The following is a 144,179-nucleotide window of genomic DNA, read 5'->3' as shown; positions in this document are numbered from 1 at the left end:
AGATTATTTTTAGGTTGGTTCATTCTGGATGTGACTTGTGCGGATGGAATATGTAATTTTCGATTTTCTCTGAAGCGACTTAAGCGATTTGCAATCGGATTGATTCATTAGAAAGCCAATAATAATATCTACAATTCCATACTGGTTTTGTCTACCTAGCACTCACAGTTTCCGAGATATAGAATAATTTTATGTTGGTTCATTCTGGAAGTGACTTGTGCGGATGGAATATGTGATTTTCGTTTTTCTCGGAAACGACTTAAGCGATTTGCAATCGGATTGATTCGTTTTTAAGCGAATAATAATATCTACAATTCCATACTGGCTTTGTCTACCTAGCACTCACAGTTTCCAGGATATAGAATAATTTTATGTTGGTTCATTCTGGAAGTGACTTGAGCGGATGGAATATGTAATTTTCGTTTTTCTCGGAAACGGCTTAAGCGATTTGCAATCGGATTGATTCATTTGAAAGCCGTCAATATTATCTACAATTTCATACTGGTTTTGTCTACCTAGCACTCACAGTTTCCGAGATATAGAATAATTTTATGTTGGTTCATTCTGGAAGTGACTTGTGCGGATGGAATATGTAATTTTCGTTTTTCTCGGAAACGACTTAAGCGATTTGCAATCGGATTGATTCGTTTGAAAGCCAATAATAATATCTAGAATTTTATACTGGTTTTGTCTACTAGCACTCACAGTTTCCGAGATATAGAATAATTTTATGTTGGGTCATTTTGGAAGTGACTTGTGCGGATGGAATATGTAATTTTCGTTTTTCTCGGAAACGACATAAGCGATTTGCAATCGGATTGATTCGTTTGAAAGCCAATAATAATATCTACAATTCCATACTGGTTTTGTCTACCTAGCACTCACAGTTTCCGAGATATAGATTATTTTTATGTTGGTTCATTCTGGAAGTGACTTGTGCGGATGGAATATGTAATTTTCGTTTTTCTCGAAAAAGACTTAAGCGATTTGCAATCGGATTGATTCATTTGAAAGCCAATAATAATATCTACAATTCCACACAGGTTTTAGCACTCACAGTTTCCGAGATTTAGAATAATTTTATGTGGGATCATTCTGGAAGTGACTTGTGCGGATGGAATATGTAAATTTCGTTTTTCTCGGAAACGATTTAAGCGATTTGCAATGGGATTGATTCATTTGAAAGCCAATAATAATATCTACAATTCCATACTGGTTTTGTCTACCTAGCACTAACTGTTTCCGAGATATAGATTATTTTTAGGTTGGTTCATTCTGGAAGTGACTTGTGCGGATGGAATATGTAATCGAATATGCAATCGGATTGATTCATTTGAAAGCCAATAATAATATCTACAATTCCATACTTGTTTTGTCTACCTAGCACCCACAGTTTCCAGGATATAAAATAATTTTATGTTGGTTCATTCTGAAAGTGACTTTTGCGGATGGAATATGTAATTTTCTATTTTCTCGGAAACGACTTAAGCGATTTGCAATCGGATTGATTCATTTGAAAGCCAATAATAATATCTACAATTCCATACTGGTTTTGTCTACCTAGCACTCACAGTTAACGAGATATAGAATAATTTTATGTTGGTTCATTCTGGAAGTGACTTGTGCGGATGGAATATGTAATTTTCGTTTTTCTCGGAAACGACTTAAGCGATTTGCAATCGGATTGATTCGTTTGAAAGCCAATAATAACATCTAGAGTACTATACTGGTTTTGTCTACCTAGCTCTTACCGTTTTTGAGATATAGATTATTTTTAGGTTGGGTCATTCTGGAAGTGACTTGTGCGGATGGAATATGTAATTTTCGTTTTTCTCGGAAACGACTTAAGCGATTTGCAATCGGATTGATTCGTTTGAAAGCCAATAATAATATCTACAATTCTATTCTGGTTTTGTCTACTAGCACTCACAGTTTCCGAGATATAGAATAATTTTATGTTGGTTCATTCTGGAAGTGACTTGTGCGGATGGAATATGTAATTTTCGTTTTTCTCGGAAACGACATAAGCGATTTGCAATCGGATTGATTCGTTTGAAAGCCAATAAAAATATCTACAATTCCATACTGGCTTTGTCTAACTTGCACTCACAGTTTCCGAGATATAGAATAATTTTATGTTGGTTCATTCTGGAAGTGACTTGTGCGGATGGAATATGTAATTTTCGTTTTTCTCGGAAAAGACATAAGCGATTTGCAATCGGATTGATTCGTTTGAAAGCCAATAATAATATCTACAATTCCATACTGGTTTTGTCTACCTAGCACTCACAGTTTCCGAGATATAGAATAATTTTATGTTGGTTCATTCTGGAAGTGACTTCTGCTGATGGAATATGTAATTTTCGTTTTTCTCGGAAACGACTTAAGCGATTTGCAATGGGATTGATTCATTTGAAAGCCAATAATAATATCTACAATTCCATACAGGTTTTAGCACTCACAGTTTCCGAGATATAGATTATTTTTATGTTGGTTCATTCTGGAAGTGACTTGTGCGGATGGAATATGTAATTTTCTATTTTCTCGGAAACGACTTAAGCGATTTGCAATCGGATTGATTCATTTGAAAGCCAATAATAATATCTACAATTCCATACTGGTTTTGTCTACCTAGCACTCACAGTTTCCGAGATATAGAATAATTTTATGTTGGTTCATTCTAGAAGTGACTTGTGCGGATGGAATATGTAATTTTCGTTTTTCTCGGAAACGACTTAAGCGATTTGCAATAGGATTGATTCGTTTGAAAGCCAATAATAATATCTACAATTCCATACTGGTTTTGTCTACCTAGCGCTCACAGTTTCCAGGATATAAAATAATTTTATGTTGGTTCATTCTGGAAGTGACTTGTGCGCAAGGCATATGTAAATTCGTTTTTCTCAGAAACGACTTAAGCGATTTGCAATCGTATTTATTCGTTTGAAAGCCAATAATAATATCTACATTTTCATACTGGTTTTGTCTACCTAGCACTTACAGTTTCCGAGATATAGATTATTTTCAGGTTAGTTCATTCTGGAAGTGCGGATGGAATATGTAATTTTCGTTTTTCTCGGAAACGACTTAAGCGATTTGCAATCGGATTGACTCATTTGAAAGCCAATAATAATATCTACAATTCCATACTTGTTTTGTCTACCTAGCACTTACAGTTTCCGAGATATAGATTATTTTTATGTTGGTTTATTCTGGAAATGACTTGTGCGGATGAAATATGTAATTTTAGTTTTTCTCGGAAACGACTTAACCGATTTGCAATCGGATTGTTTCATTTGAAAGCCAATAATAATATCTACAATTCCATACTGGTTTTGTCTACCTAGCACTCACAGTTTCCGAGATATAGAATAATTTTATGTTGGTTCATTCTGGAAGTGACTTGTGCGGATGAAATATGTAATTTTCGTTTTTCTCGGAAACGACTTAACCGATTTGCAATCGGATTGATTCATTTGAAAGCCAATAATAATATCTACAATTCCACAAAGGTTTTAGCACTCACAGTTTCCGAGATTTAGAATAATTTTATGTGGGATCATTCTGGAAGTGACTTGTGCGGATGGAATATGTAAATTTCGTTTTTCTCGGAAACGATTTAAGCGATTTGCAATGGGATTGATTCATTTGAAAGCCAATAATAATATCTACAATTCCATACTGGTTTTGTCTACCTAGCACTAACTGTTTCCGAGATATAGATTATTTTTAGGTTGGTTCATTCTGGAAGTGACTTGTGCGGATGGAATATGTAATCGAATATGCAATCGGATTGATTCATTTGAAAGCCAATAATAATATCTACAATTCCATACTTGTTTTGTCTACCTAGCACCCACAGTTTCCAGGATATAAAATAATTTTATGTTGGTTCATTCTGAAAGTGACTTTTGCGGATGGAATATGTAATTTTCTATTTTCTCGGAAACGACTTAAGCGATTTGCAATCGGATTGATTCATTTGAAAGCCAATAATAATATCTACAATTCCATACTGGTTTTGTCTACCTAGCACTCACAGTTAACGAGATATAGAATAATTTTATGTTGGTTCATTCTGGAAGTGACTTGTGCGGATGGAATATGTAATTTTCGTTTTTCTCGGAAACGACTTAAGCGATTTGCAATCGGATTGATTCGTTTGAAAGCCAATAATAACATCTAGAGTACTATACTGGTTTTGTCTACCTAGCTCTTACCGTTTTTGAGATATAGATTATTTTTAGGTTGGGTCATTCTGGAAGTGACTTGTGCGGATGGAATATGTAATTTTCGTTTTTCTCGGAAACGACTTAAGCGATTTGCAATCGGATTGATTCGTTTGAAAGCCAATAATAACATCTAGAGTACTATACTGGTTTTGTCTACCTAGCTCTTACCGTTTTTGAGATATAGATTATTTTTAGGTTGGGTCATTCTGGAAGTGACTTGTGCGGATGGAATATGTAATTTTCGTTTTTCTCGGAAACGACTTAAGCGATTTGCAATCGGATTGATTCGTTTGAAAGCCAATAATAATATCTACAATTCTATTCTGGTTTTGTCTACTAGCACTCACAGTTTCCGAGATATAGAATAATTTTATGTTGGTTCATTCTGGAAGTGACTTGTGCGGATGGAATATGTAATTTTCGTTTTTCTCGGAAACGACATAAGCGATTTGCAATCGGATTGATTCGTTTGAAAGCCAATAAAAATATCTACAATTCCATACTGGCTTTGTCTAACTTGCACTCACAGTTTCCGAGATATAGAATAATTTTATGTTGGTTCATTCTGGAAGTGACTTGTGCGGATGGAATATGTAATTTTCGTTTTTCTCGAAAAAGACTTAAGCGATTTGCAATCGGATTGATTCGTTTGAAAGCCAATAATAATATCTACAATTCCATACAGGTTTTAGCACTCACAGTTTCCGAGATTTAGAATAATTTTATGTGGGGTCATTCTGGAAGTGACTTGTGCGGATGGAATATGTAAATTTCGTTTTTCTCGGAAACGATTTAAGCGATTTGCAATGGGATTGATTCATTTGAAAGCCAATAATAATATCTACAATTCCATACTGGTTTTGTCTACCTAGCACTAACTGTTTCCGAGATATAGATTATTTTTAGGTTGGTTCATTCTGGATGTGACTTGTGCGGATGGAATATGTAATTTTCGATTTTCTCTGAAGCGACTTAAGCGATTTGCAATCGGATTGATTCATTAGAAAGCCAATAATAATATCTACAATTCCATACTGGTTTTGTCTACCTAGCACTCACAGTTTCCGAGATATAGAATAATTTTATGTTGGTTCATTCTGGAAGTGACTTGTGCGGATGGAATATGTGATTTTCGTTTTTCTCGGAAACGACTTAAGCGATTTGCAATCGGATTGATTCGTTTTTAAGCGAATAATAATATCTACAATTCCATACTGGCTTTGTCTACCTAGCACTCACAGTTTCCAGGATATAGAATAATTTTATGTTGGTTCATTCTGGAAGTGACTTGAGCGGATGGAATATGTAATTTTCGTTTTTCTCGGAAACGGCTTAAGCGATTTGCAATCGGATTGATTCATTTCAAAGCCGTCAATATTATCTACAATTTCATACTGGTTTTGTCTACCTAGCACTCACAGTTTCCGAGATATAGAATAATTTTATGTTGGTTCATTCTGGAAGTGACTTGTGCGGATGGAATATGTAATTTTCGTTTTTCTCGGAAACGACTTAAGCGATTTGCAATCGGATTGATTCGTTTGAAAGCCAATAATAATATCTAGAATTTTATACTGGTTTTGTCTACTAGCACTCACAGTTTCCGAGATATAGAATAATTTTATGTTGGGTCATTTTGGAAGTGACTTGTGCGGATGGAATATGTAATTTTCGTTTTTCTCGGAAACGACATAAGCGATTTGCAATCGGATTGATTCGTTTGAAAGCCAATAATAATATCTACAATTCCATACTGGTTTTGTCTACCTAGCACTCACAGTTTCCGAGATATAGATTATTTTTATGTTGGTTCATTCTGGAAGTGACTTGTGCGGATGGAATATGTAATTTTCGTTTTTCTCGAAAAAGACTTAAGCGATTTGCAATCGGATTGATTCATTTGAAAGCCAATAATAATATCTACAATTCCACACAGGTTTTAGCACTCACAGTTTCCGAGATTTAGAATAATTTTATGTGGGATCATTCTGGAAGTGACTTGTGCGGATGGAATATGTAAATTTCGTTTTTCTCGGAAACGATTTAAGCGATTTGCAATGGGATTGATTCATTTGAAAGCCAATAATAATATCTACAATTCCATACTGGTTTTGTCTACCTAGCACTAACTGTTTCCGAGATATAGATTATTTTTAGGTTGGTTCATTCTGGAAGTGACTTGTGCGGATGGAATATGTAATCGAATATGCAATCGGATTGATTCATTTGAAAGCCAATAATAATATCTACAATTCCATACTTGTTTTGTCTACCTAGCACCCACAGTTTCCAGGATATAAAATAATTTTATGTTGGTTCATTCTGAAAGTGACTTTTGCGGATGGAATATGTAATTTTCTATTTTCTCGGAAACGACTTAAGCGATTTGCAATCGGATTGATTCATTTGAAAGCCAATAATAATATCTACAATTCCATACTGGTTTTGTCTACCTAGCACTCACAGTTAACGAGATATAGAATAATTTTATGTTGGTTCATTCTGGAAGTGACTTGTGCGGATGGAATATGTAATTTTCGTTTTTCTCGGAAACGACTTAAGCGATTTGCAATCGGATTGATTCGTTTGAAAGCCAATAATAACATCTAGAGTACTATACTGGTTTTGTCTACCTAGCTCTTACCGTTTTTGAGATATAGATTATTTTTAGGTTGGGTCATTCTGGAAGTGACTTGTGCGGATGGAATATGTAATTTTCGTTTTTCTCGGAAACGACTTAAGCGATTTGCAATCGGATTGATTCGTTTGAAAGCCAATAATAATATCTACAATTCTATTCTGGTTTTGTCTACTAGCACTCACAGTTTCCGAGATATAGAATAATTTTATGTTGGTTCATTCTGGAAGTGACTTGTGCGGATGGAATATGTAATTTTCGTTTTTCTCGGAAACGACATAAGCGATTTGCAATCGGATTGATTCGTTTGAAAGCCAATAAAAATATCTACAATTCCATACTGGCTTTGTCTAACTTGCACTCACAGTTTCCGAGATATAGAATAATTTTATGTTGGTTCATTCTGGAAGTGACTTGTGCGGATGGAATATGTAATTTTCGTTTTTCTCGGAAAAGACATAAGCGATTTGCAATCGGATTGATTCGTTTGAAAGCCAATAATAATATCTACAATTCCATACTGGTTTTGTCTACCTAGCACTCACAGTTTCCGAGATATAGAATAATTTTATGTTGGTTCATTCTGGAAGTGACTTCTGCTGATGGAATATGTAATTTTCGTTTTTCTCGGAAACGACTTAAGCGATTTGCAATGGGATTGATTCATTTGAAAGCCAATAATAATATCTACAATTCCATACAGGTTTTAGCACTCACAGTTTCCGAGATATAGATTATTTTTATGTTGGTTCATTCTGGAAGTGACTTGTGCGGATGGAATATGTAATTTTCTATTTTCTCGGAAACGACTTAAGCGATTTGCAATCGGATTGATTCATTTGAAAGCCAATAATAATATCTACAATTCCATACTGGTTTTGTCTACCTAGCACTCACAGTTTCCGAGATATAGAATAATTTTATGTTGGTTCATTCTAGAAGTGACTTGTGCGGATGGAATATGTAATTTTCGTTTTTCTCGGAAACGACTTAAGCGATTTGCAATAGGATTGATTCGTTTGAAAGCCAATAATAATATCTACAATTCCATACTGGTTTTGTCTACCTAGCGCTCACAGTTTCCAGGATATAAAATAATTTTATGTTGGTTCATTCTGGAAGTGACTTGTGCGCAAGGCATATGTAAATTCGTTTTTCTCAGAAACGACTTAAGCGATTTGCAATCGTATTTATTCGTTTGAAAGCCAATAATAATATCTACATTTTCATACTGGTTTTGTCTACCTAGCACTTACAGTTTCCGAGATATAGATTATTTTCAGGTTAGTTCATTCTGGAAGTGCGGATGGAATATGTAATTTTCGTTTTTCTCGGAAACGACTTAAGCGATTTGCAATCGGATTGACTCATTTGAAAGCCAATAATAATATCTACAATTCCATACTTGTTTTGTCTACCTAGCACTTACAGTTTCCGAGATATAGATTATTTTTATGTTGGTTTATTCTGGAAATGACTTGTGCGGATGAAATATGTAATTTTAGTTTTTCTCGGAAACGACTTAACCGATTTGCAATCGGATTGTTTCATTTGAAAGCCAATAATAATATCTACAATTCCATACTGGTTTTGTCTACCTAGCACTCACAGTTTCCGAGATATAGAATAATTTTATGTTGGTTCATTCTGGAAGTGACTTGTGCGGATGAAATATGTAATTTTCGTTTTTCTCGGAAACGACTTAACCGATTTGCAATCGGATTGATTCATTTGAAAGCCAATAATAATATCTACAATTCCACAAAGGTTTTAGCACTCACAGTTTCCGAGATTTAGAATAATTTTATGTGGGATCATTCTGGAAGTGACTTGTGCGGATGGAATATGTAAATTTCGATTTTCTCGGAAACGATTTAAGCGATTTGCAATGGGATTGATTCATTTGAAAGCCAATAATAATATCTACAATTCCATACTGGTTTTGTCTACCTAGCACTAACTGTTTCCGAGATATAGATTATTTTTAGGTTGGTTCATTCTGGAAGTGACTTGTGCGGATGGAATATGTAATCGAATATGCAATCGGATTGATTCATTTGAAAGCCAATAATAATATCTACAATTCCATACTTGTTTTGTCTACCTAGCACCCACAGTTTCCAGGATATAAAATAATTTTATGTTGGTTCATTCTGAAAGTGACTTTTGCGGATGGAATATGTAATTTTCTATTTTCTCGGAAACGACTTAAGCGATTTGCAATCGGATTGATTCATTTGAAAGCCAATAATAATATCTACAATTCCATACTGGTTTTGTCTACCTAACACTCACAGTTAACGAGATATAGAATAATTTTATGTTGGTTCATTCTGGAAGTGACTTGTGCGGATGGAATATGTAATTTTCGTTTTTCTCGGAAACGACTTAAGCGATTTGCAATCGGATTGATTCGTTTGAAAGCCAATAATAACATCTAGAGTACTATACTGGTTTTGTCTACCTAGCTCTTACCGTTTTTGAGATATAGATTATTTTTAGGTTGGGTCATTCTGGAAGTGACTTGTGCGGATGGAATATGTAATTTTCGTTTTTCTCGGAAACGACTTAAGCGATTTGCAATCGGATTGATTCGTTTGAAAGCCAATAATAATATCTACAATTCTATTCTGGTTTTGTCTACTAGCACTCACAGTTTCCGAGATATAGAATAATTTTATTTTGGGTCATTCTGGAAGTGACTTGTGCGGATGGAATATGTAATTTTCGTTTTTCTCGGAAACGACTTAAGCGATTTGCAATCGGATTGATTCGTTTGAAAGCCAATAAAAATATCTACAATTCCATACTGGTTTTGTATAACTTGCACTCACAGTTTCCGAGATATAGAATAATTTTATGTTGGTTCATTCTGGAAGTGACTTGTGCGGATGGAATATGTAATTTTCGTTTTTCTCGGAAAAGACTTAAGCGATTTGCAATCGGATTGATTCGTTTGAAAGCCAATAATAATATCTACAATTCCATACTGGTTTTGTCTACCTAGCACTCACAGTTTCCGAGATATAGAATAATTTTATGTTGGTTCATTCTGGAAGTGACTTCTGCTGATGGAATATGTAATTTTCGTTTTTCTCGGAAACGACTTAAGCGATTTGCAATGGGATTGATTCATTTGAAAGCCAATAATAATATCTACAATTCCATACAGGTTTTAGCACTCACAGTTTCCGAGATATAGATTATTTTTATGTTGGTTCATTCTGGAAGTGACTTGTGCGGATGGAATATGTAATTTTCTATTTTCTCGGAAACGACTTAAGCGATTTGCAATCGGATTGATTCATTTGAAAGCCAATAATAATATCTACAATTCCATACTGGTTTTGTCTACCTAGCACTCACAGTTTCCGAGATATAGAATAATTTTATGTTGGTTCATTCTAGAAGTGACTTGTGCGGATGGAATATGTAATTTTCGTTTTTCTCGGAAACGACTTAAGCGATTTGCAATAGGATTGATTCGTTTGAAAGCCAATAATAATATCTACAATTCCATACTGGCTTTGTCTACCTAGCGCTCACAGTTTCCAGGATATAAAATAATTTTATGTTGGTTCATTCTGGAAGTGACTTGTGCGCAAGGCATATGTAAATTCGTTTTTCTCAGAAACGACTTAAGCGATTTGCAATCGTATTTATTCGTTTGAAAGCCAATAATAATATCTACATTTTCATACTGGTTTTGTCTACCTAGCACTTACAGTTTCCGAGATATAGATTATTTTCAGGTTAGTTCATTCTGGAAGTGACTTGTGCGGATGGAATATGTAATTTTCGTTTTTCTCGGAAACGACTTAACCGATTTGCAATCGGATTGATTCATTTGAAAGCCAATAATAATATCTACAATTCCATACTGGTTTTGTCTACCTAGCACTCACAGTTTCCAGGATATAAAATAATTTTATGTTGGTTCATTCTGGAAGTGACTTGTGCGGATGGAATATATAATTTTCGTTTTTCTCGGAAACTGCTTAAGCGATTTGCAATCGGATTGACTCATTTGAAAGCCAATAATAATATCTACAATTCCATACTTGTTTTGTCTACCTAGCACTTACAGTTTCCGAGATATAGATTATTTTTATGTTGGTTTATTCTGGAAATGACTTGTGCGGATGGAATATGTAATTTTCGATTTTCTCTGAAGCGACTTAAGCGATTTGCAATCAGATTGATTCATTTGAAAGCCAATAATAATATCTACAATTGCATACTGGTTTTGTCTACCTAGCACTCACAGTTTCCGAGATATAGAATAATTTTATGTTGGTTCATTCTGGAAGTGACTTGTGCGGATGAAATATGTAATTTTCGTTTTTCTCGGAAACGACTTAACCGATTTGCAATCGGATTGATTCATTTGAAAGCCAATAATAATATCTACAATTCCATACTGGTTTTGTCTACCTAGCACTCACAGTTTCCGAGATATAGAATAATTTTATGTTGGTTCATTCTGGAAGTGACTTGTGCGGATGAAATATGTAATTTTCGTTTTTCTCGGAAACGACTTAACCGATTTGCAATCGGATTGATTCATTTGAAAGCCAATAATAATATCTACAATTCCATACTGGTTTTGTCTACCTAGCACTCACAGTTTCCAGGATATAAAATAATTTTATGTTGGTTCATTCTGGAAGTGACTTGTGCGGATGGAATATATAATTTTCGTTTTTCTCGGAAACTGCTTAAGCGATTTGCAATCGGATTGATTCATTTGAAAGCCAATAATAATATCTACAATTCCATTCTGGTTTTGTCTACCTAGCTTTTACCGTTGCCGAGATATAGATTATTTATAGGTTGGATCATTCTGGAAGTGACTTGTGCGGATGGAATATGTAATTTTCGTTTTTCTCGGAAACACTTAAGCGATTTGCAATCGGATTGATTCGTTTGAAAGCCAATAATAATATCGACCATTCCATACTGGTTTTGTCTACCTAGCGTTTACCGTTGCCGAGATATAGATTATTTATAGGTGACTTGTGCGGATGGAATATGTAATTTTCGTTTTTCTCGGAAGCGACTTAAGCGATTTGCAATCGGATTGATTCATTTGAAAGCCAATAATAATATCTACAATTCCATACTGGTTTTGTCTACCTAACACTCACAGTTTCCGAGATATAGACTATTTTTAGGTTGGGTCATTCTGGAAGTGACTTGTGCGGATGGAAAAAGTAATTTTCGTTTTTCTCGGAAACGACTTAAGCGATTTGCAATCGGATTGATTCGTTTGAAAGCCGACAATAGTATCTACAATTCCATAGTGGTTTTGTCTACCTACCACTCACAGTTTCCGAGATAGAGAATAATTTTATGTTGGTTCATTCTGGAAGTGACTTGTGCGTAAGGAATATGTAATTTTCGTTTTTCTCGGAAACGATTTAAGCGATTTGCAATCGGATTGATTCATTTGAAAGCCGATAATATTATCTACAATTTCATACTGGTTTTGTCTACCTAGCACTCACAGTTTCCGAGATATAGAATAATTTTATGTTGGTTCATTCTGGAAGTGACTTGTGCGGATGGAATATGTAATTTTCGTTTTTCTCGGAAACGACTTGAGCGATTTGCAATTGGATTGATTCATTTGAAAGCCAATAATAATATCTACAATTCCATACTGGTTTTGTCTACCTAGCACTCACAGTTTCCGAGATATAGATTATTTTTATGTTGGGTCATTCTGGAAGTGACTTGTGCGGATGGAACAAGTAATTTTCGTTTTTCTCGGAAACGACTTAAGCGATTTGCAATCGGATTGATTCGTTTGAAAGCCAATAATAGTATCTACAATTCCATACTGGTTTTGTCTACCTAGCACTCACAGTTTCCGAGATATAGAATAATTTTATGTTGGTTCATTATGGAAGTGACTTGTGCGGATGGAATATGTAATTTTCGTTTTGCTCGGAAACGATTTGCAATCGGATTGATTCATTTGAAAGCCGATAATATTATCTACAATTTCATACTGGTTTTGTCTACCTAGCACTCACAGTTTCCGAGATATATAAAAATTTTATGTTGGTTCATTCTGGAAGTGACTTGTGCGGATGGAATATGTAATTTTCGTTTTTCTCGGAAACGACTTAATCGATTCGCAATCGGATTGATTCATTTGAAGCCAATAATAATATCTACAACTCCATTCTGGTTTTAGCACTCACAGTTTCCGAGATATAGAATAATTTTATGTGGGGTCATTCTGGAAGTGACTTGTGCGGATGGAATATGTAATTTTCGTTTTTCTCGGAAACGACTTAAGCGATTTGCAATCGGATTGATTTATTTGAAAGCCAATAATAATATCTACAATTCCATACTGGTTTTGTCTACCTAGCACTAACCGTTTCCGAGATATAGATTATTTTTAGGTTGGTTCATTCTGGAAGTGACTTGTGCGGATGGAATATGTAATTTTCGTTTTTCTCGGAAATGACTTAAGCGATTTGCAATAGGATTGATTTGTTTGAAAGCCAATAATAATATCTACAATTCCATACTGGTCTTGTCTACCTAGCTCTTACCGTTTCCGAGATATAGATTATTTTTAGGTTGGGTCATTCTGGAAGTGACTTGTGCGGATGGAATATGTAATTTTCGTTTTTCTCGGAAACGACTTAAGCGATTTGCAGTCGGATTGATTCGTTTGAAAGCTAATAATAATATCGACCATTCCAAACTGTTTTTGTCTACTTAGCTCTTACCGTTTCCGAGATATAGAATAATTTTGTGTGGGGTCATTCTGGAAGTGACTTGTGCGGATGGAATATGTAATTTTCGTTTTTCTCGGAAACGACTTAAGCGATTTGCAATCGGATTGATTCATTTGAAAGCTAATAATAATATCTACAATTCCATACTGGTTTTGTCTACCTAGCACTCACAGTTTCCGAGATATAGAATAATTTTATGTTGGTTCATTCTAGAAGTGACTTGTGCGGATGGAATATGTCATTTTCGTTTTTCTCGGAAACGACTTAAGCGATTTGCAATCGGATTGATTCATTTGAAAGCCAATAATAATATCTACAATTCCATACTGGTTTTGTCTACCTAGCACTCACAGTTTCCGAGATATAGAATAATTTTATGTTGGTTAATTCTGGAAGTGACTTGTGCGGATGGAATATGTAATTTTCGTTTTTCTCGGAAACGACTTAAGCGATTTGCAATCGGATTGATTCATTTGAAAGCCAATAATAATATCTACAATTCCATACTGGTTTTGTCTAACTAGCACTTACCGTTTCCGAGATATAGATTATTATTATGTTGGTTCATTCTGGAAATGACTTGTGCGGATGGAATATGTAATTTTCGTTTCGTTTTCGACTTAAGCGATTTGCAATCGGATTGATTCGTTTGAAAGCCAATAATAATATCTAGAATTCTATACTGGTTTTGTCTACTAGCACTCACAGTTTCCGAGATATAGTATAATTTTATGTTGGGTCATTCTGGAAGTGACTTGTGCGGTTGGAATATGTAATTTTCGTTTTTCTCGGAAACGACATAAGCGATTTGCAATCGGATTGATTCGTTTGAAAGCCAATAATAATATCTACAATTCCATACTGGTTTTGTCTACCTAGCACTCACAGTTTCCGAGATCTAGATTATTTTTATGTTGGTTCATTCTGGAAGTGACTTGTGCGGATGGAATATGTAATTTTCGTTTTTCTCGAAAAAGACTTAAGCGATTTGCAATCGGATTGATTCGTTTGAAAACCAATAATAATATCTACAATTCCATACAGGTTTTAGCACTCACAGTTTCCGAGATTTAGAATAATTTTATGTGGGATCATTCTGGAAGTGACTTGTGCGGATGGAATATGTAAATTTCGTTTTTCTCGGAAACGACTTAAGCGATTTGCAATCGAAATGATTCATTTGAAAGCCAATAATAATATCTAGAATTCTATACTGGTTTTGTCTACTAGCAGTCACAGTTTCCGAGATATAGAATAATTTTATGTTGGGTCATTCTGGAAGTGACTTGTGCGGTTGGAATGTGTAATTTTCGTTTTTCTCGGAAACGACATAAGCGATTTGCAATCGGATTGATTCGTTTGAAAGCCAATAATAATATCTACAATTCCATACTGGTTTTGTCTACCTAGCACTCACAGTTTCCGAGATATAGATTATTTTTATGTTGGTTCATTCTGGAAGTGACTTGTGCGGATGAAATATGTAATTTTCGTTTTTCTCGAAAAAGACTTAAGCGATTTGCAATCGGATTGATTCGTTTGAAAGCCAATAATAATATCTACAATTCCATACAGGTTTTAGCACTCACAGTTTCCGAGATTTAGTATAATTTGATGTGGGATCATTCTGGAAGTGACTTGTGCGGATGGAATATGTAAATTTCGTTTTTCTCGGAAACGATTTAAGCGATTTGCAATGGGATTGATTCATTTGAAAGCCAATAATAATATCTACAATTCCATACTGGTTTTGTTTACCTAGCACTAACTGTTTCCGAGATATAGATTATTTTTAGGTTGGTTCATTCTGGAAGTGACTTGTGCGGATGGAATATGTAATCGAATATGCAATCGGATTGATTCATTTGAAAGCCAATAATAATATCTACAATTCCATACTTGTTTTGTCTACCTAGCAACCACAGTTTCCAGGATATAAAATAATTTTATGTTGGTTCATTCTGAAAGTGACTTTTGCGGATGGAATATGTAATTTTCTATTTTCTCGGAAACGACTTAAGCGATTTGCAATCGGATTGATTCATTTGAAAGCCAATAATAATATCTACAATTCCATACTGGTTTTGTCTACCTAGCACTCACAGCTTCCGAGATATAGAATAATTTTATGTTGGTTCATTCTGGAAGTGACTTGTGCGGATGGAATATGTAATTTTCGTTTTTCTCGGAAACGACTTAAGCGATTTGCAATCGGATTGATTCGTTTTTAAGCGAATAATAATATCTACAATTCCATACTGGCTTTGTCTACCTAGCACTCACAGTTTCCGAGATTTAGAATAATTTTATGTTGGTTCATTCTGGAAGTGACTTGTGCGCAAGGAATATGTAAATTCGTTTTTCTCAGAAACGACTTAAGCGATTTGCAATCGTATTTATTCGTTTGAAAGCCAATAATAATATCTACATTTTTATACTGGTTTTGTCTACCTAGCACTTACAGTTTCCGAGATATAGAATAATTTTATGTTAGTTCATTCTGGAAGTGACTTGTGCGTATGGAATATGTAATTTTCGTTTTTCTCGGAAACGACTTAAGCGATTTGCAATCGGATTGACTCATTTGAAAGCCAATAATAATATCTACAATTCCGTTTTTGTTTTGTCTACCTAGCACTTACAGTTTCCGAGATATAGATTATTTTTATGTTGGTTTATTCTGGAAGTGACTTGTGCGGATGGAATATGTAATTTTCGATTTTCTCTGAAGCGACTTAAGCGATTTGCAATCGGATTGATTCATTAGAAAGCCAATAATAATATCTATAATTCCATACTGGTTTTGTCTACCTAGCACCCACAGTTTCCAGGATATAAAATAATTTTATGTTGGTTCATTCTGAAAGTGACTTTTGCGGATGGAATATGTAATTTTCGTTTTTCTCGGAAACAACTTAAGCGATTTGCAATCGGATTGATTCGTTTGAAAGCCAATAATAATATCTACAATTCCATACACAGTTTCCGAGATTTAGATTATTTATAGGTTGGGTCATTCTGGAAGTGACTTGTGCGGATGGAATATGTAATTTTCGTTTTTCTCGGAAATGACTTAAACGATTTGCAATCGGATTGATTCGTTTGAAAGCCAATAATAATATCTACAATTCCATACTGGTTTTGTCTACCTAGCACTCACAGTTTCCGAGATATAGAATAATTTTATGTTGGTTCATTCTGGAAGTGACTTGTGCGGATGGAATATGTAATATTCGATTTTCTCGGAAACGACTTAAGCGATTTGCAATCGGTTTGATTCGTTTGAAAGCCAATAATAATATCTAGAATTCTATACTGGTTTTGTCTACCTAGCCTAGATATAGATTATTTTTAGGTTGGGTCATTCTGGAAGTGACTTGTGCGGATGGAATATGTAATTTTCGTTTTTCTCGGAAACGACTTAAGCGATTTGCAATCGGATTGATTCATTTGAAAGCCAATAACAATATCTACAATACCATACTGGTTTTGTCTACCTAGCACTCACAAATTCCGAGATATAGATTATTTTTAGGTTGGGTCATTCTGGAAGTGACTTGTGCGGATGGAATATGTAATTTTCGTTTTTCTCGGAAACTACTTAAGCGATTTGCAATCGGATTGATTCGTTTGAAAGCCAATAATAATATCTACAATTCCATACTGGTTTTGTCTACCTAGCACTCACAGTTTCCGAGATATAGAATAATTTTATGTTGGTTCATTCTGGAAGTGACTTGTGCAGATGGAATATGTAATTTTCGTTTTTCTCGGAAACGATTTAAGCGATTTGCAATCGGATTGATTCATTTGAAAGCCAATAACAATATCTACAATTCCATACTGGTTTTGTCTACCTAGCACTCACAGTTTCCGAGACATAGAATAATTTTATGTTGGTTCATTCTGGAAGTGACTTGTGCGGATGGAATATGTAATTTTCGTTTTTTTCGGAAACGACTTAAGCGATTTGCAATCGGATTGATTCATTTGAAAGCCAATAATAATATCTACAATTCCATACTGGTTTTGTCTACCTAGCACTTACCGTTTCCGAGATATACATTATTTTTAGGATGGTTCATTCTGGAAGTGACTTGTGCGGATGGAATATGTAATTTCGTTTTTCTCGGAAACGACTTAAGCGATTTGCAATCGGATTGATTCGTTTGAAAGCCAATAATAATATCTACAATTCCATACTGGTGTTGTCTACCTAGCACTCACAGTTTCCGAGATATAGAATAATTTTATGTTGGTTCATTCTGGAAGTGACTTGTGCAGATGGAATATGTAATTTTCGTTTTTCTCGGAAACGATTTAAGCGATTTGCAATCGGATTGATTCATTTGAAAGCCAATAACAATATCTACAATACCATACTGGTTTTGTCTACCTAGCACTCACAAATTCCGAGATATAGATTATTTTTAGGTTGGTTCATTCTGGAAGTGACTTGTGCGGATGGAATATGTAATTTTCGTTTTTCTCGGAAACGACTTAAGCGATTTGCAAACGGATTGATTCATTTGAAAGCCAATAATAATATCTACAATTCCATACCGGTTTTGTCTACCTAGCATTTACCGTTTCCGAGGTATAGAATAATTTTATGTTGGTTCATTCTGGAAGTGACTTGTGCGGATGGAATATGTAATTTTCGTTTTTCTCGGAAACAACTTGAGCGATTTGCAATCGGATTGATTCATTTGAAAGCCAATAATAATATCTACAATTCCATACTGGTTTTGTCTACCTAGCACTTACCGTTTCCGAGATATAAATTATTTTTAGGTTGGTTCATTCTGGAAGTGACTTGTGCGGATGGAATATGTAATTTTCGTTTTTTTCGGAAACGACTTAAGCGATTTGCAATCGGATTGATTCATTTGAAAGCCAATAATAATATCTACAATTCCATACTTGTTTTGTCTACCTAGCACGTACCGTTTCCGAGATATACATTATTTTTAGGTTGGTTCATTCTGGAAGTGACTTGTGCGGATGGAATATGTAATTTTCGTTTTTCTCGGAAACGACTTAAGCGATTTGCAATCGGATTGATTCGTTTGAAAGCCAATAATAATATCTAGAATACTATACTGGTTTTGTCTACATAGCTCTACTTGTTTCCGAGATATAGATTATTTTTAGGTTGGGTCATTCTGGAAGTGACTTGTGCGGATGGAATATGTAATTTTCATTTTTCTCGGAAACGACTTAAGCGATTTGCAATCGGCTTGATTCATTTGAAAGCCAATAATAATATCTACAATTCCATACTGGTTTTGTCTACCTAGCACTTACCGTTTCCGAGATATAAATTATTTTTAGGTTGGTTCATTCTGGAAGTGACTTGTGCGGATGGAATATGTAATTTTCGTTTTTCTCGGAAACGACTTAAGCGATTTGCAATCGGATTGATTCGTTTGAAGGCCAATAATAATATCTAGAATACTATACTGGTTTTGTCTACCTAGCTCTTACCGCTTCCGAGATATAGATTATTTTTAGGTTGGGTCATACTGGAAGTGACTTGTGCGGATGGAATATGTAATTTTAATTTTTCTCGGAAACGACTTAAGCGATTTGCAATCGGATTGATTCATTTGAAAGCCAATAATAATATCTACAATTCCATACTGGTTTTGTCTACCTAGCACTCACAGTTTCCGAGATACAGATTATTTTTAGGTTGGTTCATTCTGGAAGTGACTTGTGCGGTTGGAATATGTAATATCCGATTTTCTCGGAAACGACTTAAGCGATTTGCAATCGGTTTGATTCGTTTGAAAGCCAATAATAATATCTAGAATTCTTTACTGGTTTTGTCTACCTAGCACTCACAAATTCCGAGATATAGATTATTTTTAGGTTGGGTCATTCTGAAGTTACTTGTGCGGATGGAATATGTAATTTTCGTTTTCTCGGAAAGGACTTAAGCGATTTGCAATCGGATTGATTCATTTGAAAGCCAATAATAATATCTACAATTCCATACTGGTTTTGTCTGCCTAGCACTCACAGTTTCCGAGATATAGAATAATTTTATGTTGGTTCATTCTGGAAGTGACTTGTGCGGATGGAATATGTAATTTTCGTTTTTCTCGGAAACGGTTTAAGCGATTTGCAATCGGATTGATTCATTTGAAAGTCAATAATAATATCTACAATACCATACTGGTTTTGTCTACCTAGCACTTACCGTTTCCGAGATATAAATTATTTTTAGGTTGGTTCATTCTGGAAGTGACTTGTGCGGATGGAATATGTAATTTTCGTTTTTCTCGGAAACGACTTAAGCGATTTGCAATCGGATTAATTCGTTTGAAAGCCAATAATAATATCTACAATTCCATACTGGTTTTGTCTACCTAGCATTCACAGTTTCCGAGATATAGAATAATTTTATGTTGGTTCATTCTGGAAGTGACTTGTGCGGATGGAATATGTAATTTTCGTTTTTCTCGGAAACAACTTAAGCGATTTGCAATCGGATTGATTCGTTTGAAAGCCAATAATAATATCTACAATTCCATACACAGTTTCCGAGATTTAGATTATTTATAGGTTGGGTCATTCTGGAAGTGACTTGTGCGGATGGAATATGTAATTTTCGTTTTTCTCGGAAATGACTTAAACGATTTGCAATCGGATTGATTCGTTTGAAAGCCAATAATAATATCTACAATTCCATACTGGTTTTGTCTACCTAGCACTCACAGTTTCCGAGATATAGAATAATTTTATGTTGGTTCATTCTGGAAGTGACTTGTGCGGATGGAATATGTAATATTCGATTTTCTCGGAAACGACTTAAGCGATTTGCAATCGGTTTCATTCGTTTGAAAGCCAATAATAATATCTAGAATTCTATACTGGTTTTGTCTACCTAGCCTAGATATAGATTATTTTTAGGTTGGGTCATTCTGGAAGTGACTTGTGCGGATGGAATATGTAATTTTCGTTTTTCTCGGAAACGACTAAAGCGATTTGCAATCGGATTGATTCATTTGAAAGCCAATAACAATATCTACAATACCATACTGGTTTTGTCTACCTAGCACTCACAAATTCCGAGATATAGATTATTTTTAGGTTGGGTCATTCTGGAAGTGACTTGTGCGGATGGAATATGTAATTTTCGTTTTTCTCGGAAACGACTTAAGCGATTTGCAATCGGATTGATTCGTTTGAAAGCCAATAATAATATCTACAATTCCATACTGGTTTTGTCTACCTAGCACTCACAGTTTCCGAGATATAGAATAATTTTATGTTGGTTCATTCTGGAAGTGACTTGTGCAGATGGAATATGTAATTTTCGTTTTTCTCGGAAACGATTTAAGCGATTTGCAATCGGATTGATTCATTTGAAAGCCAATAACAATATCTACAATACCATACTGGTTTTGTCTACCTAGCACTCACAAATTCCGAGATATAGATTATTTTTAGGTTGGGTCATTCTGGAAGTGACTTGTGCGGATGGAATATGTAATTTTTGTTTTTCTCGGAAACGACTTAAGCGATTTGCAAACGGATTGATTCATTTGAAAGCCAATAATAATATCTACAATTCCATACTGGTTTTGTCTACCTAGCACTCACAGTTTCCGAGATATAGAATAATTTTATGTTGGTTCATTCTGGAAGTGACTTGTGCGGATGGAATATGTAATTTTCGTTTTTTTCGGAAACGACTTAAGCGATTTGCAATCGGATTGATTCATTTGAAAGCCAATAATAATATCTACAATTCCATACTGGTTTTGTCTACCTAGCACTTACCGTTTCCGAGATATACATTATTTTTAGGTTGGTTCATTCTGGAAGTGACTTGTGCGGATGGAATATGTAATTTCGTTTTTCTCGGAAACGACTTAAGCGATTTGCAATCGGATTGATTCGTTTGAAAGCCAATAATAATATCTACAATTCCATACTGGTGTTGTCTACCTAGCACTCACAGTTTCCGAGATATAGAATAATTTTATGTTGGTTCATTCTGGAAGTGACTTGTGCAGATGGAATATGTAATTTTCGTTTTTCTCGGAAACGATTTAAGCGATTTGCAATCGGATTGATTCATTTGAAAGCCAATAACAATATCTACAATACCATACTGGTTTTGTCTACCTAGCACTCACAAATTCCGAGATATAGATTATTTTTAGGTTGGGTCATTCTGGAAGTGACTTGTGCGGATGGAATATGTAATTTTCGTTTTTCTCGGAAACGACTTAAGCGATTTGCAAACGGATTGATTCATTTGAAAGCCAATAATAATATCTACAATTCCATACCGGTTTTGTCTACCTAGCATTTACCGTTTCCGAGGTATAGAATAATTTTATGTTGGTTCATTCTGGAAGTGACTTGTGCGGATGGAATATGTAATTTTCGTTTTTCTCGGAAACAACTTGAGCGATTTGCAATCGGATTGATTCATTTGAAAGCCAATAATAATATCTACAATTCCATACTGGTTTTGTCTACCTAGCACTTACCGTTTCCGAGATATAAATTATTTTTAGGTTGGTTCATTCTGGAAGTGACTTGTGCGGATGGAATATGTAATTTTCGTTTTTTTCGGAAACGACTTAAGCGATTTGCAATCGGATTGATTCATTTGAAAGCCAATAATAATATCTACAATTCCATACTTGTTTTGTCTACCTAGCACGTACCGTTTCCGAGATATACATTATTTTTAGGTTGGTTCATTCTGGAAGTGACTTGTGCGGATGGAATATGTAATTTTCGTTTTTCTCGGAAACGACTTAAGCGATTTGCAATCGGATTGATTCGTTTGAAAGCCAATAATAATATCTAGAATACTATACTGGTTTTGTCTACATAGCTCTACTTGTTTCCGAGATATAGATTATTTTTAGGTTGGGTCATTCTGGAAGTGACTTGTGCGGATGGAATATGTAATTTTCATTTTTCTCGGAAACGACTTAAGCGATTTGCAATCGGCTTGATTCATTTGAAAGCCAATAATAATATCTACAATTCCATACTGGTTTTGTCTACCTAGCACTTACCGTTTGCGAGATATACATTATTTTTAGGTTGGTTCATTCTGGAAGTGACTTGTGCGGATGGAATATGTAATTTTCGTTTTTCTCGGAAACGACTTAAGCGATTTGCAATCGGATTGATTCGTTTGAAGGCCAATAATAATATCTAGAATACTATACTGGTTTTGTCTACCTAGCTCTTACCGCTTCCGAGATATAGATTATTTTTAGGTTGGGTCATACTGGAAGTGACTTGTGCGGATGGAATATGTAATTTTAATTTTTCTCGGAAACGACTTAAGCGATTTGCAATCGGATTGATTCATTTGAAAGCCAATAATAATATCTACAATTCCATACTGGTTTTGTCTACCTAGCACTCACAGTTTCCGAGATACAGATTATTTTTAGGTTGGTTCATTCTGGAAGTGACTTGTGCGGTTGGAATATGTAATATTCGATTTTCTCGGAAACGACTTAAGCGATTTGCAATCGGTTTGATTCGTTTGAAAGCCAATAATAATATCTAGAATTCTTTACTGGTTTTGTCTACCTAGCACTCACAAATTCCGAGATATAGATTATTTTTAGGTTGGGTCATTCTGAAGTTACTTGTGCGGATGGAATATGTAATTTTCGTTTTCTCGGAAAGGACTTAAGCGATTTGCAATCGGATTGATTCATTTGAAAGCCAATAATAATATCTACAATTCCATACTGGTTTTGTCTGCCTAGCACTCACAGTTTCCGAGATATAGAATAATTTTATGTTGGTTCATTCTGGAAGTGACTTGTGCGGATGGAATATGTAATTTTCGTTTTTCTCGGAAACGGTTTAAGCGATTTGCAGTCGGATTGATTCATTTGAAAGTCAATAATAATATCTACAATACCATACTGGTTTTGTCTACCTAGCACTTACCGTTTCCGAGATATAAATTATTTTTATGTTGGTTCATTCTGGAAGTGACTTGTGCGGATGGAATATGTAATTTTCGTTTTTCTCGGAAACGACTTAAGCGATTTGCAATCGGATTAATTCGTTTGAAAGCCAATAATAATATCTACAATTCCATACTGGTTTTGTCTACCTAGCATTCACAGTTTCCGAGATATAGAATAATTTTATGTTGGTTCATTCTGGAAGTGACTTGTGCGGATGGAATATGTAATTTTCGTTTTTCTCGGAAACGACTTAAGCGATTTGCAAACGGATTGATTCATTTGAAAGCCAATAATAATATCTACAATTCCATACTGGTTTTGTCTACCTAGCACTCACAGTTTCCGAGATATAGAATAATTTTATGTTGGTTCATTCTGGAAGTGACTTGTGCGGATGGAATATGTAATTTTCGTTTTTCTCGGAAACGACTTAAGCGATTTGCAATCGGATTGATTCATTTGAAAGCCAATAATAATATCTACAATTCCATACTGGTTTTGTCTACCTAGCACTTACCGTTTCCGAGATAAAATTATTTTTATGTTGGTTCATTCTGGAAGTGACTTGTGCGGATTGAATATGTAATTTTCGTTTTTCTCGGAAACGACTTAAGCGATTTGCAATCGGATTGATTCGTTTGAAAGCCAATAATAATATCTAGAATACTATACTGGTTTTGTCTACATAGCTCTTATTGTTTCCGAGATATAGATTATTTTTAGGTTGGGTCATTCTGGAAGTGACTTGTGCGGATGGAATATGTAATTTTCATTTTTCTCGGAAACGACTTAAGCGATTTGCAATCGGATTGATTCATTTGAAAGCCAATAATAATATCTACAATTCCATACTGGTTTTGTCTACCTAGCACTTACCGTTTCCGAGATATACATTATTTTTAGGTTGGTTCATTCTGGAAGTGACTTGTGCGGATGGAATATGTAATTTTCGTTTTTCTCGGAAACGACTTAAGCGATTTGCAATCGGATTGATTCGTTTGAAAGCCAATAATAATATCTAGAATACTATACTGGTTTTGTCTACCTAGCTCTTACCGTTTCCGAGATATAGATTATTTTTAGGTTGGGTCATACTGGAAGTGACTTGTGCGGATGGAATATGTAATTTTGGTTTTTCTCGGAAACGACTTAAGCGATTTGCAATCGGATTGATTCATTTGAAAGCCAATAATAATATCTACAATTCCATACTGGTTTTGTCTACCTAGCACTCACAGTTTCCGAGATATAGATTATTTTTAGGTTGGTTCATTTTGGAAGTGACTTGTGCGGTTGGAATATGTAATATTCGATTTTCTCGGAAACGACTTAAGCGATTTGCAATCGGTTTGATTCGTTTGAAAGCCAATAATAATATCTAGAATTCTATACTGGTTTTGTCTACCTAGCACTCACAAATTCCGAGATATAGATTATTTTTAGGTTGGGTCATTCTGGAAGTGACTTGTGCGGATGGAATATGTAATTTTCGTTTTCTCGGAAAGGACTTAAGCGATTTGCAATCGGATTGATTCATTTGAAAGCCAATAATAATATCTACAATTCCATACTGGTTTTGTCTGCCTAGCACTCACAGTTTCCGAGATATAGAATAATTTTATGTTGGTTCATTCTGGAAGTGACTTGTGCGGATGGAATATGTAATTTTCGATTTTCTCGGAAACGATTTAAGCGATTTGCAATCGGATTGATTCATTTGAAAGCCAATAATAATATCTACAATGCCATACTGGTTTTGTCTACCTAGCACTTACCGTTTCCGAGATATAAATTATTTTTAGGTTGGTTCATTCTGGAAGTGACTTGTGCGGATGGAATATGTAATTTTCGTTTTTCTCGGAAACGACTTAAGCGATTTGCAATCGGATTGATTCGTTTGAAAGCCAATAATAATATCTAGAATACTATACTGGTTTTGTCTACCTAGCACTCACAGTTTCAGAGATATAGATTATTTTTAGGTTGGTTCATTCTGGAAGTAACTTGTGCGGATGGAATATGTAATTTTCGTTTTTCTCGGAAACGATTTAAGCGATTTGCAATCGGATTGATTCATTTGAAAGCCAATAATAATATCTACAATACCATACTGGTTTTGTCTACCTAGCACTCACAGTTTCCGATATATAGATTATTTTTAGGTTGGGTCATTCTGGAAGTGACTTGTGCGGATGGAATATGTAATTTTCGTTTTTCTCGGAAACGACTTAAGCGATTTGCAATCGGATTGATTCATTTGAAAGCCAATAATAATATCTACAATTCCATACTGGTTTTGTCTACCTAGCTCTTATCGTTTCCGAGATATAGATTATACTGGTATTGTCTACCTAGCACTCACAGTTTCCGAGATATAGAATAATTTTATGTGGGGTCATTCTGGAAGTGACTTGTGCGGATATAATATGTAATTTTCGTTTTTCTCGGAAACGACTTAAGCGATTTGCAATCGGATTGATTCGTTTGAAAGCCAATAAAAATATCTACAATTCCATACTGGTTTTGTCTACCTAGCACTAACCGTTTCCGAGATATAGAATAATTTTATTTGGAGTCATTCTGGAAGTGACTTGTGCGGATGGAATATGTAATTTTCGTTTTTCTCGGAAACGACTTAAGCGATTTGCAATCGGATTGATTCATTTGAAAGCCAATAATAATATCTACAATTCCATACGGGTTTTGTCTACCTAGCACACACCGTTTCCGAGATATAGAATAATTTTATGTTGGTTCATTCTGGAAGTGACTTGTGTGGATGGAATATGTAATTTTCGTTTTTCTCGGAAACGACTTAAGCGATTTGCAATCGGATTGATTCATTTGAAAGCCTATAATAATATCTACAATTCCATACTGGTTTTGTCTACCTAGCAATTACCGTTTCCAAAATATAGATTATTTGTAGGTTGGGTCATTCTACCTAGCACTTACAGTTTCCGAGATATAGAATAATTTTATGTTGGTTCATTCTGGAAGTAACTTGTGCGGATGGAATATGTAATTTTCGTTTTTCTCGGAAACGACTTAAGCGATTTGCAATCGGATTGATTCGTTTGAAAGCCAATAATAATATCTAGAATACTATACTGGTTTTGTCTACATAGCTCTTATTGTTTCCGAGATATAGATTATTTTTAGGTTGGGTCATTCTGGAAGTGACTTGTGCGGATGGAATATGTAATTTTCATTTTTCTCGGAAACGACTTAAGCGATTTGCAATCGGATTAATTCATTTGAAAGCCAATAATAATATCTACAATTCCATACTGGTTTTGTCTACCTAGCACTTACCGTTTCCGAGATATACATTATTTTTAGGTTGGTTCATTCTGGAAGTGACTTGTGCGGATGGAATATGTAATTTTCGTTTTTCTCGGAAACGACTTAAGCGATTTGCAATCGGATTGATTCGTTTGAAAGCCAATAATAATATCTAGAATACTATACTGGTTTTGTCTACCTAGCTCTTACCGTTTCCGAGATATAGATTATTTTTAGGTTGGGTCATACTGGAAGTGACTTGTGCGGATGGAATATGTAATTTTCGTTTTTCTCGGAAACGACTTAAGCGATTTGCAATCGGATTGATTCGTTTGAAAGCCAATAATAATATCTAGAATACTATACTGGTTTTGTCTACCTAGCTCTTACCGTTTCCGAGATATAGATTATTTTTAGGTTGGTTCATTCTGGAAGTGACTTGTGCGGTTGGAATACGTAATATTCGATTTTCTCGGAAACGACTTAAGCGATTTGCAATCGGTTTGATTCGTTTGAAAGCCAATAATAATATCTAGAATTCTATACTGGTTTTGTCTACCTAGCACTCACAAATTCCGAGATATAGATTATTTTTAGGTTGGGTCATTCTGGAAGTGACTTGTGCGGATGGAATATGTAATTTTCATTTTCTCGGAAAGGACTTAAGCGATTTGCAATCGGATTGATTCATTTGAAAGCCAATAATAATATCTACAATTCCATACTGGTTTTGTCTGCCTAGCACTTACCGTTTCCGAGATATACATTATTTTTAGGTTGGTTCATTCTGGAAGTGACTTGTGCGGATGGAATATGTAATTTTCGTTTTTCTCGGAAACGACTTAAGCGATTTGCAATCGGATTGATTCGTTTGAAAGCCAATAATAATATCTAGAATACTATACTGGTTTTGTCTACCTAGCTCTTACCGCTTCCGAGATATAGATTATTTTTAGGTTGGGTCATACTGGAAGTGACTTGTGCGGATGGAATATGTAATTTTAATTTTTCTCGGAAACGACTTAAGCGATTTGCAATCGGATTGATTCATTTGAAAGCCAATAATAATATCTACAATTCCATACTGGTTTTGTCTACCTAACACTCACAGTTTCCGAGATATAGATTATTTTTAGGTTGGTTCATTCTGGAAGTGACTTGTGCGGTTGGAATATGTAATATTCGATTTTCTCGGAAACGACTTAAGAGATTTGCAATCGGATTGATTCATTTGAAAGCCAATAATAATATCTACAATTCCATACTGGTTTTGTCTGCCTAGCACTCACAGTTTCCGAGATATAGAATAATTTTATGTTGGTTCATTCTGGAAGTGACTTGTGCGGATGGAATATGTAATTTTCGTTTTTCTCGGAAACGGTTTAAGCGATTTGCAATCGGATTGATTCATTTGAAAGCCAATAATAATATCTACAATACCATACTGGTTTTGTCTACCTAGCACTTACCGTTTCCGAGATATAAATTATTTTTAGGTTGGTTCATTCTGGAAGTGACTTGTGCGGATGGAATATGTAATTTTCGTTTTTCTCGGAAACGACTTAAGCGATTTGCAATCGGATTAATTCGTTTGAAAGCCAATAATAATATCTACAATTCCATACTGGTTTTGTCTACCTAGCATTCACAGTTTCCGAGATATAGAATAATTTTATGTTGGTTCATTCTGGAAGTGACTTGTGCGGATGGAATTTGTAATTTTCGTTTTTCTCGGAAACGACTTGAGCGATTTGCAATCGGATTGATTCATTTAAAAGCCAATAATAATATCTACAATTCCATACTGGTTTTGTCTACCTAGCATTCACAGTTTCCGAGATACAGAATAACTTTTTGTTGGTTCATTCTGGAAGTGACTTGTGCGGATGGAATATGTAATTTTCGTTTTTCTCGGAAACGACTTAAGCGATTTGCAATCGGATTGATTCGTTTGAAAGCCAATAATAATATCTAGAATACTATACTGGTTTTGTCTACATAGCTCTTATTGTTTCCGAGATATAGATTATTTTTAGGTTGGGTCATTCTGGAAGTGACTTGTGCGGATGGAATATGTAATTTTCGTTTTTCTCGGAAACGACTTAAGCGATTTGCAATCGGATTGATTCATTTGAAAGCCAATAATAATATCTACAATTCCATACTGGTTTTGTCTACCTAGCACTTACCGTTTCCGAGATATACATTATTTTTAGGTTGGTTCATTCTGGAAGTGACTTGTGCGGATGGAATATGTAATTTTCGTTTTTCTCGGAAACGACTTAAGCGATTTGCAATCGGATTGATTCGTTTGAAAGCCAATAATAATATCTAGAATACTATACTGGTTTTGTCTACCTAGCTCTTACCGTTTCCAAGATATAGATTATTTTTAGGTTGGGTCATACTGGAAGTGACTTGTGCGGATGGAATATGTAATTTTGGTTTTTCTCGGAAACGACTTAAGCGATTTGCAATCGGACTGATTCATTTGAAAGCCAATAATAATATCTGGAATTCTATACTGGTTTTGTCTACCTAGCACTCACAAATTCCGAGATATAGATTATTTTTAGGTTGGGTCATTCTGGAAGTGACTTGTGCGGATGGAATATGTAACTTTCGTTTTCTCGGAAAGGACTTAAGCGATTTGCAATCGGATTGATTCATTTGAAAGCCAATAATAATATCTACAATTCCATACTGGTTTTGTCTGCCTAGCACTCACAGTTTCCGAGATATAGAATAATTTTATGTTGGTTCATTCTGGAAGTGACTTGTGCGGATGGAATATGTAATTTTCGTTTTTCTCGGAAACGATTTAAGCGATTTGCAATCGGATTGATTCATTTGAAAGCCAATAATAATATCTACAATACCATACTGGTTTTGTCTACCTAGCACTTACCGTTTCCGAGATATAAATTATTTTTAGGTTGGGTCATTCTGGAAGTGACTTGTGCGGATGGAATATGTAATTTTCGTTTTCTCGGAAACGACTTAAGCGATTTGCAATCGGATTGATTCATTTGAAAGCCAATAATAATATCTACAATTTCATACTGGTTTTGTCTACCTAGCTCTTACCGTTTCCGAGATATAGATTATTTGTAGGTTGGGTCATTCTACCTAGCACTCACAGTTTCCGAGATATAGAATAATTTTATGTTGGTTCATTCTGGAAGTGACTTGTGCGGATGGAATATGTAATGTTCGTTTTTCTCGGAAACGATTTAAGCGACTTGCAATCGGATTGATTCATTTGAAAGCCAATAATAATATCTACAATTTCATACTGGTTTTGTCTACCTAGCTCTTACCGTTTCCGAGATATAGATTATTTTTAGGTTGGGTCATTCTGGAAGTGACTTGTGCGGATGGAATATGTAATTTTCGATTTTGTCGGAAACGACTTAAGCGATTTGCAATCGGATTGATTCGTTTGAAAGCCAATAATAATATCTACAATTCCATACTGGTTTTGTCTACCTAGGATTCACAGTTTCCGAGATACAGAATAACTTTTTGTTGGTTCATTCTGGAAGTGACTTGTGCGGATGGAATATGTAATTTTCGTTTTTCTCGGAAACGACTTAAGCGATTTGCAATCGAATTGATTCATTTGAAAGCCAATAATAATATCTACAATTCCATACTAGTTTTGTCTACCTAGCACTCACAGTTTCCGAGATCTAGAATAATTTTATGTGGGGTCAGTCTGGAAGTGACTTGTGCGGATGGAATATGTAATTTTCGTTTTTCTCGGAAACGACATAAGCGATTTGCAATCGGATTGATTCGTTTGAAAGCCAATAATAATATCTACAATTCCATGCTGGTTTTGTCTACCTAGCACTTACCGTTTCCGAGATAAAATTATTTTTAGGCTGGTTCATTCTGGAAGTGACTTGTGCGGATGGAATATGTAATTTTCGTTTTTCTCGGAAACGACTTAAGCGATTTGCAATCGGATTGATTCGTTTGAAAGCCAATAATAATATCTAGAATACTATACTGGTTTTGTCTACATAGCTCTTATTGTTTCCGAGATATAGATTATTTTTAGGTTGGGTCATTCTGGAAGTGACTTGTGCGGATGGAATATGTAATTTTCATTTTTCTCGGAAACGACTTAAGCGATTTGCAAACGGATTGATTCATTTGAAAGCCAATAATAATATCTACAATTCCATACTGGTTTTGTCTACCTAGCACTCACAGTTTCCGAGATATAGAATAATTTTATGTTGGTTCATTCTGGAAGTGACTTGTGCGGATGGAATATGTAATTTTCGTTTTTCTCGGAAACGACTTGAGCGATTTGCAATCGGATTGATTCATTTGAAAGCCAATAATAATATCTACAATTCCATACTGGTTTTGTCTACCTAGCACGCACAGTTTCCGAGATATAGATTATTTTTAGGTTGGTTCATTCTGGAAGTAACTCGTGCGGATGGAATATGTAATTTTCGTTTTTCTCGGAAACGATTTAAGCGATTTGCAATCGGATTGATTCATTTGAAAGCCAATAATAATATCTACAATACCATACTGGTTTTGTCTACCTAGCACTCACAGTTTCCGAGATATAGAATAATTTTATGTTGGGTCATTCTGGAAGTGACTTGTGCGGATGGAATTTGTAATTTTCGATTTTGTCGGAAACGACTTAAGCGATTTGCAATCGGATTGATTCGTTTGAAAGCCAATAATAATATCTACAATTCCATACTGGTTTTGTCTACCTAGCATTCACAGTTTCCGAGATACAGAATAACTTTTTGTTGGTTCATTCTGGAAGTGACTTGTGCGGATGGAATATGTAATTTTCGTTTTTCTCGGAAACGACTTAAGCGATTTGCAATCGGATTGATTCATTTGAAAGCCAATAATAATATCTACAATTCCATACTGGTTTTGTCTACCTAGCACGCACAGTTTCCGAGATCAAGAATAATTTTATGTGGGGTCATTCTGGAAGTGACTTGTGCGGATGGAATATGTAATTTTCGTTTTTTTCGGAAACGACTTAAGCGATTTGCAATCGGATTGATTCATTTGAGAGCCAATAATAATATCTACAATTCCATACTGGTTTTGTCTACCTAGCTCTTATCGTTTCCGAGATATAGATTATTTGTAGGTTGGGTCATTCTGGAAGTGACTTGTGCGGATGGAATTTGTAATATTCGATTTTGTCGGAAACGACTTAAGCGATTTGCAATCGGATTGATTCATTTGAAAGCCAATAATAATATCTACAATTCCATACTGGTTTTGTCTACCTAGCTCTTATCGTTTCCGAGATATAGATTATTTGTAGGTTGGGTCATTCTGGAAGTGACTTGTGCGGATGGAATTTGTAATTTTCGATTTTGTCGGAAACGACTTAAGCGATTTGCAATCGGATTGATTCATTTGAAACCCAATAATAATATGTACAATTCCATACTGGTTTTGTCTACCTAGCACTCACAGTTTCCGAGATATAGAATAATTTTATGTTGGTTCATTCTGGAAGTGACTTGTGCGGATGGAATATGTAATATTCGATTTTCTCGGAAACGACTTAAGCGATTTGCAATCGGTTTGATTCGTTTGAAAGCTAATAATAATATCTAGAATTCTATACTGGTTTTGTCTACCTAGCCTAGATATAGATTATTTTTAGGTTGGGTCATTCTGGAAGTGACTTGTGCGGATGGAATATGTAATTTTCGTTTTTCTCGGAAACGACTTAAGCGATTTGCAGTCGGATTGATTCATTTGAAAGCCAATAACAATATCTACAATACCATACTGGTTTTGTCTACCTAGCACTCACAAATTCCGAGATATAGATTATTTTTAGGTTGGGTCATTCTGGAAGTGACTTGTGCGGATGGAATATGTAATTTTCGTTTTCTCGGAAAGGACTTAAGCGATTTGCAATCGGATTGATTCATTTGAAAGCCAATAATAATATCTACAATTCCATACTGGTTTTGTTTGCCTAGCACTCACAGTTTCCGAGATATAGAATAATTTTATGTTGGTTCATTCTGGAAGTGACTTGTGCGGATGGAATATGTAATTTTCGTTTTTCTCGGAAACGGTTTAAGCGATTTGCAATCGGATTGATTCATTTGAAAGCCAATAATAATATCTACAATACCATGCTGGTTTTGTCTACCTAGCACTTACCGTTTCCGAGATATAAATTATTTTTAGGTTGGTTCATTCTGGAAGTGACTTGTGCGGATGGAATATGTAATTTTCGTTTTTCTCGGAAACGACTTAAGCGATTTGCAATCGGATTAATTCGTTTGAAAGCCAATAATAATATCTACAATTCCATACTGGTTTTGTCTACCTAGCATTCACAGTTTCCGAGATATAGAATAATTTTATGTTGGTTCATTCTGGAAGTGACTTGTGCGGATGGAATATGTAATTTTCATTTTTCTCTTAAACGACTTAAGCGATTTGCAATCGGATTGATTCATTTGAAAGCCAATAATAATATCTACAATTCCATACTGGTTTTGTCTACCTAGCACTTACCGTTTCCGAGATATACATTATTTTTAGGTTGGTTCATTCTGGAAGTGACTTGTGCGGATGGAATATGTAATTTTCGTTTTTCTCGGATACGACTTAAGCGATTTGCAATCGGATTGATTCGTTTGAAAGCCAATAATAATATCTAGAATACTATACTGGTTTTGTCTACCTAGCTCTTACCGCTTCCGAGATATAGATTATTTTTAGGTTGGGTCATACTGGAAGTGACTTGTGCGGATGGAATATGTAATTTTAATTTTTCTCGGAAACGACTTAAGCGATTTGCAATCGGATTGATTCATTTGAAAGCCAATAATAATATCTACAATTCCATACTGGTTTTGTCTACCTAGCACTCACAGTTTCCGAGATATAGATTATTTTTAGGTTGGTTCATTCTGGAAGTGACTTGTGCGGTTGGAATATGTAATATTCGATTTTCTCGGAAACGACTTAAGCGATTTGCAATCGGTTTGATTCGTTTGAAAGCCAATAATAATATCTAGAATTATATACTGGTTTTGTCTACCTAGCACTCACAAATTCCGAGATATAGATTATTTTTAGGTTGGGTCATTCTGGAAGTGACTTGTGCGGATGGAATATGTAATTTTCGTTTTCTCGGAAAGGACTTAAGCGATTTGCAATCGGATTGATTCATTTGAAAGCCAATAATAATATCTACAATTCCATACTGGTTTTGTCTGCCTAGCACTCACAGTTTCCGAGATATAGAATAATTTTATGTTGGTTCATTCTGGAAGTGACTGGAAGTGGAAGTGCGGATGGAATATGTAATTTTCGTTTTTCTCGGAAACGACTTAAGCGATTTGCAATCGGATTAATTCGTTTGAAAGCCAATAATAATATCTACAATTCCATACTGGTTTTGTCTACCTAGCATTCACAGTTTCCGAGATATAGAATAATTTTATGTTGGTTCATTCTGGAAGTGACTTGTGCGGATGGAATATGTAATTTTCGTTTTTCTCGGAAAGGACTTAAGCGATTTGCAAACGGATTGATTCATTTGAAAGCCAATAATAATATCTACAATTCCATACTGGTTTTGTCTACCTAGCACTCACAGTTTCCGAGATATAGATTATTTTTAGGTTGGTTCATTCTGGAAGTGACTTGTGCGGTTGGAATATGTAATATTCGATTTTCTCGGAAACGACTTAAGCGATTTGCAATCGGTTTGATTCGTTTGAAAGCCAATAATAATATCTAGAATTATATACTGGTTTTGTCTACCTAGCACTCACAAATTCCGAGATATAGATTATTTTTAGGTTGGTTCATTCTGGAAGTGACTTGTGCGGATGGAATATGTAATTTTCGTTTTTCTCGGAAACGACTTAAGCGATTTGCAATCGGATTGATTCGTTTGAAAGCCAATAATAATATCTAGAATACTATACTGGTTTTGTCTACCTAGCTCTTACCGCTTCCGAGATATAGATTATTTTTAGGTTGGGTCATACTGGAAGTGACTTGTGCGGATGGAATATGTAATTTTAATTTTTCTCGGAAACGACTTAAGCGATTTGCAATCGGATTGATTCATTTGAAAGCCAATAATAATATCTACAATTCCATACTGGTTTTGTCTACCTAACACTCACAGTTTCCGAGATATAGATTATTTTTAGGTTGGTTCATTCTGGAAGTGACTTGTGCGGTTGGAATATGTAATATTCGATTTTCTCGGAAACGACTTAAGAGATTTGCAATCGGATTGATTCATTTGAAAGCCAATAATAATATCTACAATTCCATACTGGTTTTGTCTGCCTAGCACTCACAGTTTCCGAGATATAGAATAATTTTATGTTGGTTCATTCTGGAAGTGACTTGTGCGGATGGAATATGTAATTTTCGTTTTTCTCGGAAACGGTTTAAGCGATTTGCAATCGGATTGATTCATTTGAAAGCCAATAATAATATCTACAATACCATACTGGTTTTGTCTACCTAGCACTTACCGTTTCCGAGATATAAATTATTTTTAGGTTGGTTCATTCTGGAAGTGACTTGTGCGGATGGAATATGTAATTTTCGTTTTTCTCGGAAACGACTTAAGCGATTTGCAATCGGATTAATTCGTTTGAAAGCCAATAATAATATCTACAATTCCATACTGGTTTTGTCTACCTAGCATTCACAGTTTCCGAGATATAGAATAATTTTATGTTGGTTCATTCTGGAAGTGACTTGTGCGGATGGAATTTGTAATTTTCGTTTTTCTCGGAAACGACTTGAGCGATTTGCAATCGGATTGATTCATTTAAAAGCCAATAATAATATCTACAATTCCATACTGGTTTTGTCTACCTAGCATTCACAGTTTCCGAGATACAGAATAACTTTTTGTTGGTTCATTCTGGAAGTGACTTGTGCGGATGGAATATGTAATTTTCGTTTTTCTCGGAAACGACTTAAGCGATTTGCAATCGGATTGATTCGTTTGAAAGCCAATAATAATATCTAGAATACTATACTGGTTTTGTCTACATAGCTCTTATTGTTTCCGAGATATAGATTATTTTTAGGTTGGGTCATTCTGGAAGTGACTTGTGCGGATGGAATATGTAATTTTCGTTTTTCTCGGAAACGACTTAAGCGATTTGCAATCGGATTGATTCATTTGAAAGCCAATAATAATATCTACAATTCCATACTGGTTTTGTCTACCTAGCACTTACCGTTTCCGAGATATACATTATTTTTAGGTTGGTTCATTCTGGAAGTGACTTGTGCGGATGGAATATGTAATTTTCGTTTTTCTCGGAAACGACTTAAGCGATTTGCAATCGGATTGATTCGTTTGAAAGCCAATAATAATATCTAGAATACTATACTGGTTTTGTCTACCTAGCTCTTACCGTTTCCAAGATATAGATTATTTTTAGGTTGGGTCATACTGGAAGTGACTTGTGCGGATGGAATATGTAATTTTGGTTTTTCTCGGAAACGACTTAAGCGATTTGCAATCGGACTGATTCATTTGAAAGCCAATAATAATATCTGGAATTCTATACTGGTTTTGTCTACCTAGCACTCACAAATTCCGAGATATAGATTATTTTTAGGTTGGGTCATTCTGGAAGTGACTTGTGCGGATGGAATATGTAATTTTCGTTTTCTCGGAAAGGACTTAAGCGATTTGCAATCGGATTGATTCATTTGAAAGCCAATAATAATATCTACAATTCCATACTGGTTTTGTCTGCCTAGCACTCACAGTTTCCGAGATATAGAATAATTTTATGTTGGTTCATTCTGGAAGTGACTTGTGCGGATGGAATATGTAATTTTCGTTTTTCTCGGAAACGATTTAAGCGATTTGCAATCGGATTGATTCATTTGAAAGCCAATAATAATATCTACAATACCATACTGGTTTTGTCTACCTAGCACTTACCGTTTCCGAGATATAAATTATTTTTAGGTTGGGTCATTCTGGAAGTGACTTGTGCGGATGGAATATGTAATTTTCGTTTTCTCGGAAACGACTTAAGCGATTTGCAATCGGATTGATTCATTTGAAAGCCAATAATAATATCTACAATTTCATACTGGTTTTGTCTACCTAGCTCTTACCGTTTCCGAGATATAGATTATTTGTAGGTTGGGTCATTCTACCTAGCACTCACAGTTTCCGAGATATAGAATAATTTTATGTTGGTTCATTCTGGAAGTGACTTGTGCGGATGGAATATGTAATGTTCGTTTTTCTCGGAAACGATTTAAGCGACTTGCAATCGGATTGATTCATTTGAAAGCCAATAATAATATCTACAATTTCATACTGGTTTTGTCTACCTAGCTCTTACCGTTTCCGAGATATAGATTATTTTTAGGTTGGGTCATTCTGGAAGTGACTTGTGCGGATGGAATATGTAATTTTCGATTTTGTCGGAAACGACTTAAGCGATTTGCAATCGGATTGATTCGTTTGAAAGCCAATAATAATATCTACAATTCCATACTGGTTTTGTCTACCTAGGATTCACAGTTTCCGAGATACAGAATAACTTTTTGTTGGTTCATTCTGGAAGTGACTTGTGCGGATGGAATATGTAATTTTCGTTTTTCTCGGAAACGACTTAAGCGATTTGCAATCGAATTGATTCATTTGAAAGCCAATAATAATATCTACAATTCCATACTAGTTTTGTCTACCTAGCACTCACAGTTTCCGAGATCTAGAATAATTTTATGTGGGGTCAGTCTGGAAGTGACTTGTGCGGATGGAATATGTAATTTTCGTTTTTCTCGGAAACGACATAAGCGATTTGCAATCGGATTGATTCGTTTGAAAGCCAATAATAATATCTACAATTCCATGCTGGTTTTGTCTACCTAGCACTTACCGTTTCCGAGATAAAATTATTTTTAGGCTGGTTCATTCTGGAAGTGACTTGTGCGGATGGAATATGTAATTTTCGTTTTTCTCGGAAACGACTTAAGCGATTTGCAATCGGATTGATTCATTTGAAAGCCAATAATAATATCTAGAATACTATACTGGTTTTGTCTACATAGCTCTTATTGTTTCCGAGATATAGATTATTTTTAGGTTGGGTCATTCTGGAAGTGACTTGTGCGGATGGAATATGTAATTTTCATTTTTCTCGGAAACGACTTAAGCGATTTGCAAACGGATTGATTCATTTGAAAGCCAATAATAATATCTACAATTCCATACTGGTTTTGTCTACCTAGCACTCACAGTTTCCGAGATATAGAATAATTTTATGTTGGTTCATTCTGGAAGTGACTTGTGCGGATGGAATATGTAATTTTCGTTTTTCTCGGAAACGACTTGAGCGATTTGCAATCGGATTGATTCATTTGAAAGCCAATAATAATATCTACAATTCCATACTGGTTTTGTCTACCTAGCACGCACAGTTTCCGAGATATAGATTATTTTTAGGTTGGTTCATTCTGGAAGTAACTCGTGCGGATGGAATATGTAATTTTCGTTTTTCTCGGAAACGATTTAAGCGATTTGCAATCGGATTGATTCATTTGAAAGCCAATAATAATATCTACAATACCATACTGGTTTTGTCTACCTAGCACTCACAGTTTCCGAGATATAGAATAATTTTATGTTGGGTCATTCTGGAAGTGACTTGTGCGGATGGAATTTGTAATTTTCGATTTTGTCGGAAACGACTTAAGCGATTTGCAATCGGATTGATTCGTTTGAAAGCCAATAATAATATCTACAATTCCATACTGGTTTTGTCTACCTAGCATTCACAGTTTCCGAGATACAGAATAACTTTTTGTTGGTTCATTCTGGAAGTGACTTGTGCGGATGGAATATGTAATTTTCGATTTTGTCGGAAACGACTTAAGCGATTTGCAATCGGATTGATTCATTTGAAAGCCAATAATAATATCTACAATTCCATACTGGTTTTGTCTACCTAGCACGCACAGTTTCCGAGATCAAGAATAATTTTATGTGGGGTCATTCTGGAAGTGACTTGTGCGGATGGAATATGTAATTTTCGTTTTTTTCGGAAACGACTTAAGCGATTTGCAATCGGATTGATTCATTTGAAAGCCAATAATAATATCTACAATTCCATACTGGTTTTGTCTACCTAGCTCTTATCGTTTCCGAGATATAGATTATTTGTAGGTTGGGTCATTCTGGAAGTGACTTGTGCGGATGGAATTTGTAATATTCGATTTTGTCGGAAACGACTTAAGCGATTTGCAATCGGATTGATTCATTTGAAAGCCAATAATAATATCTACAATTCCATACTGGTTTTGTCTACCTAGCTCTTATCGTTTCCGAGATATAGATTATTTGTAGGTTGGGTCATTCTGGAAGTGACTTGTGCGGATGGAATTTGTAATTTTCGATTTTGTCGGAAACGACTTAAGCGATTTGCAATCGGATTGATTCATTTGAAACCCAATAATAATATGTACAATTCCATACTGGTTTTGTCTACCTAGCACTCACAGTTTCCGAGATATAGATTATTTTTAGGTTGGGTCATTCTGGAAGTGACTTGTGCGGATGGAATATGTAATTTTCGTTTTTCTCGGAAATGACTTAAACGATTTGCAATCGGATTGATTCGTTTGAAAGCCAATAATAATATCTACAATTCCATACTGGTTTTGTCTACCTAGCACTCACAGTTTCCGAGATATAGAATAATTTTATGTTGGTTCATTCTGGAAGTGACTTGTGCGGATGGAATATGTAATATTCGATTTTCTCGGAAACGACTTAAGCGATTTGCAATCGGTTTGATTCGTTTGAAAGCTAATAATAATATCTAGAATTCTATACTGGTTTTGTCTACCTAGCCTAGATATAGATTATTTTTAGGTTGGGTCATTCTGGAAGTGACTTGTGCGGATGGAATATGTAATTTTCGTTTTTCTCGGAAACGACTTAAGCGATTTGCAATCGGATTGATTCATTTGAAAGCCAATAACAATATCTACAATACCATACTGGTTTTGTCTACCTAGCACTCACAAATTCCGAGATATAGATTATTTTTAGGTTGGGTCATTCTGGAAGTGACTTGTGCGGATGGAATATGTAATTTTCGTTTTCTCGGAAAGGACTTAAGCGATTTGCAATCGGATTGATTCATTTGAAAGCCAATAATAATATCTACAATTCCATACTGGTTTTGTTTGCCTAGCACTCACAGTTTCCGAGATATAGAATAATTTTATGTTGGTTCATTCTGGAAGTGACTTGTGCGGATGGAATATGTAATTTTCGTTTTTCTCGGAAACGGTTTAAGCGATTTGCAATCGGATTGATTCATTTGAAAGCCAATAATAATATCTACAATACCATGCTGGTTTTGTCTACCTAGCACTTACCGTTTCCGAGATATAAATTATTTTTAGGTTGGTTCATTCTGGAAGTGACTTGTGCGGATGGAATATGTAATTTTCGTTTTTCTCGGAAACGACTTAAGCGATTTGCAATCGGATTAATTCGTTTGAAAGCCAATAATAATATCTACAATTCCATACTGGTTTTGTCTACCTAGCATTCACAGTTTCCGAGATATAGAATAATTTTATGTTGGTTCATTCTGGAAGTGACTTGTGCGGATGGAATATGTAATTTTCGTTTTTCTCGGAAACGACTTAAGCGATTTGCAAACGGTTTGATTCGTTTGAAAGCCAATAATAATATCTAGAATTCTATACTGGTTTTGTCTACCTAGCACTCACAAATTCCGAGATATAGATTATTTTTAGGTTGGGTCATTCTGGAAGTGACTTGTGCGGATGGAATATGTAATTTTCATTTTTCTTTTAAACGACTTAAGCGATTTGCAATCGGATTGATTCATTTGAAAGCCAATAATAATATCTACAATTCCATACTGGTTTTGTCTACCTAGCACTTACCGTTTCCGAGATATACATTATTTTTAGGTTGGTTCATTCTGGAAGTGACTTGTGCGGATGGAATATGTAATTTTCGTTTTTCTCGGAAACGACTTAAGCGATTTGCAATCGGATTGATTCGTTTGAAAGCCAATAATAATATCTAGAATACTATACTGGTTTTGTCTACCTAGCTCTTACCGCTTCCGAGATATAGATTATTTTTAGGTTGGGTCATACTGGAAGTGACTTGTGCGGATGGAATATGTAATTTTAATTTTTCTCGGAAACGACTTAAGCGATTTGCAATCGGATTGATTCATTTGAAAGCCAATAATAATATCTACAATTCCATACTGGTTTTGTCTACCTAGCACTCACAGTTTCCGAGATATAGATTATTTTTAGGTTGGTTCATTCTGGAAGTGACTTGTGCGGTTGGAATATGTAATATTCGATTTTCTCGGAAACGACTTAAGCGATTTGCAATCGGTTTGATTCGTTTGAAAGCCAATAATAATATCTAGAATTATATACTGGTTTTGTCTACCTAGCACTCACAAATTCCGAGATATAGATTATTTTTAGGTTGGGTCATTCTGGAAGTGACTTGTGCGGATGGAATATGTAATTTTCGTTTTCTCGGAAAGGACTTAAGCGATTTGCAATCGGATTGATTCATTTGAAAGCCAATAATAATATCTACAATTCCATACTGGTTTTGTCTGCCTAGCACTCACAGTTTCCGAGATATAGAATAATTTTATGTTGGTTCATTCTGGAAGTGACTGGAAGTGGAAGTGCGGATGGAATATGTAATTTTCGTTTTTCTCGGAAACGACTTAAGCGATTTGCAATCGGATTAATTCGTTTGAAAGCCAATAATAATATCTACAATTCCATACTGGTTTTGTCTACCTAGCATTCACAGTTTCCGAGATATAGAATAATTTTATGTTGGTTCATTCTGGAAGTGACTTGTGCGGATGGAATATGTAATTTTCGTTTTTCTCGGAAAGGACTTAAGCGATTTGCAAACGGATTGATTCATTTGAAAGCCAATAATAATATCTACAATTCCATACTGGTTTTGTCTACCTAGCACTCACAGTTTCCGAGATATAGAATAATTTTATGTTGGTTCATTCTGGAAGTGACTTGTGCGGATGGAATATGTAATTTTCGTTTTTCTCGGAAACGACTTGAGCGATTTGCAATCGGATTGATTCATTTGAAAGCCAATAATAATATCTACAATTCCATACTGGTTTTGTCTACCTAGCACTTACCGTTTCCGAGATAAAATTATTTTTAGGTTGGTTCATTCTGGAAGTGACTTGTGCGGATGGAATATGTAATTCGATTCGTTTGAAAGCCAATAATAATATCTAGAATACTATACTGGTTTTGTCTACATAGCTCTTATTGTTTCCGAGATATAGATTATTTTTAAGTTGGGTCATTCTGGAAGTGACTTGTGCGGATGGAATATGTAATTTTCGTTTTTCTCGGAAACGACTTAAGCGATTTGCAATCGGATTGATTCATTTGAAAGCCAATAATAATATCTACAATTCCATACTGGTTTTGTCTACCTAGCACTTACCGTTTCCGAGATATACATTATTTTTAGGTTGGTTCATTCTGGAAGTGACTTGTGCGGATGGAATATGTAATTTTCGTTTTTCTCGGAAACGACTTAAGCGATTTGCAATCGGATTGATTCGTTTGAAAGCCAATAATAATATCTAGAATACTATACTGGATTTGTCTACCTAGCTCTTACCGTTTCCGAGATATAGATTATTTTTAGGTTGGGTCATACTGGAAGTGACTTGTGCGGATGGAATATGTAATTTTGGTTTTTCTCGGAAACGACTTAAGCGATTTGCAATCGGACTGATTCATTTGAAAGCCAATAATAATATCTACAATTCCATACTGGATTTGTCTACCTATCACTCACAGTTTCCGAGATATAGATTATTTTTAGGTTGGTTCATTCTGGAAGTGACTTGTGCGGTTGGAATATGTAATATTCGATTTTCTCGGAAACGACTTAAGCGATTTGCAATCGGTTTGATTCGTTTGAAAGCCAATAATAATATCTAGAATTCTATACTGGTTTTGTCTACCTAGCACTCACAAATTTCGAGATATAGATTATTTTTAGGTTGGGTCATTCTGGAAGTGACTTGTGCGGATGGAATATGTAATTTTCGTTTTCTCGGAAAGGACTTAAGCGATTTGCAATCGGATTGATTCATTTGAAAGCCAATAATAATATCTACAATTCCATACTGGTTTTGTCTACCTAGCACTCACAGTTTCCGAGATATAGAATAATTTTATGTTGGTTCATTCTGGAAGTGACTTGTGCGGATGGAATATGTAATTTTCGTTTTTCTCGGAAACGATTTAAGCGATTTGCAATCGGATTGATTCATTTGAAAGCCAATAATAATATCTACAATACCATACTGGTTTTGTCTACCTAGCACTTACCGTTTCCGAGATATAAATTATTTTTAGGTTGGGTCATTCTGGAAGTGACTTGTGCGGATGGAATATGTAATTTTCGTTTTCTCGGAAACGACTTAAGCGATTTGCAATCGGATTGATTCATTTGAAAGCCAATAATAATATCTACAATACCATACTGGTTTTGTCTACCTAGCACTCACAGTTTCCGATATATAGATTATTTTTAGGTTGGATCATTCTGGAAGTGACTTGTGCGGATGGAATATGTAATTTTCGTTTTTCTCGGAAACGACTTAAGCGATTTGCAATCGGATTGATTCATTTGAAAGCCAATAATAATATCTACAATTCCATACTGGTTTTGTCTACCTAGCTCTTATCGTTTCCGAGATATAGATTATTTGTAGGTTGGGTCATTCTGGAAGTGACTTGTGCGGATGGAATTTGTAATTTTCGATTTTGTCGGAAACGACTTAAGCCATTTGCAATCGGATTGATTCGTTTGAAAGCCAATAATAATATCTACAATTCCATACTGGTTTTGTCTACCTAGCATTCACAGTTTCCGAGATACAGAATAACTTTTTGTTGGTTCATTCTGGAAGTGACTTGTGCGTATGGAATATGTAATTTTCGTTTTTCTCGGAAACGACTTAAGCGATTTGCAATCGGATTGATTCATTTGAAAGCCAATAATAATATCTACAATTCCATACTGGTTTTGTCTACCTAGCACGCACAGTTTCCGAGATCTAGAATAATTTTATGTGGGGTCATTCTGGAAGTGACTTGTGCGGATGGAATATGTAATTTTCGTTTTTCTCGGAAACGACTTAAGCGATTTGCAATCGGATTGATTCATTTGAAAGCCAATAATAATATCTACAATTCCATACTGGTTTTGTCTACCTAGCTGTTATCGTTTCCGAGATATAGATTATTTGTAGGTTGGGTCATTCTGGAAGTGACTTGTGCGGATGGAATTTGTAATTTTCCATTTTGTCGGAAACGACTTAAGCGATTTGCAATCGGATTGATTCATTTGAAACCCAATAATAATATCTACAATTCCATACTGGTTTTGTCTACCTAGCAATTACCGTTTCCGAGATATAGATTATTTGTAGGTTGGGTCATTCTACCTAGCACTCACAGTTTCCGAGATATAGAATAATTTTATGTTGGTTCATTCTGGAAGTGACTTGTGCGGATGGAATCTGTAATTTTCGTTTTTCTCGGAAACGATTTAAGCGATTTGCATTAGGATTGATTCATTTGAAAGCCAATAATAATATCTACAATTTCATACTGGTTTTGTCTACCTAGCTCTTACCGTTTCCGAGATATAGATTATTTTTAGGTTGGGTCATTCTGGAAGTGACTTGTGCGGATGGAATATGTAATTTTCGATTTTGTCGGAAACGACTTAAGCGATTTGCAATCGGATTGATTCGTTTGAAAGCCAATAATAATATCTACAATTCCATACTGGTTTTGTCTACCTAGCATTCACAGTTTCCGAGATACAGAATAACTCTTTGTTGGTTCATTCTGGAAGTGACTTGTGCGGATGGAATATGTAATTTTCGTTTTTCTCGGAAACGACTTAAGCGATTTGCAATCGAATTGATTCATTTGAAAGCCAATAATAATATCTACAATTCCATACTAGTTTTGTCTACCTAGCACTCACAGTTTCCGAGATCTAGAATAATTTTATGTGGGGTCAGTCTGGAAGTGACTTGTGCGGATGGAATATGTAATTTTCGTTTTTCTCGGAAACGACATAAGCGATTTGCAATCGGATTGATTCGTTTGAAAGCCAATAATAATATCTACAATTCCATGCTGGTTTTGTCTACCTAGCACTTACCGTTTCCGAGATAAAATTATTTTTAGGTTGGTTCATTCTGGAAGTGACTTGTGCGGATGGAATATGTAATTTTCGTTTTTCTCGGAAACGACTTAAGCGATTTGCAATCGGATTGATTCGTTTGAAAGCCAATAATAATATCTAGAATACTATACTGGTTTTGTCTACATAGCTCTTATTGTTTCCGAGATAGAGATTATTTTTAGGTTGGGTCATTCTGGAAGTGAATTGTGCGGATGGAATATGTAATTTTCATTTTTCTCGGAAACGACTTAAGCGATTTGCAAACGGATTGATTCATTTGAAAGCCAATAATAATATCTACAATTCCATACTGGTTTTGTCTACCTAGCACTCACAGTTTCCGAGATATAGAATAATTTTATGTTGGTTCATTCTGGAAGTGACTTGTGCGGATGGAATATGTAATTTTCGTTTTTCTCGGAAACGACTTGAGCGATTTGCAATCGGATTGATTCATTTGAAATCCAATAATAATATCTACAATTCCATACTGGTTTTGTCTACCTAGCACGCACAGTTTCCGAGATCTAGAATAATTTTATGTGGGGTCATTCTGGAAGTGACTTGTGCGGATGGAATATGTAATTTTCGTTTTTCTCGGAAACGACTTAAGCGATTTGCAATCGGATAGATTCATTTGAAAGCCAATAATAATATCTACAATACCATACTGGTTTTGTCTACCTAGCACTCACAGTTTCCGAGATATAGATTATTTTTAGGTTGGTTCATTCTGGAAGTAACTTGTGCGGATGGAATATGTAATTTTCGTTTTTCTCGGAAACGATTTAAGCGATTTGCAATCGGATTGATTCATTTGAAAGCCAATAATAATATCTACAATACCATACTGGTTTTGTCTACCTAGCACTCACAGTTTCCGATATATAGATTATTTTTAGGTTGGGTCATTCTGGAAGTGACTTGTGCGGATGGAATATGTAATTTTCGTTTTTCTCGGAAACGACTTAAGCGATTTGCAATCGGATTGATTCATTTGAAAGCCAATAATAATATCTACAATTCCATACTGGTCTTGTCTACCTAGCATTCACAGTTTCCGAGACATAGATTATTTGTAGGTTGGGTCATTCTGGAAGTGACTTGTGCGGATGGAATTTGTAATTTTCGATTTTGTCGGAAACGACTTAAGCGATTTGCAATCGGATTGATTCGTTTGAAAGCCAATAATAATATCTACAATTCCATACTGGTTTTGTCTACCTAGCATTCACAGTTTCCGAGATACAGAATAACTTTTTGTTGGTTCATTCTGGAAGTGACTTGTGCGGATGGAATATGTAATTTTCGTTTTTCTCGGAAACGACTTAAGCGATTTGCAATCGGATTGATTCATTTGAAAGCCAATAATAATATCTACAATTCCATACTGGTTTTGTCTACCTAGCACGCACAGTTTCCGAGATCAAGAATAATTTTATGTGGGGTCATTCTGGAAGTGACTTGTGCGGATGGAATATGTAATTTTCGTTTTTCTCGGAAACGACTTAAGCGATTTGCAATCGGATTGATTCATTTGAAAGCCAATAATAATATCTACAATTCCATACTGGTTTTGTCTACCTAGCTCTTATCGTTTCCGAGATATAGATTATTTGTAGGTTGGGTCATTCTGGAAGTGACTTGTGCGGATGGAATTTGTAATTTTCGATTTTGTCGGAAACGACTTAAGCGATTTGCAATCGGATTGATTCATTTGAAACCCAATAATAATATCTACAATTCCATACTGGTTTTGTCTACCTAGCAATTACCGTTTCCGAGATATAGATTATTTGTAGGTTGGGTCATTCTACCTAGCACTCACAGTTTCCGAGATATAGAATAATTTTATGTTGGTTCATTCTGGAAGTGACTTGTGCGGATGGAATCTGTAATTTTCGTTTTTCTCGGAAGCGATTTGCAATCGGATTGATTCATTTGAAAGCCAATAATAATATCTACAATTTCATACTGGTTTTGTCTACCTAGCTCTTACCGTTTCCGAGATATAGATTATTTTTAGGTTGGGTCATTCTGGAAGTGACTTGTGCGGATGGAATATGTAATTTTCGATTTTGTCGGAAACGACTTAAGCGATTTGCAATCGGATTGATTCGTTTGAAAGCCAATAATAATATCTACAATTCCATACTGGTCTTGTCTACCTAGCATTCACAGTTTCCGAGATACAGAATGACTTTTTGTTGGTTCATTCTGGAAGTGACTTGTGCGGATGGAATATGTAATTTTCGTTTTTCTCGGAAACGACTTAAGCGATTTGCAATCGAATTGATTCATTTGAAAGCCAATAATAATATCTACAATTCCATACTAGTTTTGTCTACCTAGCACTCACAGTTTCCGAGATCTAGAATAATTTTATGTGGGGTCAGTCTGGAAGTGACTTGTGCGGATGGAATATGTAATTTTCGTTTTTCTCGGAAACGACATAAGCGATTTGCAATCGGATTGATTCGTTTGAAAGCCAATAATAATATCTACAATTCCATGCTGGTTTTGTCTACCTAGCACTCACAGTTTGCGATATATAGAATAATTTTATGTTGGTTCATTCTGGAAGTGACTTGTGCGGATGGAATATTTCATTTTCGTTTTTCTCGGAAACGACTTAAGCGATTTGCAATCGGATTGATTCATTTGAAAGCCAATAATAATATCTACAATTCCATACTGGTTTTGTCTACCTAGCACTCACAGTTTCCGAGATATAGAACAATTTTTTGTTGGTTCATTCTGGAAGTGACTTGTGCGGATGGAATATGTAATTTTCGTTTTTCTCGGAAACGACTTAAGAGATTTGCAATCGGATTGATTCGTTTGAAAGCCAATAATAATATCTACAATTCCATACTGGTTTTGTCTACCTAGCACTCACAGTTTCCGAGATATAGAATAATTTTATGTTGGTTCATTCTGGAAGTGACTTGTGCGGATGGAATATGTAATTTTCGTTTTTTTCGGAAACGACTTAAGCGATTTGCAATCGGATTGATTCATTTGAAAGCCAATAATAATATCTACAATTCCATACTGGTTTTGTCTACCTAGCACGCACAGTTTCCGAGATCTAGAATAATTTTATGTGGGGTCATTCTGGAAGTGACTTGTGCGGATGGAATATGTAATTTTCGTTTTTCTCGGAAACGACTTAAGCGATTTGCAATCGGATTGATTCGTTTGAAAGCCAATAATAATATCTACAATTCCATACTGGTTTTGTCTACCTAGCTCTTATCGTTTCCGAGATATAGATTATACTGGTATTGTCTACCTAGCACTCACAGTTTCCGAGATATAGAATAATTTTATGTGGGGTCATTCTGGAAGTGACTTGTGCGGATATAATATGTAATTTTCGTTTTTCTCGGAAACGACTTAAGCGATTTGCAATCGGATTGATTCGTTTGAAAGCCAATAATAATATCTACAATTCCATACTGGTTTTGTCTACCAAGCACTCACAGTTTCCGAGATATAAAATAATTTTATGTTGGTTCATTCTGGAAGTGACTTGTGCGGATGGAATATGTAATTTTCGTTTTTCTCGGAAACGACTTAAGCGATTTGCAATCGGATTGATTCCTTTGAAAGCCAATAATAATATCTACAATTCCATACGGGTTTTGTCTACCTAGCACTCACCGTTTCCGAGATATAGAATAATTTTATGTTGGTTCATTCTGGAAGTGACTTGTGTGGATGGAATATGTAATTTTCGTTTTTCTCGGAAACGACTTAAGCGATTTGCAATCGGATTGATTCATTTGAAAGCCAATAATAATATCTACAATTCCATGCTGGTTTTGTCTACCTAGCACTCACAGTTTCCGAGATATAAAATAATTTTATGTTGGTTCATTCTGTTTCCGAGATATAGAATATCTCGGAAACAGAGAGATATAGAATAATTTTATGTTGGTTCATTCTGGAAGTAACTTGTGCGGATGGAATATGTAATTTTCGTTTTTCTCGGAAACGACTTAAGCGATTTGCAATCGGATTGATTCGTTTGAAAGCCAATAATAATATCTAGAATACTATACTGGTTTTGTCTACATAGCTCTTATTGTTTCCGAGATATAGATTATTTGTAGGTTGGGTCATTCTGGAAGTGACTTGTGCGGATGGAATATGTAATTTTCATTTTTCTCGGAAACGACTTAAGCGATTTGCAATCGGATTGATTCATTTGAAAGGCAATAATAATATCTACAATTCCATACTGGTTTTGTCTACCTAGCTCTTATCGTTTCCGAGATATAGATTATTTGTAGGTTGGGTCATTCTGGAAGTGACTTGTGCGGATGGAATTTGTAATTTTCCATTTTGTCGGAAACGACTTAAGCGATTTGCAATCGGATTGATTCATTTGAAACCCAATAATAATATCTACAATTCCATACTGGTTTTGTCTACCTAGCAATTACCGTTTCCGAGATATAGATTATTTGTAGGTTGGGTCATTCTACCTAGCACTCACAGTTTCCGAGATATAGAATAATTTTATGTTGGTTCATTCTGGAAGTGACTTGTGCGAATGGAATCTGTAATTTTCGTTTTTCTCGGAAACGATTTAAGCGATTTGCAATCGGATTGATTCATTTGAAAGCCAATAATAATATCTACAATTTCATACTGGTTTTGTCTACCTAGCTCTTACCGTTTCCGAGATATAGATTATTTTTAGGTTGGGTCATTCTGGAAGTGACTTGTGCGGATGGAATATGTAATTTTCGATTTTGTCGGAAACGACTTAAGCGATTTGCAATCGGATTGATTCGTTTGAAAGCCAATAATAATATCTACAATTCCATACTGGTTTTGTCTACCTAGCATTCACAGTTTCCGAGATACAGAATAACTTTTTGTTGGTTCATTCTGGAAGTGACTTGTGCGGATGGAATATGTAATTTTCGTTTTTCTCGGAAACGACTTAAGCGATTTGCAATCGAATTGATTCATTTGAAAGCCAATAATAATATCTACAATTCCATACTAGTTTTGTCTACCTAGCACCCACAGTTTCCGAGATCTAGAATAATTTTATGTGGGGTCAGTCTGGAAGTGACTTGTGCGGATGGAATATGTAATTTTCGTTTTTCTCGGAAACGACATAAGCGATTTGCAATCGGATTGATTCGTTTGAAAGCCAATAATAATATCTACAATTCCATGCTGGTTTTGTCTACCTAGCACTTACCGTTTCCGAGATAAAATTATTTTTAGGTTGGTTCATTCTGGAAGTGACTTGTGCGGATGGAATATGTAATTTTCGTTTTACTCGGAAACGACTTAAGCGATTTGCAATCGGATTGATTCGTTTGAAAGCCAATAATAATATCTAGAATACTATACTGGTTTTGTCAACCTAGCACTCACAGTTTCCGAGATATAGAATAATTTTATGTTGGTTCATTCTGGAAGTGACTTGTGCGGATGGAATATGTAATTTTCGTTTTTCTCGGAAACGACTTGAGCGATTTGCAATCGGATTGATTCATTTGAAAGCCAATAATAATATCTACAATTCCATACTGGTTTTGTCTACCTAGCACGCACAGTTTCCGAGATCTAGAATAATTTTATGTGGGGTCATTCTGGAAGTGACTTGTGCGGATGGAATATGTAATTTTCGTTTTTCTCGGAAACGACTTAAGCGATTTGCAATCGGATAGATTCATTTGAAAGCCAATAATAATATCTACAATACCATACTGGTTTTGTCTACCTAGCTCTCACAGTTTCCGAGATATAGATTATTTTTAGTTTGGTTCATTCTGGAAGTAACTTGTGCGGATGGAATATGTAATTTTCGTTTTTCTCGGAAACGATTTAAGCGATTTGCAATCGGATTGATTCATTTGAAAGCCAATAATAATATCTACAATACCATACTGGTTTTGTCTACCTAGCACTCACAGTTTCCGATATATAGATTATTTTTAGGTTGGTTCATTCTGGAAGTGACTTGTGTGGATGGAATATGTAATTTTCGTTTTTCTCGGAAACGACTTAAGCGATTTGCAATCGGATTGATTCATTTGAAAGCCAATAATAATATCTACAATTCCATACTGGTTTTGTCTACCTAGCTCTTATCGTTTCCGAGACATAGATTATTTGTAGGTTGGGTCATTCTGGAAGTGACTTGTGCGGATGGAATTTGTAATTTTCGATTTTGTCGGAAACGACTTAAGCGATTTGCAATCGGATTGATTCGTTTGAAAGCCAATAATAATATCTACAATTCCATACTGGTTTTGTCTACCTAGCATTCACAGTTTCCGAGATACAGAATAACTTTTTGTTGGTTCATTCTGGAAGTGACTTGTGCGGATGGAATATGTAATTTTCGTTTTTCTCGGAAACGACTTAAGCGATTTGCAATCGGATTGATTCATTTGAAAGCCAATAATAATATCTACAATTCCATACTGGTTTTGTCTACCTAGCACGCACAGTTTCCGAGATCAAGAATAATTTTATGTGGGGTCATTCTGGAAGTGACTTGTGCGGATGGAATATGTAATTTTCGTTTTTCTCGGAAACGACTTAAGCGATTTGCAATCGGATTGATTCATTTGAAAGCCAATAATAATATCTACAATTCCATACTGGTTTTGTCTACCTAGCTCTTATCGTTTCCGAGATATAGATTATTTGTAGGTTGGGTCATTCTGGAAGTGACTTGTGCGGATGGAATTTGTAATTTTCGATTTTGTCGGAAACGACTTAAGCGATTTGCAATCGGATTGATTCATTTGAAACCCAATAATAATATCTACAATTCCATACTGGTTTTGTCTACCTAGCAATTACCGTTTCCGAGATATAGATTATTTGTAGGTTGGGTCATTCTACCTAGCACTCACAGTTTCCGAGATATAGAATAATTTTATGTTGGTTCATTCTGGAAGTGACTTGTGCGGATGGAATCTGTAATTTTCGTTTTTCTCGGAAACGATTTAAGCGATTTGCAATCGGATTGATTCATTTGAAAGCCAATAATAATATCTACAATTTCATACTGGTTTTGTCTACCTAGCTCTTACCGTTTCCGAGATATAGATTATTTTTAGGTTGGGTCATTCTGGAAGTGACTTGTGTGGATGGAATATGTAATTTTCGATTTTGTCGGAAACGACTTAAGCGATTTGCAATCGGATTGATTCGTTTGAAAGCCAATAATAATATCTACAATTCCATACTGGTCTTGTCTACCTAGCATTCACAGTTTCCGAGATACAGAATAACTTTTTGTTGGTTCATTCTGGAAGTGACTTGTGCGGATGGAATATGTAATTTTCATTTTTCTCGGAAACGACTTAAGCGATTTGCAAACGGATTGATTCATTTGAAAGCCAATAATAATATCTACAATTCCATACTGGTTTTGTCTACCTAGCACTCACAGTTTCCGAGATCTAGAATAATTTTATGTGGGGTCAGTCTGGAAGTGACTTGTGCGGATGGAATATGTAATTTTCGTTTTTCTCGGAAACGACATAAGCGATTTGCAATCGGATTGATTCGTTTGAAAGCCAATAATAATATCTACAATTCCATGCTGGTTTTGTCTACCTAGCACTCACAGTTTGCGATATATAGAATAATTTTATGTTGGTTCATTCTGGAAGTGACTTGTGCGGATGGAATATTTCATTTTCGTTTTTCTCGGAAACGACTTAAGCGATTTGCAATCGGATTGATTCATTTGAAAGCCAATAATAATATCTACAATTCCATACTGGTTTTGTCTACCTTGCACTCACAGTTTCCGAGATATAGAACAATTTTTTGTTGGTTCATTCTGGAAGTGACTTGTGCGGATGGAATATGTAATTTTCGTTTTTCTCGGAAACGACTTAAGAGATTTGCAATCGGATTGATTCGTTTGAAAGCCAATAATAATATCTACAATTCCATACTGGTTTTGTCTACCTACCACTCACAGTTTCCGAGATACAGAATAACTTTTCGTTGGTTCATTCTGGAAGTGACTTGTGCGGATGGAATATGTAATTTTCGTTTTTCTCGGAAACGACTTAAGCGATTTGCAATCGGATTGATTCATTTGAAAGCCAATAATAATATCTACAATTCCATACTGGTTTTGTCTACCTAGCACGCACAGTTTCCGAGATCTAGAATAATTTTATGTGGGGTCATTCTGGAAGTGATTTGTGCGGATGGAATATGTAATTTTCGTTTTTCTCGGAAACGACTTAAGCGATTTGCAATCGGATTGATTCGTTTGAAAGCCAATAATAATATCTACAATTCCATACTGGTTTTGTCTACCTAGCTCTTATCGTTTCCGAGATATAGATTATACTGGTATTGTCTACCTAGCACTCACAGTTTCCGAGATATAGAATAATTTTATGTGGGGTCATTCTGGAAGTGACTTGTGCGGATATAATATGTAATTTTCGTTTTTCTCGGAAACGACTTAAGCGATTTGCAATCGGATTGATTCGTTTGAAAGCCAATAATAATATCTACAATTCCATACTGGTTTTGTCTATCTAGCACTCACAGTTTCCGAGATATAAAATAATTTTATGTTGGTTCATTCTGGAAGTGACTTGTGCGGATGGAATATGTACTTTTCGTTTTTCTCGGAAACGACTTAAGCGATTTGCAATCGGATTGATTCATTTGAAAGCCAATAATAATATCTACAATTCCATACGGGTTTTGTCTACCTAGCACTCACCATTTCCGAGATATAGAATAATTTTATGTTGGTTCATTCTGGAAGTGACTTGTGTGGATGGAATATGTAATTTTCGTTTTTCTCGGAAACGACTTAAGCGATTTGCAATCGGATTGATTCATTTGAAAGCCTATAATAATATCTACAATTCCATACTGGTTTTGTCTACCTAGCAATTACCGTTTCCAAAATATAGATTATTTGTAGGTTGGGTCATTCTACCTAGCACTTACAGTTTCCGAGATATAGAATAATTTTATGTTGGTTCATTCTGGAAGTAACTTGTGCGGATGGAATATGTAATTTTCGTTTTTCTCGGAAACGACTTAAGCGATTTGCAATCGGATTGATTCGTTTGAAAGCCAATAATAATATCTACAATTCCATACTGGTTTTGTCTACCTAGCACGCACAGTTTCCGAGATCTAGAATAATTTTATGTGGGGTCATTCTGGAAGTGACTTGTGCGGATGGAATATGTAATTTTCGTTTTTCTCGGAAACGACTTAAGCGATTTGCAATCGGATTGATTCGTTTGAAAGCCAATAATAATATCTACAATTCCATACTGGTTTTGTCTACCTAGCTCTTATCGTTTCCGAGATATAGATTATACTGGTATTGTCTACCTAGCACTCACAGTTTCCGAGATATAGAATAATTTTATGTGGGGTCATTCTGGAAGTGACTTGTGCGGATATAATATGTAATTTTCGTTTTTCTCGGAAACGACTTAAGCGATTTGCAATCGGATTGATTCGTTTGAAAGCCAATAATAATATCTACAATTCCATACTGGTTTTGTCTACCTAGCACTCACAGTTTCCGAGATATAAAATAATTTTATGTTGGTTCATTCTGGAAGTGACTTGTGCGGATGGAATATGTAATTTTCGTTTTTCTCGGAAACGACTTAAGCGATTTGCAATCGGATTGATTCATTTGAAAGCCAATAATAATATCTACAATTCCATACGGGTTTTGTCTACCTAGCACTCACCGTTTCCGAGATATAGAATAATTTTATGTTGGTTCATTCTGGAAGTGACTTGTGTGGATGGAATATGTAATTTTCGTTTTTCTCGGAAACGACTTAAGCGATTTGCAATCGGATTGATCCATTTGAAAGCCTATAATAATATCTACAATTCCATACTGGTTTTGTCTACCTAGCAATTACCGTTTCCAAAATATAGATTATTTGTAGGTTGGGTCATTCTACCTAGCACTTACAGTTTCCGAGGTATAGAATTATTTTATGTTGGTTCATTCTGGAAGTAACTTGTGCGGATGGAATATGTAATTTTCGTTTTTCTCGGAAACGACTTAAGCGATTTGCAATCGGATTGATTCGTTTGAAAGCCAATAATAATATCTAGAATACTATACTGGTTTTGTCTACATAGCTCTTATTGTTTCCGAGATATAGATTATTTTTAGGTTGGGTCATTCTGGAAGTGACTTGTGCGGATGGAATATGTAATTTTCATTTTTCTCGGAAACGACTTAAGCGATTTGCAATCGGATTGATTCATTTGGAAGCCAATAATAATATCTATAATTCCATACTGGTTTTGTCTACCTAGCACTTACCGTTTCCGAGATATACATTATTTTTAGGTTGGTTCATTCTGGAAGTGACTTGTGCGGATGGAATATGTAATTTTCGTTTTTCTCGGAAACGACTTAAGCGATTTGCCATCGGATTGATTCGTTTGAAAGCCAATAATAATATCTAGAATACTATACTGGTTTTGTCTACCTAGCTCTTACCGTTTCCGAGATATAGATTATTTTTAGGTTGGGTCATACTGGAAGTGACTTGTGCGGATGGAATATGTAATTTTCGTTTTTCTCGGAAACGACTTAAGCGATTTGCAATCGGATTGATTCATTTGAAAGCCAATAATAATATCTACAATTCCATACTGGTTTTGTCTACCTAGCACTCACAGTTTGCGATATATAGAATAATTTTATGTTGGTTCATTCTGGAAGTGACTTGTGCGGATGGAATATTTCATTTTCGTTTTTCTCGGAAACGACTTAAGCGATTTGCAATCGGATTGATTCATTTGAAAGCCAATAATAATATCTACAATTCCATACTGGTTTTGTCTACCTAGCACTCACAGTTTCCGAGATATAAAATAATTTTATGTTGGTTCATTCTGGAAGTGACTTGTGCGGATGGAATATGTAATTTTCGTTTTTCTCGGAAACGACTTAAGCGATTTGCAATCGGATTGATTCCTTTGAAAGCCAATAATAATATCTACAATTCCATACGGGTTTTGTCTACCTAGCACTCACCGTTTCCGAGATATAGAATAATTTTATGTTGGTTCATTCTGGAAGTGACTTGTGTGGATGGAATATGTAATTTTCGTTTTTCTCGGAAACGACTTAAGCGATTTGCAATCGGATTGATTCATTTGAAAGCCAATAATAATATCTACAATTCCATGCTGGTTTTGTCTACCTAGCACTCACAGTTTCCGAGATATAAAATAATTTTATGTTGGTTCATTCTGTTTCCGAGATATAGAATATCTCGGAAACAGAGAGATATAGAATAATTTTATGTTGGTTCATTCTGGAAGTAACTTGTGCGGATGGAATATGTAATTTTCGTTTTTCTCGGAAACGACTTAAGCGATTTGCAATCGGATTGATTCGTTTGAAAGCCAATAATAATATCTAGAATACTATACTGGTTTTGTCTACATAGCTCTTATTGTTTCCGAGATATAGATTATTTTTAGGTTGGGTCATTCTGGAAGTGACTTGTGCGGATGGAATATGTAATTTTCATTTTTCTCGGAAACGACTTAAGCGATTTGCAATCGGATTGATTCATTTGAAAGGCAATAATAATATCTACAATTCCATACTGGTTTTGTCTACCTAGCTCTTATCGTTTCCGAGATATAGATTATTTGTAGGTTGGGTCATTCTGGAAGTGACTTGTGCGGATGGAATTTGTAATTTTCCATTTTGTCGGAAACGACTTAAGCGATTTGCAATCGGATTGATTCATTTGAAACCCAATAATAATATCTACAATTCCATACTGGTTTTGTCTACCTAGCAATTACCGTTTCCGAGATATAGATTATTTGTAGGTTGGGTCATTCTACCTAGCACTCACAGTTTCCGAGATATAGAATAATTTTATGTTGGTTCATTCTGGAAGTGACTTGTGCGAATGGAATCTGTAATTTTCGTTTTTCTCGGAAACGATTTAAGCGATTTGCAATCGGATTGATTCATTTGAAAGCCAATAATAATATCTACAATTTCATACTGGTTTTGTCTACCTAGCTCTTACCGTTTCCGAGATATAGATTATTTTTAGGTTGGGTCATTCTGGAAGTGACTTGTGCGGATGGAATATGTAATTTTCGATTTTGTCGGAAACGACTTAAGCGATTTGCAATCGGATTGATTCGTTTGAAAGCCAATAATAATATCTACAATTCCATACTGGTTTTGTCTACCTAGCATTCACAGTTTCCGAGATACAGAATAACTTTTTGTTGGTTCATTCTGGAAGTGACTTGTGCGGATGGAATATGTAATTTTCGTTTTTCTCGGAAACGACTTAAGCGATTTGCAATCGAATTGATTCATTTGAAAGCCAATAATAATATCTACAATTCCATACTAGTTTTGTCTACCTAGCACCCACAGTTTCCGAGATCTAGAATAATTTTATGTGGGGTCAGTCTGGAAGTGACTTGTGCGGATGGAATATGTAATTTTCGTTTTTCTCGGAAACGACATAAGCGATTTGCAATCGGATTGATTCGTTTGAAAGCCAATAATAATATCTACAATTCCATGCTGGTTTTGTCTACCTAGCACTTACCGTTTCCGAGATAAAATTATTTTTAGGTTGGTTCATTCTGGAAGTGACTTGTGCGGATGGAATATGTAATTTTCGTTTTACTCGGAAACGACTTAAGCGATTTGCAATCGGATTGATTCGTTTGAAAGCCAATAATAATATCTAGAATACTATACTGGTTTTGTCAACCTAGCACTCACAGTTTCCGAGATATAGAATAATTTTATGTTGGTTCATTCTGGAAGTGACTTGTGCGGATGGAATATGTAATTTTCGTTTTTCTCGGAAACGACTTGAGCGATTTGCAATCGGATTGATTCATTTGAAAGCCAATAATAATATCTACAATTCCATACTGGTTTTGTCTACCTAGCACGCACAGTTTCCGAGATCTAGAATAATTTTATGTGGGGTCATTCTGGAAGTGACTTGTGCGGATGGAATATGTAATTTTCGTTTTTCTCGGAAACGACTTAAGCGATTTGCATTCGGATAGATTCATTTGAAAGCCAATAATAATATCTACAATACCATACTGGTTTTGTCTACCTAGCTCTCACAGTTTCCGAGATATAGATTATTTTTAGGTTGGTTCATTCTGGAAGTAACTTGTGCGGATGGAATATGTAATTTTCGTTTTTCTCGGAAACGATTTAAGCGATTTGCAATCGGATTGATTCATTTGAAAGCCAATAATAATATCTACAATACCATACTGGTTTTGTCTACCTAGCACTCACAGTTTCCGATATATAGATTATTTTTAGGTTGGTTCATTCTGGAAGTGACTTGTGTGGATGGAATATGTAATTTTCGTTTTTCTCGGAAACGACTTAAGCGATTTGCAATCGGATTGATTCATTTGAAAGCCAATAATAATATCTACAATTCCATACTGGTTTTGTCTACCTAGCTCTTATCGTTTCCGAGACATAGATTATTTGTAGGTTGGGTCATTCTGGAAGTGACTTGTGCGGATGGAATTTGTAATTTTCGATTTTGTCGGAAACGACTTAAGCGATTTGCAATCGGATTGATTCGTTTGAAAGCCAATAATAATATCTACAATTCCATACTGGTTTTGTCTACCTAGCATTCACAGTTTCCGAGATACAGAATAACTTTTTGTTGGTTCATTCTGGAAGTGACTTGTGCGGATGGAATATGTAATTTTCGTTTTTCTCGGAAACGACTTAAGCGATTTGCAATCGGATTGATTCATTTGAAAGCCAATAATAATATCTACAATTCCATACTGGTTTTGTCTACCTAGCACGCACAGTTTCCGAGATCAAGAATAATTTTATGTGGGGTCATTCTGGAAGTGACTTGTGCGGATGGAATATGTAATTTTCGTTTTTCTCGGAAACGACTTAAGCGATTTGCAATCGGATTGATTCATTTGAAAGCCAATAATAATATCTACAATTCCATACTGGTTTTGTCTACCTAGCTCTTATCGTTTCCGAGATATAGATTATTTGTAGGTTGGGTCATTCTGGAAGTGACTTGTGCGGATGGAATTTGTAATTTTCGATTTTGTCGGAAACGACTTAAGCGATTTGCAATCGGATTGATTCATTTGAAACCCAATAATAATATCTACAATTCCATACTGGTTTTGTCTACCTAGCAATTACCGTTTCCGAGATATAGATTATTTGTAGGTTGGGTCATTCTACCTAGCACTCACAGTTTCCGAGATATAGAATAATTTTATGTTGGTTCATTCTGGAAGTGACTTGTGCGGATGGAATCTGTAATTTTCGTTTTTCTCGGAAACGATTTAAGCGATTTGCAATCGGATTGATTCATTTGAAAGCCAATAATAATATCTACAATTTCATACTGGTTTTGTCTACCTAGCTCTTACCGTTTCCGAGATATAGATTATTTTTAGGTTGGGTCATTCTGGAAGTGACTTGTGTGGATGGAATATGTAATTTTCGATTTTGTCGGAAACGACTTAAGCGATTTGCAATCGGATTGATTCGTTTGAAAGCCAATAATAATATCTACAATTCCATACTGGTCTTGTCTACCTAGCATTCACAGTTTCCGAGATACAGAATAACTTTTTGTTGGTTCATTCTGGAAGTGACTTGTGCGGATGGAATATGTAATTTTCATTTTTCTCGGAAACGACTTAAGCGATTTGCAAACGGATTGATTCATTTGAAAGCCAATAATAATATCTACAATTCCATACTGGTTTTGTCTACCTAGCACTCACAGTTTCCGAGATCTAGAATAATTTTATGTGGGGTCAGTCTGGAAGTGACTTGTGCGGATGGAATATGTAATTTTCGTTTTTCTCGGAAACGACATAAGCGATTTGCAATCGGATTGATTCGTTTGAAAGCCAATAATAATATCTACAATTCCATGCTGGTTTTGTCTACCTAGCACTCACAGTTTGCGATATATAGAATAATTTTATGTTGGTTCATTCTGGAAGTGACTTGTGCGGATGGAATATTTCATTTTCGTTTTTCTCGGAAACGACTTAAGCGATTTGCAATCGGATTGATTCATTTGAAAACCAATAATAATATCTACAATTCCATACTGGTTTTGTCTACCTTGCACTCACAGTTTCCGAGATATAGAACAATTTTTTGTTGGTTCATTCTGGAAGTGACTTGTGCGGATGGAATATGTAATTTTCGTTTTTCTCGGAAACGACTTAAGAGATATGCAATCGGATTGATTCGTTTGAAAGCCAATAATAATATCTACAATTCCATACTGGTTTTGTCTACCTACCACTCACAGTTTCCGAGATACAGAATAACTTTTCGTTGGTTCATTCTGGAAGTGACTTGTGCGGATGGAATATGTAATTTTCGTTTTTCTCGGAAACGACTTAAGCGATTTGCAATCGGATTGATTCATTTGAAAGCCAATAATAATATCTACAATTCCATACTGGTTTTGTCTACCTAGCACGCACAGTTTCCGAGATCTAGAATAATTTTATGTGGGGTCATTCTGGAAGTGATTTGTGCGGATGGAATATGTAATTTTCGTTTTTCTCGGAAACGACTTAAGCGATTTGCAATCGGATTGATTCGTTTGAAAGCCAATAATAATATCTACAATTCCATACTGGTTTTGTCTACCTAGCTCTTATCGTTTCCGAGATATAGATTATACTGGTATTGTCTACCTAGCACTCACAGTTTCCGAGATATAGAATAATTTTATGTGGGGTCATTCTGGAAGTGACTTGTGCGGATATAATATGTAATTTTCGTTTTTCTCGGAAACGACTTAAGCGATTTGCAATCGGATTGATTCGTTTGAAAGCCAATAATAATATCTACAATTCCATACTGGTTTTGTCTATCTAGCACTCACAGTTTCCGAGATATAAAATAATTTTATGTTGGTTCATTCTGGAAGTGACTTGTGCGGATGGAATATGTACTTTTCGTTTTTCTCGGAAACGACTTAAGCGATTTGCAATCGGATTGATTCATTTGAAAGCCAATAATAATATCTACAATTCCATACGGGTTTTGTCTACCTAGCACTCACCATTTCCGAGATATAGAATAATTTTATGTTGGTTCATTCTGGAAGTGACTTGTGTGGATGGAATATGTAATTTTCGTTTTTCTCGGAAACGACTTAAGCGATTTGCAATCGGATTGATTCATTTGAAAGCCTATAATAATATCTACAATTCCATACTGGTTTTGTCTACCTAGCAATTACCGTTTCCAAAATATAGATTATTTGTAGGTTGGGTCATTCTACCTAGCACTTACAGTTTCCGAGATATAGAATAATTTTATGTTGGTTCATTCTGGAAGTAACTTGTGCGGATGGAATATGTAATTTTCGTTTTTCTCGGAAACGACTTAAGCGATTTGCAATCGGATTGATTCGTTTGAAAGCCAATAATAATATCTACAATTCCATACTGGTTTTGTCTACCTAGCACGCACAGTTTCCGAGATCTAGAATAATTTTATGTGGGGTCATTCTGGAAGTGACTTGTGCGGATGGAATATGTAATTTTCGTTTTTCTCGGAAACGACTTAAGCGATTTGCAATCGGATTGATTCGTTTGAAAGCCAATAATAATATCTACAATTCCATACTGGTTTTGTCTACCTAGCTCTTATCGTTTCCGAGATATAGATTATACTGGTATTGTCTACCTAGCACTCACAGTTTCCGAGATATAGAATAATTTTATGTGGGGTCATTCTGGAAGTGACTTGTGCGGATATAATATGTAATTTTCGTTTTTCTCGGAAACGACTTAAGCGATTTGCAATCGGATTGATTCGTTTGAAAGCCAATAATAATATCTACAATTCCATACTGGTTTTGTCTACCTAGCACTCACAGTTTCCGAGATATAAAATAATTTTATGTTGGTTCATTCTGGAAGTGACTTGTGCGGATGGAATATGTAATTTTCGTTTTTCTCGGAAACGACTTAAGCGATTTGCAATCGGATTGATTCATTTGAAAGCCAATAATAATATCTACAATTCCATACGGGTTTTGTCTACCTAGCACTCACCGTTTCCGAGATATAGAATAATTTTATGTTGGTTCATTCTGGAAGTGACTTGTGTGGATGGAATATGTAATTTTCGTTTTTCTCGGAAACGACTTAAGCGATTTGCAATCGGATTGATCCATTTGAAAGCCTATAATAATATCTACAATTCCATACTGGTTTTGTCTACCTAGCAATTACCGTTTCCAAAATATAGATTATTTGTAGGTTGGGTCATTCTACCTAGCACTTACAGTTTCCGAGGTATAGAATTATTTTATGTTGGTTCATTCTGGAAGTAACTTGTGCGGATGGAATATGTAATTTTCGTTTTTCTCGGAAACGACTTAAGCGATTTGCAATCGGATTGATTCGTTTGAAAGCCAATAATAATATCTAGAATACTATACTGGTTTTGTCTACATAGCTCTTATTGTTTCCGAGATATAGATTATTTTTAGGTTGGGTCATTCTGGAAGTGACTTGTGCGGATGGAATATGTAATTTTCATTTTTCTCGGAAACGACTTAAGCGATTTGCAATCGGATTGATTCATTTGGAAGCCAATAATAATATCTATAATTCCATACTGGTTTTGTCTACCTAGCACTTACCGTTTCCGAGATATACATTATTTTTAGGTTGTTTCATTCTGGAAGTGACTTGTGCGGATGGAATATGTAATTTTCGTTTTTCTCGGAAACGACTTAAGCGATTTGCCATCGGATTGATTCGTTTGAAAGCCAATAATAATATCTAGAATACTATACTGGTTTTGTCTACCTAGCTCTTACCGTTTCCGAGATATAGATTATTTTTAGGTTGGGTCATACTGGAAGTGACTTGTGCGGATGGAATATGTAATTTTCGTTTTTCTCGGAAACGACTTAAGCGATTTGCAATCGGATTGATTCATTTGAAAGCCAATAATAATATCTACAATTCCATACTGGTTTTGTCTACCTAGCACTCACAGTTTCCGAGATATAGATTATTTTTAGGTTGGTTCATTCTGGAAGTGACTTGTGCGGTTGGAATATGTAATATTCGATTTTCTCGGAAACGACTTAAGCGATTTGCAATCGGTTTGATTCGTTTGAAAGCCAATAATAATATCTAGAATTCTATACTGGTTTGTCTACCTAGCCTAGATATAGATTATTTTTAGGTTGGGTCATTCTGGAAGTGACTTGTGCGGATGGAATATGTAATTTTCGTTTTTCTCGGAAACGACTTAAGCGATTTGCAATCGGATTGATTCATTTGAAAGCCAATAACAATATCTACAATACCATACTGGTTTTGTCTACCTAGCACTCACAAATTCCGAGATATAGATTATTTTTAGGTTGGGTCATTCTGGAAGTGACTTGTGCGGATGGAATATGTAATTTTCGTTTTTCTCGGAAACGACTTAAGCGATTTGCAATCGGATTGATTCGTTTGAAAGCCAATAATAATATCTACAATTCCATACTGGTTTTGTCTACCTAGCACTCACAGTTTCCGAGATATAGAATAATTTTATGTTGGTTCATTCTGGAAGTGACTTGTGCAGATGGAATATGTAATTTTCGTTTTTCTCGGAAACGATTTAAGCGATTTGCAATCGGATTGATTCATTTGAAAGCCAATAACAATATCTACAATACCATACTGGTTTTGTCTACCTAGCACTCACAAATTCCGAGATATAGATTATTTTTAGGTTGGGTCATTCTGGAAGTGACTTGTGCGGAGATATAGATTATTTTTAGGTTGGGTCATTCTGGAAGTGACTTGTGCGGATGGAATATGTAATTTTCGTTTTCTCGGAAAGGACTTAAGCGATTTGCAATCGGATTGATTCGTTTGAAAGCCAATAATAATATCTACAATTCCATACTGGTTTTGTCTACCTAGCACTTACCGTTTCCGAGATATAAATTATTTTTAGGTTGGTTCATTCTGGAAGTGACTTGTGCGGATGGAATATGTAATTTTCGTTTTTCTCGGAAACGACTTAAGCGATTTGCAATCGGATTAATTCGTTTGAAAGCCAATAATAATATCTACAATTCCATACTGGTTTTGTCTACCTAGCATTCACAGTTTCCGAGATATAGAATAATTTTATGTTGGTTCATTCTGGAAGTGACTTGTGCGGATGGAATATGTAATTTTCGTTTTTCTCGGAAACGACTTAAGCGATTTGCAAACGGTTTGATTCGTTTGAAAGCCAATAATAATATCTAGAATTCTATACTGGTTTTGTCTACCTAGCACTCACAAATTCCGAGATATAGATTATTTTTAGGTTGGGTCATTCTGGAAGTGACTTGTGCGGATGGAATATGTAATTTTCATTTTTCTCGGAAACGACTTAAGCGATTTGCAATCGGATTGATTCATTTGAAAGCCAATAATAATATCTACAATTCCATACTGGTTTTGTCTACACTTACCGTTTCCGAGATATACATTATTTTTAGGTTGGTTCATTCTGGAAGTGACTTGTGCGGATGGAATATGTAATTTTCGTTTTTCTCGGAAACGACTTAAGCGATTTGCAATCGGATTGATTCGTTTGAAAGCCAATAATAATATCTAGAATACTATACTGGTTTTGTCTACCTAGCTCTTACCGCTTCCGAGATATAGATTATTTTTAGGTTGGGTCATTCTGGAAGTGACTTGTGCGGATGGAATATGTAATTTTCGTTTTTCTCGGAACGACTTAAGCGATTTGCAATCGGATTGATTCATTTGAAAGCCAATAATAATATCTACAATTCCATTCTGGTTTTGTCTACCTAGCACTCACAGTTTCCGAGATATAGATTATTTTTAGGTTGGTTCATTCTGGAAGTGACTTGTGCGGTTGGAATATGTAATATTCGATTTTCTCGGAAACGACTTAAGCGATTTGCAATCGGTTTGATTCGTTTGAAAGCCAATAATAATATCTAGAATTCTATACTGGTTTTGTCTACCTAGCACTCACAAATTCCGAGATATAGATTATTTTTAGGTTGGGTCATTCTGGAAGTGACTTGTGCGGATGGAATATGTAATTTTCGTTTTCTCGGAAAGGACTTAAGCGATTTGCAATCGGATTGATTCATTTGAAAGCCAATAATAATATCTACAATTCCATACTGGTTTTGTCTGCCTAGCACTCACAGTTTCCGAGATATAGAATAATTTTATGTTGGTTCATTCTGGAAGTGACTTGTGCGGATGGAATATGTAATTTTCGTTTTTCTCGGAAACGGTTTAAGCGATTTGCAATCGGATTGATTCATTTGAAAGCCAATAATAATATCTACAATGCCATACTGGTTTTGTCTACCTAGCACTTACCGTTTCCGAGATATAAATTATTTTTAGGTTGGTTCATTCTGGAAGTGACTTGTGCGGATGGAATATGTAATTTTCGTTTTTCTCGGAAACGACTTAAGCGATTTGCAATCGGATTAATTCGTTTGAAAGCCAATAATAATATCTACAATTCCATAATGGTTTTGTCTACCTAGCATTCACAGTTTCCGAGATATAGAATAATTTTATGTTGGTTCATTCTGGAAGTGACTTGTGCGGATGGAATATGTAATTTTCGTTTTTCTCGGAAACGACTTAAGCGATTTGCAAACGGATTGATTCATTTGAAAGCCAATAATAATATCTACAATTCCATACTGGTTTTGTCTACCTAGCACTCACAGTTTCCGAGATATAGAATAATTTTATGTTGGTTCATTCTGGAAGTGACTTGTGCGGATGGAATATGTAATTTTCGTTTTTCTCGGAAACGACTTGAGCGATTTGCAATCGGATTGATTCATTTGAAAGCCAATAATAATATCTACAATTCCATACTGGTTTTGTCTACCTAGCACTTACCGTTTCCGAGATAAAATTATTTTTAGGTTGGTTCATTCTGGAAGTGACTTGTGCGGATGGAATATGTAATTTTCGTTTTTCTCGGAAACGACTTAAGCGATTTGCAATCGGATTGATTCGTTTGAAAGCCAATAATAATATCTAGAATACTATACTGGTTTTGTCTACATAGCTCTTATTGTTTCCGAGATATAGATTATTTTTAGGTTGGGTCATTCTGGAAGTGACTTGTGCGGATGGAATATGTAATTTTCATTTTTCTCGGAAACGACTTAAGCGATTTGCAATCGGATTGATTCATTTGAAAGCCAATAATAATATCTACAATTCCATACTGGTTTTGTCTACCTAGCACTTACCGTTTCCGAGATATACATTATTTTTAGGTTGGTTCATTCTGGAAGTGACTTGTGCGGATGGAATATGTAATTTTCGTTTTTCTCGGAAACGACTTAAGCGATTTGCAATCGGATTGATTCATTTGAAAGCCAATAATAATATCTAGAATACTATACTGGTTTTGTCTACCTAGCTCTTACCGTTTCCGAGATATAGATTATTTTTAGGTTGGGTCATAATGAAAGTGACTTGTGCGGATGGAATATGTAATTTTGGTTTTTCTCGGAAACGACTTAAGCGATTTGCAATCGGACTGATTCATTTGAAAGCCAATAATAATATCTACAATTCCATACTGGATTTGTCTACCTATCACTCACAGTTTCCGAGATATAGATTATTTTTAGGTTGGTTCATTCTGGAAGTGACTTGTGCGGTTGGAATATGTAATATTCGATTTTCTCGGAAACGACTTAAGCGATTTGCAATCGGTTTGATTCGTTTGAAAGCCAATAATAATATCTAGAATTCTATACTGGTTTTGTCTACCTAGCACTCACAAATTCCGAGATATAGATTATTTTTAGGTTGGGTCATTCTGGAAGTGACTTGTGCGGATGGAATATGTAATTTTCGTTTTCTCGGAAAGGACTTAAGCGATTTGCAATCGGATTGATTCATTTGAAAGCCAATAATAATATCTACAATTCCATACTGGTTTTGTCTGCCTAGCACTCACAGTTTCCGAGATATAGAATAATTTTATGTTGGTTCATTCTGGAAGTGACTTGTGTGGATGGAATATGTAATTTTCGTTTTTCTCGGAAACGATTTAAGCGATTTGCAATCGGATTGATTCATTTGAAAGCCAATAATAATATCTACAATACCATACTGGTTTTGTCTACCTAGCACTTACCGTTTCCGAGATATAAATTATTTTTAGGTTGGGTCATTCTGGAAGTGACTTGTGCGGATGGAATATGTAATTTTCGTTTTCTCGGAAACGACTTAAGCGATTTGCAATCGGACTGATTCATTTGAAAGCCAATAATAATATCTACAATTCCATACTGGTTTTGTCTACCTAGCACTCACAGTTTCCGAGATATAGATTATTTTTAGGTTGGTTCATTCTGGAAGTGACTTGTGCGGTTGGAATATGTAATATTCGATTTTCTCGGAAACGACTTAAGCGATTTGCAATCGGTTTGATTCGTTTGAAAGCCAATAATAATATCTAGAATTCTATACTGGTTTTGTCTACCTAGCACTCACAAATTCCGAGATATAGATTATTTTTAGGTTGGGTCATTCTGGAAGTGACTTGTGCGGATGGAATATGTAATTTTCGTTTTCTCGGAAAGGACTTAAGCGATTTGCAATCGGATTGATTCATTTGAAAGCCAATAATAATATCTACAATACCATACTGGTTTTGTCTACCTAGCACTCACAGTTTCCGATATATAGATTATTTTTAGGTTGGATCATTCTGGAAGTGACTTGTGCGGATGGAATATGTAATTTTCGTTTTTCTCGGAAACGACTTAAGCGATTTGCAATCGGATTGATTCATTTGAAAGCCAATAATAATATCTACAATTCCATACTGGTTTTGTCTACCTAGCTCTTATCGTTTCCGAGATATAGATTATTTGTAGGTTGGGTCATTCTGGAAGTGACTTGTGCGGATGGAATATGTAATTTTCGATTTTGTCGGAAACGACTTAAGCGATTTGCAATCGGATTGATTCGTTTGAAAGCCAATAATAATATCTACAATTCCATACTGGTTTTGGCTACCTAGCATTCACAGTTTCCGAGATACAGAATAACTTTTTGTTGGTTCATTCTGGAAGTGACTTGTGCGGATGGAATATGTAATTTTCGTTTTTCTCGGAAACGACTTAAGCGATTTGCAATCGGATAGATTCATTTGAAAGCCAATAATAATATCTACAATTCCATACTGGTTTTGTCTACCTAGCACGCACAGTTTCCGAGATCTAGAATAATTTTATGTGGGGTCATTCTGGAAGTGACTTGTGCGGATGGAATATGTAATTTTCGTTTTTCTCGGAAACGACTTAAGCGATTTGCAATCGGATTGATTCATTTGAAAGCCAATAATAATATCTACAATTCCATACTGGTTTTGTCTACCTAGCTCTTATCGTTTCCGAGATATAGATTATTTGTAGGTTGGGTCATTCTGGAAGTGACTTGTGCGGATGGAATTTGTAATTTTCCATTTTGTCGGAAACGACTTAAGCGATTTGCAATCGGATTGATTCATTTGAAACCCAATAATAATATCTACAATTCCATACTGGTTTTGTCTACCTAGCAATTACCGTTTCCGAGATATAGATTATTTGTAGGTTGGGTCATTCTACCTAGCACTCACAGTTTCCGAGATATAGAATAATTTTATGTTGGTTCATTCTGGAAGTGACTTGTGCGGATGGAATCTGTAATTTTCTTTTTTCTCGGAAACGATTTAAGCGATTTGCAATCGGATTGATTCATTTGAAAGCCAATAATAATATCTACAATTTCATACTGGTTTTGTCTACCTAGCTCTTACCGTTTCCGAGATATAGATTATTTTTAGGTTGGGTCATTCTGGAAGTGACTTGTGCGGATGGAATATGTAATTTTCGATTTTGTCGGAAACGACTTAAGCGATTTGCAATCGGATTGATTCGTTTGAAAGCCAATAATAATATCTACAATTCCATACTGGTTTTGTCTACCTAGCATTCACAGTTTCCGAGATACAGAATAACTTTTTGTTGGTTCATTCTGGAAGTGACTTGTGCGGATGGAATATGTAATTTTCGTTTTTCTCGGAAACGACTTAAGCGATTTGCAATCGAATTAATTCATTTGAAAGCCAATAATAATATCTACAATTCCATACTAGTTTTGTCTACCTAGCACTCACAGTTTCCGAGATCTAGAATAATTTTATATGGGGTCAGTCTGGAAGTGACTTGTGCGGATGGAATATGTAATTTTCGTTTTTCTCGGAAACGACATAAGCGATTTGCAATCGGATTGATTCGTTTGAAAGCCAATAATAATATCTACAATTCCATGCTGGTTTTGTCTACCTAGCACTTACCGTTTCCGAGATAAAATTATTTTTAGGTTGGTTCATTCTGGAAGTGACTTGTGCGGATGGAATATGTAATTTTCGTTTTTCTCGGAAACGACTTAAGCGATTTGCAATCGGATTGATTCGTTTGAAAGCCAATAATAATATCTAGAATACTATACTGGTTTTGTCTACATAGCTCTTATTGTTTCCGAGATATAGATTATTTTTAGGTTGGGTCATTCTGGAAGTGACTTGTGCGGATGGAATATGTAATTTTCATTTTTCTCGGAAACGACTTAAGCGATTTGCAAACGGATTGATTCATTTGAAAGCCAATAATAATATCTACAATTCCATACTGGTTTTGTCTACCTAGCACTCACAGTTTCCGAGATATAGAATAATTTTATGTTGGTTCATTCTGGAAGTGACTTGTGCGGATGGAATATGTAATTTTCGTTTTTCTCGGAAACGACTTGAGCGATTTGCAATCGGATTGATTCATTTGAAAGCCAATAATAATATCTACAATTCCATACTGGTTTTGTCTACCTAGCACGCACAGTTTCCGAGATCTAGAATAATTTTATGTGGGGTCATTCTGGAAGTGACTTGTGCGGATGGAATATGTAATTTTCGTTTTTCTCGGAAACGACTTAAGCGATTTGCAATCGGATTGATTCATTTGAAAGCCAATAATAATATCTACAATACCATACTGGTTTTGTCTACCTAGCACTCACAGTTTCCGAGATATAGATTATTTTTAGGTTGGTTCATTCTGGAAGTAACTTGTGCGGATGGAATATGTAATTTTCGTTTTTCTCGGAAACGATTTAATCGATTTGCAATCGGATTGATTCATTTGAAAGCCAATAATAATATCTACAATACCATACTGGTTTTGTCTACCAAGCACTCACAGTTTCCGAGATATAGATTATTTTTAGGTTGGGTCATTCTGGAAGTGACTTGTGCGGATGGAATATGTAATTTTCGTTTTTCTCGGAAACGACTTAAGCGATTTGCAATCGGATTGATTCATTTGAAAGCCAATAATAATATCTACAATTCCATACTGGTTTTGTCTACCTAGCTCTTATCGTTTCCGAGACATAGATTATTTGTAGGTTGGGTCATTCTGGAAGTGACTTGTGCGGATGGAATTTCTAATTTTCGATTTTGTCGGAAACGACTTAAGCGATTTGCAATCGGATTGATTCGTTTGAAAGCCAATAATAATATCTACAATTCCATACTGGTTTTGTCTACCTAGCATTCACAGTTTCCGAGATACAGAATAACTTTTTGTTGGTTCATTCTGGAAGTGACTTGTGCGGATGGAATATGTAATTTTCGTTTTTCTCGGAAACGACTTAAGCGATTTGCAATCGGATTGATTCATTTGAAAGCCAATAATAATATCTACAATTCCATACTGGTTTTGTCTACCTAGCACTCACAGTTTCCGAGATATAGAATAATTTTATGTGGGGTCATTCTGGAAGTGACTTGTGCGGATGGAATATGTAATTTTCGTTTTTCTCGGAAACGACTTAAGCGATTTGCAATCGGATTGATTCATTTGAAAGCCAATAATAATATCTACAATTCCATACTGGTTTTGTCTACCTAGATCTTATCGTTTCCGAGATATAGATTATTTGTAGGTTGGGTCATTCTGGAAGTGACTTGTGCGGATGGAATTTGTAATTTTCGATTTTGTCGGAAACGACTTAAGCGATTTGCAATCGGATTGATTCATTTGAAACCCAATAATAATATCCACAATTCCATACTGGTTTTGTCTACCTAGCACTTACCGTTTCCGAGATATAGATTATTTGTAGGTTGGGTCATTCTACCTAGCACTCACAGTTTCCGAGATATAGAATAATTTTATGTTGGTTCATTCTGGAAGTGACTTGTGCGGATGGAATCTGTAATTTTCGTTTTTCTCGGAAACGATTTAAGCGATTTGCAATCGGATTGATTCATTTGAAAGCCAATAATAATATCTACAATTTCATACTGGTTTTGTCTACCTAGCTCTTACCGTTTCCGAGATATAGATTATTTTTAGGTTGGGTCATTCTGGAAGTGACTTGTGCGGATGGAATATGTAATTTTCGATTTTGTCGGAAACGACTTAAGCGATTTGCAATCGGATTGATTCGTTTGAAAGCCAATAATAATATCTACAATTCCATACTGGTCTTGTCTACCTAGCATTCACAGTTTCCGAGATACAGAATAACTTTTTGTTGGTTCATTCTGGAAGTGACTTGTGCGGATGGAATATGTAATTTTCGTTTTTCTCGGAAACGACTTAAGCGATTTGCAATCGAATTGATTCATTTGAAAGCCAATAATAATATCTACAATTCCATACTAGTTTTGTCTACCTAGCACTCACAGTTTCCGAGATCTAGAATAATTTTATGTGGGGTCAGTCTGGAAGTGACTTGTGCGGATGGAATATGTAATTTTCGTTTTTCTCGGAAACGACATAAGCGATTTGCAATCGGATTGATTCGTTTGAAAGCCAATAATAATATCTACAATTCCATGCTGGTTTTGTCTACCTAGCACTCACAGTTTGCGATATATAGAATAATTTTATGTTGGTTCATTCTGGAAGTGACTTGTGCGGATGGAATATGTAATTTTCGTTTTTCTCGGAAACGACTTATGCGATTTGCAATCGGATTGATTCATTTGAAAGCCAATAATAATATCTACAATTCCATACTGGTTTTGTCTACCTAGCACTCACAGTTTCCGAGATATATAGATTATTTTTAGGTTGGGTCATTCTGGAAGTGACTTGTGCGGATGGAATATGTAATTTTCGTTTTTCTCGGAAACGACTTAAGCGATTTGCAATCGGATTGATTCATTTGAAAGCCAATAATAATATCTACAATTCCATACTGGTTTTGTCTACCTAGCTCTTATCGTTTCCGAGACATAGATTATTTGTAGGTTGGGTCATTCTGGAAGTGACTTGTGCGGATGGAATTTCTAATTTTCGATTTTGTCGGAAACGACTTAAGCGATTTGCAATCGGATTGATTCGTTTGAAAGCCAATAATAATATCTACAATTCCATACTGGTTTTGTCTACCTAGCATTCACAGTTTCCGAGATACAGAATAACTTTTTGTTGGTTCATTCTGGAAGTGACTTGTGCGGATGGAATATGTAATTTTCGTTTTTCTCGGAAACGACTTAAGCGATTTGCAATCGGATTGATTCATTTGAAAGCCAATAATAATATCTACAATTCCATACTGGTTTTGTCTACCTAGCACGCACAGTTTCCGAGATATAGAATAATTTTATGTGGGGTCATTCTGGAAGTGACTTGTGCGGATGGAATATGTAATTTTCGTTTTTCTCGGAAACGACTTAAGCGATTTGCAATCGGATTGATTCATTTGAAAGCCAATAATAATATCTACAATTCCATACTGGTTTTGTCTACCTAGATCTTATCGTTTCCGAGATATAGATTATTTGTAGGTTGGGTCATTCTGGAAGTGACTTGTGCGGATGGAATTTGTAATTTTCGATTTTGTCGGAAACGACTTAAGCGATTTGCAATCGGATTGATTCATTTGAAACCCAATAATAATATCTACAATTCCATACTGGTTTTGTCTACCTAGCACTTACCGTTTCCGAGATATAGATTATTTTTAGGTTGGGTCATTCTGGAAGTGACTTGTGCGGATGGAATATGTAGATTATTTTAGATTATTATATTAGATTATTTGTAGGTTGGGTCATTCTACCTAGCACTCACAGTTTCCGAGATATAGAATAATTTTATGTTGGTTCATTCTGGAAGTGACTTGTGCGGATGGAATCTGTAATTTTCGTTTTTCTCGGAAACGATTTAAGCGATTTGCAATCGGATTGATTCATTTGAAAGCCAATAATAATATCTACAATTTCATACTGGTTTTGTCTACCTAGCTCTTACCGTTTCCGAGATATAGATTATTTTTAGGTTGGGTCATTCTGGAAGTGACTTGTGCGGATGGAATATGTAATTTTCGATTTTGTCGGAAACGACTTAAGCGATTTGCAATCGGATTGATTCGTTTGAAAGCCAATAATAATATCTACAATTCCATACTGGTCTTGTCTACCTAGCATTCACAGTTTCCGAGATACAGAATAACTTTTTGTTGGTTCATTCTGGAAGTGACTTGTGCGGATGGAATATGTAATTTTCGTTTTTCTCGGAAACGACTTAAGCGATTTGCAATCGAATTGATTCATTTGAAAGCCAATAATAATATCTACAATTCCATACTAGTTTTGTCTACCTAGCACTCACAGTTTCCGAGATCTAGAATAATTTTATGTGGGGTCAGTCTGGAAGTGACTTGTGCGGATGGAATATGTAATTTTCGTTTTTCTCGGAAACGACATAAGCGATTTGCAATCGGATTGATTCGTTTGAAAGCCAATAATAATATCTACAATTCCATGCTGGTTTTGTCTACCTAGCACTCACAGTTTGCGATATATAGAATAATTTTATGTTGGTTCATTCTGGAAGTGACTTGTGCGGATGGAATATGTAATTTTCGTTTTTCTCGGAAACGACTTATGCGATTTGCAATCGGATTGATTCATTTGAAAGCCAATAATAATATCTACAATTCCATACTGGTTTTGTCTACCTAGCACTCACAGTTTCCGAGATATAGAACAATTTTTTGTTGGTTCATTCTGGAAGTGACTTGTGCGGATGGAATATGTAATTTTCGTTTTTCTCGGAAACGACTTAAGAGATTTGCAATCGGATTGATTCGTTTGAAAGCCAATAATAATATCTACAATTCCATACTGGTTTTGTCTACCTACCACTCACAGTTTCCGAAATACAGAATAACTTTTCGTTGGTTCATTCTGGAAGTGACTTGTGCGGATGGAATATGTAATTTTCGTTTTTCTCGGAAACGACTTAAGCGATTTGCAATCGGATTGATTCATTTGAAAGCCAATAATAATATCTACAATTCCATACTGGTTTTGTCTACCTAGCACGCACAGTTTCCGAGATCTAGAATAATTTTATGTGGGGTCATTCTGGAAGTGACTTGTGCGGATGGAATATGTAATTTTCGTTTTTCTCGGAAACGACTTAAGCGATTTGCAATCGGATTGATTCGTTTGAAAGCCAATAATAATATCTACAATTCCATACTGGTTTTGTCTACCTAGCTCTTATCGTTTCCGAGATATAGATTATACTGGTATTGTCTACCTAGCACTCACAGTTTCCGAGATATAGAATAATTTTATGTGGGGTCATTCTGGAAGTGACTTGTGCGGATATAATATGTAATTTTCGTTTTTCTCGGAAACGACTTAAGCGATTTGCAATCGGATTGATTCGTTTGAAAGCCAATAATAATATCTACAATTCCATACTGGTTTTGTCTACCTAGCACTCACAGTTTCCGAGATATAAAATAATTTTTTGTTGGTTCATTCTGGAAGTGACTTGTGCGGATGGAATATGTAATTTTCGTTTTTCTCGGAAACGACTTAAGCGATTTGCAATCGGATTGATTCATTTGAAAGCCAATAATAATATCTACAATTCCATACGGGTTTTGTCTACCTAGCACTCACCGTTTCCGAGATATAGAATAATTTTATGTTGGTTCATTCTGGAAGTGACTTGTGTGGATGGAATATGTAATTTTCGTTTTTCTCGGAAACGACTTAAGCGATTTGCAATCGGATTGATTCATTTGAAAGCCTATAATAATATCTACAATTCCATACTGGTTTTGTCTACCTAGCAATTACCGTTTCCAAAATATAGATTATTTGTAGGTTGGGTCATTCTACCTAGCACTTACAGTTTCCGAGATATAGAATAATTTTATGTTGGTTCATTCTGGAAGTAACTTGTGCGGATGGAATATGTAATTTTCGTTTTTCTCGGAAACGACTTAAGCGATTTGCAATCGGATTGATTCGTTTGAAAGCCAATAATAATATCTAGAATACTATACTGGTTTTGTCTACATAGCTCTTATTGTTTCCGAGATATAGATTATTTTTAGGTTGGGTCATTCTGGAAGTGACTTGTGCGGATGGAATATGTAATTTTCATTTTTCTCGGAAACGACTTAAGCGATTTGCAATCGGATTGATTCATTTGAAAGCCAATAATAATATCTACAATTCCATACTGGTTTTGTCTACCTAGCACTTACCGTTTCCGAGATATGCATTATTTTTAGGTTGGTTCATTCTGGAAGTGACTTGTGCGGATGGAATATGTAATTTTCGTTTTTCTCGGAAACGACTTAAGCGATTTGCAATCGGATTGATTCGTTTGAAAGCCAATAATAATATCTACAATACTATACTGGTTTTGTCTACCTAGCTCTTACCGTTTCCGAGATATAGATTATTTTTAGGTTGGGTCATACTGGAAGTGACTTGTGCGGATGGAATATGTAATTTTCGTTTTTCTCGGAAACGACTTAAGCGATTTGCAATCGGATTGATTCATTTGAAAGCCAATAATAATATCTACAATTCCATACTGGTTTTGTCTACCTAGCACTTACAGTTTCCGAGATATAGAATAATTTTATGTTGGTTCATTCTGGAAGTAACTTGTGCGGATGGAATATGTAATTTTCGTTTTTCTCGGAAACGACTTAAGCGATTTGCAATCGGATTGATTCGTTTGAAAGCCAATAATAATATCTAGAATACTATACTGGTTTTGTCTACATAGCTCTTATTGTTTCCGAGATATAGATTATTTTTAGGTTGGGTCATTCTGGAAGTGACTTGTGCGGATGGAATATGTAATTTTCATTTTTCTCGGAAACGACTTAAGCGATTTGCAATCGGATTGATTCATTTGAAAGCCAATAATAATATCTACAATTCCATACTGGTTTTGTCTACCTAGCACTTACCGTTTCCGAGATATACATTATTTTTAGGTTGGTTCATTCTGGAAGTGACTTGTGCGGATGGAATATGTAATTTTCGTTTTTCTCGGAAACGACTTAAGCGATTTGCAATCGGATTGATTCGTTTGAAAGCCAATAATAATATCTAGAATACTATACTGGTTTTGTCTACCTAGCTCTTACCGTTTCCGAGATATAGATTATTTTTAGGTTGGGTCATACTGGAAGTGACTTGTGCGGATGGAATATGTAATTTTCGTTTTTCTCGGAAACGACTTAAGCGATTTGCAATCGGATTGATTCATTTGAAAGCCAATAATAATATCTACAATTCCATACTGGTTTTGTCTACCTAGCACTCACAGTTTCCGAGATATAGATTATTTTTAGGTTGGTTCATTCTGGAAGTGACTTGTGCGGTTGGAATATGTAATATTCGATTTTCTCGGAAACGACTTAAGCGATTTGCAATCGGTTTGATTCGTTTGAAAGCCAATAATAATATCTACAATTTCATACTGGTTTTGTCTACCTAGCACTCACAAATTCCGAGATATAGATTATTTTTAGGTTGGGTCATTCTGGAAGTGACTTGTGCGGATGGAATATGTAATTTTCGTTTTCTCGGAAAGGACTTAAGCGATTTGCAATCGGATTGATTCATTTGAAAGCCAATAATAATATCTACAATTCCATACTGGTTTTGTCTGCCTAGCACTCACAGTTTGCGAGATATAGAATAATTTTATGTTGGTTCATTCTGGAAGTGACTTGTGCGGATGGAATATGTAATTTTCGTTTTTCTCGGAAACGATTTAAGCGATTTGCAATCGGATTGATTCATTTGAAAGCCAATAATAATATCTACAATACCATACTGGTTTTGTCTACCTAGCACTTACCGTTTCCGAGATATAAATTATTTTTAGGTTGGTTCATTCTGGAAGTGACTTGTGCGGATGGAATATGTAATTTTCGTTTTTCTCGGAAACGACTTAAGCGATTTGCAATCGGATTGATTCGTTTGAAAGCCAATAATAATATCTACAATTCCATACTGGTTTTGTCTACCTAGCATTCACAGTTTCCGAGATATAGAATAATTTTATATTGGTTCATTCTGGAAGTGACTTGTGCGGATGGAATATGTAATTTTCGTTTTTCTCGGAAACGACTTAAGCGATTTGCAATCGGATTGATTCATTTGAAAGCCAATAATAATATCTACAATTCCATGCTGGTTTTGTCTACCTAGCACTCACAGTTTCCGAGATATAGATTATTTTTAGGTTGGGTCATTCTGGAAGTGACTTGTGCGGATGGAATATGTAATTTTCGTTTTTCTCGGAAATGACTTAAACGATTTGCAATCGGATTGATTCGTTTGAAAGCCAATAATAATATCTACAATTCCATGCTGGTTTTGTCTACCTAGCACTCACAGTTTGCGATATATAGAATAATTTTATGTTGGTTCATTCTGGAAGTGACTTGTGCGGATGGAATATGTAATTTTCGTTTTTCTCGGAAACGACTTATGCGATTTGCAATCGGTTTGATTCGTTTGAAAGCCAATAATAATATCTAGAATTCTATACTGGTTTTGTCTACCTAGCCTAGATATAGATTATTTTTAGGTTGGGTCATTCTGGAAGTGACTTGTGCGGATGGAATATGTAATTTTCGTTTTTCTCGGAAACGACTTAAGCGATTTGCAATCGGATTGATTCATTTGAAAGCCAATAATAATATCTACAATTCCATACTGGTTTTGTCTACCTAGCACTCACCGTTTCCGAGATATAGAATAATTTTATGTTGGTTCATTCTGGAAGTGACTTGTGTGGATGGAATATGTAATTTTCGTTTTTCTCGGAAACGACTTAAGCGATTTGCAATCGGATTGATTCATTTGAAAGCCTATAATAATATCTACAATTCCATACTGGTTTTGTCTACCTAGCAATTACCGTTTCCAAAATATAGATTATTTGTAGGTTGGGTCATTCTACCTAGCACTTACAGTTTCCGAGATATAGAATAATTTTATGTTGGTTCATTCTGGAAGTAACTTGTGCGGATGGAATATGTAATTTTCGTTTTTCTCGGAAACGACTTAAGCGATTTGCAATCGGATTGATTCGTTTGAAAGCCAATAATAATATCTACAATTCCATACTGGTTTTGTCTACCTAGCACTCACAGTTTCCGAGATCTAGAATAATTTTATGTGGGGTCATTCTGGAAGTGACTTGTGCGGATGGAATATATAATTTTCGTTTTTCTCGGAAACGACTTAAGCGATTTGCAATCGGATTGATTCGTTTGAAAGCCAATAATAATATCTACAATTCCATACTGGTTTTGTCTACCTAGCTCTTATCGTTTCCGAGATATAGATTATTTTTAGGTTGGTTCATTCTGGAAGTGACTTGTGCGGATGGAATATGTAATTTTCGTTTTTCTCGGAAACGACTTAAGCGATTTGCAATCGGATTGATATCTACAATTCCATACTGGTTTTGTCTACCTAGCAATTACCGTTTCCAAAATATAGATTATTTGTAGGTTGGGTCATTCTACCTAGCACTTACAGTTTCCGAGATATAGAATAATTTTATGTTGGTTCATTCTGGAAGTAACTTGTGCGGATGGAATATGTAATTTTCGTTTTTCTCGGAAACGACTTAAGCGATTTGCAATCGGATTGATTCGTTTGAAAGCCAATAATAATATCTAGAATACTATACTGGTTTTGTCTACATAGCTCTTATTGTTTCCGAGATATAGATTATTTTTAGGTTGGGTCATTCTGGAAGTGACTTGTGCGGATGGAATATGCAATTTTCATTTTTCTCGGAAACGACTTAAGCGATTTGCAATCGGATTGATTCATTTGAAAGCCAATAATAATATCTACAATTCCATACTGGTTTTGTCTACCTAGCACTTACCGTTTCCGAGATATACATTATTTTTAGGTTGGTTCATTCTGGAAGTGACTTGTGCGGATGGAATATGTAATTTTCGTTTATCTCGGAAACGACTTAAGCGATTTGCAATCGGATTGATTCGTTTGAAAGCCAATAATAATATCTAGAATACTATACTGGTTTTGTCTACCTAGCTCTTACCGTTTCCGAGATATAGATTATTTTTAGGTTGGGTCATTCTGGAAGTGACTTGTGCGGATGGAATATGTAATTTTCGTTTTTCTCGGAAACGACTTAAGCGATTTGCAATCGGATTGATTCATTTGAAAGCCAATAATAATATCTACAATTCCATACTGGTTTTGTCTACCTAGCACTCACAGTTTCCGAGATATAGATTATTTTTAGGTTGGTTCATTCTGGAAGTGACTTGTGCGGTTGGAATATGTAATATTCGATTTTCTCGGAAACGACTTAAGCGATTTGCAATCGGTTTGATTCGTTTGAAAGCCAATAATAATATCTACAATTCTATACTGGTTTTGTCTACCTAGCACTCACAGTTTCCGAGATATAGATTATTTTTAGGTTGGGTCATTCTGGAAGTGACTTGTGCGGATGGAATATGTAATTTTCGTTTTCTCGGAAAGGACTTAAGCGATTTGCAATCGGATTGATTCGTTTGAAAGCCAATAATAATATCTACAATTCCATACTGGTTTTGTCTACCTAGCAATTACCGTTTTCAAAATATAGATTATTTGTAGGTTGGGTCATTCTACCTAGCACTTACAGTTTCCGAGATATAGAATAATTTTATGTTGGTTCATTCTGGAAGTAACTTGTGCGGATGGAATATGTAATTTTCGTTTTTCTCGGAAACGACTTAAGCGATTTGCAATCGGATTGATTCGTTTGAAAGCCAATAATAATATCTAGAATACTATACTGGTTTTGTCTACATAGCTCTTATTGTTTCCGAGATATAGATTATTTTTAGGTAGGGTCATTCTGGAAGTGACTTGTGCGGATGGAATATGTAATTTTCATTTTTCTCGGAAACGACTTAAGCGATTTGCAATCGGATTGATTCATTTGAAAGCCAATAATAATATCTACAATTCCATACTGGTTTTGTCTACCTAGCACTTACCGTTTCCGAGATATACATTATTTTTAGGTTGGTTCATTCTGGAAGTGACTTGTGCGGATGGAATATGTAATTTTCGTTTTTCTCGGAAACGACTTAAGCGATTTGCAATCGGATTGATTCGTTTGAAAGCCAATAATAATATCTAGAATACTATACTGGTTTTGTCTACCTAGCTCTTACCGTTTCCGAGATATAGATTATTTTTAGGTTGGGTCATACTGGAAGTGACTTGTGCGGATGGAATATGTAATTTTGGTTTTTCTCGGAAACGACTTAAGCGATTTGCAATCGGATTGATTCGTTTGAAAGCCAATAATAATATCTACAATTCCATACTGGTTTTGTCTACCTAGCACTCACAGTTTCCGAGATATAGATTATTTTTAGGTTGGTTCATTCTGGAAGTGACTTGTGCGGTTGGAATATGTAATATTCGATTTTCTCGGAAACGACTTAAGCAATTTGCAATCGGTTTGATTCGTTTGAAAGCCAATAATAATATCTAGAATTCTATACTGGTTTTGTCTACCTAGCACTCACAAATTCCGAGATATAGATTATTTTTAGGTTGGGTCATTCTGGAAGTGACTTGTGCGGATGGAATATGTAATTTTCGTTTTCTCGGAAAGGACTTAAGCGATTTGCAATCGGATTGATTCATTTGAAAGCCAATAATAATATCTACAATTCCATACTGGTTTTGTCTGCCTAGCACTCACAGTTTCCGAGATATAGAATAATTTTATGTTGGTTCATTCTGGAAGTGACTTGTGCGGATGGAATATGTAATTTTCGTTTTTCTCGGAAACGACTTAAGCGATTTGCAATCGGATTGATTCATTTGAAAGCCAATAATAATATCTACAATTCCATACTGGTTTTGTCTACCTAGCACTTACCGTTTCCGAGATATAAATTATTTTTAGGTTGGTTCATTCTGGAAGTGACTTGTGCGGATGGAATATGTAATTTTCGTTTTTCTCGGAAACGACTTAAGCGATTTGCAATCGGATTGATTCGTTTGAAAGCCAATAATAATATCTACAATTCCATACTGGTTTTGTCTACCTAGCATTCACAGTTTCCGAGATATAGAATAATTTTATATTGGTTCATTCTGGAAGTGACTTGTGCGGATGGAATATGTAATTTTCGTTTTTCTCGGAAACGACTTAAGCGATTTGCAATCGGATTGATTCATTTGAAAGCCAATAATAATATGTACAATTCCATACTGGTTTTGTCTACCTAGCACTCACAGTTTCCGAGATATAGATTATTTTTAGGATGGGTCATTCTGGAAGTGACTTGTGCGGATGGAATATGTAATTTTCGTTTTTCTCGGAAATGACTTAAACGATTTGCAATCGGATTGATTCGTTTGAAAGCCAATAATAATATCTACAATTCCATACTGGTTTTGTCTACCTAGCACTCACAGTTTCCGAGATATAGAATAATTTTATGTTGGTTCATTCTGGAAGTGACTTGTGCGGATGGAATATGTAATATTCGATTTTCTCGGAAACGACTTAAGCGATTTGCAATCGGTTTGATTCGTTTGAAAGCCAATAATAATATCTAGAATTCTATACTGGTTTTGTCTACCTAGCCTAGATATAGATTATTTTTAGGTTGGGTCATTCTGGAAGTGACTTGTGCGGATGGAATATGTAATTTTCGTTTTTCTCGGAAACGACTTAAGCGATTTGCAATCGGATTGATTCATTTGAAAGCCAATAACAATATCTACAATACCATACTGGTTTTGTCTACCTAGCACTCACAAATTCCGAGATATAGATTATTTTTAGGTTGGGTCATTCTGGAAGTGACTTGTGCGGATGGAATATGTAATTTTCGTTTTTCTCGGAAACGACTTAAGCGATTTGCAATCGGATTGATTCATTTGAAAGCCAATAATAATATCTACAATTCCATACTGGTTTTGTCTACCTAGCACTCACCGTTTCCGAGATATAGAATAATTTTATGTTGGTTCATTCTGGAAGTGACTTGTGTGGATGGAATATGTAATTTTCGTTTTTCTCGGAAACGACTTAAGCGATTTGCAATCGGATTGATTCATTTGAAAGCCTATAATAATATCTACAATTCCATACTGGTTTTGTCTACCTAGCAATTACCGTTTCCAAAATATAGATTATTTGTAGGTTGGGTCATTCTACCTAGCACTTACAGTTTCCGAGATATAGAATAATTTTATGTTGGTTCATTCTGGAAGTAACTTGTGCGGATGGAATATGTAATTTTCGTTTTTCTCGGAAACGACTTAAGCGATTTGCAATCGGATTGATTCGTTTGAAAGCCAATAATAATATCTAGAATACTATACTGGTTTTGTCTACATAGCTCTTATTGTTTCCGAGATATAGATTATTTTTAGGTTGGGTCATTCTGGAAGTGACTTGTGCGGATGGAATATGTAATTTTCATTTTTCTCGGAAACGACTTAAGCGATTTGCAATCGGATTGATTCATTTGATAGCCAATAATAATATCTACAATTCCATACTGGTTTTGTCTACCTAGCACTTACCGTTTCCGAGATATACATTATTTTTAGGTTGGTTCATTCTGGAAGTGACTTGTGCGGATGGAATATGTAATTTTCGTTTTTCTCGGAAACGACTTAAGCGATTTGCAATCGGATTGATTCATTTGAAAGCCAATAATAATATCTACAATTCCATACTGGTTTTGTCTACCTAGCACTCACAGTTTCCGAGATATAGATTATTTTTAGGTTGGTTCATTCTGGAAGTGACTTGTGCGGTTGGAATATGTAATATTCGATTTTCTCGGAAACGACTTAAGCGATTTGCAATCGGTTTGATTCGTTTGAAAGCCAATAATAATATCTAGAATTCTATACTGGTTTTGTCTACCTAGCACTCACAAATTCCGAGATATAGATTATTTTTAGGTTGGGTCATTCTGGAAGTGACTTGTGCGGATGGAATATGTAATTTTCGTTTTCTCGGAAAGGACTTAAGCGATTTGCAATCGGATTGATTAATTTGAAAGCCAATAATAATATCTACAATTCCATACTGGTTTTGTCTGCCTAGCACTCACAGTTTCCGAGATATAGAATAATTTTATGTTGGTTCATTCTGGAAGTGACTTGTGCGAATGGAATATGTAATTTTCGTTTTTCTCGGAAACGATTTAAGCGATTTGCAATCGGATTGATTCATTTGAAAGCCAATAATAATATCTAGAATTCTATACTGGTTTTGTCTACCTAGCCTAGATATAGATTATTTTTAGGTTGGGTCATTCTGGAAGTGACTTGTGCGGATGGAATATGTAATTTTCGTTTTTCTCGGAAACGACTTAAGCGATTTGCAATCGGATTGATTCATTTGAAAGCCAATAACAATATCTACAATACCATACTGGTTTTGTCTACCTAGCACTCACAAATTCCGAGATATAGATTATTTTTAGGTTGGGTCATTCTGGAAGTGACTTGTGCGGATGGAATATGTAATTTTCGTTTTTCTCGGAAACGACTTAAGCGATTTGCAATCGGATTGATTCATTTGAAAGCCAATAATAATATCTACAATTCCATACTGGTTTTGTCTACCTAGCACTCACCGTTTCCGAGATATAGAATAATTTTATGTTGGTTCATTCTGGAAGTGACTTGTGTGGATGGAATATGTAATTTTCGTTTTTCTCGGAAACGACTTAAGCGATTTGCAATCGGATTGATTCATTTGAAAGCCTATAATAATATCTACAATTCCATACTGGTTTTGTCTACCTAGCAATTACCGTTTCCAAAATATAGATTATTTGTAGGTTGGGTCATTCTACCTAGCACTTACAGTTTCCGAGATATAGAATAATTTTATGTTGGTTCATTCTGGAAGTAACTTGTGCGGATGGAATATGTAATTTTCGTTTTTCTCGGAAACGACTTAAGCGATTTGCAATCGGATTGATTCGTTTGAAAGCCAACAATAATATCTAGAATACTATACTGGTTTTGTCTACATAGCTCTTATTGTTTCCGAGATATAGATTATTTTTAGGTTGGGTCATTCTGGAAGTGACTTGTGCGGATGGAATATGTAATTTTCATTTTTCTCGGAAACGACTTAAGCGATTTGCAATCGGATTGATTCATTTGATAGCCAATAATAATATCTACAATTCCATACTGGTTTTGTCTACCTAGCACTTACCGTTTCCGAGATATACATTATTTTTAGGTTGGTTCATTCTGGAAGTGACTTGTGCGGATGGAATATGTAATTTTCGTTTTTCTCGGAAACGACTTAAGCGATTTGCAATCGGATTGATTCATTTGAAAGCCAATAATAATATCTACAATTCCATACTGGTTTTGTCTACCTAGCACTCACAGTTTCCGAGATATAGATTATTTTTAGGTTGGTTCATTCTGGAAGTGACTTGTGCGGTTGGAATATGTAATATTCGATTTTCTCGGAAACGACTTAAGCGATTTGCAATCGGTTTGATTCGTTTGAAAGCCAATAATAATATCTAGAATTCTATACTGGTTTTGTCTACCTAGCACTCACAAATTCCGAGATATAGATTATTTTTAGGTTGGGTCATTCTGGAAGTGACTTGTGCGGATGGAATATGTAATTTTCGTTTTCTCGGAAAGGACTTAAGCGATTTGCAATCGGATTGATTCATTTGAAAGCCAATAATAATATCTACAATTCCATACTGGTTTTGTCTGCCTAGCACTCACAGTTTCCGAGATATAGAATAATTTTATGTTGGTTCATTCTGGAAGTGACTTGTGCGAATGGAATATGTAATTTTCGTTTTTCTCGGAAACGATTTAAGCGATTTGCAATCGGATTGATTCATTTGAAAGCCAATAATAATATCTACAATACCATACTGGTTTTGTCTACCTAGCACTTACCGTTTCCGAGATATAAATTATTTTTAGGTTGGTTCATTCTGGAAGTGACTTGTGCGGATGGAATATGTAATTTTCGTTTTTCTCGGAAACGACTTAAGCGATTTGCAATCGGATTGATTCGTTTGAAAGCCAATAATAATATCTACAATTCCATACTGGTTTTGTCTACCTAGCATTCACAGTTTCCGAGATATAGAATAATTTTATATTGGTTCATTCTGGAAGTGACTTGTGCGGATGGAATATGTAATTTTCGTTTTTCTCGGAAACGACTTAAGCGATTTGCAATCGGATTGATTCATTTGAAAGCCAATAATAATATGTACAATTCCATACTGGTTTTGTCTACCTAGCACTCACAGTTTCCGAGATGTAGATTATTTTTAGGTTGGGTCATTCTGGAAGTGACTTGTGCGGATGGAATATGTAATTTTCGTTTTTCTCGGAAATGACTTAAGCGATTTGCAATCGGATTGATTCGTTTGAAAGCCAATAATAATATCTACAATTCCATACTGGTTTTGTCTACCTAGCACTCACAGTTTCCGAGATATAGAATAATTTTATGTTGGTTCATTCTGGAAGTGACTTGTGCGGATGGAATATGTAATATTCGATTTTCTCGGAAACGACTTAAGCGATTTGCAATCGGTTTGATTCGTTTGAAAGCCAATAATAATATCTAGAATTCTATACTGGTTTTGTCTACCTAGCCTAGATATAGATTATTTTTAGGTTGGGTCATTCTGGAAGTGACTTGTGCGGATGGAATATGTAATTTTCGTTTTTCTCGGAAACGACTTAAGCGATTTGCAATCGGATTGATTCATTTGAAAGCCAATAACAATATCTACAATACCATACTGGTTTTGTCTACCTAGCACTCACAAATTCCGAGATATAGATTATTTTTAGGTTGGGTCATTCTGGAAGTGACTTGTGCGGATGGAATATGTAATTTTCGTTTTTCTCGGAAACGACTTAAGCGATTTGCAATCGGATTGATTCGTTTGAAAGCCAATAATAATATCTACAATTCCATACTGGTTTTGTCTACCTAGCACTTACCGTTTCCGAGATATACATTATTTTTAGGTTGGTTCATTCTGGAAGTGACTTGTGCGGATGGAATATGTAATTTTCGTTTTTCTCGGAAACGACTTAAGCGATTTGCAATCGGATTGATTCATTTGAAAGTCAATAATAATATCTACAATTCCATACTGGTTTTGTCTACCTAGCACTTACCGTTTCCGAGATAAAATTATTTTTAGGTTGGTTCATTCTGGAAGTGACTTGTGCGGATGGAATATGTAATTTTCGTTTTTTTCGGAAACGACTTAAGCGATTTGCAATCGGATTGATTCATTTGAAAGCCAATAATAATATCTACAATTCCATACTGGTTTTGTCTACCTAGCACTTACCGTTTCCGAGATATACATTATTTTTAGGTTGGTTCATTCTGGAAGTGACTTGTGCGGATGGAATATGTAATTTTCGTTTTTCTCGGAAACGACTTAAGCGATTTGCAATCGGATTGATTCGTTTGAAAGCCAATAATAATATCTACAATTCCATACTGGTTTCGTCTACCTAGCACCTACCGTTTCCAAGATATAGTTTATTTTTAGGTTGGGTCGTTCTGGAAGTGACTTGTGCGGTTGGAATATGTAATTTTCGTTTTTCTCGGAAACGACTTAAGCGATTTGCAATCGGATTGATTCGTTTGAAAGCCAATAATAATATCTACAATTCCATACTGGTGTTGTCTACCTAGCACTCACAGTTTCCGAGATATAGAATAATTTTATGTTGGTTCATTCTGGAAGTGACTTGTGCAGATGGAATATGTAATTTTCGTTTTTCTCGGAAACGATTTAAGCGATTTGCAATCGGATTGATTCGTTTGAAAGCCAATAATAATATCTACAATTCCATACTGGTTTCGTCTACCTAGCACCTACCGTTTCCAAGATATAGTTTATTTTTAGGTTGGGTCGTTCTGGAAGTGACTTGTGCGGTTGGAATATGTAATTTTCGTTTTTCTCGGAAACGACTTAAGCGATTTGCAATCGGATTGATTCGTTTGAAAGCCAATAATAATATCTACAATTCCATACTGGTGTTGTCTACCTAGCACTCACAGTTTCCGAGATATAGAATAATTTTATGTTGGTTCATTCTGGAAGTGACTTGTGCAGATGGAATATGTAATTTTCGTTTTTCTCGGAAACGATTTAAGCGATTTGCAATCGGATTGATTCGTTTGAAAGCCAATAATAATATCTACAATTCCATACTGGTTTCGTCTACCTAGCACCTACCGTTTCCAAGATATAGTTTATTTTTAGGTTGGGTCGTTCTGGAAGTGACTTGTGCGGTTGGAATATGTAATTTTCGTTTTTCTCGGAAACGACTTAAGCGATTTGCAATCGGATTGATTCGTTTGAAAGCCAATAATAATATCTACAATTCCATACTGGTGTTGTCTACCTAGCACTCACAGTTTCCGAGATATAGAATAATTTTATGTTGGTTCATTCTGGAAGTGACTTGTGCAGATGGAATATGTAATTTTCGTTTTTCTCGGAAACGATTTAAGCGATTTGCAATCGGATTGATTCATTTGAAAGCCAATAACAATATCTACAATACCATACTGGTTTTGTCTACCTAGCACTCACAAATTCCGAGATATAGATTATTTTTAGGTTGGGTCATTCTGGAAGTGACTTGTGCGGATGGAATATGTAATTTTCGTTTTTCTCGGAAACGACTTAAGCGATTTGCAAACGGATTGATTCATTTGAAAGCCAATAATAATATCTACAATTCCATACCGGTTTTGTCTACCTAGCATTTACCGTTTCCGAGATATAGAATAATTTTATGTTGGTTCATTCTGGAAGTGACTTGTGCGGATGGAATATGTAATTATCGTTTTTCTCGGAAACGACTTGAGCGATTTGCAATCGGATTGATTCATTTGAAAGCCAATAATAATATCTACAATTCCATACTGGTTTTGTCTACCTAGCACTTACCGTTTCCGAGATAAAATTATTTTTAGGTTGGTTCATTCTGGAAGTGACTTGTGCGGATGGAATATGTAATTTTCGTTTTTTTCGGAAACGACTTAAGCGATTTGCAATCGGATTGATTCATTTGAAAGCCAATAATAATATCTACAATTCCATACTGGTTTTGTCTACCTAGCACTTACCGTTTCCGAGATATACATTATTTTTAGGTTGGTTCATTCTGGAAGTGACTTGTGCGGATGGAATATGTAATTTTCGTTTTTCTCGGAAACGACTTAAGCGATTTGCAATCGGATTGATTCGTTTGAAAGCCAATAATAATATCTAGAATACTATACTGGTTTTGTCTACATAGCTCTACTTGTTTCCGAGATATAGATTATTTTTAGGTTGGGTCATTCTGGAAGTGACTTGTGCGGATGGAATATGTAATTTTCATTTTTCTCGGAAACGACTTAAGCGATTTGCAATCGGATTGATTCATTTGAAACCCAATAATAATATCTACAATTCCATACTGGTTTTGTCTACCTAGCACTTACCGTTTCCGAGATATACATTATTTTTAGGTTGGTTCATTCTGGAAGTGACTTGTGCGGATGGAATATGTAATTTTCGTTTTTCTCGGAAACGACTTAAGCGATTTGCAATCGGATTGATTCGTTTGAAAGCCAATAATAATATCTAGAATACTATACTGGTTTTGTCCAACTAGCTCTTACCGCTTCCGAGATATAGATTATTTTTAGGTTGGGTCATACTGGAAGTGACTTGTGCGGATGGAATATGTAATTTCAATTTTTCTCGGAAACGACTTAAGCGATTTGCAATCGGATTGATTCATTTGAAAGCCAATAATAATATCTACAATTCCATACTGGTTTTGTCTACCTAGCACTCACAGTTTCCGAGATATAGATTATTTTTAGGTTGGTTCATTCTGGAAGTGACTTGTGCGGTTGGAATATGTAATATTCGATTTTCTCGGAAACGACTTAAGCGATTTGGAATCGGTTTGATTCGTTTGAAAGCCAATAATAATATCTAGAATTCTATACTGGTTTTGTCTACCTAGCACTCACAAATTCCGAGATATAGATTATTTTTAGGTTGGGTCATTCTGGAAGTGACTTGTGCGGATGGAATATGTAATTTTCGTTTTCTCGGAAAGGACTTAAGCGATTTGCAATCGGATTGATTCATTTGAAAGCCAATAATAATATCTACAATTCCATACTGGTTTTGTCTGCCTAGCACTCACAGTTTCCGAGATATAGAATAATTTTATGTTGGTTCATTCTGGAAGTGACTTGTGCGGATGGAATATGTAATTTTCGTTTTTCTCGGAAACGGTTTAAGCGATTTGCAATCGGATTGATTCATTTGAAAGCCAATAATAATATCTACAATACCATACTGGTTTTGACTACCTAGCACTTACCGTTTCCGAGATATAAATTATTTTTAGGTTGGTTCATTCTGGAAGTGACTTGTGCGGATGGAATATGTAATTTTCGTTTTTCTCGGAAACGACTTAAGCGATTTGCAATCGGATTAATTCGTTTGAAAGCCAATAATAATATCTACAATTCCATACTGGTTTTGTCTACCTAGCATTCACAGTTTCCGAGATATAGAATAATTTTATGTTGGTTCATTCTGGAAGTGACTTGTGCGGATGGAATATGTAATTTTCGTTTTTCTCGGAAACGACTTAAGCGATTTGCAAACGGATTAATTCATTTGAAAGCCAATAATAATATCTACAATTCCATACTGGTGTTGTCTACCTAGCACTCACAGTTTCCGAGATATAGAATAATTTTATGTTGGTTCATTCTGGAAGTGACTTGTGCAGATGGAATATGTAATTTTCGTTTTTCTCGGAAACGATTTAAGCGATTTGCAATCGGAAACTGATTCGTTTGAAAGCCAATAATAATATCTACAATTCCATACTGGTTTCGTCTACCTAGCACCTACCGTTTCCAAGATATAGTTTATTTTTAGGTTGGGTCGTTCTGGAAGTGACTTGTGCGGTTGGAATTTGTAATTTTCGTTTTTCTCGGAAACGACTTAAGCGATTTGCAATCGGATTGATTCGTTTGAAAGCCAATAATAATATCTACAATTCCATACTGGTGTTGTCTACCTAGCACTCACAGTTTCCGAGATATAGAATAATTTTATGTTGGTTCATTCTGGAAGTGACTTGTGCAGATGGAATATGTAATTTTCGTTTTTCTCGGAAACGATTTAAGCGATTTGCAATCGGATTGATTCATTTGAAAGCCAATAACAATATCTACAATACCATACTGGTTTTGTCTACCTAGCACTCACAAATACCGAGATATAGATTATTTTTAGGTTGGGTCATTCTGGAAGTGACTTGTGCGGATGGAATATGTAATTTTCGTTTTTCTCGGAAACGACTTAAGCGATTTGCAAACGGATTGATTCATTTGAAAGCCAATAATAATATCTACAATTCCATACCGGTTTTGTCTACCTGGCATTTACCGTTTCCGAGATATAGAATAATTTTATGTTGGTTCATTCTGGAAGTGACTTGTGCGGATGGAATATGTAATTATCGTTTTTCTCGGAAACGACTTGAGCGATTTGCAATCGGATTGATTCATTTGAAAGCCAATAATAATATCTACAATTCCATACTGGTTTTGTCTACCTAGCACTTACCGTTTCCGAGATAAAATTATTTTTAGGTTGGTTCATTCTGGAAGTGACTTGTGCGGATGGAATATGTAATTTTCGTTTTTTTCGGAAACGACTTAAGCGATTTGCAATCGGATTGATTCATTTGAAAGCCAATAATAATATCTACAATTCCATACTGGTTTTGTCTACTTAGCACTTACCGTTTCCGAGATATACATTATTTTTAGGTTGGTTCATTCTGGAAGTGACTTGTGCGGATGGAATATGTAATTTTCGTTTTTCTCGGAAACGACTTAAGCGATTTGCAATCGGATTGATTCGTTTGAAAGCCAATAATAATATCTAGAATACTATACTGGTTTTGTCTACTTAGCTCTACTTGTTTCCGAGATATAGATTATTTTTAGGTTGGGTCATTCTGGAAGTGACTTGTGCGGATGGAATATGTAATTTTCATTTTTCTCGGAAACGACTTAAGCGATTTGCAATCGGATTGATTCATGTGAAAGCCAATAATAATATCTACAATTCCATACTGGTTTTGTCTACCTAGCACTTACCGTTTCCGAGATATACATTATTTTTAGGTTGGTTCATTCTGGAAGTGACTTGTGCGGATGGAATATGTAATTTTCGTTTTTCTCGGAAACGACTTAAGCGATTTGCAAACGGATTGATTCGTTTGAAAGCCAATAATAATATCTAGAATACTATACTGGTTTTGTCTACCTAGCTCTTACCGCTTCCGAGATATAGATTATTTTTAGGTTGGGTCAAACTGGAAGTGACTTGTGCGGATGGAATATGTAATTTCAATTTTTCTCGGAAACGACTTAAGCGATTTGCAATCGGATTGATTCATTTGAAAGCCAATAATAATATCTACAATTCCATACTGGTTTTGTCTACCTAGCACTCACAGTTTCCGAGATATAGATCATTTTTAGGTTGGTTCATTCTGGAAGTGACTTGTGCGGTTGGAATATGTAATATTCGATTTTCTCGGAAACGACTTAAGCGATTTGCAATCGGTTTGATTCGTTTGAAAGCCAATAATAATATCTAGAATTATATACTGGTTTTGTCTACCTAGCACTCACAAATTCCGAGATATAGATTATTTTTAGGTTGGGTCATTCTGGAAGTGACTTGTGCGGATGGAATATGTAATTTTCGTTTTCTCGGAAAGGACTTAAGCGATTTGCAATCGGATTGATTCATTTGAAAGCCAATAATAATATCTACAATTCCATACTGGTTTTGTCTGCCTAGCACTCACAGTTTCCGAGATATAGAATAATTTTATGTTGGTTCATTCTGGAAGTGACTTGTGCGGATGGAATATGTAATTTTCGTTTTTCTCGGAAACGGTTTAAGCGATTTGCAATCGGATTGATTCATTTGAAAGCCAATAATAATATCTACAATACCATACTGGTTTTGTCTACCTAGCACTTACCGTTTCCGAGATATAAATTATTTTTAGGTTGGTTCATTCTGGAAGTGACTTGTGCGGATGGAATATGTAATTTTCGTTTTTCTCGGAAACGACTTAAGCGATTTGCAATCGGATTAATTCGTTTGAAAGCCAATAATAATATCTACAATTCCATACTGGTTTTGTCTACCTAGCATTCACAGTTTCCGAGATATAGAATAATTTTATGTTGGTTCATTCTGGAAGTGACTTGTGCGGATGGAATATGTAATTTTCATTTTTCTCGGAAACGACTTAAGCGATTTGCAAACGGATTGATTCATTTGAAAGCCAATAATAATATCTACAATTCCATACTGGTTTTGTCTTCCTAGCACTCACAGTTTCCGAGATATAGAATAATTTTATGTTGGTTCATTCTGGAAGTGACTTGTGCGGATGGAATATGTAATTTTCGTTTTTCTCGGAAACGACTTAAGCGATTTGCAATCGGATTGATTCATTTGAAAGCCAATAATAATATCTACAATTCCATACTGGTTTTGTCTACCTAGCACTTACCGTTTCCGAGATATACATTATTTTTAGGTTGGTTCATTCTGGAAGTGACTTGTGCGGATGGAATATGTAATTTTCGTTTTTCTCGGAAACGACTTAAGCGATTTGCAATCGGATTGATTCGTTTGAAAGCCAATAATAATATCTAAAATACTATACTGGTTTTGTCTACATAGCTCTTATTGTTTCCGAGATATAGATTATTTTTAGGTTGGGTCATTCTGGAAGTGACTTGTGCGGATGGAATATGTAATTTTCATTTTTCTCGGAAACGACTTAAGCGATTTGCAATCGGATTGATTCATTTGAAAGCCAATAATAATATCTACAATTCCATACTGGTTTTGTCTACCTAGCACTTACCGTTTCCGAGATATACATTATTTTTAGGTTGGTTCATTCTGGAAGTGACTTGTGCGGATGGAATATGTAATTTTCGTTTTTCTCGGAAACGACTTAAGCGATTTGCAATCGGATTGATTCGTTTGAAAGCCAATAATAATATCTAGAATACTATACTGGTTTTGTCTACCTAGCTCTTACCGTTTCCGAGATATAGATTATTTTTAGGTTGGGTCATACTGGAAGTGACTTGTGCGGATGGAATATGTAATTTTGGTTTTTCTCGGAAACGACTTAAGCGATTTGCAATCGGATTGATTCATTTGAAAGCCAATAATAATATCTACAATTCCATACTGGTTTTGTCTACCTAGCACTCACAGTTTCCGAGATATAGATTATTTTTAGGTTGGTTCATTCTGGAAGTGACTTGTGCGGATGGAATATGTAATATTCGATTTTCTCGGAAACGACTTAAGCGATTTGCAATCGGTTTGATTCGTTTGAAAGCCAATAATAATATCTAGAATTCTATACTGGTTTTGTCTACCTAGCACTCACAAATTCCGAGATATAGATTATTTTTAGGTTGGGTCATTCTGGAAGTGACTTGTGCGGATGGAATATGTAATTTTCGTTTTCTCGGAAAGGACTTAAGCGATTTGCAATCGGATTGATTCATTTGAAAGCCAATAATAATATCTACAATTCCATACTGGTTTTGTCTGCCTAGCACTCACAGTTTCCGAGATATAGAATAATTTTATGTTGGTTCATTCTGGAAGTGACTTGTGCGGATGGAATATGTAATTTTCGTTTTTCTCGGAAACGATTTAAGCGATTTGCAATCGGATTGATTCATTTGAAAGCCAATAATAATATCTACATTACCATACTGGTTTTGTCTACCTAGCACTTACCGTTTCCGAGATATAAATTATTTTTAGGTTGGTTCATTCTGGAAGTGACTTGTGCGGATGGAATATGTAATTTTCGTTTTTCTCGGAAACGACTTAAGCGATTTGCAATCGGATTGATTCGTTTGAAAGCCAATAATAATATCTACAATTCCATACTGGTTTTGTCTACCTAGCATTCACAGTTTCCGAGATATAGAATAATTTTATATTGGTTCATTCTGGAAGTGACTTGTGCGGATGGAATATGTAATTTTCGTTTTTCTCGGAAACGACTTAAGCGATTTGCAATCGGATTGATTCGTTTGAAAGCCAATAATAATATCTACAATTCCATACTGGTTTTGTCTACCTAGCACTCACAGTTTCCGAGATATAGAATAATTTTATGTGGGGTCATTCTGGAAGTGACTTGTGCGGATGGAATATGTAATTTTCGTTTTCCTCGGAAACGACTTAAGCGATTTGCAATCGGATTGATTCATTTGAAAGCCAATAATAATATCTACAATTCCATACTGGTTTTGTCTACCTAGCATTTACCGTTTCCGAGATATAGATTATTTTTAGGTTGGTTCATTCTGGAAGTGACTTGTGCGGATGGAATATGTAATTTTCGTTTTTCTCGGAACGACTTAAGCGATTTGCAATCGGATTGATTCGTTTGAAAGCCAATAATAATATCTACAACTCCATACTGTTTTTGTCTACCTAGCACTCACAGTTTCCGAGATATAGATTATTTTTAGGTTGGGTCATTCTGGAAGTGACTTGTGCGGATGGAATATGTAATTTTCATTTTCTCGGAAACGACTTAAGCGATTTGCAATCGGATTGATTCATTTGAAAGCCAATAATATTATCTACAATTCCATACTGGTTTTGTCTACCTAGCACTCACAGTTTCGGAGATATAGATTATTTTTAGGTTGGGTCATTGTGGAAGTAACTTGTGCGGATGGAATATGTAATTTTCGTTTTTCTCGGAAACGATTTAAGCGATTTGCAATCGGATTGATTCATTTGAAAGCCAATAATAATATCTACAATACCATACTGGTTTTGTCTACCTAGCACTCACAGTTTCCGATATATAGATTATTTTTAGGTTGGCTCATTCTGGAAGTGACTTGTGCGGATGGAATATGTAATTTTCGTTTTTCTCGGAAACGACTTAAGCGATTTGCAATCGGATTGATTCATTTGAAAGCCAATAATAATATCTACAATTCCATACTGGTTTTGTCTGCCTACCACTCACAGTTTCCGAGATATAGATTATTTTTAGGTTGGTTCCTTCTGGAAGTGACTTGTGCGGATGGAATATGTAATTTTCGTTTTTCTCGGAAACGACTTAAGCGATTTGCAATCGGATTGATTCGTTTGAAAGCCAATAATAATATCTACAATTCCATACTGGTTTTGTCTACCTAGCACTCACAGTTTCCGAGATATAGAATAATTTTATGTGGGGTCATTCTGGAAGTGACTTGTGCGGATGGAATATGTAATTTTCGTTTTCCTCGGAAACGACTTAAGCGATTTGCAATCGGATTGAAACATTTGAAAGCCAATAATAATATCTACAATTCCATACTGGTTTTGTCTACCTAGCATTTACCGTTTCCGAGATATAGATTATTTTTAGGTTGGTTCATTCTGGAAGTGACTTGTGCGGATGGAATATGTAATTTTCGTTTTTCTCGGAACGACTTAAGCGATTTGCAATCGGATTGATTCGTTTGAAAGCCAATAATAATATCTAGAATACTATACTGGTTTTGTCTACCTAGCACTCACAGTTTCCGAGATATAGATTATTTTTAGGTTGGGTCATTCTGGAAGTGACTTGTGCGGATGGAATATGTAATTTTCGTTTTCTCGGAAACGACTTAAGCGATTTGCAATCGGATTGATTCATTTGAAAGCCAATAATATTATCTACAATTCCATACTGGTTTTGTCTACCTAGCACTCACAGTTTCCGAGATATAGATTATTTTTAGGTTGGTTCATTCTGGAAGTAACTTGTGCGGATGGAATATGTAATTTTCGTTTTTCTCGGAAACGATTTAAGCGATTTGCAATCGGATTGATTCATTTGAAAGCCAATAATAATATCTACAATACCATACTGGTTTTGTTTACCTAGCACTCACAGTTTCCGATATATAGATTATTTTTAGGTTGGCTCATTCTGGAAGTGACTTGTGCGGATGGAATATGTAATTTTCGTTTTTCTCGGAAACGACATAAGCGATTTGCAATCGGATTGATTCATTTGAAAGCCAATAATAATATCTACAATTCCATACTGGTTTTGTCTACCTAGCTCTTATCGTTTCCGAGATATAGATTATACTGGTATTGTCTACCTAGCACTCACAGTTTCCGAGATATAGAATAATTTTATGTGGGGTCATTCTGGAAGTGACTTGTGCGGATATAATATGTAATTTTCGTTTTTCTCGGAAACGACTTAAGCGATTTGCAATCGGATTGATTCGTTTGAAAGCCAATAATAATATCTACAATTCCATACTGGTTTTGTCTACCTAGCACTCACAGTTTCTGAGATATAAAATAATTTTATGTTGGTTCATTCTGGAAGTGACTTGTGCGGATGGAATATGTAATTTTCGTTTTTCTCGGAAACGACTTAAGCGATTTGCAATCGGATTGATTCATTTGAAAGCCAATAATAATATCTACAATTCCATACGGGGTTTGTCTACCTAGCACTCACCGTTTCCGAGATATAGAATAATTTTATGTTGGTTCATTCTGGAAGTGACTTCTGTGGATGGAATATGTAATTTTCGTTTTTCTCGGAAACGACTTAAGCGATTTGCAATCGGATTGATTCATTTGAAAGCCTATAATAATATCTACAATTCCATACTGGTTTTGTCTACCTAGCAATTACCGTTTCCAAAATATAGATTATTTGTAGGTTGGGTCATTCTACCTAGCACTTACCGTTTCCGAGATATAGAATAATTTTATGTTGGTTCATTCTGGAAGTAACTTGTGCGGATGGAATATGTAATTTTCGTTTTTCTCGGAAACGACTTAAGCGATTTGCAATCGGATTGATTCGTTTGAAAGCCAATAATAATATCTAGAATACTATACTGGTTTTGTCTACATAGCTCTTATTGTTTCCGAGATATAGATTATTTTTAGGTTGGGTCATTCTGGAAGTGACTTGTGCGGATGGAATATGTAATTTTCATTTTTCTCGGAAACGACTTAAGCGATTTGCAATCGGATTGATTCATTTGAAAGCCAATAATAATATCTACAATTCCATACTGGTTTTGTCTACCTAGCACTTACCGTTTCCGAGATATACATTATTTTTAGGTTGGTTCATTCTGGAAGTGACTTGTGCGGATGGAATATGTAATTTTCGTTTTTCTCGGAAACGACTTAAGCGATTTGCAATCGGATTGATTCATTTGAAAGCCAATAATAATATCTAGAATACTATACTGGTTTTGTCTACCTAGCTCTTACCGTTTCCGAGATATAGATTATTTTTAGGTTGGGTCATACTGGAAGTGACTTGTGCGGATGGAATATGTAATTTTCGTTTTTCTCGGAAACGACTTAAGCGATTTGCAATCGGTTTGATTCATTTGAAAGCCAATAATAATATCTACAATTCCATACTGGTTTTGTCTACCTAGCACTCACAGTTTCCGAGATATAGATTATTTTTAGGTTGGTTCATTCTGGAAGTGACTTGTGCGGTTGGAATATGTAATATTCGATTTTCTCGGAAACGACTTAAGCGATTTGCAATCGGTTTGATTCGTTTGAAAGCCAATAATAATATCTAGAATTCTATACTGGTTTTGTCTACCTAGCACTCACAAATTCCGAGATATAGATTATTTTTAGGTTGGGTCATTCTGGAAATGACTTGTGCGGATGGAATATGTAATTTTCGTTTTCTCGGAAAGGACTTAAGCGATTTGCAATCGGATTTATTCATTTGAAAGCCAATAATAATATCTACAATTCCATACTGGTTTTGTCTGCCTAGCACTCACAGTTTCCGAGATATAGAATAATTTTATGTTGGTTCATTCTGGAAGTGACTTGTGCGGATGGAATATGTAATTTTCCTTTTTCTCGTAAACGATTTAAGCGATTTGCAATCGGATTGATTCATTTGAAAGCCAATAATAATATCTACAATACCATACTGGTTTTGTGTACCTAGCACTTACCGTTTCCGAGATATAGATTATTTTTAGGTTGGTTCATTCTGGAAGTGACTTGTGCGGATGGAATATGTAATTTTCGTTTTTCTCGGAAACGACTTAAGCGATTTGCAATCGGATTGATTCGTTTGAAAGCCAATAATAATATCTACAATTCCATACTGGTTTTGTCTACCTAGCATTCACAGTTTCCGAGATATAGAATAATTTTATATTGGTTCATTCTGGAAGTGACTTGTGCGGATGGAATATGTAATTTTCGTTTTTGTCGGAAACGACTTAAGCGATTTGCAATCGGATTGATTCATTTGAAAGCCAATAATAATATGTACAATTCCATACTGGTTTTGTCTACCTAGCACTCACAGTTTCCGAGATATAGATTATTTTTAGGTTGGGTCATTCTGGAAGTGACTTGTGCGGATGGAATATGTAATTTTCGTTTTTCTCGGAAATGACTTAAACGATTTGCAATCGGATTGATTCGTTTGAAAGCCAATAATAATATCTACAATTCCATACTGGTTTTGTCTACCTAGCACTCACAGTTTCCGAGATATAGAATAATTTTATGTTGGTTCATTCTGGAAGTGACTTGTGCGGATGGAATATGTAATATTCGATTTTCTCGGAAACGACTTAAGCGATTTGCAATCGGTTTGATTCGTTTGAAAGCCAATAATAATATCTAGAATTCTATACTGGTTTTGTCTACCTAGCCTAGATATAGATTATTTTTAGGTTGGGTCATTCTGGAAGTGACTTGTGCGGATGGAATATGTAATTTTCGTTTTTCTCGGAAACGACTTAAGCGATTTGCAATCGGATTGATTCATTTGAAAGCCAATAACAATATCTACAATACCATACTGGTTTTGTCTACCTAGCACTCACAAATTCCGAGATATAGATTATTTTTAGGTTGGGTCATTCTGGAAGTGACTTGTGCGGATGGAATATATAATTTTCGTTTTTCTCGGAAACGACTTGAGCGATTTGCAATCGGATTGATTCGTTTGAAAGCCAATAATAATATCTACAATTCAATACTGGTTTTGTCTACCTAGCACTCACAGTTTCCGAGATATAGAATAATTTTATGTTGGTTCATTCTGGAAGTGACTTGTGCAGATGGAATATGTAATTTTCGTTTTTCTCGGAAACGATTTAAGCGATTTGCAATCGGATTGATTCATTTGAAAGCCAATAACAATATCTACAATACCATACTGGTTTTGTCTACCTAGCACTCACAAATTCCGAGATATAGATTATTTTTAGGTTGGGTCATTCTGGAAGTGACTTGTGCGGATGGAATATGTAATTTTTGTTTTTCTCGGAAACGACTTAAGCGATTTGCAAACGGATTGATTCATTTGAAAGCCAATAATAATATCTACAATTCCATACTGGTTTTGTCTACCTAGCACTCACAGTTTCCGAGATATAGAATAATTTTATGTTGGTTCATTCTGGAAGTGACTTGTGCGGATGGAATATGTAATTTTCGTTTTTCTCGGAAACGACTTAAGCGATTTGCAATCGGATTGATTCATTTGAAAGCCAATAATAATATCTACAATTCCATACTGGTTTTGTCTACCTAGCACTTACCGTTTCCGAGATAAAATTATTTTTAGGTTGGTTCATTCTGGAAGTGACTTGTGCGGATGGAATATGTAATTTTCGTTTCTTTCGGAAACGACTTAAGCGATTTGCAATCGGATTGATTCATTTGAAAGCCAATAATAATATCTACAATTCCATACTGGTTTTGTCTACCTAGCACTTACCGTTTCCGAGATATACATTATTTTTAGGTTGGTTCATTCTGGAAGTGACTTGTGCGGATGGAATATGTAATTTTCGTTTTTCTCGGAAACGACTTAAGCGATTTGCAATCGGATTGATTCGTTTGAAAGCCAATAATAATATCTACAATTCCATACTGGTGTTGTCTACCTAGCACTCACAGTTTCCGTGATATAGAATAATTTTATGTTGGTTCATTCTGGAAGTGACTTGTGCAGATGGAATATGTAATTTTCGTTTTTCTCGGAAACGACTTAAGCGATTTGCAATCGGATTGATTCATTTGAAAGCCAATAATAATATCTACAATTCCATACTGGTTTTGTCTACCTAGCACTCACAGTTTCCGAGATATAGATTATTTTTAGGTTGGTTCATTCTGGAAGTGACTTGAGCGGTTGGAATATGTAATATTCGATTTTCTCGGAAACGACTTAAGCGATTTGCAATCGGTTTGATTCGTTTGAAAGCCAATAATAATATCTAGAATTCTATACTGGTTTTGTCCACCTAGCACTCACAAATTCCGAGATATAGATTATTTTTAGGTTGGGTCATTCTGGAAGTGACTTGTGCGGATGGAATATGTAATTTTCGTTTTCTCGGAAAGGACTTAAGCGATTTGCAATCGAATTGATTCATTTGAAAGCCAATAATAATATCTACAATTCCATACTGGTTTTGTCTACCTAGCACTCACAGTTTCCGAGATATAGAATAATTTCGTTTTTCTCGGAAACGACTTAAGCGATTTGCAATCGGATTGATTCATTTGAAAGCCAATAATAATATCTACAATTCCATACTGGTTTTGTCTACCTAGCACTCACAGTTTCCGAGATATAGATTATTTTTAGGTTGGTTCATTCTGGAAGTGACTTGTGCGGTTGGAATATGTAATATTCGATTTTCTCGGAAACGACTTAAGCGATTTGCAATCGGTTTGATTCGTTTGAAAGCCAATAATAATATCTAGAATTCTATACTGGTTTTGTCCACCTAGCACTCACAAATTCCGAGATATAGATTATTTTTAGGTTGGGTCATTCTGGAAGTGACTTGTGCGGATGGAATATGTAATTTTCGTTTTTCTCGGAAAGGACTTAAGCGATTTGCAATCGGATTGATTCGTTTGAAAGCCAATAATAATATCTACAATTCCATACTGGTTTTGTCTACCTAGCATTCACAGTTTCCGAGATATAGAATAATTTTATATTGGTTCATTCTGGAAGTGACTTGTGCGGATGGAATATGTAATTTTCGTTTTTCTCGGAAACGACTTAAGCGATTTGCAATCGGATTGATTCATTTGAAAGCCAATAATAATATGTACAATTCCATACTGGTTTTGTCTACCTAGCACTCACAGTTTCCGAGATATAGATTATTTTTAGGATGGGTCATTCTGGAAGTGACTTGTGCGGATGGAATATGTAATTTTCGTTTTTCTCGGAAATGACTTAAACGATTTGCAATCGGATTGATTCGTTTGAAAGCCAATAATAATATCTACAATTCCATACTGGTTTTGTCTACCTAGCACTCACAGTTTCCGAGATATAGAATAATTTTATGTTGGTTCATTCTGGAAGTGACTTGTGCGGATGGAATATGTAATATTCGATTTTCTCGGAAACGACTTAAGCGATTTGCAATCGGTTTGATTCGTTTGAAAGCCAATAATAATATCTAGAATTCTATACTGGTTTTGTCTACCTAGCCTAGATATAGATTATTTTTAGGTTGGGTCATTCTGGAAGTGACTTGTGCGGATGGAATATGTAATTTTCGTTTTTCTCGGAAACGACTTAAGCGATTTGCAATCGGATTGATTCATTTGAAAGCCAATAACAATATCTACAATACCATACTGGTTTTGTCTACCTAGCACTCACAAATTCCGAGATATAGATTATTTTTAGGTTGGGTCATTCTGGAAGTGACTTGTGCGGATGGAATATGTAATTTTCGTTTTTCTCGGAAACGACTTAAGCGATTTGCAATCGGATTGATTCATTTGAAAGCCAATAATAATATCTACAATTCCATACTGGTTTTGTCTACCTAGCACTCACCGTTTCCGAGATATAGAATAATTTTATGTTGGTTCATTCTGGAAGTGACTTGTGTGGATGGAATATGTAATTTTCGTTTTTCTCGGAAACGACTTAAGCGATTTGCAATCGGATTGATTCATTTGAAAGCCTATAATAATATCTACAATTCCATACTGGTTTTGTCTACCTAGCAATTACCGTTTCCAAAATATAGATTATTTGTAGGTTGGGTCATTCTACCTAGCACTTACAGTTTCCGAGATATAGAATAATTTTATGTTGGTTCATTCTGGAAGTAACTTGTGCGGATGGAATATGTAATTTTCGTTTTTCTCGGAAACGACTTAAGCGATTTGCAATCGGATTGATTCGTTTGAAAGCCAATAATAATATCTAGAATACTATACTGGTTTTGTCTACATAGCTCTTATTGTTTCCGAGATATAGATTATTTTTAGGTTGGGTCATTCTGGAAGTGACTTGTGCGGATGGAATATGTAATTTTCATTTTTCTCGGAAACGACTTAAGCGATTTGCAATCGGATTGATTCATTTGATAGCCAATAATAATATCTACAATTCCATACTGGTTTTGTCTACCTAGCACTTACCGTTTCCGAGATATACATTATTTTTAGGTTGGTTCATTCTGGAAGTGACTTGTGCGGATGGAATATGTAATTTTCGTTTTTCTCGGAAACGACTTAAGCGATTTGCAATCGGATTGATTCATTTGAAAGCCAATAATAATATCTACAATTCCATACTGGTTTTGTCTACCTAGCACTCACAGTTTCCGAGATATAGATTATTTTTAGGTTGGTTCATTCTGGAAGTGACTTGTGCGGTTGGAATATGTAATATTCGATTTTCTCGGAAACGACTTAAGCGATTTGCAATCGGTTTGATTCGTTTGAAAGCCAATAATAATATCTAGAATTCTATACTGGTTTTGTCTACCTAGCACTCACAAATTCCGAGATATAGATTATTTTTAGGTTGGGTCATTCTGGAAGTGACTTGTGCGGATGGAATATGTAATTTTCGTTTTCTCGGAAAGGACTTAAGCGATTTGCAATCGGATTGATTCATTTGAAAGCCAATAATAATATCTACAATTCCATACTGGTTTTGTCTGCCTAGCACTCACAGTTTCCGAGATATAGAATAATTTTATGTTGGTTCATTCTGGAAGTGACTTGTGCGAATGGAATATGTAATTTTCGTTTTTCTCGGAAACGATTTAAGCGATTTGCAATCGGATTGATTCATTTGAAAGCCAATAATAATATCTAGAATTCTATACTGGTTTTGTCTACCTAGCCTAGATATAGATTATTTTTAGGTTGGGTCATTCTGGAAGTGACTTGTGCGGATGCAATATGTAATTTTCGTTTTTCTCGGAAACGACTTAAGCGATTTGCAATCGGATTGATTCATTTGAAAGCCAATAACAATATCTACAATACCATACTGGTTTTGTCTACCTAGCACTCACAAATTCCGAGATATAGATTATTTTTAGGTTGGGTCATTCTGGAAGTGACTTGTGCGGATGGAATATGTAATTTTCGTTTTTCTCGGAAACGACTTAAGCGATTTGCAATCGGATTGATTCATTTGAAAGCCAATAATAATATCTACAATTCCATACTGGTTTTGTCTACCTAGCACTCACCGTTTCCGAGATATAGAATAATTTTATGTTGGTTCATTCTGGAAGTGACTTGTGTGGATGGAATATGTAATTTTCGTTTTTCTCGGAAACGACTTAAGCGATTTGCAATCGGATTGATTCATTTGAAAGCCTATAATAATATCTACAATTCCATACTGGTTTTGTCTACCTAGCAATTACCGTTTCCAAAATATAGATTATTTGTAGGTTGGGTCATTCTACCTAGCACTTACAGTTTCCGAGATATAGAATAATTTTATGTTGGTTCATTCTGGAAGTAACTTGTGCGGATGGAATATGTAATTTTCGTTTTTCTCGGAAACGACTTAAGCGATTTGCAATCGGATTGATTCGTTTGAAAGCCAATAATAATATCTAGAATACTATACTGGTTTTGTCTACATAGCTCTTATTGTTTCCGAGATATAGATTATTTTTAGGTTGGGTCATTCTGGAAGTGACTTGTGCGGATGGAATATGTAATTTTCATTTTTCTCGGAAACGACTTAAGCGATTTGCAATCGGATTGATTCATTTGATAGCCAATAATAATATCTACAATTCCATACTGGTTTTGTCTACCTAGCACTTACCGTTTCCGAGATATACATTATTTTTAGGTTGGTTCATTCTGGAAGTGACTTGTGCGGATGGAATATGTAATTTTCGTTTTTCTCGGAAACGACTTAAGCGATTTGCAATCGGATTGATTCATTTGAAAGCCAATAATAATATCTACAATTCCATACTGTTTTGTCTACCTAGCACTCACAGTTTCCGAGATATAGATTATTTTTAGGTTGGTTCATTCTGGAAGTGACTTGTGCGGTTGGAATATGTAATATTCGATTTTCTCGGAAACGACTTAAGCGATTTGCAATCGGTTTGATTCGTTTGAAAGCCAATAATAATATCTAGAATTCTATACTGGTTTTGTCTACCTAGCACTCACAAATTCCGAGATATAGATTATTTTTAGGTTGGGTCATTCTGGAAGTGACTTGTGCGGATGGAATATGTAATTTTCGTTTTCTCGGAAAGGACTTAAGCGATTTGCAATCGGATTGATTCATTTGAAAGCCAATAATAATATCTACAATTCCATACTGGTTTTGTCTGCCTAGCACTCACAGTTTCCGAGATATAGAATAATTTTATGTTGGTTCATTCTGGAAGTGACTTGTGCGAATGGAATATGTAATTTTCGTTTTTCTCGGAAACGATTTAAGCGATTTGCAATCGGATTGATTCATTTGAAAGCCAATAATAATATCTACAATACCATACTGGTTTTGTCTACCTAGCACTTACCGTTTCCGAGATATAAATTATTTTTAGGTTGGTTCATTCTGGAAGTGACTTGTGCGGATGGAATATGTAATTTTCGTTTTTCTCGGAAACGACTTAAGCGATTTGCAATCGGATTGATTCGTTTGAAAGCCAATAATAATATCTACAATTCCATACTGGTTTTGTCTACCTAGCATTCACAGTTTCCGAGATATAGAATAATTTTATATTGGTTCATTCTGGAAGTGACTTGTGCGGATGGAATATGTAATTTTCGTTTTTCTCGGAAACGACTTAAGCGATTTGCAATCGGATTGATTCATTTGAAAGCCAATAATAATATGTACAATTCCATACTGGTTTTGTCTACCTAGCACTCACAGTTTCCGAGATGTAGATTATTTTTAGGTTGGGTCATTCTGGAAGTGACTTGTGCGGATGGAATATGTAATTTTCGTTTTTCTCGGAAATGACTTAAGCGATTTGCAATCGGATTGATTCGTTTGAAAGCCAATAATAATATCTACAATTCCATACTGGTTTTGTCTACCTAGCACTCACAGTTTCCGAGATATAGAATAATTTTATGTTGGTTCATTCTGGAAGTGACTTGTGCGGATGGAATATGTAATATTCGATTTTCTCGGAAACGACTTAAGCGATTTGCAATCGGTTTGATTCGTTTGAAAGCCAATAATAATATCTAGAATTCTATACTGGTTTTGTCTACCTAGCCTAGATATAGATTATTTTTAGGTTGGGTCATTCTGGAAGTGACTTGTGCGGATGGAATATGTAATTTTCGTTTTTCTCGGAAACGACTTAAGCGATTTGCAATCGGATTGATTCATTTGAAAGCCAATAACAATATCTACAATACCATACTGGTTTTGTCTACCTAGCACTCACAAATTCCGAGATATAGATTATTTTTAGGTTGGGTCATTCTGGAAGTGACTTGTGCGGATGGAATATGTAATTTTCGTTTTTCTCGGAAACGACTTAAGCGATTTGCAATCGGATTGATTCGTTTGAAAGCCAATAATAATATCTACAATTCCATACTGGTTTTGTCTACCTAGCACTTACCGTTTCCGAGATATACATTATTTTTAGGTTGGTTCATTCTGGAAGTGACTTGTGCGGATGGAATATGTAATTTTCGTTTTTCTCGGAAACGACTTGAGCGATTTGCAATCGGATTGATTCATTTGAAAGTCAATAATAATATCTACAATTCCATACTGGTTTTGTCTACCTAGCACTTACCGTTTCCGAGATAAAATTATTTTTAGGTTGGTTCATTCTGGAAGTGACTTGTGCGGATGGAATATGTAATTTTCGTTTTTTTCGGAAACGACTTAAGCGATTTGCAATCGGATTGATTCATTTGAAAGCCAATAATAATATCTACAATTCCATACTGGTTTTGTCTACCTAGCACTTACCGTTTCCGAGATATACATTATTTTTAGGTTGGTTCATTCTGGAAGTGACTTGTGCGGATGGAATATGTAATTTTCGTTTTTCTCGGAAACTACTTAAGCGATTTGCAATCGGATTGATTCGTTTGAAAGCCAATAATAATATCTACAATTCCATACTGGTTTCGTCTACCTAGCACCTACCGTTTCCAAGATATAGTTTATTTTTAGGTTGGGTCGTTCTGGAAGTGACTTGTGCGGTTGGAATATGTAATTTTCGTTTTTCTCGGAAACGACTTAAGCGATTTGCAATCGGATTGATTCGTTTGAAAGCCAATAATAATATCTACAATTCCATACTGGTGTTGTCTACCTAGCACTCACAGTTTCCGAGATATAGAATAATTTTATGTTGGTTCATTCTGGAAGTGACTTGTGCAGATGGAATATGTAATTTTCGTTTTTCTCGGAAACGATTTAAGCGATTTGCAATCGGATTGATTCGTTTGAAAGCCAATAATAATATCTACAATTCCATACTGGTTTCGTCTACCTAGCACCTACCGTTTCCAAGATATAGTTTATTTTTAGGTTGGGTCGTTCTGGAAGTGACTTGTGCGGTTGGAATATGTAATTTTCGTTTTTCTCGGAAACGACTTAAGCGATTTGCAATCGGATTGATTCGTTTGAAAGCCAATAATAATATCTACAATTCCATACTGGTGTTGTCTACCTAGCACTCACAGTTTCCGAGATATAGAATAATTTTATGTTGGTTCATTCTGGAAGTGACTTGTGCAGATGGAATATGTAATTTTCGTTTTTCTCGGAAACGATTTAAGCGATTTGCAATCGGATTGATTCGTTTGAAAGCCAATAATAATATCTACAATTCCATACTGGTTTCGTCTACCTAGCACCTACCGTTTCCAAGATATAGTTTATTTTTAGGTTGGGTCGTTCTGGAAGTGACTTGTGCGGTTGGAATATGTAATTTTCGTTTTTCTCGGAAACGACTTAAGCGATTTGCAATCGGATTGATTCGTTTGAAAGCCAATAATAATATCTACAATTCCATACTGGTGTTGTCTACCTAGCACTCACAGTTTCCGAGATATAGAATAATTTTATGTTGGTTCATTCTGGAAGTGACTTGTGCAGATGGAATATGTAATTTTCGTTTTTCTCGGAAACGATTTAAGCGATTTGCAATCGGATTGATTCATTTGAAAGCCAATAACAATATCTACAATACCATACTGGTTTTGTCTACCTAGCACTCACAAATTCCGAGATAAAATTATTTTTAGGTTGGGTCATTCTGGAAGTGACTTGTGCGGATGGAATATGTAATTTTCGTTTTTCTCGGAAACGACTTAAGCGATTTGCAAACGGATTGATTCATTTGAAAGCCAATAATAATATCTACAATTCCATACCGGTTTTGTCTACCTAGCATTTACCGTTTCCGAGATATAGAATAATTTTATGTTGGTTCATTCTGGAAGTGACTTGTGCGGATGGAATATGTAATTATCGTTTTTCTCGGAAACGACTTGAGCGATTTGCAATCGGATTGATTCATTTGAAAGCCAATAATAATATCTACAATTCCATACTGGTTTTGTCTACCTAGCACTTACCGTTTCCGAGATAAAATTATTTTTAGGTTGGTTCATTCTGGAAGTGACTTGTGCGGATGGAATATGTAATTTTCTTTTTTTTCGGAAACGACTTAAGCGATTTGCAATCGGATTGATTCATTTGAAAGCCAATAATAATATCTACAATTCCATACTGGTTTTGTCTACCTAGCACTTACCGTTTCCGAGATATACATTATTTTTAGGTTGGTTCATTCTGGAAGTGACTTGTGCGGATGGAATATGTAATTTTCGTTTTTCTCGGAAACGACTTAAGCGATTTGCAATCGGATTGATTCGTTTGAAAGCCAATAATAATATCTAGAATACTATACTGGTTTTGTCTACATAGCTCTACTTGTTTCCGAGATATAGATTATTTTTAGGTTGGGTCATTCTGGAAGTGACTTGTGCGGATGGAATATGTAATTTTCATTTTTCTCGGAAACGACTTAAGCGATTTGCAATCGGATTGATTCATTTGAAACCCAATAATAATATCTACAATTCCATACTGGTTTTGTCTACCTAGCACTTACCGTTTCCGAGATATACATTATTTTTAGGTTGGTTCATTCTGGAAGTGACTTGTGCGGATGGAATATGTAATTTTCGTTTTTCTCGGAAACGACTTAAGCGATTTGCAATCGGATTGATTCGTTTGAAAGCCAATAATAATATCTAGAATACTATACTGGTTTTGTCCAACTAGCTCTTACCGCTTCCGAGATATAGATTATTTTTAGGTTGGGTCATACTGGAAGTGACTTGTGCGGATGGAATATGTAATTTCAATTTTTCTCGGAAACGACTTAAGCGATTTGCAATCGGATTGATTCATTTGAAAGCCAATAATAATATCTACAATTCCATACTGGTTTTGTCTACCTAGCACTCACAGTTTCCGAGATATAGATTATTTTTAGGTTGGTTCATTCTGGAAGTGACTTGTGCGGTTGGAATATGTAATATTCGATTTTCTCGGAAACGACTTAAGCGATTTGGAATCGGTTTGATTCGTTTGAAAGCCAATAATAATATCTAGAATTCTATACTGGTTTTGTCTACCTAGCACTCACAAATTCCGAGATATAGATTATTTTTAGGTTGGGTCATTCTGGAAGTGACTTGTGCGGATGGAATATGTAATTTTCGTTTTCTCGGAAAGGACTTAAGCGATTTGCAATCGGATTGATTCATTTGAAAGCCAATGATAATATCTACAATTCCATACTGGTTTTGTCTGCCTAGCACTCACAGTTTCCGAGATATAGATTATTTTTAGGTTGGTTCATTCTGGAAGTGACTTGTGCGGTTGGAATATGTAATATTCGATTTTCTCGGAAACGACTTAAGCGATTTGGAATCGGTTTGATTCGTTTGAAAGCCAATAATAATATCTAGAATTCTATACTGGTTTTGTCTACCTAGCACTCACAAATTCCGAGATATAGATTATTTTTAGGTTGGGTCATTCTGGAAGTGACTTGTGCGGATGGAATATGTAATTTTCGTTTTCTCGGAAAGGACTTAAGCGATTTGCAATCGGATTGATTCATTTGAAAGCCAATGATAATATCTACAATTCCATACTGGTTTTGTCTGCCTAGCACTCACAGTTTCCGAGATATAGAATAATTTTATGTTGGTTCATTCTGGAAGTGACTTGTGCGGATGGAATATGTAATTTTCGTTTTTCTCGGAAACGGTTTAAGCGATTTGCAATCGGATTGATTCATTTGAAAGCCAATAATAATATCTACAATACCATACTGGTTTTGACTACCTAGCACTTACCGTTTCCGAGATATAAATTATTTTTAGGTTGGTTCATTCTGGAAGTGACTTGTGCGGATGGAATATGTAATTTTCGTTTTTCTCGGAAACGACTTAAGCGATTTGCAATCGGATTAATTCGTTTGAAAGCCAATAATAATATCTACAATTCCATACTGGTTTTGTCTACCTAGCATTCACAGTTTCCGAGATATAGAATAATTTTATGTTGGTTCATTCTGGAAGTGACTTGTGCGGATGGAATATGTAATTTTCGTTTTTCTCGGAAACGACTTAAGCGATTTGCAAACGGATTGATTCATTTGAAAGCCAATAATAATATCTACAATTCCATACTGGTGTTGTCTACCTAGCACTCACAGTTTCCGAGATATAGAATAATTTTATGTTGGTTCATTCTGGAAGTGACTTGTGCAGATGGAATATGTAATTTTCGTTTTTCTCGGAAACGATTTAAGCGATTTGCAATCGGAAACTGATTCGTTTGAAAGCCAATAATAATATCTACAATTCCATACTGGTTTCGTCTACCTAGCACCTACCGTTTCCAAGATATAGTTTATTTTTAGGTTGGGTCGTTCTGGAAGTGACTTGTGCGGTTGGAATTTGTAATTTTCGTTTTTCTCGGAAACGACTTAAGCGATTTGCAATCGGATTGATTCGTTTGAAAGCCAATAATAATATCTACAATTCCATACTGGTGTTGTCTACCTAGCACTCACAGTTTCCGAGATATAGAATAATTTTATGTTGGTTCATTCTGGAAGTGACTTGTGCGGATGGAATATGTAATTATCGTTTTTCTCGGAAACGACTTGAGCGATTTGCAATCGGATTGATTCATTTGAAAGCCAATAATAATATCTACAATTCCATACTGGTTTTGTCTACCTAGCACTTACCGTTTCCGAGATAAAATTATTTTTAGGTTGGTTCATTCTGGAAGTGACTTGTGCGGATGGAATATGTAATTTTCGTTTTTTTCGGAAACGACTTAAGCGATTTGCAATCGGATTGATTCATTTGAAAGCCAATAATAATATCTACAATTCCATACTGGTTTTGTCTACTTAGCACTTACCGTTTCCGAGATATACATTATTTTTAGGTTGGTTCATTCTGGAAGTGACTTGTGCGGATGGAATATGTAATTTTCGTTTTTCTCGGAAACGACTTAAGCGATTTGCAATCGGATTGATTCGTTTGAAAGCCAATAATAATATCTAGAATACTATACTGGTTTTGTCTACTTAGCTCTACTTGTTTCCGAGATATAGATTATTTTTAGGTTGGGTCATTCTGGAAGTGACTTGTGCGGATGGAATATGTAATTTTCATTTTTCTCGGAAACGACTTAAGCGATTTGCAATCGGATTGATTCATGTGAAAGCCAATAATAATATCTACAATTCCATACTGGTTTTGTCTACCTAGCACTTACCGTTTCCGAGATATACATTATTTTTAGGTTGGTTCATTCTGGAAGTGACTTGTGCGGATGGAATATGTAATTTTCGTTTTTCTCGGAAACGACTTAAGCGATTTGCAAACGGATTGATTCGTTTGAAAGCCAATAATAATATCTAGAATACTATACTGGTTTTGTCTACCTAGCTCTTACCGCTTCCGAGATATAGATTATTTTTAGGTTGGGTCAAACTGGAAGTGACTTGTGCGGATGGAATATGTAATTTCAATTTTTCTCGGAAACGACTTAAGCGATTTGCAATCGGATTGATTCATTTGAAAGCCAATAATAATATCTACAATTCCATACTGGTTTTGTCTACCTAGCACTCACAGTTTCCGAGATATAGATCATTTTTAGGTTGGTTCATTCTGGAAGTGACTTGTGCGGTTGGAATATGTAATATTCGATTTTCTCGGAAACGACTTAAGCGATTTGCAATCGGTTTGATTCGTTTGAAAGCCAATAATAATATCTAGAATTCTATACTGGTTTTGTCTACTAGCACTCACAAATTCCGAGATATAGATTATTTTTAGGTTGGGTCATTCTGGAAGTGACTTGTGCGGATGGAATATGTAATTTTCGTTTTCTCGGAAAGGACTTAAGCGATTTGCAATCGGATTGATTCATTTGAAAGCCAATAATAATATCTACAATTCCATACTGGTTTTGTCTGCCTAGCACTCACAGTTTCCGAGATATAGAATAATTTTATGTTGGTTCATTCTGGAAGTGACTTGTGCGGATGGAATATGTAATTTTCGTTTTTCTCGGAAACGGTTTAAGCGATTTGCAATCGGATTGATTCATTTGAAAGCCAATAATAATATCTACAATACCATACTGGTTTTGTCTACCTAGCACTTACCGTTTCCGAGATATAAATTATTTTTAGGTTGGTTCATTCTGGAAGTGACTTGTGCGGATGGAATATGTAATTTTCGTTTTTCTCGGAAACGACTTAAGCGATTTGCAATCGGATTAATTCGTTTGAAAGCCAATAATAATATCTACAATTCCATACTGGTTTTGTCTACCTAGCATTCACAGTTTCCGAGATATAGAATAATTTTATGTTGGTTCATTCTGGAAGTGACTTGTGCGGATGGAATATGTAATTTTCATTTTTCTCGGAAACGACTTAAGCGATTTGCAAACGGATTGATTCATTTGAAAGCCAATAATAATATCTACAATTCCATACTGGTTTTGTCTACCTAGCACTCACAGTTTCCGAGATATAGAATAATTTTATGTTGGTTCATTCTGGAAGTGACTTGTGCGGATGGAATATGTAATTTTCGTTTTTCTCGGAAACGACTTAAGCGATTTGCAATCGGATTGATTCATTTGAAAGCCAATAATAATATCTACAATTCCATACTGGTTTTGTCTACCTAGCACTTACCGTTTCCGAGATAAAATTATTTTTAGGTTGGTTCATTCTGGAAGTGACTTGTGCGGATGGAATATGTAATTTTCGTTTTTCTCGGAAACGACTTAAGCGATTTGCAATCGGATTGATTCGTTTGAAAGCCAATAATAATATCTAAAATACTATACTGGTTTTGTCTACATAGCTCTTATTGTTTCCGAGATATAGATTATTTTTAGGTTGGGTCATTCTGGAAGTGACTTGTGCGGATGGAATATGTAATTTTCATTTTTCTCGGAAACGACTTAAGCGATTTGCAATCGGATTGATTCATTTGAAAGCCAATAATAATATCTACAATTCCATACTGGTTTTGTCTACCTAGCACTTACCGTTTCCGAGATATACATTATTTTTAGGTTGGTTCATTCTGGAAGTGACTTGTGCGGATGGAATATGTAATTTTCGTTTTTCTCGGAAACGACTTAAGCGATTTGCAATCGGATTGATTCGTTTGAAAGCCAATAATAATATCTAGAATACTATACTGGTTTTGTCTACCTAGCTCTTACCGTTTCCGAGATATAGATTATTTTTAGGTTGGGTCATACTGGAAGTGACTTGTGCGGATGGAATATGTAATTTTGGTTTTTCTCGGAAACGACTTAAGCGATTTGCAATCGGATTGATTCATTTGAAAGCCAATAATAATATCTACAATTCCATACTGGTTTTGTCTACCTAGCACTCACAGTTTCCGAGATATAGATTATTTTTAGGTTGGTTCATTCTGGAAGTGACTTGTGCGGATGGAATATGTAATATTCGATTTTCTCGGAAACGACTTAAGCGATTTGCAATCGGTTTGATTCGTTTGAAAGCCAATAATAATATCTAGAATTCTATACTGGTTTTGTCTACCTAGCACTCACAAATTCCGAGATATAGATTATTTTTAGGTTGGGTCATTCTGGAAGTGACTTGTGCGGATGGAATATGTAATTTTCGTTTTCTCGGAAAGGACTTAAGCGATTTGCAATCGGATTGATTCATTTGAAAGCCAATAATAATATCTACAATTCCATACTGGTTTTGTCTGCCTAGCACTCACAGTTTCCGAGATATAGAATAATTTTATGTTGGTTCATTCTGGAAGTGACTTGTGCGGATGGAATATGTAATTTTCGTTTTTCTCGGAAACGATTTAAGCGATTTGCAATCGGATTGATTCATTTGAAAGCCAATAATAATTTCTACATTACCATACTGGTTTTGTCTACCTAGCACTTACCGTTTCCGAGATATAAATTATTTTTAGGTTGGTTCATTCTGGAAGTGACATGTGCGGATGGAATATGTAATTTTCGTTTTTCTCGGAAACGACTTAAGCGATTTGCAATCGGATTGATTCGTTTGAAAGCCAATAATAATATCTACAATTCCATACTGGTTTTGTCTACCTAGCATTCACAGTTTCCGAGATATAGAATAATTTTATATTGGTTCATTCTGGAAGTGACTTGTGCGGATGGAATATGTAATTTTCGTTTTTCTCGGAAACGACTTAAGCGATTTGCAATCGGATTGATTCGTTTGAAAGCCAATAATAATATCTACAATTCCATACTGGTTTTGTCTACCTAGCACTCACAGTTTCCGAGATATAGAATAATTTTATGTGGGGTCATTCTGGAAGTGACTTGTGCGGATGGAATATGTAATTTTCGTTTTCCTCGGAAACGACTTAAGCGATTTGCAATCGGATTGAAACATTTGAAAGCCAATAATAATATCTACAATTCCATACTGGTTTTGTCTACCTAGCATTTACCGTTTCCGAGATATAGATTATTTTTAGGTTGGTTCATTCTGGAAGTGACTTGTGCGGATGGAATATGTAATTTTCGTTTTTCTCGGAACGACTTAAGCGATTTGCAATCGGATTGATTCGTTTGAAAGCCAATAATAATATCTACAACTCCATACTGTTTTTGTCTACCTAGCACTCACAGTTTCCGAGATATAGATTATTTTTAGGTTGGGTCATTCTGGAAGTGACTTGTGCGGATGGAATATGTAATTTTCGTTTTCTCGGAAACGACTTAAGCGATTTGCAATCGGATTGATTCATTTGAAAGCCAATAATATTATCTACAATTCCATACTGGTTTTGTCTACCTAGCACTCACAGTTTCGGAGATATAGATTATTTTTAGGTTGGGTCATTGTGGAAGTAACTTGTGCGGATGGAATATGTAATTTTCGTTTTTCTCGGAAACGATTTAAGCGATTTGCAATCGGATTGATTCATTTGAAAGCCAATAATAATATCTACAATACCATACTGGTTTTGTCTACCTAGCACTCACAGTTTCCGATATATAGATTATTTTTAGGTTGGCTCATTCTGGAAGTGACTTGTGCGGATGGAATATGTAATTTTCGTTTTTCTCGGAAACGACTTAAGCGATTTGCAATCGGATTGATTCATTTGAAAGCCAATAATAATATCTACAATTCCATACTGGTTTTGTCTGCCTACCACTCACAGTTTCCGAGATATAGATTATTTTTAGGTTGGTTCATTCTGGAAGTGACTTGTGCGGATGGAATATGTAATTTTCGTTTTTCTCGGAAACGACTTAAGCGATTTGCAATCGGATTGATTCGTTTGAAAGCCAATAATAATATCTACAATTCCATACTGGTTTTGTCTACCTAGCATTCACAGTTTCCGAGATATAGAATAATTTTATATTGGTTCATTCTGGAAGTGACTTGTGCGGATGGAATATGTAATTTTCGTTTTTCTCGGAAACGACTTAAGCGATTTGCAATCGGATTGATTCGTTTGAAAGCCAATAATAATATCTACAATTCCATACTGGTTTTGTCTACCTAGCACTCACAGTTTCCGAGATATAGAATAATTTTATGTGGGGTCATTCTGGAAGTGACTTGTGCGGATGGAATATGTAATTTTCGTTTTCCTCGGAAACGACTTAAGCGATTTGCAATCGGATTGAAACATTTGAAAGCCAATAATAATATCTACAATTCCATACTGGTTTTGTCTACCTAGCATTTACCGTTTCCGAGATATAGATTATTTTTAGGTTGGTTCATTCTGGAAGTGACTTGTGCGGATGGAATATGTAATTTTCGTTTTCTCGGAAACGACTTAAGCGATTTGCAATCGGATTGATTCATTTGAAAGCCAATAATATTATCTACAATTCCATACTGGTTTTGTCTACCTAGCACTCACAGTTTCCGAGATATAGATTATTTTTAGGTTGGTTCATTCTGGAAGTAACTTGTGCGGATGGAATATGTAATTTTCGTTTTTCTCGGAAACGATTTAAGCGATTTGCAATCGGATTGATTCATTTGAAAGCCAATAATAATATCTACAATACCATACTGGTTTTGTTTACCTAGCACTCACAGTTTCCGATATATAGATTATTTTTAGGTTGGCTCATTCTGGAAGTGACTTGTGCGGATGGAATATGTAATTTTCGTTTTTCTCGGAAACGACATAAGCGATTTGCAATCGGATTGATTCATTTGAAAGCCAATAATAATATCTACAATTCCATACTGGTTTTGTCTACCTAGCTCTTATCGTTTCCGAGATATAGATTATACTGGTATTGTCTACCTAGCACTCACAGTTTCCGAGATATAGAATAATTTTATGTGGGGTCATTCTGGAAGTGACTTGTGCGGATATAATATGTAATTTTCGTTTTTCTCGGAAACGACTTAAGCGATTTGCAATCGGATTGATTCGTTTGAAAGCCAATAATAATATCTACAATTCCATACTGGTTTTGTCTACCTAGCACTCACAGTTTCTGAGATATAAAATAATTTTATGTTGGTTCATTCTGGAAGTGACTTGTGCGGATGGAATATGTAATTTTCGTTTTTCTCGGAAACGACTTAAGCGATTTGCAATCGGATTGATTCATTTGAAAGCCAATAATAATATCTACAATTCCATACGGGGTTTGTCTACCTAGCACTCACCGTTTCCGAGATATAGAATAATTTTATGTTGGTTCATTCTGGAAGTGACTTGTGTGGATGGAATATGTAATTTTCGTTTTTCTCGGAAACGACTTAAGCGATTTGCAATCGGATTGATTCATTTGAAAGCCTATAATAATATCTACAATTCCATACTGGTTTTGTCTACCTAGCAATTACCGTTTCCAAAATATAGATTATTTGTAGGTTGGGTCATTCTACCTAGCACTTACCGTTTCCGAGATATAGAATTATTTTATGTTGGTTCATTCTGGAAGTAACTTGTGCGGATGGAATATGTAATTTTCGTTTTTCTCGGAAACGACTTAAGCGATTTGCAATCGGATTGATTCATTTGAAAGCCAATAATAATATCTAGAATACTATACTGGTTTTGTCTACATAGCTCTTATTGTTTCCGAGATATAGATTATTTTTAGGTTGGGTCATTCTGGAAGTGACTTGTGCGGATGGAATATGTAATTTTCATTTTTCTCGGAAACGACTTAAGCGATTTGCAATCGGATTGATTCATTTGAAAGCCAATAATAATATCTACAATTCCATACTGGTTTTGTCTACCTAGCACTTACCGTTTCCGAGATATACATTATTTTTAGGTTGGTTCATTCTGGAAGTGACTTGTGCGGATGGAATATGTAATTTTCGTTTTTCTCGGAAACGACTTAAGCGATTTGCAATCGGATTGATTCATTTGAAAGCCAATAATAATATCTAGAATACTATACTGGTTTTGTCTACCTAGCTCTTACCGTTTCCGAGATATAGATTATTTTTAGGTTGGGTCATACTGGAAGTGACTTGTGCGGATGGAATATGTAATTTTCGTTTTTCTCGGAAACGACTTAAGCGATTTGCAATCGGTTTGATTCATTTGAAAGCCAATAATAATATCTACAATTCCATACTGGTTTTGTCTACCTAGCACTCACAGTTTCCGAGATATAGATTATTTTTAGGTTGGTTCATTCTGGAAGTGACTTGTGCGGTTGGAATATGTAATATTCGATTTTCTCGGAAACGACTTAAGCGATTTGCAATCGGTTTGATTCGTTTGAAAGCCAATAATAATATCTAGAATTCTATACTGGTTTTGTCTACCTAGCACTCACAAATTCCGAGATATAGATTATTTTTAGGTTGGGTCATTCTGGAAGTGACTTGTGCGGATGGAATATGTAATTTTCGTTTTCTCGGAAAGGACTTAAGCGATTTGCAATCGGATTTATTCATTTGAAAGCCAATAATAATATCTACAATTCCATACTGGTTTTGTCTGCCTAGCACTCACAGTTTCCGAGATATAGAATAATTTTATGTTGGTTCATTCTGGAAGTGACTTGTGCGGATGGAATATGTAATTTTCCTTTTTCTCGTAAACGATTTAAGCGATTTGCAATCGGATTGATTCATTTGAAAGCCAATAATAATATCTACAATACCATACTGGTTTTGTGTACCTAGCACTTACCGTTTCCGAGATATAGATTATTTTTAGGTTGGTTCATTCTGGAAGTGACTTGTGCGGATGGAATATGTAATTTTCGTTTTTCTCGGAAACGACTTAAGCGATTTGCAATCGGATTGATTCGTTTGAAAGCCAATAATAATATCTACAATTCCATACTGGTTTTGTCTACCTAGCATTCACAGTTTCCGAGATATAGAATAATTTTATATTGGTTCATTCTGGAAGTGACTTGTGCGGATGGAATATGTAATTTTCGTTTTCTCGGAAAGGACTTAAGCGATTTGCAATCGGATTGATTCCTTTGAAAGCCAATAATAATATCTACAATTCCATACTGGTTTTGTCTACCTAGCAATTACCGTTTCCAAAATATAGATTATTTGTAGGTTGGGTCATTCTACCTAGCACTTACAGTTTCCGAGATATAGAATAATTTTATGTTGGTTCATTCTGGAAGTAACTTGTGCGGATGGAATATGTAATTTTCGTTTTTCTCGGAAACGACTTAAGCGATTTGCAATCGGATTGATTCGTTTGAAAGCCAATAATAATATCTACAATTCCATACTGGTTTTGTCTACCTAGCACTCACAGTTTCCGAGATATAGAATAATTTTATGTGGGGTCATTCTGGAAGTGACTTGTGCGGATGGAATATGTAATTTTCGTTTTCCTCGGAAACGACTTAAGCGATTTGCAATCGGATTGAAACATTTGAAAGCCAATAATAATATCTACAATTCCATACTGGTTTTGTCTACCTAGCATTTACCGTTTCCGAGATATAGATTATTTTTAGGTTGGTTCATTCTGGAAGTGACTTGTGCGGATGGAATATGTAATTTTCGTTTTTCTCGGAACGACTTAAGCGATTTGCAATCGGATTGATTCGTTTGAAAGCCAATAATAATATCTACAACTCCATACTGTTTTTGTCTACCTAGCACTCACAGTTTCCGAGATATAGATTATTTTTAGGTTGGGTCATTCTGGAAGTGACTTGTGCGGATGGAATATGTAATTTTCGTTTTCTCGGAAACGACTTAAGCGATTTGCAATCGGATTGATTCATTTGAAAGCCAATAATATTATCTACAATTCCATACTGGTTTTGTCTACCTAGCACTCACAGTTTCGGAGATATAGATTATTTTTAGGTTGGGTCATTCTGGAAGTGACTTGTGCGGATGGAATATGTAATTTTCGTTTTCTCGGAAACGACTTAAGCGATTTGCAATCGGATTGATTCATTTGAAAGCCAATAATAATATCTACAATTCCATACTGGTTTTGTCTACCTAGCACTTACCGTTTCCGAGATAAAATTATTTTTAGGTTGGTTCATTCTGGAAGTGACTTGTGCGGATGGAATATGTAATTTTCGTTTTTCTCGGAAACGACTTAAGCGATTTGCAATCGGATTGATTCGTTTGAAAGCCAATAATAATATCTAAAATACTATACTGGTTTTGTCTACATAGCTCTTATTGTTTCCGAGATATAGATTATTTTTAGGTTGGGTCATTCTGGAAGTGACTTGTGCGGATGGAATATGTAATTTTCATTTTTCTCGGAAACGACTTAAGCGATTTGCAATCGGATTGATTCATTTGAAAGCCAATAATAATATCTACAATTCCATACTGGTTTTGTCTACCTAGCACTTACCGTTTCCGAGATATACATTATTTTTAGGTTGGTTCATTCTGGAAGTGACTTGTGCGGATGGAATATGTAATTTTCGTTTTTCTCGGAAACGACTTAAGCGATTTGCAATCGGATTGATTCGTTTGAAAGCCAATAATAATATCTAGAATACTATACTGGTTTTGTCTACCTAGCTCTTACCGTTTCCGAGATATAGATTATTTTTAGGTTGGGTCATACTGGAAGTGACTTGTGCGGATGGAATATGTAATTTTGGTTTTTCTCGGAAACGACTTAAGCGATTTGCAATCGGATTGATTCATTTGAAAGCCAATAATAATATCTACAATTCCATAATGGTTTTGTCTACCTAGCACTCACAGTTTCCGAGATATAGATTATTTTTAGGTTGGTTCATTCTGGAAGTGACTTGTGCGGATGGAATATGTAATATTCGATTTTCTCGGAAACGACTTAAGCGATTTGCAATCGGTTTGATTCGTTTGAAAGCCAATAATAATATCTAGAATTCTATACTGGTTTTGTCTACCTAGCACTCACAAATTCCGAGATATAGATTATTTTTAGGTTGGGTCATTCTGGAAGTGACTTGTGCGGATGGAATATGTAATTTTCGTTTTCTCGGAAAGGACTTAAGCGATTTGCAATCGGATTGATTCATTTGAAAGCCAATAATAATATCTACAATTCCATACTGGTTTTGTCTGCCTAGCACTCACAGTTTCCGAGATATAGAATAATTTTATGTTGGTTCATTCTGGAAGTGACTTGTGCGGATGGAATATGTAATTTTCGTTTTTCTCGGAAACGATTTAAGCGATTTGCAATCGGATTGATTCATTTGAAAGCCAATAATAATATCTACATTACCATACTGGTTTTGTCTACCTAGCACTTACCGTTTCCGAGATATAAATTATTTTTAGGTTGGTTCATTCTGGAAGTGACTTGTGCGGATGGAATATGTAATTTTCGTTTTTCTCGGAAACGACTTAAGCGATTTGCAATCGGATTGATTCGTTTGAAAGCCAATAATAATATCTACAATTCCATACTGGTTTTGTCTACCTAGCATTCACAGTTTCCGAGATATAGAATAATTTTATATTGGTTCATTCTGGAAGTGACTTGTGCGGATGGAATATGTAATTTTCGTTTTTCTCGGAAACGACTTAAGCGATTTGCAATCGGATTGATTCGTTTGAAAGCCAATAATAATATCTACAATTCCATACTGGTTTTGTCTACCTAGCACTCACAGTTTCCGAGATATAGAATAATTTTATGTGGGGTCATTCTGGAAGTGACTTGTGCGGATGGAATATGTAATTTTCGTTTTCCTCGGAAACGACTTAAGCGATTTGCAATCGGATTGAAACATTTGAAAGCCAATAATAATATCTACAATTCCATACTGGTTTTGTCTACCTAGCATTTACCGTTTCCGAGATATAGATTATTTTTAGGTTGGTTCATTCTGGAAGTGACTTGTGCGGATGGAATATGTAATTTTCGTTTTTCTCGGAACGACTTAAGCGATTTGCAATCGGATTGATTCGTTTGAAAGCCAATAATAATATCTACAACTCCATACTGTTTTTGTCTACCTAGCACTCACAGTTTCCGAGATATAGATTATTTTTAGGTTGGGTCATTCTGGAAGTGACTTGTGCGGATGGAATATGTAATTTTCGTTTTCTCGGAAACGACTTAAGCGATTTGCAATCGGATTGATTCATTTGAAAGCCAATAATATCATCTACAATTCCATACTGGTTTTGTCTACCTAGCACTCACAGTTTCGGAGATATAGATTATTTTTAGGTTGGGTCATTGTGGAAGTAACTTGTGCGGATGGAATATGTAATTTTCGTTTTTCTCGGAAACGATTTAAGCGATTTGCAATCGGATTGATTCATTTGAAAGCCAATAATAATATCTACAATACCATACTGGTTTTGTCTACCTAGCACTCACAGTTTCCGATATATAGATTATTTTTAGGTTGGCTCATTCTGGAAGTGACTTGTGCGGATGGAATATGTAATTTTCGTTTTTCTCGGAAACGACTTAAGCGATTTGCAATCGGATTGATTCATTTGAAAGCCAATAATAATATCTACAATTCCATACTGGTTTTGTCTGCCTACCACTCACAGTTTCCGAGATATAGATTATTTTTAGGTTGGTTCATTCTGGAAGTGACTTGTGCGGATGGAATATGTAATTTTCGTTTTTCTCGGAAACGACTTAAGCGATTTGCAATCGGATTGATTCGTTTGAAAGCCAATAATAATATCTACAATTCCATACTGGTTTTGTCTACCTAGCATTCACAGTTTCCGAGATATAGAATAATTTTATATTGGTTCATTCTGGAAGTGACTTGTGCGGATGGAATATGTAATTTTCGTTTTTCTCGGAAACGACTTAAGCGATTTGCAATCGGATTGATTCGTTTGAAAGCCAATAATAATATCTACAATTCCATACTGGTTTTGTCTACCTAGCACTCACAGTTTCCGAGATATAGAATAATTTTATGTGGGGTCATTCTGGAAGTGACTTGTGCGGATGGAATATGTAATTTTCGTTTTCCTCGGAAACGACTTAAGCGATTTGCAATCGGATTGAAACATTTGAAAGCCAATAATAATATCTACAATTCCATACTGGTTTTGTCTACCTAGCATTTACCGTTTCCGAGATATAGATTATTTTTAGGTTGGTTCATTCTGGAAGTGACTTGTGCGGATGGAATATGTAATTTTCGTTTTTCTCGGAACGACTTAAGCGATTTGCAATCGGATTGATTCGTTTGAAAGCCAATAATAATATCTAGAATACTATACTGGTTTTGTCTACCTAGCACTCACAGTTTCCGAGATATAGATTATTTTTAGGTTGGGTCATTCTGGAAGTGACTTGTGCGGATGGAATATGTAATTTTCGTTTTCTCGGAAACGACTTAAGCGATTTGCAATCGGATTGATTCATTTGAAAGCCAATAATATTATCTACAATTCCATACTGGTTTTGTCTACCTAGCACTCACAGTTTCCGAGATATAGATTATTTTTAGGTTGGTTCATTCTGGAAGTAACTTGTGCGGATGGAATATGTAATTTTCGTTTTTCTCGGAAACGATTTAAGCGATTTGCAATCGGATTGATTCATTTGAAAGCCAATAATAATATCTACAATACCATACTGGTTTTGTTTACCTAGCACTCACAGTTTCCGATATATAGATTATTTTTAGGTTGGCTCATTCTGGAAGTGACTTGTGCGGATGGAATATGTAATTTTCGTTTTTCTCGGAAACGACATAAGCGATTTGCAATCGGATTGATTCATTTGAAAGCCAATAATAATATCTACAATTCCATACTGGTTTTGTCTACCTAGCTCTTATCGTTTCCGAGATATAGATTATACTGGTATTGTCTACCTAGCACTCACAGTTTCCGAGATATAGAATAATTTTATGTGGGGTCATTCTGGAAGTGACTTGTGCGGATATAATATGTAATTTTCGTTTTTCTCGGAAACGACTTAAGCGATTTGCAATCGGATTGATTCGTTTGAAAGCCAATAATAATATCTACAATTCCATACTGGTTTTGTCTACCTAGCACTCACAGTTTCTGAGATATAAAATAATTTTATGTTGGTTCATTCTGGAAGTGACTTGTGCGGATGGAATATGTAATTTTCGTTTTTCTCGGAAACGACTTAAGCGATTTGCAATCGGATTGATTCATTTGAAAGCCAATAATAATATCTACAATTCCATACGGGGTTTGTCTACCTAGCACTCACCGTTTCCGAGATATAGAATAATTTTATGTTGGTTCATTCTGGAAGTGACTTGTGTGGATGGAATATGTAATTTTCGTTTTTCTCGGAAACGACTTAAGCGATTTGCAATCGGATTGATTCATTTGAAAGCCTATAATAATATCTACAATTCCATACTGGTTTTGTCTACCTAGCAATTACCGTTTCCAAAATATAGATTATTTGTAGGTTGGGTCATTCTACCTAGCACTTACCGTTTCCGAGATATAGAATAATTTTATTCTGGAAGTAACTTGTGCGGATGGAATATGTAATTTTCGTTTTTCTCGGAAACGACTTAAGCGATTTGCAATCGGATTGATTCGTTTGAAAGCCAATAATAATATCTAGAATACTATACTGGTTTTGTCTACATAGCTCTTATTGTTTCCGAGATATAGATTATTTTTAGGTTGGGTCATTCTGGAAGTGACTTGTGCGGATGGAATATGTAATTTTCATTTTTCTCGGAAACGACTTAAGCGATTTGCAATCGGATTGATTCATTTGAAAGCCAATAATAATATCTACAATTCCATACTGGTTTTGTCTACCTAGCACTTACCGTTTCCGAGATATACATTATTTTTAGGTTGGTTCATTCTGGAAGTGACTTGTGCGGATGGAATATGTAATTTTCGTTTTTCTCGGAAACGACTTAAGCGATTTGCAATCGGATTGATTCATTTGAAAGCCAATAATAATATCTAGAATACTATACTGGTTTTGTCTACCTAGCTCTTACCGTTTCCGAGATATAGATTATTTTTAGGTTGGGTCATACTGGAAGTGACTTGTGCGGATGGAATATGTAATTTTCGTTTTTCTCGGAAACGACTTAAGCGATTTGCAATCGGTTTGATTCATTTGAAAGCCAATAATAATATCTACAATTCCATACTGGTTTTGTCTACCTAGCACTCACAGTTTCCGAGATATAGATTATTTTTAGGTTGGTTCATTCTGGAAGTGACTTGTGCGGTTGGAATATGTAATATTCGATTTTCTCGGAAACGACTTAAGCGATTTGCAATCGGTTTGATTCGTTTGAAAGCCAATAATAATATCTAGAATTCTATACTGGTTTTGTCTACCTAGCACTCACAAATTCCGAGATATAGATTATTTTTAGGTTGGGTCATTCTGGAAGTGACTTGTGCGGATGGAATATGTAATTTTCGTTTTCTCGGAAAGGACTTAAGCGATTTGCAATCGGATTTATTCATTTGAAAGCCAATAATAATATCTACAATTCCATACTGGTTTTGTCTGCCTAGCACTCACAGTTTCCGAGATATAGAATAATTTTATGTTGGTTCATTCTGGAAGTGACTTGTGCGGATGGAATATGTAATTTTCCTTTTTCTCGTAAACGATTTAAGCGATTTGCAATCGGATTGATTCATTTGAAAGCCAATAATAATATCTACAATACCATACTGGTTTTGTGTACCTAGCACTTACCGTTTCCGAGATATAGATTATTTTTAGGTTGGTTCATTCTGGAAGTGACTTGTGCGGATGGAATATGTAATTTTCGTTTTTCTCGGAAACGACTTAAGCGATTTGCAATCGGATTGATTCGTTTGAAAGCCAATAATAATATCTACAATTCCATACTGGTTTTGTCTACCTAGCATTCACAGTTTCCGAGATATAGAATAATTTTATATTGGTTCATTCTGGAAGTGACTTGTGCGGATGGAATATGTAATTTTCGTTTTTCTCGGAAACGACTTAAGCGATTTGCAATCGGATTGATTCATTTGAAAGCCAATAATAATATGTACAATTCCATACTGGTTTTGTCTACCTAGCACTCACAGTTTCCGAGATATAGATTATTTTTAGGTTGGGTCATTCTGGAAGTGACTTGTGCGGATGGAATATGTAATTTTCGTTTTTCTCGGAAATGACTTAAACGATTTGCAATCGGATTGATTCGTTTGAAAGCCAATAATAATATCTACAATTCCATACTGGTTTTGTCTACCTAGCACTCACAGTTTCCGAGATATAGAATAATTTTATGTTGGTTCATTCTGGAAGTGACTTGTGCGGATGGAATATGTAATATTCGATTTTCTCGGAAACGACTTAAGCGATTTGCAATCGGTTTGATTCGTTTGAAAGCCAATAATAATATCTAGAATTCTATACTGGTTTTGTCTACCTAGCCTAGATATAGATTATTTTTAGGTTGGGTCATTCTGGAAGTGACTTGTGCGGATGGAATATGTAATTTTCGTTTTTCTCGGAAACGACTTAAGCGATTTGCAATCGGATTGATTCATTTGAAAGCCAATAACAATATCTACAATACCATACTGGTTTTGTCTACCTAGCACTCACAAATTCCGAGATATAGATTATTTTTAGGTTGGGTCATTCTGGAAGTGACTTGTGCGGATGGAATATATAATTTTCGTTTTTCTCGGAAACGACTTGAGCGATTTGCAATCGGATTGATTCGTTTGAAAGCCAATAATAATATCTACAATTCAATACTGGTTTTGTCTACCTAGCACTCACAGTTTCCGAGATATAGAATAATTTTATGTTGGTTCATTCTGGAAGTGACTTGTGCAGATGGAATATGTAATTTTCGTTTTTCTCGGAAACGATTTAAGCGATTTGCAATCGGATTGATTCATTTGAAAGCCAATAACAATATCTACAATACCATACTGGTTTTGTCTACCTAGCACTCACAAATTCCGAGATATAGATTATTTTTAGGTTGGGTCATTCTGGAAGTGACTTGTGCGGATGGAATATGTAATTTTTGTTTTTCTCGGAAACGACTTAAGCGATTTGCAAACGGATTGATTCATTTGAAAGCCAATAATAATATCTACAATTCCATACTGGTTTTGTCTACCTAGCACTCACAGTTTCCGAGATATAGAATAATTTTATGTTGGTTCATTCTGGAAGTGACTTGTGCGGATGGAATATGTAATTTTCGTTTTTCTCGGAAACGACTTAAGCGATTTGCAATCGGATTGATTCATTTGAAAGCCAATAATAATATCTACAATTCCATACTGGTTTTGTCTACCTAGCACTTACCGTTTCCGAGATAAAATTATTTTTAAGTTGGTTCATTCTGGAAGTGACTTGTGCGGATGGAATATGTAATTTTCGTTTCTTTCGGAAACGACTTAAGCGATTTGCAATCGGATTGATTCATTTGAAAGCCAATAATAATCAGCCTTATTACGGTTGTCGAAGACGTAGTCGAATGTCGATTTTTTTGGAAAACGGTACTACGGTTGTCGAAAATGTACAATCTGTTACAATTTTCGTAACACGGAAGACGAAAACGACTGTCAATGTTGGCTAAAACAGTCGATCAATTTTTTCCATACGACTAGAGACGTCGCCGCATTCAATTGACAACAATTGTTAGCCGTTGGTTTCATCCGCTAACACGCCGTTAACTAATTTTAAATTTAACACATTTTTTTGACATTTTATATTCGACAATAAATAAATATAACAAAATTGTATAAAATAAATTATTTATCTATTTTTAACATTGGGTAAATTTGCGGTATTTTACCAAGAAAACTTTTATCTTATGTCGACCGCTGATATAAAGTTTATGTCGCCGTCACTTGTTTTGTGTCAGTTGTCGCCGTAAAAATGAACAATCAGTCGTCGTTTTCTGAATATATTCACATTTGTTTACAAAGATGAGCTGCAAAATGTAAGTATTTGTGTTTTGTGAGAAAATTCATTTAATTAATTATTTATTTATTCCAGGAATAAAATAACCACGCAACAACAGTTTGCAAAAATGATGGAATTGTTGGAGGCAAATCCAAATCTTGCGCGTGCGTACCACAGCGGCCTACATAAAGTAAATACCAAGGAGGAATGGGCGAAAATTGCCATTGAATTAAATTCCATTGGGCCTCCCATGCGCCAAGGTACGGAATGGATGAAGGTGTGGGCAGACTTCAAATGTAATTTGAAAAAGAAGCTGCTGCACAACAAGGCAGAATGCCGTGCAACGGGAGGAGGGCCACACAAACAATTTGTGCTGACGACAGTGGAGGAAGCTGCCTCAAGTTTGCTGCAGCTAGACTCCATAGTAAATTCGGATGGAGAAATTGGAGTCTCAAATACTCCACTTAAGTCCAGCTATTGCCCTATGGACACCACAAAGGAAAATGAGAGTAGTGAGTATATCTCGACACCGCGAATTCGGAAAAAAGTGGAAACAAAGGCTGACAAGACAGAGAAGACTGCGCTGCTGGAAAACCAGCTAAAAGTCCAAACCGAGCTATACTCTCAAGTGAAGGACTCTCTACAAAATGTGGAGAGATACAATAGAAAAATCTTCAAAATTAAAGAAGAAGAGCTTAAAATTTACAAAGCTGCAGAAAAAAGGGAAGAAGAAAAGTTTTTATTATATAAAAAGGAGTTAAAGAGCAAAGAAGACTTCAGAAATAAATTGCTAAAAGCAAGAACGGAGGAAATCGAAATAAAAAAAAGGCGAATAGAGCTGGATGAATGGAAGAGCGGCATTCGGGAGTAATTTGCTGATCTCATTTAGTTTTTAACTTGAAAAGACTGAACTAATGTAATTTGTTTTGTGTTCCTTTTTTATTTTATTTTATAATCTAAGTGCCTGAAGTACCTTTTATTTTAAATAACTTTAATAAATATCCAAAGACTGCATAATTCTCCTTCTTATATTTAAAGCAGTGGCGTCTTCGCTAGTTTCATTGAGGTTCGACATTGCTTCATTGCTAGGAATTTCTGTGCTTTCATTGGGCTCAACTGCGGATTCAATTTTGTAATGAATACATATGTTATGCAAAGCAGCACAAACAGAAGTAATTTTTCCAGCCATTTTCGGTTTATAATGCAGTTGCCTCGCTCCTAAAATACATCGAAAACGATTTTTGAGGACACCAATTGTACGCTCCACTACATTTCTAGCTTGTGAATGTATGTAATTAAAGCGGCTTTCTGCAGTTCCGTCTTCCGCTGACCTGAATGGAGTTATCAAGTAGGGTTCAAGAGGGTAGCCTGCATCTCCTACAAAATATGACAAATTTATGTTGGTTTTCACTATAAAAACAAAATGTTTAATACCAAGCAGCCATGTATTAGTTTCGCCATTTAAATAGTTGGTCTTTAGAAACTCTTTTAAGTCGCTTGTATTCCACACCAATGAATCGTGAACTGAGCCGGGATGATTGGGGGATATATATCTGATTCTAAGTTTATGGTCGCAAACCTGTAATGAAATCTTTGAAATAGACTACGACTCTTATTTAAAATAGGATTTTGGTTTACCACGGTAGCATTTAAACTATAAAATCCTTTTCGATTATAATATTTAAATCTTTCACCAACTCCTGGAGCCAAAATTTTGATATGCGTTCCATCTATGCATCCAATAATGCCGGGAAATTTAAACTTTTTATAAAAATAATCCTTTATTTCAAACTTTTCCACTTCCGTCATTCTAACCGATATCCATTTTGGACAAATTTCACTGTGCATTGCATCAATGCATTCTGTAAAAATTTTGCTTACAGAAGACTGTGAAAGCCCAACATTATAGTCGTTGCCAGCTCCTTTTTGGTAACTGCCTTCAGCAAGTATGCGCAATGTTACCGCCAACTTCAATTCTTTGGGAACAGCAGACGACTTTATTGGGTCTTGCAATTTACCCGATATGCTTTCCAAGACGTATTTAAAAGCATCTTTATTCAATCTAAAAAGGCCAATGAAACTTAAGTGCAGATAGGGATTATAAATTTTAACTCATTTCTCAATTTCAAAACTTACTTTGAATTGGGCATTGCAAATATGTCCGAATTCTGTCTTATTTCCTTACGCAAAGCACTCATATCACATTCTGTATATGCCTCGTCGTCTTCATCCGAAGAAAAAAAATGTCCCAAACTTAACATATTTGTTTTATTATATTTATTTTATTTTATATTGAGAAAATTTCAATGTTGCCTTTGGCGGACAATTATGTAAAAAGTAAACATTGTTTTGACAGTATAGCACATCTTTTACTTTTCAATCTATTACAAAATAACAAGAGTCGAAAAAGTTACATAATACCAAAAATAATCGAAATCGACAACGACTTCGACTGCTCTCGATTTTCGTCTTCGACAACCGTAATAAGGCTGAATATCTACAATTCCATACTGGTTTTGTCTACCTAGCACTTACCGTTTCCGAGATATACATTATTTTTAGGTTGGTTCATTCTGGAAGTGACTTGTGCGGATGGAATATGTAATTTTCGTTTTTCTCGGAAACGACTTAAGCGATTTGCAATCGGATTGATTCGTTTGAAAGCCAATAATAATATCTACAATTCCATACTGGTGTTGTCTACCTAGCACTCACAGTTTCCGTGATATAGAATAATTTTATGTTGGTTCATTCTGGAAGTGACTTGTGCAGATGGAATATGTAATTTTCGTTTTTCTCGGAAACGACTTAAGCGATTTGCAATCGGATTGATTCATTTGAAAGCCAATAATAATATCTACAATTCCATACTGGTTTTGTCTACCTAGCACTCACAGTTTCCGAGATATAGATTATTTTTAGGTTGGTTCATTCTGGAAGTGACTTGTGCGGTTGGAATATGTAATATTCGATTTTCTCGGAAACGACTTAAGCGATTTGCAATCGGTTTGATTCGTTTGAAAGCCAATAATAATATCTAGAATTCTATACTGGTTTTGTCCACCTAGCACTCACAAATTCCGAGATATAGATTATTTTTAGGTTGGGTCATTCTGGAAGTGACTTGTGCGGATGGAATATGTAATTTTCGTTTTCTCGGAAAGGACTTAAGCGATTTGCAATCGAATTGATTCATTTGAAAGCCAATAATAATATCTACAATTCCATACTGGTTTTGTCTACCTAGCACTCACAGTTTCCGAGATATAGAATAATTTCGTTTTTCTCGGAAACGACTTAAGCGATTTGCAATCGGATTGATTCATTTGAAAGCCAATAATAATATCTACAATTCCATACTGGTTTTGTCTACCTAGCACTCACAGTTTCCGAGATATAGATTATTTTTAGGTTGGTTCATTCTGGAAGTGACTTGTGCGGTTGGAATATGTAATATTCGATTTTCTCGGAAACGACTTAAGCGATTTGCAATCGGTTTGATTCGTTTGAAAGCCAATAATAATATCTAGAATTCTATACTGGTTTTGTCCACCTAGCACTCACAAATTCCGAGATATAGATTATTTTTAGGTTGGGTCATTCTGGAAGTGACTTGTGCGGATGGAATATGTAATTTTCGTTTTCTCGGAAAGGACTTAAGCGATTTGCAATCGAATTGATTCATTTGAAAGCCAATAATAATATCTACAATTCCATACTGGTTTTGTCTACCTAGCACTCACAGTTTCCGAGATATAGATTATTTTTAGGTTGGTTCATTCTGGAAGTGACTTGTGCGGTTGGAATATGTAATATTCGATTTTCTCGGAAACGACTTAAGCGATTTGCAATCGGTTTGATTCGTTTGAAAGCCAATAATAATATCTACAATTCCATACTGGTTTTGTCCACCTAGCACTCACCGCTTCCGAGATATAGATTATTTTTAGGTTGGGTCATACTGGAAGTGACTTGTGCGGATGGAATATGTAATTTTCGTTTTTCTCGGAAACGACTTAAGCGATTTGCAATCGGATTGATTCATTTGAAAGCCAATAATAATATCTACAATTCCATACTGGTTTTGTCTACCTAGCACTCACAGTTTCCGAGATATAGATTATTTTTGGGTTGGTTCATTCTGGAAGTGACTTGTGCGGTTGGAATATGTAATATTCGATTTTCTCGGAAACGACTTAAGCGATTTGCAATCGGTTTGATTCGTTTGAAAGCCAATAATAATATCTAGAATTCTATACTGGTTTTGTCCACCTAGCACTCACAAATTCCGAGATATAGATTATTTTTAGGTTGGGTCATTCTGGAAGTGACTTGTGCGGATGGAATATGTAATTTTCGTTTTCTCGGAAAGGACTTAAGCGATTTGCAATCGAATTGATTCATTTGAAAGCCAATAATAATATCTACAATTCCATACTGGTTTTGTCTGCCTAGCACTCACAGTTTCCGAGATATAGAATAATTTTATGTTGGTTCATTCTGGAAGTGACTTGTGCGGATGGAATATGTAATTTTCGTTTTTCTCGGAAACGGTTTAAGCGATTTGCAATCGGATTGATTCATTTGAAAGCCAATAATAATATCTACAATACCATACTGGTTTTGTCTACCTAGCACTTACCGTTTCCGAGATATAAATTATTTTTAGGTTGGTTCATTCTGGAAGTGACTTGTGCGGATGGAATATGTAATTTTTGTTTTTCTCGGAAACGACTTAAGCGATTTGCAATCGGATTGATTCGTTTGAAAGCCAATAATAATATCTACAATTCCATACTGGTTTTGTCTACCTAGCATTCACAGTTTCCGAGATATAGAATAATTTTATGTTGGTTCATTCTGGAAGTGACTTGTGCGGATGGAATATGTAATTTTCGTTTTTCTCGGAAACGACTTAAGCGATTTGCAAACGGATTGATTCATTTGAAAGCCAATAATAATATCTACAATTCCATACTGGTTTTGTCTACCTAGCACTCACAGTTTCCGAGATATAGAATAATTTTATGTTGGTTCATTCTGGAAGTGACTTGTGCGGATGGAATATGTAATTTTCGTTTTTCTCGGAAACGACTTAAGCGATTTGCAATCGGATTGATTCATTTGAAAGCCAATAATAATATCTACAATTCCATGCTGGTTTTGTCTACCTAGCACTTACCGTTTCCGAGATAAAATTATTTTTAGGTTGGTTCATTCTGGAAGTGACTTGTGCGGATGGAATATGTAATTTTCGTTTTTCTCGGAAACGACTTAAGCGATTTGCAATCGGATTGATTCGTTTGAAAGCCAATAATAATATCTAGAATACTATACTGGTTTTGTCTACATAGCTCTTATTGTTTCCGAGATATAGATTATTTTTAGGTTGGGTCATTCTGGAAGTGACTTGTGCGGATGGAATATGTAATTTTCATTTTTCTCGGAAACGACTTAAGCGATTTGCAATCGGATTGATTCATTTGAAAGCCAATAATAATATCTACAATTCCATACTGGTTTTGTCTACCTAGCACTTACCGTTTCCGAGATATACATTATTTTTAGGTTGGTTCATTCTGGAAGTGACTTGTGCGGATGGAATATGTAATTTTCGTTTTCCTCGGAAACGACTTAAGCGATTTGCAATCGGATTGATTCGTTTGAAAGCCAATAATAATATCTAGAATACTATACTGGTTTTGTCTACCTAGCTCTTACCGTTTCCGAGATATAGATTATTTTTAGGTTGGGTCATACTGGAAGTGACTTGTGCGGATGGAATATGTAATTTTCGTTTTTCTCGGAAACGACTTAAGCGATTTGCAATCGGATTGATTCATTTGAAAGCCAATAATAATATCTACAATTCCATACTGGTTTTGTCTACCTAGCACTCACAGTTTCCGAGATATCGATTATTTTTAGGTTTGGTCATTCTGGAAGTGACTTGTGCGGTTGGAATATGTAATATTCGATTTTCTCGGAAACGACTTAAGCGATTTGCAATCGGTTTGATTCGTTTGAAAGCCAATAATAATATCTAGAATTCTATACTGGTTTTGTCTACCTAGCACTCACAAATTCCGAGATATAGATTATTTTTAGGTTGGGTCATTCTGGAAGTGACTTGTGCGGATGGAATATGTAATTTTCGTCTTCTCGGAAAGGACTTAAGCGATTTGCAATCGGATTGATTCATTTGAAAGCCAATAATAATATCTACAATTCCATACTGGTTTTGTCTGCCTAGCACTCACAGTTTCCGAGATATAGAATAATTTTATGTTGGTTCATTCTGGAAGTGACTTGTGCGGATGGAATATGTAATTTTCGTTTTTCTCGGAAACGATTTAAGCGATTTGCAATCGGATTGATTCATTTGAAAGCCAATAATAATATCTACAATACCATACTGGTTTTGTCTACCTAGCACTTACCGTTTCCGAGATATAAATTATTTTTAGGTTGGTTCATTCTGGAAGTGACTTGTGCGGATGGAATATGTAATTTTCGTTTTTCTCGGAAACGACTTAAGCGATTTGCAATCGGATTGATTCGTTTGAAAGCCAATAATAGTATCTACAATTCCATACTGGTTTTGTCTACCTAGCATTCACAGTTTCCGAGATATAGAATAATTTTATATTGGTTCATTCTGGAAGTGACTTGTGCGGATGGAATATGTAATTTTCGTTTTTCTCGGAAACGACTTAAGCGATTTGCAATCGGATTGATTCATTTGAAAGCCAATAATTATATGTACAATTCCATACTGGTTTTGTCTACCTAGCACTCACAGTTTCCGAGATATAAATTATTTTTAGGTTGGTTCATTCTGGAAGTGACTTGTGCGGATGGAATATGTAATTTTCGTTTTTCTCGGAAACGACTTAAGCGATTTGCAATCGGATTGATTCGTTTGAAAGCCAATAATAATATCTACAATTCCATACTGGTTTTGTCTACCTAGCATTCACAGTTTCCGAGATATAGAATAATTTTATATTGGTTCATTCTGGAAGTGACTTGTGCGGATGGAATATGTAATTTTCGTTTTTCTCGGAAACGACTTAAGCGATTTGCAATCGGATTGATTCATTTGAAAGCCAATAATAATATGTACAATTCCATACTGGTTTTGTCTACCTAGCACTCACAGTTTCCGAGATATAGATTATTTTTAGGTTGGGTCATTCTGGAAGTGACTTGTGCGGATGGAATATATAATTTTCGTTTTTCTCGGAAATGACTTAAGCGATTTGCAATCGGTTTGATTCGTTTGAAAGCCAATAATAATATCTAGAATTCTATACTCGTTTTGTCTACCTAGCACTCACAAATTCCGAGATATAGATTATTTTTAGGTTGGGTCATTCTGGAAGTGACTTGTGCGGATGGAATATGTAATTTTCGTTTTCTCGGAAAGGACTTAAGCGATTTGCAATCGGATTGATTCGTTTGAAAGCCAATAATAATATCTACAATTCCATACTGGTTTTGTCTACCTAGCACTCACAGTTTCCGAGATATAGAATAATTTTTTGTTGGTTCATTCTGGAAATGACTTGTGCGGATGGAATATGTAATATTCGATTTTCTCGGAAACGACTTAAGCGATTTGCAATCGGTTTGATTCGTTTGAAAGCCAATAATAATATCTAGAATTCTATACTGGTTTTGTCTACCTAGCACTCACAAATTCCGAGATATAGATTATTTTTAGGTTGGGTGATTCTGGAAGTGACTTGTGCGGATGGAAAATGTAATTTTCGTTTTTCTCGGAAACGACTTAAGCGATTTGCAATCGGATTGATTCGTTTGAAAGCCAATAATAATATCTACAATTCCATACTGGTGTTGTCTACCTAGCACTCACAGTTTCCGAGATATAGAATAATTTTATGTTGGTTCATTCTGGAAGTGACTTGTGCGGATGGAATATGTAATTTTCGTTTTTCTCGGAAACGACTTAAGCGATTTGCAATCGGATTGATTCATTTGAAAGCCAATAATAATATCTACAATTCCATACTGGTTTCGTCTACATAGCTCTTATTGTTTTCGAGATATAGATTATTTTTAGGGTGGGTCATTCTGGAAGTGACTTGTGCGGATGGAATATGTAATTTTCGTTTTTTCGGAAACGACTTAAGCGATTTGCAATCGGATTGATTCGTTTGAAAGCCAATAATAATATCTACAATTCCATACTGGTTTTGTCTACCTAGCACTCACAGTTTCCGAGATATAGAATAATTTTATGTTGGTTCATTCTGGAAGTGACTTGTGCGGATGGAATATGTAATTTTCGTTTTTCTCGGAAACGACTTAAGCGATTTGCAATCGGATTGATTCGTTTGAGAGCCAATAATAATATCTACAATTCCACACTGGTTTTGTCTACCTAGCACTCACAGTTTCCGAGATATAGAATAATTTTATGTTGGTTCATTCTGGAAGTGACTTGTGCGGATGGAATATGTAATTTTCGTTTTTCTCGGAAACGACTTAAGCGATTTGCAATCGGATTGATTCGTTTGAGAGCCAATAATAATATCTACAATTCCACACTGGTTTTGTCTACCTAGCACTCACAGTTTCCGAGATATAGAATAATTTTATGTTGGTTCATTCTGGAAGTGACTTGTGCGGATGGAATATGTAATTTTCGTTTTTCTCGGAAACGATTTAGGCGATTTGCAATCGGATTGATTCATTTGAAAGCCAATAATAATATCTACAATACCATACTGGTTTTGTCTACCTAGCACTCACAAATTCCGAGATATAGATTATTTTTAGCTTAGGTCATTCTGGAAGTGACTTGTGCGGATGGAATATGTAATTTTCGTTTTCTCGGAAACGACTTAAGCGATTTGCAATCGGATTGATTCGTTTGATAGCCTATAATATTATCTACAATTCCATACTGGTTTTGTCTACCTAGCACTCACAGTTTCCGAGATATAGAATAATCTTATGTTGGTTCATTCTGGAAGTGACTTGTGCGGATGGAACATGTACTTTTCGTTTTTCTCGGAAACGATTTAAGCGATTTGCAATCGGATTGATTCATTTGAAAGCCAATAATAATATCTACAATACCATACTGGTTTTGTCTACCTAGCACTAACAGTTTCCGAGATATAGAATAATTTTATGTGGGGTCATTCTGGAAGTGACTTGTGCGGATGGAATATGTAATTTTCGTTTTTCTCGGAAACGACTTAAGCGATTTGCAATCGGATTGATTCATTTGAAAGCCAATAATAATATCTACAATTCCATACTGGTTTTGTCTACCTAGCACTTACCGTTTCCGAGATATAAATTATTTTTAGCTTGGTTCATTCTAGAAGTGACTTGTGCGGATGGAATATGTAATTTTCGTTTTTCTCGGAAACGACTTAAGCGATTTGCAATCGGATTGATTCGTTTGAAAGCCAATAATAATATCTAAAATACTATACTGGTTTTGTCTACCTAGCTCTTACCGTTTCCGAGATATAGAATAATTTTATGATGGTTCATTCTGGAAGTGGCTTGTGCGGATGGAATATGTAATTTTCGTTTTTCTCGGAAACGACTTAAGCGATTTGCAATCGGATTGATTCATTTGAAAGCCAATAAAAATATCTACAATTCCATACTGGTTTTGTCTACCTAGCACTCACAGTTTCCGAGATATAGAATAATTTTATGTTGGTTCATTCTGGAAATGACTTGTGCGGATGGAATATGTAATTTTCGTTTTTCTCGGAAACGATTTAGGCAATTTGCAATCGGATTTGAAAGCCAATAATAATATCTGCAATACCATACTGGTTTCGTCTACCTAGCACTCACAAATTCCGAGATATAGATTATTTTTAGGTTGGGTCATTCTGGAAGTGACTTGTGCGGATGGAATATGTAATTTTTTTTCTCTGAAACGACTTAATCGATTTGCAATCGGATTGATTCGTTTGAAAGCCTATAAAAATATCTAAAATACTATACTGGTTTTGTCTACCTAGCTCTTACCGTTTCCGAGATATAGAATAATTTTATATTGGTTCATTCTGGAAGTGACTTGTGCGGATGGAATATGTAATTTTCGTTTTTCTCGGAAACGACTTAAGCGATTTGCAATCGGATTGATTCGTTTGAAAGCCAATAATAATATCTAGAATACCATACTGGTTTTGTCTACCTAGCACTCACAGTTTCCGAGATATAGAATAATTTTATGTGGGGTCATTCTGGAAGTGACTTGTGCGGATGGAATATGTAATTTTCGTTTTTCTCGGAAACGACTTAAGCGATTTGCAATCGGATTGATTCATTTGAAAGCCAATAATAATATCTACAATACCATACTGGTTTTGTCTACCTAGCACTTACCGTTTCCGAGATATACATTATTTTTAGGTTGGTTCATTCTGGAAGTGACTTGTGCGGATGGAATATGTAATTTTCTTTTTTCTCGGAAACGACTTAAGCGATTTGCAATCGGATTGATTCGTTTGAAAGCCAATAATAATATCTAAAATACTATACTGGTTTTGTCTACCTAGCTCTTACCGTTTCCGAGATATAGAATAATTTTATGATGGTTCATTCTGGAAGTGGCTTGTGCGGATGGAATATGTAATTTTCGTTTTTCTCGGAAACGACTTAAGCGATTTGCAATCGGATTGATTCATTTGAAAGCCAATAAAATATCTACAATTCCATACTGGTTTTGTCTACCTAGCACTCACAGTTTCCGAGATATAGAATAATTTTATGTTGGTTCATTCTGGAAATGACTTGTGCGGATGGAATATGTAATTTTCGTTTTTCTCGGAAACGATTTAGGCAATTTGCAATCGGATTTGAAAGCCAATAATAATATCTGCAATACCATACTGGTTTCGTCTACCTAGCACTCACAAATTCCGAGATATAGATTATTTTTAGGTTGGGTCATTCTGGAAGTGACTTGTGCGGATGGAATATGTAATTTTTTTTTCTCTGAAACGACTTAATCGATTTGCAATCGGATTGATTCGTTTGAAAGCCTATAAAAATATCTAAAATACTATACTGGTTTTGTCTACCTAGCTCTTACCGTTTCCGAGATATAGAATAATTTTATATTGGTTCATTCTGGAAGTGACTTGTGCGGATGGAATATGTAATTTTCGTTTTTCTCGGAAACGACTTAAGCGATTTGCAATCGGATTGATTCGTTTGAAAGCCAATAATAATATCTAGAATACCATACTGGTTTTGTCTACCTAGCACTCACAGTTTCCGAGATATAGAATAATTTTATGTGGGGTCATTCTGGAAGTGACTTGTGCGGATGGAATATGTAATTTTCGTTTTTCTCGGAAACGACTTAAGCGATTTGCAATCGGATTGATTCATTTGAAAGCCAATAATAATATCTACAATACCATACTGGTTTTGTCTACCTAGCACTTACCGTTTCCGAGATATACATTATTTTTAGGTTGGTTCATTCTGGAAGTGACTTGTGCGGATGGAATATGTAATTTTCTTTTTTCTCGGAAACGACTTAAGCGATTTGCAATCGGATTGATACATTTGAAAGCCAATAATAATATCTACAATTCCATACTGGTTTTGTCTACCTAGCACTTACCGTTTCCGAGATATAGATTTTTTTTAGGTTGGTTCATCCTGAAAGTGACTTGTGCGGATGGAATATGTAATTTTCGTTTTTCTCGGAAACGACTTAAGCGATTTGCAATCGGTTTGATTCGTTTCAAAGCCAATAATAATATCTAGAATACTATACTGGTTTTGTTTACCTAGCTCTTACCGTTTCCGAGATATAGATTATTTTTAGGTTGGGTCATACTGGAAGTGACTTGTGCGGATGGAATATGTAATTTTCGTTTTTCTCGGAAACGACTTAAGCGATTTGCAATCGGATTGATTCGTTTGAAAGCCAATAATAATATCTAGAATACCATACTGGTTTTGTCTACCTAGCACTCACAGTTTCCGAGATATAGATTTTTTTTAGGTTGGTTCATCCTGAAAGTGACTTGTGCGGATGGAATATGTAATTTTCGTTTTTCTCGGAAACGACTTAAGCGATTTGCAATCGGATTGATTCGTTTGAAAGCCAATAATAATATCTAGAATACCATACTGGTTTTGTCTACATAGCTCTTATTGTTTCCGAGATATAGATTATTTTTAGGTTGGGTCATTCTGGAAGTGACTTGTGCGGATGGAATATGTAATTTTTGTTTTCTCGGAAAGGACTTAAGCGATTTGCAATCGGATTGATTCATTTGAAAGCCAATAATAATATCTACAATTCCATACTGGTTTTGTCTACCTAGCACTCACAGTTTCCGAGATAGAGAATAATTTTATGTTGGTTCATTTTGGAAGTGACTTGTGCGGATGGAATATGTAATTTTCGTTTTTCTCGGAAACGACTTAAGCGATTTGCAATCGGTTTGATTCGTTTCAAAGCCAATAATAATATCTAGAATTCTATACAGGTTTTGTCTACATAGCTCTTATTGTTTCCGAGATATAGATTATTTTTAGGTTGGGTCATTCTGGAAGTGACTTGTGCGGATGGAATATGTAATTTTTGTTTTCTCGGAAAGGACTTAAGCGATTTGCAATCGGATTGATTCATTTGAAAGCCAATAATAATATCTACAATTCCATACTGGTTTTGTCTACCTAGCACTCACAGTTTCCGAGATAGAGAATAATTTTATGTTGGTTCATTTTGGAAGTGACTTGTGCGGATGGAATATGTAATTTTCGTTTTTCTCGGAAACGATTTAAGCGATTTGCAATCGGATTGATTCATTTGAAAGCCAATAATAATATCTACAATACCATACTGGTTTTGTCTACCTAGCACTCACAGTTTCCGAGATATAGATTATTTTTAGGTTGGGTCATTCTGGAAGTTTCTTGTGCGGATGGAATATGTAATTTTCGTTTTTCTCGGAAACGACTTAAGCGATTTGCAATCGGATTGATTCATTTGAAAGCCAATAATAATATCTACAATTCCATACTGGTTTCGTCTACATAGCTCTTATTGTTTTCGAGATATAGATTATTTTTAGGGTGGGTCATTCTGGAAGTGACTTGTGCGGATGGAATATGTAATTTTCGTTTTTTCGGAAACGACTTAAGCGATTTGCAATCGGATTGATTCGTTTGAAAGCCAATAATAATATCTACAATTCCATACTGGTTTTGTCTACCTAGCACTCACAGTTTCCGAGATATAGAATAATTTTATGTTGGTTCATTCTGGAAGTGACTTGTGCGGATGGAATATGTAATTTTCGTTTTTCTCGGAAACGACTTAAGCGATTTGCAATCGGATTGATTCGTTTGAGAGCCAATAATAATATCTACAATTCCACACTGGTTTTGTCTACCTAGCACTCACAGTTTCCGAGATATAGAATAATTTTATGTTGGTTCATTCTGGAAGTGACTTGTGCGGATGGAATATGTAATTTTCGTTTTTCTCGGAAACGACTTAAGCGATTTGCAATCGGATTGATTCGTTTGAGAGCCACTAATAATATCTACAATTCCACACTGGTTTTGTCTACCTAGCACTCACAGTTTCCGAGATATAGAATAATTTTATGTTGGTTCATTCTGGAAGTGACTTGTGCGGATGGAATATGTAATTTTCGTTTTTCTCGGAAACGATTTAGGCGATTTGCAATCGGATTGATTCATTTGAAAGCCAATAATAATATCTACAATACCATACTGGTTTTGTCTACCTAGCACTCACAAATTCCGAGATATAGATTATTTTTAGCTTAGGTCATTCTGGAAGTGACTTGTGCGGATGGAATATGTCATTTTCGTTTTCTCGGAAACGACTTAAGCGATTTGCAATCGGATTGATTCGTTTGATAGCCTATAATATTATCTACAATTCCATACTGGTTTTGTCTACCTAGCACTCACAGTTTCCGAGATATAGAATAATCTTATGTTGGTTCATTCTGGAAGTGACTTGTGCGGATGGAATATGTACTTTTCGTTTTTCTCGGAAACGATTTAAGCGATTTGCAATCGGATTGATTCATTTGAAAGCCAATAATAATATCTACAATACCATACTGGTTTTGTCTACCTAGCACTAACAGTTTCCGAGATATAGAATAATTTTATGTGGGGTCATTCTGGAAGTGACTTGTGCGGATGGAATATGTAATTTTCGTTTTTCTCGGAAACGACTTAAGCGATTTGCAATCGGATTGATTCATTTGAAAGCCAATAATAATATCTACAATTCCATACTGGTTTTGTCTACCTAGCACTTACCGTTTCCGAGATATAAATTATTTTTAGCTTGGTTCATTCTAGAAGTGACTTGTGCGGATGGAATATGTAATTTTCGTTTTTCTCGGAAACGACTTAAGCGATTTGCAATCGGATAGATTCGTTTGAAAGCCAATAATAATATCTAAAATACTATACTGGTTTTGTCTACCTAGCTCTTACCGTTTCCGAGATATAGAATAATTTTATGATGGTTCATTCTGGAAGTGGCTTGTGCGGATGGAATATGTAATTTTCGTTTTTCTCGGAAACGACTTAAGCGATTTGCAATCGGATTGATTCGTTTGAAAGCCAACAAAAATATCTACAATTCCATACTGGTTTTGTCTACCTAGCACTCACAGTTTCCGAGATATAGAATAATTTTATGTTGGTTCATTCTGGAAATGACTTGTGCGGATGGAATATGTAATTTTCGTTTTTCTCGGAAACGACTTAAGCGATTTGCAATCGGATTGATTCGTTTGAAAGCCAATAATAATATCTACAATTCCATACTGGTTTTGTCTACCTAGCACTCACTGTTTCCGAGATATAGAATAATTTTATGTTGGTTCATTCTGGTAATGACTTGTGCGGATGGAATATGTAATTTTCGTTTTTCTCGGAAACGACTTAAGCGATTTGCAATCGGATTGATTCATTTGAAAGCCAATAATAATATCTACAATACCATACTGGTTTTGTCTACCTAGCACTAACAGTTTCCGAGATATACATTATTTTTAGGTTGGTTCATTCTGGAAGTGACTTGTGCGGATGGAATATGTAATTTTCTTTTTTCTCGGAAACGACTTAAGCGATTTGCAATCGGATTGGTTCGTTTGAAAGCCAATAATAATATCTAGAATACTATACTGGTTTTGTCTACCTAGCACTTACCGTTTCCGAGATATACATTATTTTTAGGTTGGTTCATTCTGGAAGTGACTTGTGCGGATGGAATATGTAATTTTCTTTTTTCTCGGAAACGACTTAAGCGATTTGCAATCGGATTGGTTCGTTTGAAAGCCAATAATAATATCTAGAATACTATACTGGTTTTGTTTACCTAGCTCTTACCGTTTCCGAGATATAGATTATTTTTAGGTTGGGTCATACTGGAAGTGACTTGTGTGGATGGAATATGTAATTTTCGTTTTTCTCGGAAACGACTTAAGCGATTTGCAATCGGATTGATATATTTGAAAGCCAATAATAATATCTACAATTCCATACTGGTTTTGTCTACCTAGCACTTACCGTTTCCGAGATATAGATTTTTTTTAGGTTGGTTCATCCTGAAAGTGACTTGTGCGGATGGAATATGTAATTTTCGTTTTTCTCGGAAACGACTTAAGCGATTTGCAATCGGTTTGATTCGTTTCAAAGCCAATAATAATATCTAGAATTCTATACAGGTTTTGTCTACATAGCTCTTATTGTTTCCGAGATATAGATTATTTTTAGGTTGGGTCATTCTGGAAGTGACTTGTGCGGATGGAATATGTAATTTTTGTTTTCTCGGAAAGGACTTAAGCGATTTGCAATCGGATTGATTCATTTGAAAGCCAATAATAATATCTACAATTCCATACTGGTTTTGTCTACCTAGCACTCACAGTTTCCGAGATAGAGAATAATTTTATGTTGGTTCATTTTGGAAGTGACTTGTGCGGATGGAATATGTAATTTTCGTTTTTCTCGGAAACGATTTAAGCGATTTGCAATCGG

General features: G+C 35.3%; 2 protein-coding genes across 4 annotated transcripts; one reads left to right on the top strand and one right to left on the bottom strand.

Moving 5' to 3' along the window:
• The first annotated feature begins 127,656 nt into the window (after nt 1-127,656).
• LOC131997320 (uncharacterized) lies at nt 127,657-129,134 on the top strand. The gene is made up of 2 exons (XM_059368116.1): nt 127,657-128,154; nt 128,211-129,134. Exons 1-2 carry the CDS (start codon nt 128,141-128,143, stop codon nt 128,986-128,988), a joined length of 792 nt encoding a protein of 263 aa, XP_059224099.1. The 5' UTR covers nt 127,657-128,140; the 3' UTR covers nt 128,989-129,134.
• LOC131997319 (putative nuclease HARBI1) lies at nt 129,033-130,606 on the bottom strand. Of its 3 annotated transcripts, none has more exons than XM_059368113.1 (4): nt 130,254-130,606; nt 129,756-130,197; nt 129,552-129,696; nt 129,033-129,494 (listed from the first exon to the last, which is right to left on the bottom strand). In XM_059368113.1, the coding sequence occupies exons 1-4, from the start codon at nt 130,376-130,378 to the stop codon at nt 129,109-129,111; spliced, it is 1,098 nt and encodes a 365-aa protein (XP_059224096.1). In that variant the 5' UTR covers nt 130,379-130,606; the 3' UTR covers nt 129,033-129,108. The 3 variants fall into 3 exon arrangements, with proteins under 3 accessions (XP_059224096.1, XP_059224097.1, XP_059224098.1); XM_059368114.1 differs by having other exon boundaries at nt 129,759-130,197; XM_059368115.1 differs by having other exon boundaries at nt 129,756-130,179.
• Between the last annotated feature and the right edge of the window lie 13,573 nt (nt 130,607-144,179).

Source organism: Stomoxys calcitrans, chromosome 4, assembly GCF_963082655.1.
Source record: "Stomoxys calcitrans chromosome 4, idStoCalc2.1, whole genome shotgun sequence".
Taxonomy (NCBI): domain Eukaryota; kingdom Metazoa; phylum Arthropoda; class Insecta; order Diptera; family Muscidae; genus Stomoxys; species Stomoxys calcitrans.
This window is presented reverse-complemented; position numbering and strand designations above follow the sequence as displayed.

Excerpts from the sequence above, each read along its gene's own strand:
- LOC131997319 (XM_059368113.1), bottom strand. The coding sequence starts at position 130,378 with ATGTTAAGTTTGGGACATTTTTTTTCTTCGGATGAAGACGACGAGGCA. Across the intron at positions 130,198-130,253 it reads TTTGCAATGCCCAATTCAAA|TTTCATTGGCCTTTTTAGAT; the intron begins GTAAGTTTTGAA and ends TCTGCACTTAAG. Across the intron at positions 129,495-129,551 it reads AACTAATACATGGCTGCTTG|GAGATGCAGGCTACCCTCTT; the intron begins GTATTAAACATT and ends CATATTTTGTAG.